Source organism: Notamacropus eugenii, chromosome 2 (genome assembly GCF_028372415.1).
Source record: "Notamacropus eugenii isolate mMacEug1 chromosome 2, mMacEug1.pri_v2, whole genome shotgun sequence".
NCBI classification, from domain to species: Eukaryota; Metazoa; Chordata; class Mammalia; order Diprotodontia; family Macropodidae; genus Notamacropus; species Notamacropus eugenii.
In genome coordinates this window covers 114,496,774-114,640,952 of record NC_092873.1, presented here as the reverse complement: position 1 = coordinate 114,640,952, position 144,179 = coordinate 114,496,774, and the positions used below count along the sequence as shown (strand labels likewise).

The 144,179-nt window shown below is 35.8% G+C and overlaps 3 protein-coding genes and 1 pseudogene across 13 annotated transcripts; 2 read left to right on the top strand and 2 right to left on the bottom strand.

The window, feature by feature from the left end:
• Positions 1-25,126: 25,126 nt before the first annotated feature.
• GLYATL3 (glycine-N-acyltransferase like 3) lies at positions 25,127-54,039 on the bottom strand. Its single transcript, XM_072642418.1, has 6 exons — positions 53,448-54,039; positions 38,851-38,960; positions 35,040-35,147; positions 33,184-33,310; positions 29,822-29,945; positions 25,127-27,469 (listed from the first exon to the last, which is right to left on the bottom strand). The coding sequence occupies exons 2-6, from the start codon at positions 38,926-38,928 to the stop codon at positions 27,055-27,057; spliced, it is 852 nt and encodes a 283-aa protein (XP_072498519.1). The 5' UTR covers positions 38,929-38,960; positions 53,448-54,039; the 3' UTR covers positions 25,127-27,054.
• A 13,689-nt stretch (positions 54,040-67,728) lies between these two features.
• CENPQ (centromere protein Q) lies at positions 67,729-92,265 on the bottom strand. Of its 10 annotated transcripts, none has more exons than XM_072642408.1 (10): positions 92,011-92,265; positions 91,371-91,478; positions 85,737-85,871; positions 81,095-81,155; positions 78,144-78,249; positions 76,498-76,566; positions 76,214-76,343; positions 71,989-72,108; positions 71,135-71,212; positions 67,729-68,849 (listed from the first exon to the last, which is right to left on the bottom strand). In XM_072642408.1, the coding sequence occupies exons 3-10, from the start codon at positions 85,863-85,865 to the stop codon at positions 68,718-68,720; spliced, it is 825 nt and encodes a 274-aa protein (XP_072498509.1). In that variant the 5' UTR covers positions 85,866-85,871; positions 91,371-91,478; positions 92,011-92,265; the 3' UTR covers positions 67,729-68,717. The 10 variants fall into 10 exon arrangements, with proteins under 10 accessions (XP_072498509.1, XP_072498511.1, XP_072498513.1 ...); XM_072642410.1 differs by having other exon boundaries at positions 85,737-85,901; positions 92,011-92,239; XM_072642412.1 differs by having other exon boundaries at positions 81,095-81,172; positions 92,011-92,119.
• Positions 78,480-80,210, top strand: LOC140530399 (U2 small nuclear ribonucleoprotein B'' pseudogene; annotated as a pseudogene).
• On the top strand, positions 84,044-129,386 carry MMUT (methylmalonyl-CoA mutase). 2 transcript variants are annotated; one of them, XM_072642407.1, is made up of 13 exons: positions 84,044-84,170; positions 94,799-95,219; positions 96,799-97,166; positions 99,046-99,203; positions 101,989-102,160; positions 106,767-107,015; positions 109,795-109,906; positions 114,470-114,585; positions 119,498-119,613; positions 121,498-121,629; positions 122,744-122,891; positions 125,196-125,363; positions 128,892-129,386. In XM_072642407.1, exons 2-13 carry the CDS (start codon positions 94,835-94,837, stop codon positions 129,018-129,020), a joined length of 2,253 nt encoding a protein of 750 aa, XP_072498508.1. In that variant the 5' UTR covers positions 84,044-84,170; positions 94,799-94,834; the 3' UTR covers positions 129,021-129,386. The 2 variants fall into 2 exon arrangements, with proteins under 2 accessions (XP_072498508.1, XP_072498507.1); XM_072642406.1 differs by lacking the exon at positions 84,044-84,170 and adding an exon at positions 91,691-91,838.
• Positions 129,387-144,179: the final 14,793 nt, after the last annotated feature.

Below are 144,179 nucleotides of genomic sequence, written 5' to 3'. Positions count from 1 at the left end.
GGAGACTGTGCTTTGGATCATCCCTTTAATTGCACTGTACCGGAAAGATCTTACTTCAAAGACACTGTCTGGGAGTATGAGACAATAAATAGGAGAAATTGGGACTAGACTGAGCTAAAGTAAAGCCTTTGCTCCAGACCGTGTGAAATGTGATTACATTTTCTTATCTGTAAAATGCAGTTTAGACTCTCTCTCCCCCACCTCCACCTCTAGGAATGTTGCAAGGATTTCTGAGATAACATCTGTGGTGGGTGCTGACTGAGGAATCTGTTAAGTTTAGGTGACAACTACAAAGAAATGAGAGGAGACTGCCCTTCTTTCAAAGACTGAAAAAGAGAATCTCTAGATATCATGAAGTTGGTTGTGTGGATTAATTTCAGTTTCCAATTTCTTGTATTTTTATTTATTTGTTAAATATTTCTTAATTTTTTTTTAATCTAGTAGTCAGAAGTATTGTGGACTATTGTGTTTTGAAACCTCCAAAGAAGGGGAATAAGAAAGTGGCTTTCCAAAAAAAAAGATAATATCATGAAAATAATAATACTGAGGTTGAAATTCAAACTCAGACAAGAATAGTATGAACCTGGGCAAGCCATTTAATCTCTACAAGCTTTATAGAACTCCATAAAATTTATCCACTAAGTTATAGATGAGTTTTTAATAGATTAGGAAGGGGAAAGGGGATAGTGATCTACTAAGAAGGAGATTATCTCAGAATTATTTAGCACCATGTTTCCAAGGAAACTATGGTGTGCTTAGCTTGAGAGCTACCCCTCCCTGCTGTGATTCTGCTCTCTGACTCTTTCTCTGTGGCTCCTGCACTGGTCTCTGGCCTCCCTACCCCCTTGTATTGAGAGGCAGGGTGGCACAGTAGAGACAGAATGAACCTTGAAGTCAAGTAGACCTGGATTCCAGGCCTACCTCTGATATATACTAGAGCCGTGTGGCCATGGGCAAGCTATTTATTCTCTCAGTGCTCTACAAAGAAATCTGCCAACCTGTATTGGTAGAGAGGGTTTTCTTAAGTGGGAATTTCCGATACCAAGAAAATCAGAGGTACAATACTTATCTTTATTCCTATGCTATACAAAAGTTATGGTATAAGAGAGGGTGGTCACAAGTCAACAAAATATAGAAAATTGACATATGGAGAGAAGTCAAAGAAAATCAAATCCAGAGGAATGGAGTCCGAAGGCGAATTCAGCTGGCAAGCAGGTGGCAGATCTTTCTAGGACAGTAACAGGGAGGGAGTCCTGACAAGGGTGTATTAGCTTTCATGATTCAGGATGATTTAAAACTCTCAGAGAAGTAGTACAAAGGTGGATTTCCTCCCTGCTTCTCTGTTTTGCCCCACTTGAACTGGAAATGTGAAGTAGCAATGGTAAAGCAGATGTATCAGATTCCTGAGATTCTGAAGAGCATAGAAAAGATGTCAGTCCCATTGTCATGTAGTGACTATAATCTTCCCTCTCAGATCTATAAGAATTCTACCCACCTCCTCCATTACCCTCATTACCTTACCTGGGTAGGTGGCCCTGTGTTGTTTATCTGGTCTAGAATTAATTTTTAACAGCCATGCCACAATAAAGATCTATAAGGACTTCCCAGACAGACACTACTCTGACTACCCCTCCTGGCTAGACAGAATTTCTCACTGTAGAGTAATTTGCCTGGGTTAGAAAATATATTGACTTGCCCATTCAGACAAGTTGTCACTTGGTAAATGCCTGAGGCCCTAGTCATGATCAAGTATGCTTTTCAAATGTGGGGGTTGAGGAAAACGTAGAAAATGCTAGGTGTTTAGGACTTGTTTTGTTTAATTAAATGTGGAAAATAAGACCATGATGAAGCATTGTGAATATTTTTCCACCTTAAATATGCCCAGGAAGGTTTGTTTCAAGGATTGTATCAAGAGGCTTGGAAAGTTGCTTTAGCAAAGACCCTCATTACCCTTACACAGGGGTCTGCTGGAGCCAGCTCGAGCCAGCTAACTGATTGTTAAATTTTCAGTATGAGAATTTACACTTTAGATATTGGCAAATACTACCATTCAGGATTTCATTTCTTCTTTTAGTTTTCTAGACTTTAAAAAGTGATGGAGAAAATGTTAAGAATGCAGATTAAATTTTAAAGTGTATCCTGAAAACACTTTTTTTTGGAGAGCAGTTGTTAAACATTTACCAGCACAGCCCTTAAAAGATCATTTTGCATAAAAAGGAGGTTTGGCAGCAGGGGCTCCTGAGGCATAGGCACTATAATACATACATGCATACACACACTTGTGTATGTATTAGCTTGACATTATATTAGCTATAACATATGTTAGCCATATATTAGCTTGATATGGCTAGTATCGCAGTATGCTCTTCAGAGTTGTGGATTAGGCTGGAAGACCACATGGATGAAATATTTGTTGACTCTGGCAAAAGAATGAACCATTAAAACAACAGTCATTCATTCAGAATAGTCTTTTCTTAGTCCACCCACTCTTACCCTTTAGCTAACTGGTTGACTAGCCTATTCATACTTTCCATTATTAAAGCCAAATGGGCCTGAACTCTTTAAACAAGCGATGTTCCTTTACCTAGATACTTTCTTTTCAGAAGACTGCTCAACCACTCAATTTTATAATTATTATCGAACATTTGCTATGTACAGAGCTGTAGGGAAGGAGGATGGGTACAAGATGTGGTCTCTACCTTCAAAGAAAGAGTTTACTATCGATTTGGACAGGAGAAACTAATGCACATGAAATAACTCCATTTCCTGATTTTTAAAGCAGAGGAATTAGATTCACTCATTCATTCAGTAATTTATTAAGTACCTGCTATGTGCCTAGCACTGTGCTAAGTCCTGGGGATAAGAGGAAAGGTAGATGACAATTCCTGCTCTCAAGTTCACAATCTAATGGGGAAGAAAACAGACAAACAACTATGTTCAAATAATATACAGTTTACCCAAGATAAATTGGAGATAATCAACAGACAGAAGATAGTAGAATTTAAGGGTTATGGGAAAAAGCTTCAAGTAGAAAGGGGAATTTTAGCTGAGACTTGAAGGAAGTCAGGGAATCTAGGAAGTAGAGATAAGGAGAGAGAATTCCAGGCATAGGGGACAACCAGAAGCTGAAGTCAAAAGATGCAATGCTTCATGAGAGAAACAGCAAAGGAGACCAGGATCAATGTCTGCACAAATCTTCCATGAATCGTATAGTTAACCAGTCGAAGGTCTTCTTTTGGAAGAGCAGAGGATATAGGTTACCCTTGTGATTCAGGATAACATGACTTTAACTGAGAAGAAACAGATCCAGCATGGTACAGTGGAAGGGAGGTTAGATTTAAAATTCAAAGACTGAGATTTGAAACTCAGCTCTTCTACAAACTATCTGTATGACCTTGGACAAGTCAATTAAGTTCTCACAACCTCAATTTCCTCATCTGTAAAATGAGGATAAGAATATTTACCCTATTTACCTTTCAGAATAACTGTGAAGATCAAATGAAGTCATAAAATCATAGATTTTGAACTGAAAGGAATTTCAGAGGCTTTCTGGTCCAGTCTACTCACTTTTACGGAGAAAGAAACTAAAGCACAGAGTGGTTAAATTATTTGCCCAAGCTCATTCAGGTAGTGAGCATCAGAGGAGCCTTGTGAACTTAGGGACTCTACTTCCAAGTTTTTTGTACAGATTATTAAATGATAAAGTTAATATAGGTGAACTTGGGAAGGAGATTTGGGATTTAACATCTCTGTCTCTCTCTCTTTCTGTGTGTGTGTGCGCGCGCACGCGTGTTTCTCTTTTTCTCTGCATTTCCCTATCTCTCTGTATTAGGTTAAGACATACCAACTACTCTCAGACTCAATTTTTTGTATTGTTTTGCTTTTTTCACCTGTACTTATTCTTCCTTCAGTGTTATTGCCAAGACTTTTTGAGATTTAAAGATAATACTCTCTGACACCAGGCTCTCCTCTCTCCAATGTAGCCTCAAAACAGCTGCCCAAGTACTCTCCTAAGGCATAGGTGTGACCATGCCCATATAATCTGCTCAAAACTTCATTAGATCTTTGTTGCCTCTCAGCCAAAATATAAACTTCTCAACCTGGCATCTAAGCCTACAGTTTTACTCCAATCTGCCTCTCTAGCCTTATTTCACATTACTTTTCCTAACAAACTCTATATTCAGGCCAGACTGGATGCTGATCCTCGGCTTTAGCATTCCATTTAATGCCTTCATCTGTTCCTCCCAATCCCATGCCTGAAATGTACACTCTCATCATTCATCTCCACCTGTCAGATTCTCTATTTACCTTCAAGGCTTGCTTCAAAGGCTAACTCTTCTGTGAAAGCTTGCGTGATGACCCCAGCTGTCTGTACTCTTTCCCTCCTTTGATAATTCTAGAGCTTTGTCTAATTTATCCTTTGCTCCTTTTAATCTCTACCCTGTATTTTATTTCTCTGGTTCAAACTTGGAGTCATATCCTCCTAACTGTTCTCCCATACTCTCTATGTGCAATCACTTGCCAAATCTTTTCAATTCTACCTCTTTGTGTCTTAAAATTATGTTCTTTTCTCAGTAGTGCTCTGTGACTGCCTTGGTTCTAGAGTTCTAGTTCTTAAAATTTTAGTGAACATTTATACCTTGGAAATCCACAAGCACCACAAACTAGGGCTTGACTAATTATTTTCTATATTGGCTAGACTTAAGAAAATGATGGGAAAAGTATTAATAATTCAGATTCAATTTAGAAGTGTGCCATTATATAATTTTCTTTTTCCGGAGAGACAGTTGTTAAACTTACCAACACATATAACCTCCTTTCCATTTTTATTGCCACCACTTTAGATCAGGCCCTTATAACCTCTCCTCTGGACTCCTTTAATAGCTCCTAACTGGTCTTCCTGACTAAAGTCTTTTCCCTTTCCCAGCATCTCCACAATTGCTAAAGTGAAAGTCCTAAAGCAAATCTCTGTCTCTTCTTGTCAAATAAATTCTAAGATTACCCCTTACCTTTAAAATAAAATAAAATTTTCTCTGATTAACATTTAAATCCCTTTACAAATGGTTCCAGAATATCTTTCCAATCTTATTATACGTAATCTCCATTTATTCTTTTTAGAATGTCAGCTCTTTGAGAAGTCTCTTCTACTGTTTTTTTATTTATACCCCTCAGTGATTAGCAAAATACTTTGTACATAGTAAGCACTTAATAAAAATTACATTCATTTATCCACTGTTCATTCTAATCAAACTGGCCTTCTTGCTATTCATCACTCAAGATCTCCCATCTCCATGCCTTTGTTATTTTTTGAGGCAGAGTTAAGTGACTTGCCCAAGATCACACAGCCAGAAAATGTCTGAAGCTGGATTTCAACTCAAGTCATTCTGACTCCAGGGCCAGTCTTCTTCCCATTGTGCCACCTAACTGGCCCTCCATGCCTTTATAAAGGCTGTCATCCATGCCTAGAATGCACTTCCTTCTCATACATTAGAATGTCTCATTCTCTTCAAAGGTTAACTCAGTTACTACCACCTATTTGAGACCATTTCCTATTCCACTCCTTTTCTCTGCTAATGCTCCATCTCATATCTTATATTTATTTTGTATGTATGCATCCCCAAGATAGGATGTAAGCTTTGTGACCATAAGGACTGTTTCTTCTATGTCTTTCTATCATTTATATCTGTCCCAGTGCTTGGCACATAGTGGGTACTTAATATGTACATGATTGATTGGTGCTCTGCACCCTTTCCCTCCTCCCCCCAGTAGAATAATTAAATTTTGGATGGGATTGTTTCATTTCCATTTTTTTATTCACAGCGCTTAGTACAGTGTCTGGAACATGGTAGGCATTTAACAGTGTGTGTTTTTTTTTTAAATGAATCAAAAAATAAGCTTGCCTGCCAAATTCTTGGATCTGGCATTCTCACTGGGCTCTTCTTATTGCTCTATAAGAACACTTGCCTAAATAAGAGGCTTTCATTCAGATTTTACTTTAGAATCAAATAACTCCATTATTAGCGGTTATTTTCATATGCTCACTCATCATACAATCAATGTTTCATCCTAGCTTCGGGCAAGATTTCAGGTGAGGTTTGCTGATTTTTGTTAGTCAGCAACAGGAATTTTCATCACAAGGAAATGATGATAATGAGGCAACCAGAATCCTCTCTTCCCTCACCCTGCAGCCCCATGGTAGCTCTGTGCTTCTGCCTTTATTCATCCTGAACCCAGAGAGAGGTGTGATTCAGGAGAAAGCATTACTTGCTCATCATTTTTCACAGCTTTCAATAAAATGGGGAAGATCCAATAGGAAAACTGTGAAACCAGTTAGAACTTATTAAGGTGAATTTTCAAGTAAAATCATCCTTAAAATCAGTCAGATATTGATTTAGCCATTATCAAAAATTACTGTGTAGTTTGTATGTGCAAGAGTGGGGGAGGGGGTGTCATATTTTCTTTTTACATTATTTTTTATGGTGTTTGGTTTGTGTCTTCATGTTGACTGGTAAAAGTAGACATACTGATGGCAGCTTATAATTTATGTTTTGGATGGATATTGACCCATAAGGTACCTCAAACACTACAATTACTGGGAAAAAAAGTGAATCCTATCAAATTATAATATTAAATTAATGCTATATGGGGACCAGGTTAGAGTTGTAATTATCCCTTCAGGTATTGACAACTAAAGCATAGAATCAAAATATTAGAAATGGAAAGGACCTATCTTGAGATTGTACAACTTATTCATTTTATAGATGAGGAAACTGAGACCCAAGGAGGTAAAATAATTTACCCTATCATGGAGTAATATTTATTGTTCATGGGTAGGTAAAGTTAATATGACAAAAAAAAAATGACAATTTTACCTAACTCATCTATTTATTCAATGTCATCCCAATTAAATCACTAAAAAAATATTTTATTGAGTTAAAAGAATAATAAAATTCATTTGGAGGAAAAAAAGGTTAAGAATTTTAAAGAAACAAGAAGGGAAAGTGTAAAGGCAGGAGATTCAGCAGTATTAGACCCTAAACTATATTATAAGGTAAGAGTATTGTTGAAGTGTAAAATGGATAATTTCAATTATTTAAATTAAAATTTTTATTGTACAAATAAAACCAATGTAGTCAAGTATAGAAAGAATGCAGAAAATTGGGGGGAAATTTTAATAGACAAACTCTCAGATAGGATGTTATTATGTTGGAATATTGCTGTGGTGTAGGAAATGATAAGCTGGTTGATTTAGAAAAACATAGAGAGATTTGATTCTATGAAAGAAAATGCTATCCACCTTCAGAGAAAGAGATGACAAGTAGAAAAATGCATAGTATGGTCTTACATGTATGAGTATATATATATATACATATATATATATACTTATAGATATCTATGTATATAGGTGTGTAATATGTGTATATATATGTATATTATATATATGCATATGTGTACATACATATATGTGTGTATGTGTGTGTGTGTGTGTGTTTAATTGTAACCTTCTTTAGGGTGGGGGAGAGGAAAGAAAAGGAGGGGGAGATAAAAAAATAATGCACAGTAGAGAACTTAAAAAAGGCTACAAGGAAGCGAAGAAAACTGGGTAACTAACAACAATGTGTAGTATTTATTAAATAAGCTTTCTTTAAGTGGAAATTCATTGTTTTATATTGAATTTTCTCTTGTTGCTGTGTACATGGCAATGTTTTTCCTCTTTGTGTTATAAAGTTTAAAATAAATTGAAAATTTACAAAAAAAAAGAAAGAAAAAAATTATTTGCCCCAACATGTAGTAGATTAATGTCAGAGACAGAGACAGGACTAGAACACAAGCATGTTGATTCCTAGTCTATATTTTTTTGTTGTAAGAAATACTGTCTCCAAAAATATTTTATCAAAAGTATTTCCAATGTGTACAAGGTCATCACTCCAAAGATATCTATCTCCTTCAAACAATTTACAAGGTAACATATGAATGTATTATGCTAAGGAATCAAAGTGTGGATCATCAACCCTGAATCAACTCTATATTCAATAAATCTGCAAACAATTAGAATGCCCATGAACTGTAAAAAACTGTTATTAAGACCTTTTTTTTTATAAAGAGATCTAGAATATTTTTAAGATTCTCTTCCTTTGAAAAATATTTCTGCATAATGAAATAGATATTTCTTTATAAAGAAATAGAGAAATAGTTCTTTATAAAGAAATGGATTTTTTAAATAAAAACAGAGTCTTAATTGTTGGGGGTGCAAGCTCAGCTCCATGTGGACAGTCTCCGGCAGGTAAAGGTGAGGACTTCTAAACCTTAGAGTTCTCATGAGGCCCCCCAGGGAACAGCAGGGAATTGAGGTGTGAGACCCGGCTATCTCGTGCATTTCCGCCTCTTCCTGTGGGAAACGTGCTGGGAGAGAGCATCCCCACCCTCGAGAGTGGCCCGGGGTCTGAGCACACCTATTGTTGTCTAACAGGCACGGTATTCAGGTGCAAACTATGCGGCAGGAGAGCTTAAGTAGGGTCAGGAAAGCCTGAAGGCGCTCTTAGCGCTGAGGGGCCCTTAGAGGACAGAAGGCCCCTCTTCCCTCTCTCCTCTCTTCTCTCTTCCTTCTCCCCTCTCTCCCTCTTCCACTTCCACTTCCACTTCCATTCTCTTACTGTAAGATCTTTGCCTCTTTGGGAGATTCCTCTCTCCTCAGGAAGAGTTCCCCCTGCACATGTAACCAAGACTCTGAATAAAGCCTAACCCTTGTTCGACTCTGGAAAGTCTCTTCTCTCATACGCTTATCCGGTTTGGCCAGCCGAAGACCTGCGATAGGTAAGGTAAGACTCGGGTAGCCCTTAGGCCTCTAGGCCTGACACTTAATAATTTTTTTTATATCACTTCATAAAAAAAAGAGTCAATAATAGTTTGCTAGAGTTCACAGACATTCTAGATATCAGCAGACTTATTAAATCAAGATGTTAAGGTATCATAAATACCAGATCTTAGGTAATATGATGAATTAGGCAGAGTTGATAAGATAGGTCTGTATTGTCCCACCATGCTCATGCCTCATTCCAGAATGCATTGTAAATGTTTGAGAATATATACATATATATTCAAAACACTTTGAAGTTTAATCTGCATCAATATTTTCTCAGTCACTTTCTTTAAACTAAACAGTTAAGAAAACAATAAATCAAACCCTGATTTATAATGTTTACTAATTGCTCAGAGGCAAAATGTTCACACTGAAAATTTAACAACCAGTTTTTTGTCTCACACATCTTTGCCTTCACATTAAAGAAAATCTCGTGGCAATTTGGATGCATGGTCTCCTTTTCAAGGTCTGGGATTCTAAGAATAACAGTTTTCAAAGTTGGGACCATTGACCCCCAGGGGTCCCTAAGACCTCTTCAGGGGGTTGATAGAGTCAACACCATTTTCATAATAATACTACAACCTTATTTGCCAATTAAAATACTACTCTCTTTTCCAACTATAAATCTATATAAACAAGATTTTCTTCATAGACCAGTCAAAATGGCATATCCCAACAGATTGAATGCAGAAGCAGATATGAAACTCTTTCTGTCCTTTATTAAGCCAGACATTAACAGAATTCACAAAAATATGTAAATCAATGCCACTCTTCTCACTATTTTTTATTTTAGAGAATATATTTTTTATAAATATATATTATGTTAAAAACAACAAATAACAGGTTTAGTATGATTATTTTTAAATGAATATTTAAAATTTTATATTAATTTCTAATACAGCAAATTACTAATACAGTAAATATCAATATATAACCCATTTAAACAGAAACTCTTCGGGGTAAGGGTAGAATCAAGATACTGGTGTGAAAGGAAGCTGTTAAGTGAGGTTTTTGTCCAGACTCTTCCAAATCTATTTAGAAAAATCACCAAGACCGAAACTTGGTGTGAAAATCCTGACAAAATGAGTCTTTTGTTCAAATCAGCTCACATAGGGAAACAAATGGTGACTGGGTGGCCAGGATCACTGTGAATATACTCCAAGGTACAAAGAGAAACTGTGCACTAGGGCAAGGAAAGGTTCCAGACTGATACTAGGGCATCACCAGACCAAAACCAAGGTATTGTGATGGGGACAGGTGCAAACTGGCAGCTTAATTACTCACTATCTAGTTCTGGATCACGGAACCAAGGTGGAGAAAGAAGGGGACCTGCACAGTGGTGTTTTATTCCAAGGTAGGGAAGTCTTGGGCTGTGTTTGAAGAAAGGTGGAAGTTCAGAATACAGCAGCAGCAGGAGAAGCAGCAGTAGTGGTGTGGCTCAGATCTCAGACTCAGATTTGGGTCTCACTTAAAGCATCTAACCAGTCTGCAGAGCAGTAGCCAAGACAAGAATTCTAGCCCAAAGGGGCGTTTACAATTCTTTCACTTTGAACCAACGAAGTTTTCTACTACCTGAGAAAAGTAGAATCCAAAACTACTCTGGCACAGACTCAAAGCCAGGCCAGGAACTTGCAGAGTTCAGACCAGAGGGGCAACAATCAGACTGTGTCCTGTATCATACCACTTTGAGAGCACTGGAAGTTTTCAGATCTTCAGCCTATTTACCAAAAAGGCAGCAACAGGACCAGCCCAGATCTTCCCTCCACAAATGCAGCAGAATTTATTTCTAATGTTAAGTCTGAAGTTAGCAAGAAAGGTGGAAAAATAGGGGGAAAAAAAGAGAACCCATCATAAATAGCTATTCTGATGGTAGGGTTTCTCAAGACACAAATGCAGAAGAGAACCACTCCAAAGCATTTATAAGCAATGTCTCAGAGAAAAACATATACTGGACACAGACTCAACTAGAAATACTAGACGAGATGAAGTAAGAGGCTTGTTTAGATTTTTTTGAATAATTTTAAATATTTCTATAAATGGACAGAGCACTTGAGAAAAAACTGGAAAAGAAACAGCAGCTATGGAAGAAAGAATTGGAAACAGAGTTCAGAGCTCAGCACAAGAGTTACACTACCTTGACTAACCAAAAATCTCATTGAAAATTAAAATGGATCAAATAGAAACCAAAGACTTCATGAAGCAACAAGGAAACTTAAAACAAAGTCAAAAGATTGAAAAATAAAATAAAAGAATATATAAGATATCTCATGACAATAATGACTGATCTGGAAAACAGATTGAAGAGGAAAAGAAATTAAAAATCATTGGATTATAAAAAGTCTTGACTACAAAAGGGAGCCTAGATATAATATTTCAAGAAGTCTTAGAACAGCCCAAATCTCTTAGCACCACAGGGCAAAGCAAAAATAGAAAAAACACATGGGTTACATCCTGAAGCAAAGAAAAAGAAAACTTTCAGGACCATCATAGTCAAAATACAGAGCTTCCAAGTCAAAGAAACAATACTACAAGAAAGCAGAAAAAAAGAATGAAGTCCAGAGAAATCATAGTCAATATCACACAAGTGATTTAGCAGTCATAACTTTAAAAGAGAGGAGAACTTGGAATATGATATTACAGGAGGCAAAGTATATAAATTTATAGTCAAGAGTAACTTACCCATCAAAATAGAGTTTAAGGTTGTGGAGGAAAAATGAAATAGAAGATTTCCAAGTGTCCCAATCAAAAGACTAGAACTACTAAGAAACTTTGAAGCTCAAAAAAAAAAGTGAAGAAAAACATTTTAAATAAAGGTAAACATGAATAAATAATGGTAAAGAACTATATAAGGATAAACTGCTTACATTCTAATACGAGGAAATGCCATAGGTGTCACCTCAAGGCTTGGGAATGGTTCTGTTATGTCTTGAGAATGTTAACAATGGAAAGAGAGAGAAGAATATACTGCGAAGAAGGGAAAATTATCTTCCATAATCTTGTTGTACCAGTAGACATCTAAACATACAAACAAGGGATGGGGGAAGCAGTTGACACTTGAACCTCACTCCCATTTGAACTGTTTAATAGAAGAAAGAATACTCATACTTACAGTTGAATGTAGAAATCCATTTTACTCAGCAGGAAATAAGAGGGAAAGGGGAGAAAAGGGGGAGGAGGAATTAGAGAGAAGGTAGATTAAGGGAGGGATTAGTCCTAAGCAAAGCAAACTCTTAAGGATATATATATATAAATACATATACATATATATATATTTATAGCTCTTCTTTTTGGTGGCAAAGAATGGGCATCTGAGGGAGTATATATAATTTGGGAAAGAATGAACAGTTTATGGTACATAAATGTGATGGAATATTATTGTGCTGATTTCATATTAGAGTAATGATAAATCAGGGTCATACAACTAGGGAAGTATATATAGAATATGAAATCAGGTCTTCGTGAATCTGAGTCTAGCACTCTATCCACAATGCTACGTAGTTGTACGATTCAATTCCTGCTACTTTTCTACTTTCAGGGCACTAACTGTGGAAGAAAAACTTTTCTCTGATTTTTTTAGCCAAATTCTGACAGAGACAAGTTATTAATAACAATCTATGCGGTTTGAAGCAGGCTAAGTGGAACTGCAATAGACCTCAACAATTTCCTACATTTTATAGTAATCATGAGACAAAAAAACAAAAGTCCATTGAAATATTGATACCAGGGTACAAAGTTTGATAATGGTTTTTGATTTACTAAACAGAACTATAAAAATGTTCACATTTGGCACACCCTCAGAGAAATATCTCCCCTCTCCTCCTTCCCAAGTCTATTATTATTTAATCACTTCCTCTAAAAATTCCCCTTTCAGGTTGGTCACAGGATTACTTCTCTTAATTGAAGTAAACAAAGACACTTTCACTCTTTTCTTAGATTAAAGGTGGGCAGATTACCTTCTTGATTTGGTTCTCAATAAACTGAGCAATACTTCCTCTGTGTAACAAAGGGACATCTGCTCTATTGAATCTCAATTTTAGGGAGCCAATCAAGATCTCTCTTTGAATTTAAGTAGATTTTTAAAATTTTTATTTGTTTTCAGTTTTCTACAATCACTTTTATAAATCTTAGATTTTCTCCCCCTCCTCCTCCCCTCCCTCCCTGAGACAGCATGCAGTCTTATATAGGTTCTACACATACATTCTTATTAACCACATTTTCACATTAGTCATGTTGCATAGAAGACTTAAAATGAATGGGAGAAACCATGAGAAAAGACAAACCAAAACAAAACATAACACAAGAGAAAATATTCTGCTTCATTCTGCGTTCTGATTCCATAGTTCTTTCTCTGGATGTGGATGGCATTTTGCCTCAAGAGACCTTTGGAAATGTTTTAGGTCTTTGCCTTGCTGTGAAAGGCTAGGTCTACCAGAAACAGACCTTGTACACTGTGACTGTTACTGTGTACAGTGTTCTCCTGGTTTTGCTCATCTCACTCAGCATCACTTCATATAAGTCCTTCCAGGCCCTTCTGAAGTCCTCCTGTTCATCATTTCTTATAGCCCAATAGTATTCCATTACATTCATATACCACAACTTGTTCGGCCATTTCCCAATTGATGGACATCCCCTAGATTTCCAGTTCTTGTCTACCACAGAGAGAGCTGCTATAAACATTTTTGTATACATGGGACCTTTTCCCATATTTATGATCTCTTTGGGACATAGTCCTAGAAGGGATATTGCTGGGTCAAAAGGTATGCACATAATGGTTAGATCAGCTCACATCTCCACCAAAAAGGAATTAGTGTTCCAACTCTCCCACATCTTCTCCAATATTTATCATCTTCCTGTTTTGTCATGTTAGCCAATCTGATAAGCCTGATGTGGTGCATCAGAGTTGTTTTTATTTGCATCTCTCTAATCAATAGTGATTTAGAATGTTTTTCCATAGGACTATAGATAGCTTTAATTTCTTCCTCTGAAAACTGTCTGCTCATATCTTTTGACCATTTATCAGTTGAGGAATGACTTGTATTCTTGTAAATTTGACTCAGTTTTCTATATATTTTAGAAATGAGGTCTTTATCATAGATACTGGTTGCAAAAATTCTTTCCCAGTTTTCTGCTTCCCTCCTGATGTTGGCTGTGTTGGCTTTGTTTGAGCAAAAACTTTTCAATTTAATGTAATCAAAATTATCCATTTTGTACTTCATAATGTTCTCTATCTCTTGTTTGGTCATAATTTTCTCCATTCTCCATAAATCTGACAAATACACCATTCCTTGCTCCCCTAATTTGTTTATAGTATCAGTCTTTATACCTAGATCATGCATCCATTTGGACTTTATTCTTGTGTATGGTGTCAGGCATTGGTCTACGTCCAGTTTCTGCCCCACTGTTATTCAGTTTTCCCAGCAGTTTTTGTCAAACAGTGAGTTCTTATTCAAGAAGCTGGGATCCTTGGGGTTATCAGACAGTAGACTGCTATATTCATTGACTACTGTGTCTTGAGTACCTAACGTATTCCACTGGTCTACCCCTCTATTTCTTAGCCAGTACCAAGTAGTTTTGATGATTGCTGCTTTATAAAACAATTTGAGATCTGGTAGGGCTAGGTTAAGTAGGTTTTCTATTACAAAATTTCACCTTTGAATACAATTCCTTTTTTCCTGGAATACAGTTCTTCCTCTTTACCAGTTGTTCAAATTCTACACATCCTTCAAGAACCAGTTCAAATTCTGCTTCCCAGAGAAGAACTTTTCTGAACAGACCTGCTGAGTTAACAGCATCTTTAGTATATCTCTCCTTCCCCTGAAATACTATATCATTTATTATTTCTTTTTTCTTTTCTACTTTAATGTTTTCATCCATCACTTATTTAGCACACTACATACTGCTAAGTTTGGTTAGCTATCTTTTCATCTGTATATGTTTTATTTGCCCATCTCCATTGTATCTCCATTTCCATTCAAGACTTGAACTTTGAAAACCAGTATTATATTTAACACCTCTTATTGCCCCCATAACATTCTAAACACAATCCTTTACAAAGAGTAAGTGCTGTGGTGGATGAAAGAAGAAATGACTGAGAAAAACAAAGGTTCTGTCTTCCAAGAATATTTATGTATTAAGCTATGCATGCCAATTGTCCAACAAAGCATGACCAGGTCCTTTCCTCAATTTAGGGCTAGACTTTGAATACAGGGGGAGACAGACTTTTATTTAAAAAATCAAATAAGACCAATTAATTAAATACAACATTAGATAATTTGATTTCTAATTGGATGCAAGATTATGGATTTTCCAAGTCAGTAGGGGGAAAGTGAGCAGGTACAATTCTCTGAAATCAGAAAAAGAGGTGCCGCCCCCTTCCAACTGTGTGCAAACAAACAAAGGAACATGGAAACAAGAACTGATTGATCAGTTTTCAAATAAGGTATATGGAGTATTTGAGACGTACAATTATGAGAAAATTCTTTGCATCAATCTTTGGATCTGATTGAGTTCCTTGTCAGTATAACTTTAGTCAACAGCCTCTAAGCAGCAGATAGAGGTGGTCCAGATTCCCAGTCACTCAGGGCTAAATTCAAACAATACAATAAGGTTTTCTCCCAATTTTCACAATGGAATAAACTGTTTTTATAAGAGACTTTGAACTAGACCAATAATTGAATGGAAACTAAGCTAGCTTCAGAATTAAGGCACAACAATTAATCATTTGCTGTCCTAATCCACTTAATAAATTATTAGAAGGGTGTAAGATATGCCTTAGTCTAGATTGCCTGAGGAAGTTGAACTATGTGTTACTTGGCTAAAGTAAACAGAGAAATGGGCTGGGTCGAACTAACAAAGTAAACAAACAGAGTCATAAAACAGAGGTAGAAGAGACTTTATAATTCATCTCTTTCATTATTTTTATTTTTAAAGAATTTTATTGATGCTTATAAAAAATATCATGGTCATTATGCCCTAATGAGCACCCCCACCGCTACTGCCATCACACACACACATACATACACACATGAGAGAGACAGACAGATAGACAGAGAGACAGACAGAGACAGAGACAGAGAAAGAGAAGAGAGAGAAACAGAGAGATAGGGAGGGAGGGATAGAGGAGAGGGAGAGACAGAGACAGAGAGAGAGTTTTGTTTTAATAAAAAAAGAAATAACATTATAAAGGACAAACTGTTAAGCAAAAACGAAACTGTATATTCAATTTTCTTCAATTGAAGTCCTATGACCATTACTAGGTAGACAGTTGAAATATAATAGAGTGTTGGATCCAGAGTTAGGAAGACCTGGGTTCAAATAGGCCTTAAATAAGTGTTAAACCTTCAGTAGGTCACTTAACTTCTGATTCAGTTTCCTCATCTGTAAATTGGGGATAATAGCATCGCTCCTCCTCTGTTGAAAAAATAAAATGAGATAATATTTGAAGAACATTTTGACAATCTTAAGGCACTCCAAAAATATTGGAAGGTACTTTAGAAGTTCTTATTCTACCCCCTCATTTTACAGATGAGGAAATTGAAGTCAAGAAAGATTGATGCACTTGCGAAGGTAATGCACCTGGTGAATGACGGAGGCAGGAGTCAAACCTGTTTTCCAGATTTCAAGTCTCACGGTTCCTCCACTAAACTTTCTTTACCAGCTTTATACTTGTAGTGGGAAGATGTTCTTAATCATCTATCCTCCAGGATCAATACTGGTTATTACAATCATTCAGAATCTGCTTTTGTAACCTCCTATTTTACAGATGATGAAACTGAGGCCTGAGAAGAAGTGAAAAACAAGGTCTCATGGTGGAAGAGTCAGTGCTAGGATCCAAGGAATTTTGCATGTAATCTCTCTACCTAGCAGTGTCTCAAAAATCCATAAAGATCAAAGATAAATTAAAGCCAAAATGGGTCATTTTGCCCTATAGCTTTTATTGTTTAAGAAAGCTTTATTTTGCATTACAAATGACCACTCTAGGCAGGGTGTACTTCAGGGATGAACTCCTTCTTAAACATCCCTAGAGGGCAGCATGGCTTAGAAGGATGGCACAAGAGGATAATGTCCTGATGTTAGCATTAAATCAGAGAACCACTGAATCTAGATGTTGGGCAGACACTGTGGGTATAAAAATTATCCAACCTACAGAAACTGAGATGGAACTCTAAGTCACAGGCACTTTATTAAAAGGTCCATGGTCTTCTCCAATGAAGTAGACCTCAGACCTTCCTCAATCTGAGATGTCCCCTCTTTCTAGGGCCCTAATTTTATAGGGTTAGATATGTAAACATTCAAGAACAGCTACACCAGATATAGAATAATTTCACTTGTTGACATATGAGGCATAGACCGAAATAAACAAAACAATGCATTATGAGTTAGGCAAAGCAAAGAATATCTCCTCCACAGACTAGGTGATCATAAGATGGTCATAAGATGGGCACCTGCTCATGTTGGACAAGAGACAATGGTCCGGAGGTACAAAAATAATTTGGGGGTGGAGTCTTTCCACGTAGTTGAGTCACCTCTGCCACATTGGGCTTGGTCACCAGGACAAGGCAAAACAAAGTTGGAGGGCCTCCAGCCAGCTTGCCATTATTATGCAAGTGATCTTCCATCAACTCTGGATCCAGATATATAAAATTGATTGATACTGATTGGAATAGAGTAAAAGGATCTTCAAAGAATCAACTTCTTCAACACCCAGCAGTCACCTAGTAATAGCTTTCCTTTTGCCATCACTCTAAAATAGGATCTTTTTAATCCACCTTTCTATATATATCTTGAATATAAAAAGACCTGGGAAAAAACACAAGTCCTAAAACAAAATATTAAGAGAAGGTTTGTGTAGAACTTTATAGATCTTATCTTATTTGACCCTCATAAGGTGTGGTTGCATCTTGTCCAACTCTTTATGGCCTTATTTGTGGTTTTCTTGGCAAATACTGGAGTGGTTTGACATTTTCTTCTCCAGTTCATTTTACAGATGAGGAAACTAAGGCAAACAGGGTTAAATGACTTGCTCAGGATCACACAGCTAGTAAAGTCTAACGCCAGATTTGAATTCAGGAAGAGGAGTCTTCCTGACTCCAGGCTTAGAGCTCTACCCACTAAGCCACCTAGCTGCCTCATAAGGAAATGGCACACCCCAAAAGGGATCACAAAGGTTTACTGTCAGTAACCGACTACTATGTACAGCGATCTGATAAAGGAAGCTGGATGAGTTGTTAGTTAATACTGACTTAAGTTATTATTCTAATTTCTGGGAAGTATTTTCATTTTAAGGAGGTAAAAATAATAACGTAGGAACACAATTGAAAATGACTAATTAGCAACATTTATATAGCACTTACTATGTGTCGGGTACTATACTAAGCACTTTACAATTATTATCTTGTTTGACTTTCACAACAACTCTGGGAGGTAGGTGCCATTTTACAGATGAGTAAACTGAGGCAAACAAAGGTTAAATGACTTTCCCAGTTTCACACAGCTAGTAAGTGAGGCTGGATTTAAACTAAGGCTTTCCTGACTCTAGGCCCAGTGCCCTATTCATTGCACCATCCAGCTGACCCTATTATATTATTTATTATTAAATAAAATAGTGATAATGGTCATTTATGAGAAAGCAATATTTCACACTTTCTTCCATTTCTGAATAACAGAGAAACCTCCCTTTGATAATGCAATAATGTTGAAAAAGACTTTGAGTATGTAGAATTGTATGATTTGATTTGAGAGGAACCAGCCTAAAAATCTCATTCCCATCAGCCTGTCAGTATGTCTGAACTCTATGAATAGAAATTTATGGAATATTTAATGGATTGGGGATCAGTCTTTTAGTTTTTGGCTTTTTCATTCTCCATTCACAGGCCTACTAGGCCTGGGTAAGTCACCTAACCTCTCTAAGTCCTTGCATCCTCATCTGCATTTGTATTACCTACCTTACAAGACTGGAATGAAGAAGGCCTTAAGGAAGGAAATAAACGTTGTTATTATTGTTACCTCCTTAAAATGAAAATATTTCCCAGAAAGTAGAATAACAACTTAAGTTAACTAACAACTTGTCCAGCTCTCTTCATCATAACCCTGCACACAGTAGTAGGTTGCTGACGACAAAGCCAATAGAAATGGAGCATAAAATAGTCAACAAAGATTGGAGGAACAGCAACCTCAATTAGAAGGGAATTGAAAAGGATGATGAGAGGGGGCTTACAAAGCAATTTCACTTTAATCACAACATCTCTTAGGACTGACTCAATGATAACATGACTGTTAAGTACCCAATGGCTTTCCCCCACCACCAAAAACACTATCCCTAGTTGTTAAGGATGCTATGAGTTTTCTCTTAGTGTCCAAGATTCCATTTCTATTTATGGTGGAACTGCATTTAGGTTTCAGGTCTGTCATTTAGTGCACATTGTAATAACTGCATAGCCTTGATCAAAAAAAAAAGGGAATGCTCCAAAATCTGGGTCTATTCAAAGCTATATTTGTTAGGTACTTACATAGGGTTGTGCCTAGAAGATAGAGAAAGATCAGTTAAGATTAATTTCCTTCCTGAGTGGTCTTTGTAGATTAATAGAAATTGTAAGATATTCACAAGCTTTTTTTAAGTGCAGGGAGAAGTAAACTAGTGATTTCATCCATGTTGGGAATTCTTGGATGGAAAGTCCTTTTACAAGTCAAATTGCAGATAGTCATTTCTTCTGCACCTTATAGTTTTAGAGTTGTCTGAGGTACCGAACTACCTGTGATCATCCAGGTAGTATGTATCCAAAGTCCTTCCAATTCTTCATGACCTCATTTGAGGTTTTCTTGCCAGGAATTCTGGTGCGGTTTGCCATTTCCTTCTCCAGCTCATTTTACAGATGAGGAAACTAAGAAAAACAAGGTTGAGTGACTTACCCAGGGTCACACAAGTAGTAAGCGTTTGAAGACAGATTTGAACTCAGAAAGATGAGTCTTCCTGATTCCAGGCACAATACTCTATCCACTGGGTCCCCTAGCTGCCCCAGATATCAAATCTGTCCCTCCATTTATTTGTGTCCCTTACCTCTTTGCAAATAACTATAACAGAAAATAATGTGCTAAGTACCCATGAGAAATAGAAACCAAGTGCTTGTGAAGGAAAGGTCATTAATGACTTGCTAGACCAGGAAAAAATTCATTGAAGACTTGAGTTTTGAGTGGGCCTTTAAAAGGATGAATGATATTTCAATTGGGGAGAGGGAGAAGATAGTATCTCATGGTTCCCAATTTCTCTTGGTTCAGAATAGCTGATAGATGAACTGTTCACTTGCTTAAAAACACAGTGCTTTTGTCCATGGTTCCATCCACTTCTGATTTATTTGGATTAAGCAGATCAGTTCTGAGGTCTAGTTCTTCACGGGGCTTGGTTGCTGGAAAACTGTTGTTTCGTTCAAAATTTTGAAGCTCACAAGGTTGTTCAATCTCCAATACTCCACCTAACATAAGAAGTAATAAACACTGCAAGGAAAGAAGCTGCAGGTCCAGGTGTTCATAAACCACGTGGCAAGCTAGGGGAAATCAAAGTCAAAGGCTTGTCTCCTCACCCTGTAGTTCACAGTAGTGGTGTCGAATTCAATAGAAACAGAAAAAAACAAAAGCTGCGTATTGACTTTGAAAACCACAAACTAGCATTATCTATGTTGTACTGTAGTTTTATTTTGTTAAACATTTTCCAATTACATTTCAATCTGCTTTTGCTCTGCTCTTGAAAGTGGGCTGGGAGTTTGGAAACTTTGGTTTAGTTTTTTCTCTTGACAGCCACTGAGGAAGAAAAAGACATATCAAGTTTCTTCATTGGAGCCCTTTGTACTCAGTTCTGGATCAGTAGGCAATTAGCTTCTCTTCACCTTGCACTAAGCAGATAACAAGCAGTCTAAGAGTACCTGTAAGTGGTGTGAATCAGGGAGAGTATACTTCCAACCCTTCCTGGTGAGTTTACAGTGGACAGAACCTTTTGAAAGTATAATCCCAATAATGCCCCCTGAGTACCTCACATCTGGCCAGTACTTGTTAAATATAGAAAAACTGGTGATTTATGTATGTTTATTTTATGTCCTGCTATTTTGCAGAAGCAATTGTTTCAGTTAATTTTAGTTTAATTTCAAGGGTCCTCTAAGTGGACCAACATCAGCTGCAAAAAATGATACTTGTCTCAGGGTTCTGATTTGTTCTTTAAAAGAAATACATTTTTTTACTTTCAGATCTTTGTTCTTTCCTTTCCATATCCTCCCACCAATTGAGAAAATAAGAAAAATAAAACCCCAGTTAAAAAATTCTCTGATTTGTTGTCTCATTTGACCATAAAGTGTCATATTCAGAAAATACACTTCAAGGGAAATAATAAATTAAAAGTACCCTGAAAACTTTGAATTATGAGGAATTAAAAAACCAAACAATGGTGGAGCTAGAAGGTAAGCAAAGGGTTATGTAGTCCAATCCATTCAGACCCAGAAAAGTGAAGTAATATATCCAAAGCCTTAGTAAATTATGTGATGATAATTTTGATATTCCCTACTCAAATTTATCAGCAATTACTCAGTTTTTTTGTGATTTAATGGGTATCAGTGACTGTATTAGTGAATGGATCCAAAAGTTAGTTACACAAGTTAATGCTGTTAGGACAAGAGTTATATGTGTTAGGACCAGGTAACCTCCTGTAGATTTAATGATATTGACATTACGTATTAGTGGCATCATTGCACATTATGGGATAAAATCATATGACTGTTTTAGAGTAGCACATTACATTTGACCCTGAAGCTTGTTCTAGGAACCTCAACACCTCTCGCCCCTGTCCCTGCTCCTTTATGACCTTTCCTTGGGTCCACACATTCCTTAACTCCTAGAATACTGCAGGCCAAAACATCAGATATTTTACTTCCTAGGCAAGCCCCTGCTGAGGTAGAATGCCTTTACTGCTATTAATGACTTAAAAGCTTACTGACAGAGTTGTTATGATTGATGGATATGCCCCTCAACCAATCATAGAAGTTTCCCTACTTCTGGTGTTAACCAGTCATGAAATGCCTCATCCCATTTTTAATGTTCTCCCAAGTGTACAAAAGTAGCTAACACCCAAAGTGAGAGGTCCCTGATCACAAAGAAGACCTTGGACCCAATTAATTAGGGTCTCCTGGACTCCATAAGAAAATGAAAATGCTTGCAGTGCCTACATATCTCTTTGTTGAACATTAGACTGGAATTTTGGGGTCACAGGAAGAGGGCCAGAACTAAACCCAGGACTTTGTCCACAAATTCTCCTTGAGAGTTGGGAAATTTTTTTAAACTTTATTTGAATCCTCAATGCTTAGCACAGTGTTTGATCCACCACAAATATTTAATAAATTCTTGTTGACAAACTGGCAAATTGTCTAATAGCCTCAAGTTACCTCAACTCCTTTTAACAGCACATTCCATGTTGCAAGTATACTATTCAAGTGCAGACTAATACAAAGCATATTCTCTCTCAAATCTTCCCCAGAATGCTAGATAGATTTCTAGATTTAGATGTCAAAAGACTTTCCAGTTCAGCAAGTAATAAGGAAATCAGAAGCATAGAAAGATTTATATAAACTGATAAAGAATTGGACCAAAGCAAAAGAATACAATGATTCTTACAATGTAAATGAAAAGATCACCAGAAGGAAACTGAATTGATGGAAGTCTTGCAGGACAGATGATTAAACATAGATTGGTCCCTTCTCTATAGCTACTATAGCAGAATGCTGCATATATATATAGTCAGATTCAAAAGGTTTAATTGCTTTTCTTTGTCAAAAGGAAAAATTCCAATTCAGTGGGATTTTTTTTTTAAATGAATTAAAAAATTCTTTTAAAGAATTTTTAAAGTTTTTAAAGAACTTTAAAAAAACATTTTTTTAAAAGACTGCCTGTCAGTTACAATTGTAAATAATCTTCTTTTTTCTTATTCTTATAATTTTGGGGCCTGTATTTTAAAATCTTTATGGAAGGTTGAATGTAGAGTCAAGTAGAAGTGGGCAGGGGAAGTAAGAAAGATTTCATTTTCCTCAAGTCCAGATCTGTTGTGAGTTAATATGACTTAAGTCTCAAGCATTTTTGTAATTGTCTTTCCCTAAAATAATCCTTGGTTTTTACTGCAGGAGACACATTTCATTTCTTAACTTTTATTTTTATTTGATCCTTCCCTAATGGTATAAATCACTCTTGATTTTTCCTAAATGATTTGATGAGTTTTTAACTTGAGATTTTTTTCCCTTTATCTATTTATTCACCTACTCAGAATATGAAATGAATTTCATAAGACCATTGATGGAAATAGAGCAGATACCAGAGTAAAAGAATAATTTGGTTAGTGGAAGCAAGCTGTCATTACCCAAAATCATTGCATTTGTCAATATCCACAGCATTTCTCCAGTGTGCCTTCTGAATTTTCTTTATCAGAATGGAAATTCTGTGGGATATCCTTCGCAGAACGTTTAAATGAGAATTTTTTGTGATCTTTTCATTTACATTGTTAAAATCCTTGTATTCTTTTGCTTTGGCTCAATTCTTTATCAGTTTATATAAATCTTTCTACATTTCTGAATTCCTCCTATTCATCATTTCTTACTCCTGACAGGAAGTGTTGCAGATGCCTTAGTTTTGGATGTTAAGTAAAGAAGTTTGCACTTTATTCAGGAAACAGAGAACAAGGTTTTTTTTTTCTTTCTTTCTAGTGTGTAAGAGGGGATGATAAGAAGAGAAAAAAAGTATTTGCTAATTGAAAAATAAAAACACAACAAAACAAAAAAAGAAGCACCAAGGAAGACATAAGATTACTTTGGATTAGCATTCCCATTCACCTTTGGAAAAGTCACTTGAGCTCTCTGGGCTACAGTTTCTTCAACAGTAAGATGAATGAATTGGACTAAATGATCTGTAACATTTCTTCCAATTCTAAATTCTATTATCTTCTTTTTGCTTGGCTCTCATATGTTGTTCCTAGATAGGTTCTCTTTTTAGAATGATATTTTATCTCCTTGCCATGTTCCCTAAGTGGTATTACCCTTAGTATCTATCCTTGGATTTGCTGAGATGAAATGACCAATGGACACTGGATACCTTCCAGTTGTCCCCCCCTTTTGCTTCATTAACCTTGATTAGTTTCATAGATTTTGTGCAAATTCTGTTTAGCAATAATTACAAATATTTATTGAGGCAGGTAATGAAATAATTCTATTCCACGGGCCTTAATTAAGGGCCTGCTAATGATAACGAAAAAATGGCTCTCATTACACCTGTGTATTAACCACAGAGACCTACAATTTTTAGGCATGTCTTTTTCTATGTCTAATGATTCATATTCCTGATAAAAATGGAATGTCCATTTTCTCTAAGTTACTTTCTATGCTCTTCAACTGGTATTTGACTACATTTCGCAACTGACACATTCAGGTCATTCCAATCTTCAGAACCCTATGAAAATCTGGCAGCTCCAAAAGTTAACAAGACTCCATGAATTAATCTGTATGGCTGTGTCAATCATATCAGATACCAATGGTCATTTTTTCTTTAGCTGCTTTAAGGCAGAAATGAATACACACAGTCAGAATGCGAACTTGTACATTTATTATTAAATTCAAGAAATATTTATCAAGCTCTTACTTGGTGTAAGGCATGCTGGTAGACACATCTCTCTCTCTTTTTTAAGACACATATCTTTCGAGATAAACATACACAAATATCCAGAAACCCAGTAAGCCAGTAAGAGTAACAAGATGGAGAAAAAAAAAGCTAAAGGATACTTTCCTAACAGTTATGAGAGCTGGGTTCTAGTGCTTTTTGTGCTATAAGTTTTTGATTTTGAGTAATTCACTCAAACTTTGTGGGCCCATTTACCCAGGGTTAAGAGGGTTATTTCCTTCTCCCTCCCCAGGTCACTTCATAGTTTAAAATGTATTGGTTTAATGACTTCTAAAATTATATAAAAGCAGAATGGTACAGTGAAAATCTATTTGATTTTGGATTAAGTACAGTGAATAGCTGACATTAGAGCTAGGAAGACTTGGGTTCAAGTTCAGTCTCTGAAGCATACTGCTTTTGCATATCTTTTTCTTGTCTATACTATGTGACACTGGGCAAATCATTTAACATTTCAGTGTTCCAGGCATCTTTGAGATTAGGTTTCAAAGAAGGTGTTGGCCTGCATTAGCAGAAGACATTTCTTTATCTGAGAGTTTTTATATTAATGTAGTTACAAGTCTATTTTCTATCCCTTAAATTATGTGGAAGTTGTCTTTATGAATATGTTCTGCTAAGGGGGGGTGGTGATACTCCAGATATCCATATTATATACTTCTTAATAAAGTGTTCTTCACATAAAGTCTCTCAAATATTTATCTGTAAGGAAAGCAGTATGGCTCAGTAGGAAGAGACTGAGAGTCCAAGGATCTAGGTTCTTAAGATTATGGATCTAGAGTGAAAAAGGTCACCAAAAGTCATCAAGTCCAACACCTAATTTTACTAATGAGAAAACTGAGATCCAAGAAGTTTAAATGACTTTTCCTCATGTATACAGGTAGTAAGCATTAGAAGATAGACTTGAAACTAAAGTCATTTGACTCCACAGTCAAAGCTTTTTCCAGCTTCAACTATGCTACTTTACCACCTATGTGAACCTTAGGTATAAATCTCAGTTTTCTTATCTGTAAAATGAGAGGATTGGAATAAATGATCAATAAGGTCCTTTTAGGTCCAAATCTATGAATTCATGTCCTGTTTTATTTAAATGGGACTTTGGGCTAAACTACAGAGTGGGCTAAAAAACCTCAGGATGTCACAGACACCAACAGAACTACTGAGATTATAAATTATAGTATAGTGACTGTCAATAATTTCCCCTTCTAAGCATCATTTAGTTTTTTTCTCCTTCTTGAAATAATCAAATTTATTGGACACCAATACGCCTTTCCTAACTCTTACTCAAGGGTAAAACATGCAATCATATTCATTTCTATTCTGTAGCATGGCCATGCTGTGACAATTGTTTAATTGTTATCAAATGGAAGTCTGGAAAAGTTATTTAAAAAAAATAATTCAGAGAGATTCAAAGCTAGTGTTTCTCCAGTGTTTCATTCTGCCACAGCTTCTCCCTATAATCTAAGGGTTTCAGTTCTTTGCACCTAGGACTAAGGATAGCTATAAACCTTACCTTAGACCAGATAGGTTTCTACCTTCAAAGTTAACCAGTGGAGGGGTAGAGGGAGACAGGTGAAAAGAGGGAGATATGTCACAAAATAATAAAAAGATACGTAGTGGTTGACTTAGATATAGTAACAGCAACAATCACTGCTGAGGATTTAAATAACCCACACTAAAATTATTCTATCACCCAAAGGATATGAAAGGAGTGGGAAGGGAAGACAAGGGAACAAGCATTTACAAAATGTCTCCTACATGCCAGGAACTGTGCTAAGTGCTTAACAAATATTTCATTTGATCATCACAATAACCCTATGAGACAGGTGTTATTATTCCCTATTTATTATTGAGGAAACTGAGGCAAGGTAGAAGTTAAATGACTTGCCCAGAGTCACACAACTGGTATTTGAGGCTCGATGGGAACTTAGATCTTCCTGACTCTAGATCCAGCACTCTATTTATTGCCACCACCTAGCTTTCGGAAACAGGAATGAATCCCAACAAGATAAAAGGAAAGGGAAAGAAAAGGCTGAAGAGCTCAGTCAAAAGAGTTTGAAACAGAAGATGATGGGGGTAAATATAAGGAGATCAAGGTGTTAGAGAGCTGGGTCAGTACCTAGATTATAGCAATTGAGTTATAACCAAACGCTTGTGTGTCATGTCTTTTATCCTGAGATGCTAGCTTCTGTCATAAATGCTAAAGAAGAGCAGCTGACTCTCACATTAGCCTGTCCATGAAATTGGAACATAGAATTGCCTGAGCTGAGTACCAAAGAACAGCAGACGTATCCACTTTTTGGTAGCTCCTGACCCCTTTAATTATTTCCAAAGGAGCCTGAGAAGAAAAGAAGCATGGTCTAGACCTGATCCTTCATGTTTCTTCCAGGACAAGATTGGAACTCTCTTATTTCCATTTCAATTGCTTATTATCTGGCCAATAAGGAAGTATTGGATAAGAGGAGAAAGTAAGAATTCCAATTCTGCTGTAGGAATAGGTATATTTAGACAGAGAAAGCCCTAGGAGTGAGGATAAGTCTGTGAAAGCGGCAAGGCAAAAAATGAGCATTAAGGCTTTTGAGAAGAGTTATTGATGCTGTGTTATCATCTAAGACATTGCCTTGACTTGGGAAACCCCGGCTTTGGAGCTTCCTGGCCAATGTCACAGCCACCAGTCGGCTATAACCTTTCCTGCGGTGTTCCGGCAAGGTGTAACCATGAATCATTGTGGCAAACTGGTCTGTGAGACCCCAGGAAACTGGTTTGCCATTTTCATCTCGGACACACACACTAGGAAAGCAGTAGATGAGGTTGGCAAGGTATCGGTGGCACTGTTCATTTCCTCCCCGGGACCAAGTTCTGTTTAGCAGACCAGCTTCAGTAACACTCAGGTAAGACAGCTGAGGGGAATACGGCACTCTGAAGGAAGAAGTGGCATGTTAGATGGAATTCAGTCACAGAATTAGAATCATTTTGTCCGTTTCCTTTTTGCCACACAAATTCACAGATAAAATCATTTTAGGTAAGAGTAATATGAAGCTAGTAAAGTGCCTAATTGATTTATAAGTAAATAGATTTCAGAGTTGTCTGTGCCCCTTTGAGGCACTTAAAAAATTCTGATCATCAGTAAATTTCTCCTTATACCCAATCTAAATCCTTTCTCCTTTAACATTAGCTCATATTTTTTTTTAAAAGACAAACATTTCCATATCATAGTACAATAAAAAAAGATGATTGTACACAAAATTGCAAATCTGCTCTGCACAACTGGCTATTCCCTTTAAACATACAACAAAATTACAATGTAAATTCCTTTTTTCTTCCTCATTCCCCCCACCCTAGAGATGGCTACCATTAGACACAATATGTGTGTGTGTATGTGTATAAAACTATTCTATACATACTTTTATGAATCAGTTCTTTCTCCAGATTCAGATATCAGCTTTCTTCATATGTCCTTTATAGTTAATTTGGGTATTTACAATAGATAAAATAGCTTATTTTTTGAAACTCATTCTTTTTATTCAAAGTTATTCTCAAAACAATATTGCTGTTATTTATGAAAATTAAGAACTGCTTACCAAGGTATAGATATCCCTTTTTAGAATCTGAAGTCTTATGAAGTCCTGTCTTTGACACTCACCACATAAACTTTTGATAGGATTTATATCAGTGTAAAGAGTTCACACACAAGGAATTTCCCACACTGATAAAATCATAGCTCTTCCACATAGTCATATATAATATTTTGCAAATTCTTTGTATCTCAATCTACATATTCCATGACGTTAAAAATAGAGGGAAAATTAGAAAGATCAGAACTTACACCAAAAGGATACAATCATTAGAACTGGATAGACTATATCGAAATCCTGGACAGGAAAACTGTTGTTAAGAAAAACTTGTAGAGACAATATCAATATAGTTATCATATGCCATACTGCACTAGCGATAGCTAACAATTAGATAGGGTATATTTTCTAAACCAAATGTGCCTAGCTGTCCTACGATCATTTTTAATAGGTTCCAGATTGGTAACTACAAAGCTGTCTCAGACAAGAGGAATGCCAATAGCCTTATAAGTAAATGCCACAGCTTTGCATGGCATTCCTTTTGTGCACTTTAAGAACTTTTCGCCATCAGTAAGTTCCAGCATTGGGTTACTAGCTTTCTCTCTAGTGTTAAAAGAAACTACTCAACAAGAAAGCAATCTAGCCTTTGGCTTAATTTTAAAACCTTTGGCTTTAATTCCTTCTTCAACCAAAAGAGGCCAGAAGACATGAATCCAAAGAATGAAAAGTGTTGCCATTGAGGATATGGTCAATTACAAAAATGTTCTGTAGCTGCAGGATATTGTAGGATCAGTTGATCCTCTGGGTAGCAGTAGTCAGATGGGATGCCATATTCCCGTTTTTGTTTCTTTTGCTCAGTGAGCAGGACACTGAACAAATAATGGATGAGTGGGGTCAGTGGCCCAGTTACCAGAGTTAGGTGGTCTAACTCTTTATGCAGAAGGCTTCAGCTCCCAGGCTAATGCCCAGAATAAGATTAAAATAAGGTTGTGATTAATGGACTTAACGACTATTGCTCTATAATGATACTATTCATAATAGTATATTATATTCCATATAAACCAAATTTAAAAAGTGAGAACAAGATCATGATATAATGACCACTACTCATGTTTATAATTTAACCTTGGTTTCTAATTTTGTTTAAGCTTTTGTTATGCTGATGCCTGGAGCTGGAATTAGCATTTTTCATTCCTGGCAAGATTCGCAAAATGCTCTCTGAAATGCAACATGAAGTGTATCACCAGCCCCAACTTTTTAAAAGACAAAAATGGAAGTTTTGCTGAGTGGAGCTGGAGTGGGGCAGGAGCTTATCTGGGGTATGGCAGCCTCAGGAGGGAGGTATGTGGTAGCATCCTATTTAAACCAATTATTCTTGTTAAACAGATGCTAAGCTCAGCTAATACTTTATTTAGTTGACGTACAACTTCTAAATTGGGTAAAGAGAATGCAAAAACATAATATGAAGCTCACTATAGACAGTGCAGATCTATTTGTACTTAGTATCCAGGGAAAAAATGAAGGTCTTTTTATTGTACACGTTGAGCACACACACACACAAATATTCAATAGCCTTAATTCATTGACATCAAGTTTACCCCTCCAAAAAACCCTGAAAATTGAATTTCAGTTCTGAGACAAATTTCAGTACCAAGTCTCTAATTATTCCTCCCAACCTCAGAAAACTGACTTAACCTACCGGGAACTGACATCTGGCAAAGGGAATGGAGAAAACTCAACTGCCTTAAAGGAAGTCAAATTTACATCCAACTGTTTCGAGTTTGCAACAGCTTTAGAAACTTCATATATTTCCTCCTGGAGTCCTATGAAGAAAGAAATTTTTTAAAGGTAAAGAAAATGAGAGTTTTATTTGAGAAATAAAGGGCAGCTGTTCATTATTGAATTCTTATAGTACTTAGAGTATACACTAAATAGCAACATTCAGGGTACATCAGGAAGAAAATTAGGCTTGAAGTTTGAAAAAATCGCTCAGCAGTGGCATGATTTGGAATCAGAGAAACTCTTTTCATATCTCAGCTCTGGTATTTATTAGTTTTATGACCTTGTGTAAGTCTATGCTGTCTATGCTGCATTTTCCTGATCTATAAAACAAGTAGTTATGTGATTTCTAAACTTTAAGGTTCCCTCTAGCTCTGAGTCTATGATTCTATGAATATAGTTTCAAGCTCTGGATCCCTCACCTACTAGGGGAGAGACCTCAAGTGTCAATTGACTCCCTTCCTCCCCCAAGATGAAGATTGTCAGGATTTTCCTTGCTAGATAGTTGTGAGGAATAAACTAGGCCATGTGTGACAGTGCTTTATATACAAAAAAAGTCTTATAAAAACACAGATTTGTTATATATTTGTTGCACTGTGTCATTTTTCAGTCATGTTCGATTCTTTGTGACCCCATTTGGAGTTTTCTTGGCAAAGATACTGAAGTGGTTTGCCATTTCTTTTGCCAGTTCATTTTATAGATGAGGAAATGGAGGCAAACAGAGGTAAGTGACTTGCTGTAGGGTCACATTAGTATTTGACACCTGATTTGAACTCTGTAAGATGAGTTTTCCTGACTCCAGATCTGACACTCAATTCACTGTGCCATCTAGGTAGTTTTTTATTCTAATTAATGCCCATATTGCATACAATTTCCTCTTTTTCTTACATTTTCTTTTCTGGTATGAATTTAACAATCATCAACAAACATATCAACTTGTAAAGAACAAAAAATGAGGATTACATGTGAACTTATGTTTGGTTTCTTTTTAAAGGCATATTGTTTAATTTAACAAGGAAGTAATAAATTTGTTCTGTTTGTTTGTTAATCCTGATTTTTAAGATAGAACTGTAAGCCCCTTTAGTTAAGGGCTATTATTACCTCATCCATTTTATAGATGAGTTAACTAAGGTTTAGAGAGTATAAATGACTTGCCCAAGGTCATGCAGCTAAGTGTCTAGTAGAGGATTTGTCTCAATCTTTCTGAGTACAAGTCTAATGCTTTATGAACTTATCTTAAATAAACAAAAGCATATATTAAATTTAGCAAAGCAAAAGATAAATTGCCATTTGTGTCCCCTTCTGAAATTTTGGGTTTTTTTAAAGTGTGTTTTGGTTCTTTATTCATTATTTTTTCTTTTCTTTTCTCCTCCTTTCTTCCTTTTTTCCTTCTTTCTTCCTCCTTTCCTTCCTTTTATTCTTCCTTCCTTCCTTTCTTTTCTTCATCCTTCATTGCCAAAAAAGACCATGCCATCAGAGAAGTAATGACATGACTTGCACTTGACTTTGTTTTGAGTGAGGGAGGGCTGCACAGGTCACCAGCCTCACTTCTCCTCCAGAGCCATCTGAATCCAGCGACCAGATATTCATCAGGATGACTGCAGATGACCCAGGATGAGGCAATTGGGGTTAAGTGACTTGCCCAAGGTCACACAGGTAGTGACTGTCAAAGGTCTGAGGTGAGATTTGAACTCAGGTGCTCCTGACTCCTGCACTGGTGCTCTATTCACTGCACCACCTAGCTGCCCTCTTCTTTCCTTCTTACCTACTAATTTGCCCTCCTCTGGCTCCATTGTGACAAATAAGTGTAGTCAGGCAAAACAGTATTTGAAAATAGGTACCTAATTCTATAATTATTCTATAATTCTAAATCTACCACTTCTCTGCCAGGACCATCTTCTTTTTCATGATGGTAGAAACAGGGAATGGAATTAGCTTTAACAGTTTTTTTTTAAATCTTATATTTATTGATATATTTTGCTTCTTTCATTTGCAAATATATCCTGTTCTTCCCCAGCATCTAGCAAGTCATATCTTATGGAAAAGATTTGGAGGAAAAGGTGGGGGGAGTTTGGAAAATCAACAAATCCATCATGTCTGAAAGTATATGCAATATTCTACACATGTTCCCCTACCAATGCAAGAACAAAAAAAAGGGGGATGCATATTTTATCCCATTTTTATCCAAGGTCAAGCTTAGTCATTATAATTACACAGTTTAGGGTTTTTCTCCACTTTCCATTTATACTCTTGTAGCCATTGTGTGGTACCATTTTGCTGCATCATTTCATATGCCCTTTTGCTCTTCTCTGAATGTTTCATATTCATCATTTCTTGAAGTGTAGTAATGTACCTTTATATTTATTCATGTACTACAATTTGTTTAGCTATTCCCTAAGTCAATAGGTATATACTTTGTTTTTATTTTTTTGTGACTTTGAAAAGTGACACCATTAATATTTCTGCGTAAATGGAACCTTATTTTCTCTTTGACCTTTTAAGGGTATTTTCCTAGCAATGTAATGTCTGGGTTACAGGGTAAAGACATTTTAGTCATTCTTTCTCCCCGCAATTCTAAATTACTTTCCAAAATGGCTGGACCAATACACAGCTCCATCAACATGGGAATCTGATTACATTTCTCTAAGCAAATAGTCATTCTGTGAATCCTGTGATTAGGAATCAAGAACACAAGGGGAAAAGATACATTGGTAAATGAGTTGGGCTGATACAAATTTGGGGAGCAAAAGATTTTTCATAGTCTTAATGATTTCTGAAAACAACTTACAGGGCAAATAATTTTAAAATAAGCGTTAAATAAGCACCAAAGTTAAAATAATTTGTTCTGCCATGATTGTTGAGAGGAGGGAGATTGTGGATCTTGTAATCAAAGAATCGGAATGACATTATTTTTCTAGCTGTGGAAAAATATAAAACCTCTTTTGGATCAATATTATTTCAAGATATGAGAAGAACTGTAGTGGCATTGTGTACAGGAGGATAAGAAAGGAATAATATTACATGTATCCACCTTTTGAGAGTACCTATGGAAATCTGTAACAGGTGCTATTAAAATTCCTTCCATTAAAAAGAATTCCAATTAAAAGGATCATTTTTTCCCATAGCAGTCAACTCTTCACATCATATAACAAATAAACAAACTTTTAAAAACAAGTATTAACACCCTACTCCCCACACACACAAAAAAAAACAACAAAGCCATGAGTAAAAGTAGGGGAGAACATTGTGAGTCCATAGCTCTTTTGACACATTCAACTTCACCTTGAATCTGAAAGACTTGCTCCCAGTTGATAACATCAGGCTCCTCTAGAAGCTTATGATAAGCTCGGAAATCCTTGTAGAAGACTGAATAAGCGTTGGTATAATGGTCTAGGTCATCTGTCTTAGCCTAGGAAGAAGTATGAAATTAATAAAAGCCTATATGAGATCCAAATCTTGAGGGTTTGTGTCCTGCTCTGTTACAAATTTTTTAATGGGATTTCTCCTTTAAAGTAGTTATTTCCAAAAGGTATTAAATATGTATATATGTGTACAGATGTAGGTATGTAAGGCAGCTAGACTCATCTTCCTGAGTTCAAATCTAGTCTCAGATACTTTCTAGCTATGTGATCCTGGACAAGTCACTTAACTCTGTTTACCTCAGTTTCCTCATCTGTAAAATGAGCTGGAGAAGGAAATGGCAAACCACTCCAGTATCTTTGCAAGAAAACCCCAAATATGGTTACAGAGAGTCAGACATGATTGAAAAACAACTGAATCGAATTTGTATAATATGTATGTGGATATTTTAATGTTTATATATACATAAATAGGATATATATACATATGTATACATAGATGCACATGTGTATAGATGCAGATAGGTATGTATCTATTTGTGTATATATGTAGGTGAATACATATATATATATACAAATGCACATCTATATGTGTATGAATATGGGTGTGTGTGTGTGTGTGTGTGTGTAAAACAGTCACTTAATCTCTCAGTTTTTTAGGTAATTCTCAACTCTAAATTGCAGAAAAAGTGCCACCTGGCATTGGTAGAATTCCTCACCTAGAAGTTCTCTATACCAATAAAGTCTAAAGCCGAATCTCTATTCCCATTTAATCTGATGATCCAGAACTCTGAAATTCCCCTTTCTGGTCATGACAAACTACGCTCCATTTTTTCTTCTACTTTACTCCTCTTAAGCCTATTTTTCTTTTCATTCTAATCTCCATGTACTCCATCCCTCCCTGTTCTCCCAGGCCATCATTTTTGCTCTGCTCTCCTGCCTCTCCAATTGCAATCTTTATCCTGTAGTTAACCAATTCAATTATGCACTGTCTTGTTTCCTTGAATCCCTTGCTGCCTGTCCTGTTGCTGACCACATCTTGCCAAATTTCGACCTTGAGTTATCTCCAACAGACTATGTTTTCTGATCCTATACCTGTACTGCTAAATGTATACTGGGGAAAGTCATACAAGTGAAAAGTCCTATATTATTACACTAATTAGTATATTGATAATGTAGTTCTAATAACAGCCATAAATACGATGGATCAGATGGGACTTTTCCCCAGGGCACCACATCTGAGATACTTCTTCCAAGTGAAAATTTTCCCATTCATTGGTGCTGAAGTGTTCCACCACTCTTACAGAGTCTATTTTTCTTCAGCTGCCTTTTTGTGGATTATGGTTCTAGGGTCACAGACCATTCCAGGATGAGAATTGAAGTTTGATTGTCAGCAGTCTTTCTACCCAATTACATCTGACTAGAGGAGACCATCTCCTGTGTTGCTCCTTTTCTTCCCCACCTCATCCTCAACCTCTCCACGCTGCTTTGGTCAGGGCCCCAGAATGCCTACTTATGGTTCAGAGTAGTAATAGACAATAACCAGTTTGTCAAAAGTGAAGAGATATTAGTTATGTGTCATTTGATATGATAATAATTTCGCTTAAAAGTATATGAAATTACCCTGGCCACTGCCTCTGTTCTTTTCCTCCTGAATGATTCTAGCCCTTGTTCTCCCTCTCCTCCTCCAAATGTCATCTACCCGCATTTTTGCACCCCTTCTCTCCTCTCTGAATAACACAATTTTAAACTAATTTTTCACACCACACCAGTAGATACCTGCTTCTGCCGCCTAGTGATGACAGTTTTGAAGTCTGGCCAAGCATCCACTACCACTTCCTTCTGAAAGGGATTTCCACGATTCATGTTCATTACTGCTCCATAAACCTGAGCCAACAAAACCAGAGAAGAAGGTAAATAAGAATCCAAACCCCTATGGCTTTCATTGAGCTGATATTCTTCACATAGTATTTTTTACTTCATAATCTACTTAGCAATGATGGCAATTCTACCCACTAAGATAAGCAGAAGAAAAATGAAAAGGAAATGAATTCTCCTGTTTTCTCTGACCATTTTCTTATCTTCTCCTCTCCCCTCCCTACACACCCCTAAAAAAGAAGTGCCAGATCTATGCAATCCTCTGTGACTCCACTCAGATTTCAATCAATCAGTCAACACATATTAAATCGCTTCTATGTTCCAAGTACTAGTCTAGGTATTGAGGATACAAATACAAAACCAAAACCAAACGAACTAAAAAAAAATACCTGAAGTAGTATCTATCCTCAAGTATCCTATAATCTATTGTAGGAAACAACATGCACATATATAAATATGTACAGAATAAATGCAAAATAGCCTAGGGAGGAAAGTAGCAGTTGGGGGATAAAGAAAAGCTTCATATAGAAGTTGGTGCTTCATATGGCTGAGTCATAAAGTATAATATAGTAATGTCAAACACCTTCATGATGGGCACTTGATACCTCAAACCTAATGAGATTTGTCAAATACAAATACATCTTTATCATCCAATTGAGACTATCAAGTAAAGTTAAGAAGAAAGACCATTGGACTTGGAATGAGAAGAGATGTGGGCTCAGTTCCTCCCTCTGACACTTATTTGATATGTGACCCTGGATAAATCATTTACCCTCTTTGAGCTTTAGTTTTCTCATCTGTAAAATGGGGACAAGAGTACCCATGGGGCTTCTTTGTAGTCATACATCACTGCAAGAATATGGTGTTAATAGAATAGATCTTTGTTTCAAAGAGAGAACTTGGATCCATAAAAGAAGTGGGTAATTTCTCAGAGGTGATCCAGTCTGCTTTCTCCTCTTTAGTTTTGGGATACATCATGGAATATTATAACCTCTGAAGAACTGAAGTTGATATTGCCCAAAGGGCAACAGAGTCTTATGATACACATGTGCTGGCTGCACCCCTTACAAATGATATATACGAGAAATGATGGAAAGGACATCATCAAAAAAACATGTTACTGGAATAAAAACAATTAATCAGTTGCATAAGGAGAGCAAGAGATGGCTGATGAGCAACCTGTGTGCTCTACTTGTATTTACATAGTGTTGAGAACTTTAAAAAGATTCATAGCCCATCCTTCTTCTTTAAGAAACAGCTCATGTGCCATCTTCTCGATGAAACCATTCCCAATCCCTCAGTTGCTAAGGCCCTCCTTTCTAAACTCCCTTTTAAAAAAATACTTTGTACATATTTGCATTTACTCACTTTATAATTCACTTGACAGCTAGTTGACCCAGTGGATAAAGCTTGGAATTTGGAGCCAGGAAGATATGAATTAAAATCTTGCTTCAGACACATACTGGTTGACCCTGGGCAAGTCACTTAATTTTTGTTTATTTCAATTTTCTCTTCTGTTAAGTGGAAATAATAATAGCATCTATCTCACCAAAGTTGTTGTAAGGATCAAAGGTGATAAGATAATGCAAACCTCAAAACACTACATAAATGCTACCGGCTATTATTTAGCAACAATTTGCACTTTTTAAAATATACTTTTTGTACCTTTCCATTTTAATGTTGTAGCTTTGGTATTAGAGATTATTTCATTCTTTATGTTTGGGACTGGATCCTGAGAGGGCCAAGTTTGAACCCTACCTCTGACACTTACAGGCTGTGTGACCTTGGGCAAGTCATTTAACCTCTTTGGGACTTGATTTTCTCTTCTGTAAAATGAGGAGTTTAGACTAGAAGAACACTAAAGTCCCTTCAAGCTCTAAATCTATGAATCTGTGATTTTTACTTTCATTACTACTCTCATTAAGTCCATTTCACTAAGGACACCTTCCCAAACTTGTAACCATTTTTATTAATAAAAGACTGATGTAAATCTACTTTAAATTCATGTAATGCTAGAAGGCTGGAAATGTCATATATACCAAGTTGAATTAAACTATGGCTCTTAAATAAATATAATAATACTAACATATTTTACAAAATCATAAGACTGTTGAGTTGGAAGAGGCTCAGAGGGTATTTAGACTAAGCCCTTCCAAAGACAAGAATTCTGAACACCCCCCCACCCCCACCCCCAACAAGTGGTCATCCAGTCTTTACTTAAAGGTATTCAAGTGGTGAGGTACTCTTTACCATTGTGACAAATCAATCCATTGAAAGCTTTGGCAACTCTACCTGTTATTAAGTTTTTTTCTTATATGGAGCTAAAACTTCTTTCCTTTAGTCTTAGTTTTCTACTATTTAACATAATTTTCTTTCTGTTTCAAATGATGAATTAAGAGTTTTGAAGTTAAAAATGTGACACCTCTTTCAGACAAAAAAAGTGGATTCAGTAAAGTTAGTAGTTACTACCTACTATACTACTAATAACTACACTAATTATTATATTAAATACTAACTATTATTATACCAACTTCTAACTATACTAACTACTATGATAACTACACTAACATCTACAAATGATAAAAGTGCTACTACTACTATACTAACTACTAAATGGTTGTTGTTGAGCCATTTAAATTGTGTCAGACTCTGTCACCCCACGTGGGGTTTTCTTGGCAAAAATACTGGAGTGATTTGCCATTTACTCTTTTACAGCTGAGGAAACTGAGGCAAACAGGATTAAGGGACTTGCCCAAAGTCACAACTGTCTGGGGCTGGATTTGAACTCAGAAAAATGAATCTTCCTAACTCCAAGCCCAGCACTTTATCCTCTGTACCATCTAATTGGCCATTAAATATCTACCTAACCTATAGGCTCCTTCAGAGCAGGAATTGTGGTTTATCTAAACTTACTTCTCTTACCAACTAATATCATGTTCTTAAATGTTTAATGTTTTTCCTTAATAAATATCCATTTTTATTAGTTAATCGGTTCAATATATTAGAATGATAACAAGAGTCTTTGACAAATTAAGGACAGGAGAAATATTGTTATATGTCTGTATGCATATATAATGATATTTATTGAGAGGCAACGTGTCATAACGTGGACCCACGGCCTATTTCTGAAACATACTGGCTAAGTGACCCTGGGCAAATTGACCACTCAGTTTTGTAGACTCTTTAAGATTATAAGTTATAGAACAGGTCATGACTTACATTGGTAAAAGTTTCCTCCCTTGGGAGTTGCCTATACCAGTGAGAACATAAGTACAGTCTCTACCCTACTAATAGTAATATACAAAGCTGCCTATTTAATCAACATTTATACAATTTACCAATTATATTTTTGTTAGAAATGTATATGTAACCAGGTCAAATGATAAATCTTCTGAAAGGTAATTCTTGGAGTAAGTTTGTCTTTGGGTCATTGTCATCCTGCTGATACTTATTAAATCGCATATGTAGTGCTAAGAAAACTAGCAAGCCTTGAAGACTCAACACCATTTAAACATAGCAAATACCATGCATGAATTATCTAATTGATATCTCATGAACCTGTACATAAACAAGGCAGATGGCCTCACTTTCAAATGAAGAAAATGAGACCCAGAGATGTTAAATAACTTGCATATGGTCACACAGTACTATTTTCTTGCAGGCATCTGGTGTGGCTATCTCTTATCAATAAAAACCACTAGGTATATGGTACCTTGAGTGATTCAGGAAAGTTACTTTTCAGCATTTGCTCTAGCACCTGGAGTTTGGTGGAACAATTGAGCAGGATCATCTTCTCCAGGACTCTTAGGAACAAAACAGCATCTAATAAAAAACAAAAGCAGAAAAATGAAGGTTTACTTTCAGAATTTGACTTTTAAAATAGTATTTTATTTTTTCTTAATTACATGTAAAGACATTTTTTAGCATTCAGTTTTACAAAATTTTGAGTTTCATTATTTTCCTTTCCTCCCTCACTTCCCTTCTTCCTAAAATGTTAAGCAATTTGATACAAGTTATATATGTGCAATCATTTGAAATATATTTCCAAATTAGTCACAGCTGTAAAAGAAGAAAAAGACCAAAAGGAAAAAAAAACACACAAAAAATAAAGAAAATGAAAATAGTATGCTTTGAGCTGCATTCACAATCCATCGGTTCTTCCTCTGGATGAGAATAGCATTTTCTATCTTTAGTCCTTTGTAATTGTCTTGGATCATTCTGTTGCTGAAAAGAGCTAAGGCACTCATAGTTGATCATAACAATGTCTTGCTGTTACTGTGTACAATGTTTTCTTGGTTCCACTCATTTCACTTTGTACTAATTCATATAGTTTTTTCAAGATTTTTCTGAAATCTGCCCACTCATCATTTCTTATTGTACAATAGTATTCCATTAGATTTATATACCACAACTTGTTTAGCCGTTCCCCAATGGATGGGCATCCCCTCAGTTTCCAATTTTTTGCCACCGCAAAAAGAACTCCTATAAATGTTTTTGTCCATCTAGGTCCTTTTTCTTTTTTATGATCTCTTTGGGATACAGACCTAGTAGTGGTATAGCTGGATCAAAGAGTACGCACGGCTTGGTTGTTTTTTGGACATAGTTTCAGATTGGATCAGTGCGTTAGTGTTTCAGTTTTCCCACATCTCCAATATTTATCATTTTCCTTTTTTGTCATATTAGCCAATATGATAGGTGTGAGGTGGTACTTCAGAGCTGTTTTAATTTATATTTCTCTAAATCAAAAATGATAGAGCATTTCTTCATATGACAATAGCTAGGTTTACTTTCTTTATCTGAAAACTTTTATATCCTTTATATTTATATTTATTTATATTTATATAATATATATATATTATATTTATATCCTTTGACCATTTATTATTTGGAGAATGACTTATATTCTTAAAAATTTGACTCAGTTCTCTATAGATTTGAGAAATGAAGCCTTTATCAGAGACACGATTTAAAGGTTGCTTCCCATCTTTCTGTTTTCCTTTTAATCTTGCTTGCAATAGTTTTTTTTGTGCAAAACCTTTTTAATTTAATATAATCAAAATGATCCATTTTACGTTTTACAATGCTCTTTATCTTTTGTCTGTTCATAAATTGTTCCCTTCCCCATATATCTGACAAGCAGACTATTCCTTGCTTTTTTCATTTGCTTATGGTATCACTCTTTATGTCTAAATCATGGACCCATTTTGACCTTTTCTTGGTAAATGATATAAGATGTTGGTCTATACCTAGTTTATGCCAAATAGTGAGTTCTTTTCCCAGAGGCTGGAGTCTTTGGGTTCATCATGCACTAGGTTGCAATGGTCCGTTAGTACCCTGTCTTGTTTACCTAACCTATTCCACTGATCACCACTCTATTTCTTAGCTAGTACCATATAGTTTTGATAATTGTTGCTTCATAATATAGTTTGAGATCTGGTATGGCTAGGCCACCTTCCTTTACATTTTTCCCCATTAATTCCCTTGATATTCTTGACCTTTTGTTCTTCCATATGAATATTATTTTTTTTTCCTAGCTCTGTCAAATAATTGGTAGTTTATTGGTATGGCACTGAATAACTGCCATAAGTGAATTAGTTTAATCATGAGTGTCATTTTTATTATATTAGCTTGGCCTACCCATGAACAATTGATATTTTCCTAATTGTTTAGATCTGACTTTATTTGTGTGAAAAGCATTTTGTAATTATGTACATATAGTTCCTGGGTTTGCCTTGGTAGGTAGACTCCCAAGTATTTTATATTGCTTACCGTTATTTCAAATGGGAATTTCTCTTTCTGTCTCTTGCTGCTGGGCTTTGTTAATCACAAATAGAAATGCAGATGATTTATGTGGGGTTTTTTATATCCTGCAACTTTGCTAATTATTACGTTATTATAATTAAAATTACTATTATTATAAGTAGGATTTTTAGCTGATTCTCTAGGATTTTCTAAGTATAACATATTATCTGCAAAGAGTGATAGTTTTGTTTCCTCATTATGTATTCTAATTTAATTTATTTTTCTTCTCTTATTGCTATAACTAACATTTTTGGTACAATACTAAATAATAAAGGTGAAAATGAACTTCTTTGCTCACCCTTGATCTTACTGGAAAGGCTTCCAGCTTATTCCCATTACAGGTTAATACTCACTGATGATTTTAGATAGATATCCTTTTAGCTTATCATTTTAAGGAATGTTCCCTTTATTATTATGCTCTCCGGTGTTTTTAATAGGAATAAGTGCTGCATTTTGTGAAAAACTTTTTTAGTATCCATTGAGATAATCATATTATTTCTGTGGTTTTGTTATTTATATAGTCAATTATGCTGAGAGTTTGCTTAATATTAAACCAACTCCGCCTTCCTGGCATAAATTTCATCTGTTCATAGTGTGTGACCCTTATAATATATTGCAGTAATCTCTTTGGTATTATTTTATTTAAAATTTTGCACTGATATTCATTAGGGAAATTGGCCTATAATTTTCTTTCTGTTTTAAGTCTTCCTGTTTTAGTATCAACACTTTATTTGTGTCATAAAAGGAGTTTGGTAGGACTTCTGTTTTCATCTACTTTTCCAAATAGTTTATATATTATTGGAATTAATGGTTCTTTAATATTTGGTAGAATTCACTTGTGAGCCCATCTAGCCCTGGAGATTTTTTATTAGGGAATTCATTAATGGCTTGTTTAATTTCTTTTTCTAAGATGGGATATTTAGGCATTCTCTTTCTTCATCTGTTAATCTGTATCATTTGTATTTTCATAAATATTCATCTACTTTTTCAGGTTATCAGATTTATTGGCAATATAATTGGTCAAAATATTTTCAAATAATTACTTTATTTTCTTCTTCATTGGTGGTGATTTCATCCTTTTCATTTTTGATTCTGGGTATTTGATTTTCTTTTTTCTTTTTAAATCAAATTAACCAATGATTTTTCTATCTTACTGGTTTTTGTCATGAAACCATCTCTTAGCTTTATTTGTTAGCTCAATAGTATTCTTACTTTCAATTTTATTAATCTCACCTATGGTTTTCAGGATTTCCAATTTGGTGCTCAATAGGGGATATACATTTTTCTAGTTTTTTTAGTTGCATGTCCAATTTATTGATCTTCCTTTTTTCTGTTTTGTTGGTGTGAGAATTTAGAGAAATGCATTTCCCCACATACTGTTTTGGCTACATCCCATAAATTTTTACAAAGGGGTAGGGAACCTTTTCATGTTGGAAGATTGCATTAATATTTAGCTGTTATTAAATAAGGATGCATTCAAGAAATTTCAATTAGATATCCTCTAAAATATACATTATTTTATAAAATCTACCTATTCTGTACTTAATAATTTCAAAAAAATTTAAACTATTTGTTAATTTTAAGGTTAATTAACTTTTTAATGAATTCATTTTATCTGCTTTTATTGGAAAGCATTTGACTATTTGGGTGCAGCATGGAGTTCCACAGTTTCAGCTGATCCTCTAGATGGATATCAGTCATTTGTGATCTTAAGGGCATCTTAATTTTGGTTAGTTAGGTGATTGTAGATTTGCAGTAATAAGTGGTTGAAAAGCAAGAAAGCATTTTTTGGGCATGTGTTGAAGGCATGGGTATTCTATTACATTTTTCCGTATTTAATTGGAATTAAATTTCTTAGCATCAAGCAATAATTTCAAATTGTCATCTACTGAGAGTTCAATAAATTCCATTTGTAGTTCTGTAGGAACCTTGGTGATATCAACTGGATGAGACTGAAATGCTAATTTGAGAGTCATGTCATGATTCTCAAAATGAATGAACCTTTCATTGTATTCTCCAATTAATGAGTCTATGACTGCTTCATATTCTGTCATTCTGCTCATCAATGACCTTTGCTAACTGGGGAAAATGTTCATCTGAAATTTCCTTTTGAAGAAGTGTTTTGAAGAAAAGATAACTTTTTTTGAAATGCTTGTACTTTTTTTTTTTCCTTATATCATATATAGATAATTTTACCCTCAAAGAAATAGTCGTTATTTTTATTTGACATATCACACATAAATGTAGCTTTCCTTTAGAAATCTTCTTTCAATAATTCACATTGCTGATGCTGTCCTTCATATAATTTAACTATCTGTTCTCTCAGAGATAAAATTTTGACTAACACCTGTCCTCGCGATAGCCAGCACACTTTTGAATGATATGGTAAATCCACACTGAATAGTTCAGCTTTAGCATATTATGAAATTGATGATGCCATGTTGCATTTGCATGAATATAGATAATGACACTTATAACTTGCTCCAAAATTTCACTTAAAATAGTAGCTTTAGCCAGAGATTTTGCCAATGCAAAATACAATGAAAAGAAATGAGTGCAACTGGATCTGTTAATTCTTTTTTTACTCTGTGCAACAAACCCTTCATATTATCTGTCATGGAAGGTGCACCATCTGTACATACATACACTCACACTAAATTTACCAAATTCAGTCCAACTTCACATTTATCCCAAATGAATATTGTTGAAGATGTCTATTCCCTGTGTTCTGTTTGCAAGAGTGCCCTAAATGAGTAACTCTTTGTAGTAAAGAATATCTTCTGTTATGACCTGAATGAAGTATAAAATCTATTTTGATTCATCCAAAGTGATTGAATTGCATATATTTTCTTTCTGAAGTATTGCATGAAGTTGGTCTGTTACGTTGAAGGCTAATGTATGTTGCCGATCAGTTATGGTTCTCCTTGAAAGAGGCAGTTGTCTGTACTTAGAAATGTGATTGGGGTCTAAGCATCTTCCAGCTTTGACAATGCATTCTTTCACAATTTCTGCATCATCAAAAGGCTTTTCTTTTTTCCTCTTAGTACACAAGTTACCTCATAAGTTGCTTCAGTGGCATTATTTCCATGTCTTATTGCTACTTGAAAGAATTGTCTTTGTTTTTGTGCTTCACCTTTTTAGTTTCTGCAGTGTAACCCTTCATGCCTCTTCCTCTAATTTAAAGTATTTGTGGTGCTTATGAGTGTTATAATGATGATGAGCAATGAATATCTTTAATGTTGATATTGTAGTATCACAAAGTAAGCAAATCATCTTATCTTTCACAAAAACAAGATAATAGTGCAATTGCCAATCCTCTTTGAAAAAAAATCTGTTTTTTTCCTTCAGCATTCTCTTGGTCTTTGATGTGATGGGCTGTTAAGCAGGCAGAATTTAAAAAAATACTTTCAAGCTGTGCAACTATTTACAAATTCCACTTAAAACAGAAACACAGTGCACCATTGTCAAAAGCTGCTAACACACTGGTGTACTTGATCTCCATAAACTCTCACCAACCAGCTTCATGTAGTAATGGCGACAATCAGGAAGGGGAACTTAGAACTAAATAATGAACGTACCAGCCATCAATTTAGCCCTTATGGCTTACTAGTGTTCTAATTGTTCCAGTCAATCTGGGAGTATTATTTCATTGAAATTTATTTTGGCATTTTAAATATGTTTATTTAAAAATAAAATAAAAATATAAAAGATGAACAAAATATATTAATAAAATAAAAGGATTTGTTCTGTAAAATTTGGATTTAGTTAAAAGGCCACACTTAAGAACAGACAACTGCCTCTTTCAAAGAGAACCATATGGTCTTCAGGTCTCAGGTTCCTCATCCCTGTTTTTTATTGTTGTCATTTTCTTTAATGAAATTATTGATTGTTTCTATGATTTGTTCTTAGACCCTCTTATTCTTTAGGAATATTAGTTTCCAATTAATTTTTAATCAATATTTCCACTGCCCTTTTGAATGTAATTTTTATTGCATTTATGATCTGAAAAGGATGCTTTTAATATTTCTGCCTCTCTGCATTTGATTTTGAGGTTTTTATGCCCTAATATATAGTCAGTTTTTGTGTAGGTACCATATACTACTGAGAAAAAAGGTATATTCTTTTCTATTCCCATTTGATTTTCTCCAAAAATCTATCATATCTAACTTTTCTAAGATTTTATTTACCTCCTTAGTGCTTAGGCATGTGCAGGATTCCAACATTGGTGTGGTGTGCTGATGTAAGTGGGTGGGTCCCTTCACTGGCATCTGCCTATTTGTCTAGGGTTACACTGAAAGATGTGGCAGTCCCTGCACTACCATCTGCCCATTCTCCTGGATATGCTGAGGCACTTGAGAGATTCCAGTCCTGGTATCTGTTGCTGGGCTGCACTGAGGCACATGGTGGGGGAAGGTGTTCCTGGTATTGGTGTTTGCCTGTTCAGTCACTCTGGGGCTCAGGACTTCCTACTTGCTTTCTGAGATGGGGTTTGCTGCTCTCTTGCCATCCAGGATAGCACTTCCCTATAACCTGAGTAGGACAGACATTTCCTGCTGCTCTTCCGGGCTAGAAAATTGTCTTAATTGATCTTTTTGCTGGTTCTGCTGTTCCAGGGGTTGTTTGGGGGCGCTATTTTATACTTTGGAGGTGAACGTGGTCAGAAAAGGCAATTTTCTGCTTACTGTGACATCTTGGCTCCCGGAAGTTGGATCTCCAGACTTTGACATTTTAAGCAAATTTTTTGCAACTCCCACACCTATTGTCACTTTTGTACTGATTCCTTTTCTTTTAAAATACCACTCTTGCCTCTCCTCTCTTTCCTCTCCACCCAATTTGCACTGTAAAACCTTCCATGGTATTAAGGAAGTAGCAAACTTGACTGGCAAAGTAACCATGTGAATAACATATGTAACATTCTTCAACTATAGTTCCTCATCTATTTGCCAAGAGGAAGAGAATAGGCTTCATATTTTCTTTTCTGGGAAGTAAATTATTCATTACAAGTAATCTGAGTTAACCTGTCAATTAGTGGTGACTTCTTTACACTACTGTAGTTATCATGTACATTTTTCTACTGGTTCTATTTTCTTTATACTGCATCACTTTCTAGAAGCCTTCCCATGTATCACTGAAAGCCTCGTATCAATTTATTATTTCTAGGTTTTCAGTATCTGGGTCAATTAATCAATAAACAAACATGTAAAGTACCTAAAATATTGGCCAGGGACAGAACTGCGTGAGGGAGTTTTTGGAAATGGCCATAATTGCTGCTTAGCAAGCCAGAAGTGGAAAGAAAAATACAGGTGCCTTGTCCTATAAACACAGTGCAAATTCCGGCCCTCAGCTATTTTTTGAAGTGGCATTTATTTATTTATTTATTTAAATTTATTTACTTATCTATCTATCTGTTTATTTATTTATTTTCATTATTTATTTTTAACACAGTTTATAACAGATAAAGCAATTCCAACTTTTGGTCAAGTGATACTTCTTTTTAAAGCATTTACAATATGGACCACAAAAGAAATTTTTTTTTTAAACATTAACCGAGACACAAATAATATTTATTTTGCTAACTTCACAAGCTCTTGACCTAATTGTCTCCACAGTATTACTAAGAATTAAAGGACCCTAACTTATTGTTGTTGGTCTAAAGTCCTATGCCTAATAGCTTAATTTTAGACAACCTCGGATGTTCCCCTACCCATAATCTACAATTGGATAGATCTGGTATTAAGCTTACAAACCTTTTGACTATAGGAAATTGCCACCAATAGTAAGGACATTGCAGAGATACATGTCAATTCCAGGCAGGATTAGATTATCCATGAAGTTGTATTTATTAATCTTAGCATATGATTACTAACCTTTATCTTTTATCTATAATTTACTTTGAGAGATTAACAAATTAAAATCATCTTTCTACCAGTATTTAAAAGTCAACCATGATATTTAATGACAATTTGTGTCCAACACATCTGTGCACACCAGGGTCCCTCTGACATTACTCTTAATAACCTTCCTCATTCTCCCAACCAATATATCTGTCACTAATTCAAGGGAATTCTTAACTTCTTGCTTCTTTCTGGAAAGAGAAAAAAAAGGTGATAACTTTTGTGAATTGAGCTTTAACTTCTCTTATACCTAACATGTCCTATTGCTGCAGGGTCCTCTGGGGGAGTAAATACAGAGTGACTTCAGAGCAAGACCTCTTATCAGGTTTATATGGTATAGCTCTGGGGTATTATTCAATTGTTTGAAAATGGGACCCAGTCATTTTGGAGAAGGGGCCAAGATGGCAGAGTAACAGCACTCATTTTCTAGAGCACTGCTCCCAAGTCCAGCCAAATACCTGTAAAAAATGGCTCTAAATAAATTCTGGAGCTGCAGAACCCACAGAATGACAGAGTGAAGCAAATCTCTAGCCTGAGATAGCCTGGAAGGTCGCCCAGAAGTGTCCATTGTGCCACCGTGGGGACAGGGTGCAGTCCAGTCATGGGCCATGCTGGCACAGACAGGACCTGACCAGGCCTTGGGGAGACTGAATCTCTTGCAACTGTGGCAGTTTCCAGATTTCAGGACCCCAAAACACTGAGATCAAATTGGAAGGTCAGTGGAAAAAACCTGTGGGATCAGTGTGGGAGAGTGGAGTGGTCCAGCCCCAGCCCCAGGGCAGCTGAGGGGGAAGGGGACAGAGAAACCCAAAGCAGCCACAGCAGCAACAGGGGCAGAGAAAGCAACTGTTTCTGGAGCTCTAAGCCCACAGATTGTGGGGGAATCTATTGGATGACAGTACACTCCCCCTACCACCACTGGAAGCAGAGATCTACCTTGACAAAGAACTCAAAAGTCAAGTAAATGATTGGGGAAATGAGCAAAAACTGAAAAAAGAATCAGACTATAGAATCTTACTTTGGTGACAAGGAAGACCAAAACATGAAAAGAGAAGACAACAAAGCCAAAGCTCCTCCATCCAAAGCCTCCAAGAAAAATGTGAATTGATCTCAGGCCATGGAAGAGCTCAAAAAAGATTTTGAAAATCAAGTAAGAGAGGTAGAGCAAAAATTGGGAAGAGAAATGAGAGTGATGCAAGAAAATTATGAAAAACAAGTCAACTGCCTGCTAAAAGAGACCCAAAAAGATACTGAAGAAAATAACATTGTAAAAAATAGACTAACCCAAATGACAAAAGAGATCCAAAAAGTCAATGAAGAGAAGAATGCCCTAAAAAGCAGAATTGACCAGATGGAAAAGGAGGTCCAAAAGCTCACTGAAGACATTAATTCCCTAAAGATTAGAATGGAGCAGATGGAAGCTAATGATTTTATGAAAAATCAAGAAATCAAAGGAATGAAAAAATAGCAGACAATGTGAAATATCTCACTGGAAAAACAACTGATCTGGAAAATAGATCCAGAAGAGACAATTTAAAAATTATAGGACTACCTCAAAGTCATGATCATTAAAAAGCCTAGACATCATCTTTGAAGAAATTATCAAGGAAAACTGCCCTGATATTCTACAACAAGAGGGTAAAATAGATATTGAAAGAATTCACCAATCACCTCCTGAAAAAGATTCCAAAAGGAAAACTCCTAGGAATATTGTAGCCAAATTCCAGAGCTCCCAGATCAATAAGGAAATATTGCAAATAGCCAGAAAGAAACAATTTGAGTACTGTGGAAATAGAACAGGATAACACAAGATTTAGCAGCTTCTACATTAATGGATCACAGGGCTTAGAATATGATATTCCAGAAGTCAAAGGAACTAGGATTAAAACCAAGAATCACCTGCCCTGCAAAACTGAGTATAATACTTCAGGGGAAAAAATGATCCTTCCATGAAATAAAGGACTTTCAAGCATTCTTGATGAAAAGACCAGAGCTGAATAGAAAATTTGATTTTCAAACACAAGAGTCAAGAGAAGCATGAAAAGGTAAACAGGAAAAAGAATAATAAAGGACTTACTATAGTTGAATGGTTTACATTCCTATATGGAAAGATAATACTTATAACTGACTTTTCTCACTACTAGGGTAGTTGGAGGGATTATAGACATATAGACAGAGGACAGAGGTGAATTGAATAGGAAGGGATGATATCTAAAAAATAACATTAAGGGATGAAAGAGGAATATATTGGGAGAAGAAAGGGAAAAATAGAATGGGGAAAATGACCTCTCACATAAAAGAGGCAAGAAAAAGCTTTTTCAGTGGAAGGGAAGAGAGAGGAGGTGAGAGAGAAAAAGTGAATCTTACTCTCATCACATAAGAAGGGAATAACATGCATACTCAATTGGCTATGAAAACCTATCTTACACTACAGCAAAGTAGGGGAAAAGGGGAGAAATGGGGGCAAGGGGAGAGATGATAGAAGGGAGGAAAAATGAGAAGAGGGCATAATTAGAAGTAAATACTTTTGAGGAGGTATAGGGTCAAAAGAGAGAATAGAATAAGTGGGGGCAGGATAGTATGGAGGGAAATATAGTCTTTCACAACATGACTTTTATGGAAGTCTTTTGCATAAGTACAAATGTATAACATATTGAATAGCTTGCCTTCTTAGTGGGGATGGGTGAGGAAGGAGGAAGGGAAAGAAATTAGAACTCAAAGTTTTAAAAACGAATGTTAAAAATTGTTTTTACATGCAACTGGGAAATAAGATATACAGGTAATGAGTTACAGAACTCTTTCTTGCCCTCCAAGAAAACAGAGAGGATGGAGATAAGAGAAGGGAGGGATGTGATAGAAGGGAGGGCAGATTAGGGGGAAGTGGTAATCAGAATGCACCCTCTCTTGGGGTGGGTGGAGGGGAGAGATGGGGAGAAAATGTGGAACTCAAAATCTTATGGAAATGAATGTTGAAAACTAAAAATATACAAATTAGAAGAAAAGAAGCATTTTGATTAAAAAAAAAATGGAAAGGGGGCCCACTCAGAGATTCAGAGATGTCAAGTCCCCATGCAGCTGTGGCAAAGCTACAGTTGTGTGGTTTAATTTTAGTTACTTTAAAGTTACTGTGAATTAGTGCCACTTAATATATATTACCAAAAAAATATATATATCTATCCTCCCCCAAAGATTTGAAATTAAAATTGGATTAAAATAATTAAATTTTAAAAATTTGGAATTGTACGAGGCAGAGGGGAAGAGAAAGCATATTCCAGGTACAGGGGAACAACTCAAACAAAAGTATAAAAATGGAAGATGGAATGCCGTGTATAAGGGAAAACATGAAGGACAGTTAGGCTCAACCTTAGAGTATGCAAAAGGGAAGGCTAGATAGGCTAGAGACAGTTTTCCAAAAAAGCAAATAATACATATCAGTTCAATTGTTATTTCTTCAACAAAAATGTTGTCTTGGTTTGAAGAATTTGAAAAGGGATGTGTGTGTGTTTGTGTGTGTGTGTGTGTGTGTGTGTAAGACTTGGAAGGGACCTCAAGGCCATCTTACTCAAGCTACAAGAATGGAATTCCTGCTACATGACAACACGACAACTGCTCATTCAGTCTTTACTTGAAGGTTTCTGGTTTCTGGTGAGAAACCTTTTTCTCTAGACAACCCATTCTTCTTTTGACTGCCACTTATAATTTTTTTTTATATTGTCTTATTGTAATTTTCTTTGATGGGATCATCTATTGTTTCTGAGTTGTTCTCTGATCCATCAATTATTTATAATTAAGTGATTTAGTCTTTGTTTTTAGTTTAAATCCTTTAACGTTCTATTTCCATTCACAATTTTTACAATGCTATGGTCAAACAAGGTTTATATAATATTTTTGCTTTTATGCTAGATTACCTTTCACATTTTTTTCACTGATTCCTTTAATATTCTTGACCTTTTCGTTCTTTCAGATAAATTTTGGTCTTAACTTTTTTAGCTTTCTAAAGCTATCTTCTGTAAAACAACTACAACATAACATTTGCTCAACTCTAGTTTTATGGCAGCTCTTCCATTATTGATGACTTTTCAAGGACCAATAATAGTTAACTTAGTAGTAATACCTATCAGATTTTTAAGTATCCCGGTATATAGTTCTTTTGGGCCAGGTGACTTTACTTGGACTGGGTTAGATAAGTGATTTCTTACTATATATTAATTTATCCAGGGCCTCTACTCTCTACTAGCCTTTTCTTTCTGGTTTTTTCTGAGCACAAAAATTGTAGCCAAAAAAAAGAGAGAAGCAAAATGAAAGTTGAATGGTTCTGCATACTCTGTCATCCATTATCTTCAATATAGCTTTAAAAAAAAAAAAAAAAAAAAGAAAAGGAGCCTCTTTTTTGACCTTAGCTTTCCTTTTCTAGCATTTGCTAATGATGAGATTTAGCTTTTCTGAAATCACTCATGCAGGACCTTACCACATTTTAAAATTCATCTTCTGTGCTTCTGTGCCTATCTGTTCTCTCTCTCTCTTTCTCTCTTTCCTTCTGTCATTCTCTCTCTCCCTCTGTTGTTCTCTCTCTGTCTCTTTCTCTTTCTCTCTCTGTCTCTCTCTCTGTCTCTGTCTCTCTCTCTGTCTCTCTCTCTCTGTCTCTTTCTGTCTCTGTCTCTGTCTCTCTGTCTCTTTCTCTTTCTCTCTCTGTCTCTCTCTCTGTCTCTCTCTGTCTCTGTCTCTCTCTCTCTCTTTCTGTCTCTTTCTTTCTGTCTCTGTCTCTCTGTCTCTTTCTCTTTCTCTCTCTGTCTCTGTCTCTGTCTCTCTCTCTGTCTCTCTCTCACTCCCCACCTACCTGTGTATATTGTGATGTTGATTATGATTATTTTATTCTTTATCAGTTGCTACAAGTCTTTCTAACCTTTTTTGAATTCTTCATATTTATTATTTCTTACTAGTTAATTATATTCCATTATATCCATATGGAATAATTTGCTCAACTATTTCTCAATCAATAGAAGCTTGCTTTCATTTTCTTGTTTTCACAAAAAATACTTCTAAAACATTTTGGAATATTGTATATCACTTTTCTTATCTCTCTCTTGATTTTTTTTTTGTCTCCAAGACTGAAGAGCATAGGCTTGAGATAATCTTTATGGTCCCTTCAAACTCCAAAACCGTACTTCATCACAGTCTGTGTTCTCTTTTGCAAAGCATACCTGACTGTTTTCTACCGCGTAGTTCTTTAAATGTTTTGAAAACCTTAAATGATTTTATAAATGTGAATGAGTTATTATTAGTCTAGAATAATATCGCTTTTTACACATACAATTTTATATATTTCTTCTCTTTCCAAATATCAACTCATGAAAGGTATTTTATTCCTTAAATCCAATCCTGGAATACTCAGTCTCACTAAAAATTCATTCAAGAGATGCACTATAGTGATTAAAGTCTTCCTCCTCACTCCCTCTCCCTCAAAAGAAGCAAACAACAACTATTTGGCCTATAAGAAAAATAAATGAATAGAAACTAATCTTCAACCACTCCTCCCTTTATTCCGTTCTGGTTTTTATTTTGTTTCGGGCTTTTGTTTTTTGCTTTTGTTTTTTTAGGCCTGGTCACACTTAGCATGTAAACAAGCTGAGAGAGGGGAGGATTATGTTCTTTCTGTACAGCACATATGTCATTGTTCTTAGTAAGAATTATATGGTCTTTATTCAGCATAGTTCCAATTATTTTAAGAGCATTAACGTAACATTGAATTTCAAGTTCAGGTGGTGATTTTCCTTAAGGTAATATTTTTGGTAAATCTATTTTAATTTTATTTTTTTTTAAGACTAACCAAAGAAGAAAAACAAGACATACTGCTTTGTGTGGAAACTTTCACCTTATGGAAGAGAATAGCATTTCTGACACATTTAAGAATGTCATCATAAATGATATTAACAAATTGCAATGGCAATGAAAAGTTCACTTGCAGGATACACCTTCCCCTCCAAATGTGAGCAACCACAAAAAATTTGCATCCAGGGACTAGAGTTGCTTCTGATGCCTTGACTAAATTGACTGTAATAACAGAGTCCCTAATTTAAAGAATATGCCAAGAAAAATAATTATGCCTACATAGCTTTTAGGGATTTCAGTTTCTCTGGAGCGTTTCTGTCCCCACCAGGGTACAACAAATGATTAAAATATTTCATTAATTAATGTGTATTATACACCCACTCACATCACAGAAATAGTGAATGTTTTGACAATAACATAGGGAAAAATAAAATATGTCCTTTATAATAAAATGGTAGAGATGACAGTCATAAACATACTTGTTAAAAATATTCTTTTATTTGAAATGAATATAGACTTCAATTTTAAGACTTCAAAAAAAGTGATGTTCACTCACCCACATATTTTTCTGGTCATACCTGTATTCAAATAAAAATTATTTTATACCTTGTGAAGTTCATTTTTTAAAACAATTTAAAAAGTAAAAAATATCTTTCACATTGATACATGTACTTATAACTCTAAATGTGTGCCAGCCTTTTTAAGAAAAAGGTGATTATTGTTTTTTTTTCATTTTCCTCTAATCATCACTCTTTGCAGCCCTTATAAACTAAATAATTCATACCTGTTGTTGATAGTTCACCTTGAAATTGAGGTAGTAACAGCAATATCTCAGTTCTGTGGGTTTGAAGACTTATAAAGGAGAAGAAGGCTTTATAGACTTTGAGTCTATTATAACCCTTATGTGGAAGAGAAGGGAGGAGGAAAATATCCACACCTCTAGAGGAGGAGGGGTTTATGATGGCAATGAAAGGGAAATCATTTTAAGTCCCCTGTATTTTCATCTATTCACTTTTTTCTTTATCTCTTTAATACAATATTCAACTTCCTGGGAATCAGACCAATTTGTGACAAACACACTGTGAAATCGAAATCAAGGTTAGCATAGGTATTAGGACTGGATCTAAGATTTCACTGGCATAGAAAACTCTTGAATGAGGCTTTTAGGAATGTAGAAGAGGTAACAAGGGAAATGGGTAAGGAATGACTAATAGTGGCCATCATGATAGAGACATTATGGGAGGCTACTGAAAGGAAAATGGACAGGAGGGCATTATGACATCCCATGTATCTAAGAGAGGCTTTCCTACCACCACTGAAATCAAAACCAGGACAGTTTCAGTTATACTTGAAATCTCTTTATTTTCCCTAAAGGTAACTTTCTTGTCTGATATCTTCAGTTAAACAAAGAAAATAAGATCTATTGAAACTGAAAGCAATTTAGAGAATTTTTAATAGCCTTTTCTTCTTCTTCTAATGTATAAATTTTAATTTTTTTTTTTATAAAAAATGCAATTCCATGTTTCCTTATGGAGTGTTAGTCACTTCAGCCAGCAAAAAGCTGATTATAATGAGCTGCTATTTAAATCTCTCACACCCCCAACCCTGTCTGTCTCTCCCTCTCTGTGTATCTCTTTCTCTGTCTCTTTCTTTCTCTCTCTCCAAAACACTACCTCTACCAGAGGATGATTAATGGTACAGAAGTCTCTAAGGTCCTTAAGACATCGCTTCAGTTCAGAAAGATAGTCCCATGGGAGAATATTGTTTTCCATCTTACCTGATCTTAATATAATGTGGCAAATTTCCAGAAGTTTTAGCCTTTATTTGCTGATGGAGGGGAACAGTTGGGACATCTTTCAAATGATGCCACAGGGTAAAGGCACCCAAACTTCATTGTATCTAAAACTTGGAAGAAGCTGGAAATCAGTAATCTTTATTATGTGAGAGCATATTAAAGACTTTCTTTTTAGTTCTACTGAAAATATTAAGAAGTAATATTCCTCTAATCTAAAGTCACTTCAAGATTTTTCCATTTATCAAAGTGTATCAAGAATAGTGTGTTAAAAGGTCAAGAATGATAGCTAAAATTCAGGAAAATGGATTAAAGGCAGCAACCAAACTTAGAAAGAGCCATATTTCACAGCTAGTTATGCTTTCTTCCTTTCACAGAAGGGATTAGATTAATGATTCTTCTAAAGGCACTCCCTTCTTTCCCCATAGGAGGGATTTTCTATTACTTTGATTACTTCAGGGCATTTGTGACAAGCTGGGAAGGCAGAGTTCTTGAGGTGAATGCTCAAAGAGGGATAAGTGGTTTTAGAAAGATGTTTTTCTAGGAGTATTCACTAAAGATTAAGGAACTATTTTCCTATTAGATTGAGTAGAATGTTAACCTGAAACTATTTTTTAACAGTTTTGTGACATTTTTCTTGTTCAAGATTCCTGTGTTACTTCAAATTCCTAAATTGTCTTGGTGGAGTGATATCAGAAAGCATGGTGATGGTGAAGAAGGGACTATGTAATTTTGGACATTTTTTTCTCTAATCAAGAAATGCTTGGGTTTTAAATAGTGTTAAATTAATAAAAACTGTTTGTGGCAGACTTGGGCCTAAAACACAGAGTGCATATTAACATTATTTTATTCAACAAACGTGTCATTCACTGAGCACCTAAAGGAAGACCAGTTAATTCTCCAATTAAATGCTTATTGAACCAACTAACACTTACTACCTATGCAACCTTACACAAGCCAAAATTTCTATATTCTTTACTTTCTTAACCTGCAAAAATAAGAGCTTGGACCATGTGGTCTCTAAGGTCCCTTCCAGCTCAAGATTTATGATACTATCATGACTTATTTTAAAAGAAAAAGCAAGTTGTACATAATAGATCTGCAGTTTCATGGGCAACCATCCTTTAAAAAATATATACTGTGTTATGGAAATGTTTGTTTTATTCCATAAATTAAATATAAAATAAATTTTTAAAACTACAGAAGACAGACAGAGAGAGAGAAAGAGAGAGACAGACAGAAAGAGAGGGAGGGAGGTGACAAAGATGGTCATGGAATGCCAGAGAACTAGATGCTATTTTGTGAATCCTTTCTTCTAGGCAGGTTAACATTTAGCTTTTTCAGATAGATAATGCTACTAACCTGCATTGGAAGATGGGGTTTCCTCCACCAGAAATTATTATGCCAATGAAATCCAATTTCTGTCACCTATAATTTCATCAAATTTATTCTGTACTCAACCATTTCAGATTGAATTGAACTAAATTGATGCTTGAGTAGCAAAATATGTGGGGCTCTCTGAACTTTTTTTTTAATGTTAAATGGGTTCTCACTAAAAAAAAAAAATGTTAAGAATTGTGACTTAAAGAATCAATTCAATTCACCTAAGTTCACCAAATGTTTATCAAGGGCCTGCTATATGCCAGGTTATATCCTAGGTAGGTCCTAGGATATATCTGAGGGCATATCTGAGGGCAGAGAATCTACCCTCAAAAAGCTTATATTCTACTTGAGATAAACAATATATACCTCTTATTCATGGATTTTTCATAGTACCTAGATCAGATCCAAGAACTCTATGGGTGTATATCAACTCATTCATAGTTCAGCATAGTTCACAATCTCACATGCACTTAATGAGATAGCATAGTAAAGAAATGTTGCAATAGGATATTTTCCCTATAAACTTAAGTCACACACACACCATCAGTGGTGAGAATAGGTACATAAAGAATTCATATACATGGGATATGCATAAGTACTACATAGCCTTTGCTGAATATTGTTTCTTAATACTAGCTTATTTGTTTGTTTGTTTTTTAGGTACAATTTGTTTGCAACCTCCAGTCTGCTAAGGTATAGTGGCCAGAATCATTCCCTATAAGGTAAATGTGACACCTCTTTGGCCATAGTCATCACACAGAAGTAATAAAACCCATATCCTTAGACTAAAGCTGTCTATTCACTTTTTTTCCTATGTCTAGGTGGAGCTCACAGCTCTCTATTATAGATAGATAGATAACTATCTAACTTAGGGCTGGACATTTCCAAGATCCTCTTCTGCAAGCATACATATATGGTAAGGATCTCTAATACCTTTTTTTATTATGCATGTTTATCTGCAGCAAAACTTTATTGCTTTGCTGCTGCATTTTGGCAATTAAAAAAAATACTTGATTTCTCCCTAAAATAAATACAAAATAACACAAAGTAATTTCAGGTTGTGCTTCAGAAATGTCAATTTGGCAGTTGTACAGAAGATGAAAAATTGGGAAGAGAAGAAACAGAGAGACCAAATTCAGAGGGTAGTGTAATAATCTTTGCAAGAGGTGCTTAAGGGGCAAAGAGAAAGTGAGGGCTATATAAGTAGAGAGGACAGATGAGAGAGATTTGGTGGAGGTAGAATAGACAAAATTTGCCAGCTGAGTAAAAATGATGAGAGAGAGACAGGGAACAGTAGAGGATGGCTCAGAAGCTGTGCACCTGGCTGACAGGAAGGGTTGCGCTGCCTTCAGCTGAAATAGAAAAGTTTGAAAGGGAAATGAGTTTTCAAAAGGAGGTGATAATTTCCATTTTGGATATAGAGTTTGAAATGCTTAGTGGATCTCCTGATGAAGATTTAGGTCTGGAGCTCAGGAAGGTAAATATATAAATTTGGAAGTCTATCCACACAGATGTTAAAGGAACAAGTGGCATTTTATATGATCATCAAGAGAGAGTACAGAAAGGGAAGAGGGGCCCAGAACTAAATCCTAAAGTACACTTAGACAAAAGGATGGGATATTGGTGATGACTCAGCAAAAAGGAGGCCATAAAGAAATGGTCAGACACCTAGGAGAGAGCTGTGGCAGGAAAACCCAAAGAGGAAAGAGTAGTCAATTGGACCAGTGCTGCAGAGAGGTCACAAGAACGAAGAATAAGAAAAGGCCTTTGTATTTAGAATTGGTAGCTTCTCCTCCATATCATAATTTTAATGTATGGTGTTCATATCTCTCTAAATTTTGCAAAGTGTTTATATATTATCTCATTTATAGTTCCCAGTAACCCTGTGAGGTAAGCACTAGAGGATTTTACAAATGAGGAAACTAAGGCTCAATGAGGTTAACTGACTTGCCCGACGTCATATAGTTTAGCAACAGAAAGAGGTTTTGAAGCCTGGTCTTCCTGATACCAAGTTCAGTGGTCTAATTATTTTGCTATGATGCCTCTTTCACTTCATGAGAGTTACTGTTCAGAAGAAATCAGCTTAAAGGATATGGACTAAAAGTCAACACTGGCTAGAAAGAGCTTGTTTTTGCTAGTGGCTTGAAAAATGAAATATCAATTTTTAAAATGCTTTCAAATTATTTCATCTAATAAAAAGGTTCTCTCCAATATGTTGTTCTAATGCAGCAACTGTATAAGGTCTAATTCCTTAGAGTATACCGAACAGCATAAACGATGTGTTTTCATCATTAAAGGACTCTCTAACAAGTAAGCAGTTGGAAGTAACCCTATTAACCAGAACAGCTAATTAAAATACAGACCAGTGACTCAAATAGAGTCACTTGGAAGATTTTGAAGCTCATGGGGAAATCTGAGTTTCTTCCTTCCCTGCCCCCACAGGTGAAATTCTACTTGTCAGTTAATGAAATAGAAGAGGAAATTAAAGGTCTGTACTCAGAAACTACTATTGGGTTTTTCATCGCCACCCTGATTAATCTGACCACTGCTTTTTGTTTTGTTTTTTAACCAGGTGCAGAGGCATTTATTTTGCAATAAATAGAGGAAACCAGGAAACTATATCCTCAAGTAAAATGGAAGCTAATCCTTTCACTTCAGGTTTCAGTCCTGGTACTTTGAATGCAAACAAAACATGGAGCTATTTTTTTTCCAGCGTCAGTTGAAGATTGGGGGAAAAGGTGACTCTTAAGTAAGAAAGTGAAATCTCTGACAAAGCACTGAGTTTGCCTCAACTAATTTTTAAATTTTCTTTTATGCTAGGAATGTTTTTTAATAAAAATTTCCTTTGCTGTCCTTTTTTTCCCCGTTTTACTATTTTCTTTTTGTAATCTAAAATTCCATTTCAATTAAAGTCTTGAAATAACAAGGGTATTTCTTTATCAACAACTTTATTAAAATATCACCTACAACTAGATAAGTATGTTTTCTCCAGTGGTATCTACATGTATTCTGCACTGCAGGTAGAGAAGCAGAAAATTTTACTCAATAAAATGGTTCATGGAAGCAATGTCTGGAAGCAATATGCTGAGAGAGATATGGCTTCTATGCAGGGATATGCTGGAACCATATAGGATTAAGAGAGACATTTGTTAAATATTCAATATGGTTACAGCTTGGAAATGTAGTAAACACTACAAATAAGGGTTTAATTTTTGCTTTGTTGATTGTCTAGATTTTAAAAAGTGATGGAAAAATGTTAATAATTCAGGTTAAATTTTAAAATTGTGCATTTTTGGAGAACTAGTTAAACATTTACCTTTTTCCTCTATCACCTTTGCGTACCAATTTGCCACCAAATAATCCCTTTTCCATTCTCCTGTTTTGTGTTTTTTGTTGTTGTTGTTGAGTTGTTTCAGTTGTGTCCGACTCTTTATGACCCTGTTTGGTGTTTTCTTGGCAGAAATACTGGAGTGATTTGCCATTTCCTTCTCTAGCTCATTTTATAGATGAGAAACGGAGGCAAACAGGGTTAAAGTGACTGCCCTCTCCCAAGTTTATATTTTTTAAAATCTTTAGCATTGAACTTCAGGTCTAAGAACATAAATATATACATTACTTTACTCAATGAGAAATGTTTCTAATAAAACACACAAAGATTTTAAACACAGGTATTTTTATTAATAGACCATTAGAAAAAATAGACATGTTAGCTACCTTTAGGGCAGGTAGGCAGGGCAGGGGATCAAATGAGGGGCCTGAAGTCAGGAAGACTAATCTAGCTTCACTTACTAGCCATGTGATCCTGGGCAAATCACTTAACCCTGTTTGCCTCCATTTCTCATCTATAAAATGAACTGGATGAGGAAATGGCAAACCACTCCAGTATCATTGCAAAGAAAACGCCAAATGGAGTCATAAAGAGTCAAATATGACTGAAACGACCGAACAACCCAGCAAGGTACATTTCATTCTTTCTTCCAACGAGCCTGTTTATCTGGTTTTCTTTGTTATCTACCAGTCTTTATACCTTCCACAAAATATGTGGCCTTTTTTCTTTTTTTCTACTCTATACATAAGATCATTTGAAGGGTCACAAGAAATGGGTTGGAAGCTTTGAAATACTTGCAACAGTACAGATTTCATGTATCAAGATGATACCAAGAGATTTTGCAAAAAGGGGGTAAATCAGTCAGGGATATTTGCTATTTCTTGATCTTGTCATAACTACATTTATAAATCCAGGCAGAAGTCAATCATAGCTTTCAGGATTGAGTATGAAATGTATTATTTCACAATTCTCAGCATGTCAATTGAAGTCCCGAATTTAATAAATGCACCACTGAAGATTTGGCTAAAATGCAGAAGCTTCATTACCTTATTGGATCTTTGGGCTGACACTATTGATTCTTACCTAATTCTAATTCTTAGCTAATTCTTATTACAAAAGCAAATTTGGGTTCAATAAATACATGAGTTGACAACTTTTTGTGTCATTCTAGCCAGTCAAATGTGTACATTTGTATGTATTCCTTATTGTAGATTTTAGTTCTTTCAAAGATAACCTTCCTCCTTATATCCTTAAGTTCTTTTAAAACCATCTTCTTCTTTCAGGCATTTGACCTTCAATTTTGTAAAGGCCTTTTGCCTTTTCAGAAGGGAATAAGGAATACATGGGGGATTTATCTTCTTTTTTAAGCAAGAAGAATTAGATTCAGGCTACTATTGAATCAAAGGGTCATGGACCAGGAAATCTCCATTTTTGAGGATGGAGAAGGATTCTCAGGGGGAAATAAACTCACTTTGTCATTTTTGATATGGTCTTAAAGATTATATACTTGTAATTTTTTTCTTTTTTAATGGGAAAAGAGATGGGAGGGAAAGAAAATAATTTGTTAATTTAAGAAACAGAATTCAGGGCAGGGTGTATGATGCAGACATAAAATACTACATGAACTTTCAGATGAAGTCATATTTTTAGTTTTACTTAAATGCTTTACTTTGTTATGAGAGACATCTCATGAAGTGAGATTGATGGGGTGCTTGGGTGTATGTGCTTGGACCCCCAATTCTAAAATCACATTTCTCCCTAGCCTCAAAACACTATCCCAGGAAGTTTCTCCCCAGTCCAAGGACACAGCCTGCTCCAGCAGAAACCATCATCTCTCTTCCTGATACAGTAGCCAGCTGTACTGCTAGTACTAGTTTGAACCAGCTGTGTACTGGCTGAACTAGCTGTGTACTGGGTCATAACGACATTTACTCACTGACCAATCATATGTATTCTAGACTTAGACATACATATACTCCCTTACGTATATCTTGATGAGAGCAACCTGGTATTCCTCAGTCAGTCCAGAGCGCTGAATGGGTGTATCTCACTGAAAGAGAGAATCTGATAAGACCTTAGCCTAAAATGGCCAGGGTCTCACTTTGCATCCTGGGCCATCTCCAGTCTTCCTGATGAATTCTGGCCATTGGACCCAGATGGCTCTGGAGGAGAAAGGCTAGGGACCTTGCACAGCCCTTCCTCACTCAATTCAAAGTCAACTGCAAATCATGTCATCATCTTGATGTCATGGTCCTCTTTGAGAATGAAGGACAAACACAACAACGTGATCATTAGCTGACTTAGTGATGTTTCAGGCCTAAAATCATACCTCCGTGTAGCCCTTCCTTGGGCTATTTCCCAATGAACTCTGGGCAAAATACCTGCACAGTAGCTACTAAAATTGCTTGTTCCTTTAAGAACTAATCACTCCTTAACCACTCCCTAATCCTGCCCTGAATCACCTAGTCATCATATTTGGCACATGTTTTACTATAGTATATACTATATAAATTTTAATTGTTTTAATTGTTTTACTATAGTATATACTATATAAATTTTAATTGTACCCCTCTAAGGTTGCAGTTTCCCTAAGAACTCTTGCCTGTTGAAAAGCATACTAAACCTTTACCACCTTGACCTCAAGAATGCTTGAGGCTGTGAAATTCTTTTCCAAATGGTCCATGCAGGGAACTCTAGTCTTGGGGTTCCTCTATTGTTCTTCTATCTTTCCTGAGCCCTCATCAGGATTAATCTGTAAATGTGTTTAATATAAAAACAAAATATCAATAAAACCTTTGAAATGTGGAGGAAAAACTACAATGACAAGAAACATTAATTAAAGTCCCTATGAATAAGTGTAGGGTTTGTAATAGAAAGATACCTATGAATCAGGTACAGTAATCTTTGATAAAGTTGCAAAAATAGCCTGGGAATAAGTATTCATGATGATGATGATGATAATAACAGCCATTTTATCATTTTATCCTCTCAACAATCCTGTGAGATAAGTGCTGTTACCATCAATTTTGTAGGTGAGGAAACTGGGACAGAGACTGACTTACCCAGGGTCACATATGATAAATGTCAAAGGTTAGATTCAAACTCAAGTCTTCCTGACTCCAGGCTCAGAATTTTATCTATTGTACCACCTAACTTTTTAGATAGGATTGGTCAGACAGAAGTGAACCTCAAAGAAATTTCTGAATCATGATAGTAGGGGGTCTGGTAATGACACTGTAGAGCAAAGAATATCTCTCCTGGCCCAATGAAATGGGAGTTAGGGGAGTTGTGCAGGAATGAGAACTACATGCAGTACTGGAGATATAATATAGACAGGAATAGTGTCTTCTGTGGGTAGGCAGATTTTCATTGTTGTAAAACAAGGATGAGGTCTAAAGCAGAGGGAAGATTATTGATAATATAAAAGATTTCTAGAAGATACAGTGGAAGTGGAGGGCAGAGCAGCACAGTGACGAAGGAGAGGTAAAGCTGGGAGAGACAGCAGGGGAAAGAAGTTTTCATGTAGGTGATCTCTAACCCTGAATCATGGATGGAGAACAGCTGACTAGTCAAAAGTTAGCATTCTCATCTCACCCTGCCCCTTTTAACTCAGCTAAATTTGCCCTAGGTGCCAAAATTCCTAGTAATGGCTCCAATGTACAGAAATCTGCTACTTTTGCAGTCTGAAGGTATGACATGGCTCACCATATCTAGCCAGACCCAGTCATACTACACCTTCTCTCTTGATCATCTTATCATCATCTCCTCTGGATACATAGCTAAATCAATTCAACACTCAGTCCCCTTTCCCAAGAACTATAATCAAATCAATACTGCTATTGCTATTAGAAAGGTCATGTCAAACCTTCTCTGGTTCTTATTATCCCTGTGACTTCCCAAAACACTCCTTCCTGAGCACTACTTCCTTCTATTATCTTCTCTAATTGGAATGTAAGTACCTTACTGTCTTGCTTTTTTTTATTCTTAGCATTTATTACAATGTTTGGCACATACTATGGGCTTAATAAATGCTCATTCATTCACTAATTCATTTATGGTGTAGTGTGCTACAAGTCAATTTTTTTGGTTGTTACTTAAAAATGATAGCTGATATTTGTGTAACATTTTAAGGTTTGCAAAACATTTTACATACATCATTGAATTTGATTTTTTTAAAAAGTTTACACATCTCCATAATCATCATAATATTAAACACATCTCCAAAAGATTCACTTTTAAAACCATGTTTTCAAGGGAGTGGAGCTAAGGTGGTAGAGTAAAAGCATGGATTTACTAGAGCTCTCCCTGAAAACCCAGCCAAATACCTATAAAAATGACTCTAAACAAATTCTGGAGCTGCAGAACCCACAGAATGACGGAGTGAAGCAAATCTCCAGCTCATGACAGCCTGGAAGGTCAATGGGAAACATCTATTGTTCCAGGCTGGGAGCAGAGTGCAGTCCAGCATGGGACATGCCAGCACAGATGGGACCTGAAGAGACCTGAGGGGGATAAATCACTGGTACCTGTGGGGGTTTCCAGACTTCACAGACCCAAAATACCAAGGACAAAGTGGAAAAAAACCTGTTGGACCTGCATAAGAGGGCGGCAGAGGGGGCAGAGGAGCCTGCAGCAGGGGCAGTGGGAGTGGCGGTTTCTGGAGCTCTAGGCCCACAGATTGTGGGGGGACAGCACACCCTCCCACCCCCACTGGAAGCACAGAACACCCTTGACAAAGAGCTCAAAAGTCAAGTAATTGACTGGGAAAATGTGCAAAAACAGGAAAAAAAAATCTTATAGAATCTTACTTTGGCGACAAGGAAAATCAAAACATACAACCAGAAGGAGACAACAAAGTCAAAACTCCTACATCCAAAGCCTCCAAGAAAAATATGAACTGGTCTCAGGCCATGGCAGAACTAAAAAAAAAAAAAAGAGTATGAAAATCAAATAAGAGAAGTAGAGGAAAAATTGGGAATAGAAATGAGTGATGCAAGAAAATCATCCCAAAGAGATCATAAAAATGGGAAAAGGTCCCACATGTACAAAATATTTATAGCTGCTCCATTTGTGGTGGTCAAGAACTGGAAATTGAGGGGATGCCCATCAATTAGGGAATGGTTGAAGAAGTTGTGGTATATGAATGTAACTGAATACTATTGTGCTATTAGAAATGGTGAACAGGAGGACTTCAGAGAGGTCTGGAAGGACTTAAATGAACTGATGCTGAGTGAAATGAGCAGAACTAGTACTTGTACACAGTAACAGCCATATTTTGTGAAGACTGTTTCTGAAAGACTTAGTCCTTTACAGCAATGCAAGGACCTAAAACATTCTCAAAGGACTGACTCGAGGCAAAATGCAATCCACATCCAGAGAAAGAACTATGGAATTGGAATGCAGAATGAAGCAGACTGTTTTCTCTTGTGTTATGTTTTGTTTTGGTTTTTCTCATGACTTTTCCCATTCATTTTAATTCTTCTATGCAACATGACTAAAGTGAAAATGTTTAATAAGAATGTATGTGTAGAACCCCTATAAGACTGCATGTCATCATGGGGAGAGAATCAAAAACTTATGGAAGTGATTGTTGAAAACTGAAAACAAATTAATTAAAATTAAAAAAAAAAAAAGAAATCATGAAAAACAAGCCAACTATTCACTAAAAGGGACCCAAAAAATGCTGAATAAAATAACAGCTTAAAAAATAGACCAACCCAAACAGCAAAAGAGATCCAAACAACTAAGGAGGAGAATGCCTTAAAAAGCAGAATTGACCAAATGGAAAAGGAGGTCCAAAAGCTCACAAGTAAAATAATTCCTTAAAGATTAGAATGGAGCAGATGGAAGCTAATAACTTAATGAAAAATCAAGAAATCATAAAACAAAGGCAAAGGAATGAAAAAATAGCAGACAATGTGAAATAGCTCATTGGGAAAAACAACTCACCTAGAAAACAGATCCAGGAGAGACAATTTAAAAATTACTGAACTACATCAAAGTCATGATCAAAAAAATGTCTAGACATCATTTTTCAAGAAATTATCAAGGAAAACTGCCCTGATATTCTACAGCCAGAGGGTAAAATAGATATTGAAAGAATCCACCAATTGCCTCCTGAAAGAGATCCCAAAAGGAAAACTCCTAGGAATATTGTAAGCAAATTCTAGAGCTCACAGGTCAAGGAAGAAATATTGCAAGCATCCAGAAAGAAACAATTTGAGTTGGAAACACAATCAGAATAATATGAGATCTAGCAGCTTCTACACTGAGGGATCAAAAGGCTCTGAATATGATATTCCAGAGGCCAAAGGACCTAAGATTACAACCAAGAATCACCTATCCAGCAAAACTGAATACAATACTTCAGGGGAAACAAAATGGAATTTAATGAAATAGAGGACTTTAAGGCACCAGAGCTCAATAGAAAATCTGACTTTCAAATACAAGAATCAAGAGAAGCATGGAAAGGTAAACAGGAAAGAGAAAAGAATAAAAATTAAGAGGTGAGTGAATAATATATTAGGAGGAGAAACAGAATGGAGTAATTTATCTAACATAAAAAAGGCAAGAAAAAGCTTTCTCAATGTAGGGGAAGAGAGGGGATGTGAGAGGGAAAGAGTGAACCTTACTTTCATTGCATTTGGCTTAAGTAGGGAATAACATGAACATTCGTTTGGGTATGAAAATCTATCTTACACTACAGGAAAGGGGATAAGTGGGAGGTGGTAGTGGAGGGATGACAGCAGGGAGGGAGAATGGGAGGTAATTAGAAGAAAACATTTTTCATGAGGGACAGGGTCAAAAAAGAGAACAGAAGAAATGGGGGGCAGGATAGGATGGTGAGAAAATATAGCCTTTCACACAATGACTGTCACAGAAATGTTTTGTATGACTACACATGTATAACCTATATCAAATACTTGCCTTTTCAATGGGAATGGGTGGGGAGGAAGGGGAGAAGTTGGAACTCAAAGTTTTAAAAACGAATGTCAAAAACTGTTTTTACATGCAACTGGGAAATAAGATATACAGGCAATGAGGTATAGAAATCTATCTTGCCCTCTAAGAAAATAGAGGGGATGCGGTAAGAGAAGGGAGGGGTATAATAGAAGGAAGGGCAAATTGGGCAAAGGGGTAATTATAATGTACGTTGTCTTGGGGTGGGCAGAGGGAAGAGTTAGAGAAAAAATTTGGAACTCAAAATCTTTTGGGGTTTTTAAATGAATAAATATTAATTTTTATTATTAAAATTAATAAAAATTAATTTAATCAATATTCAAAATGTTTCAAACCTAAAAATAAATTAATTTTTTGAGGGGTTGTTTTTGACCACTACAAACCAGCACATAGGATACCTTGTATAACACTATAGTAAAGGATTAAAGTTAGAGGTTAGGGGTGTTCCCATGGCAAGGCTGAAGATTTGTATTCAGAATACTAATGCTACAGTCCTCATTATTTGGAGGGGTTGATGCTCTAACTAGACTTTATAGCAAGGTACCATTCTAGTTAAACTTCAGTGACCCTCCATTACTTCCAGAATCAAACATAAAATGCTACTTGGCTTTCAAAACCTGGTCCCTTCTTACTTTTTCTGTTTTTTTACACTTGATTTCCCAACAAGAACTCCAAGATCCAATACTGGCCTCCTCGCTGTTAATTGACCATGATACTTCATCCCCCAATTCTACACTTTCATTGGCTATCCCCCATGCCAAGTATTCTCTCCTTCCTAGTCTCTACCTCCTGGTTCCCAAAGTCACATAAAATCTCACCTTCTGCAAGCAGCCTTTTCCTGTCTTCCTTAATGCTAGTGCCTTCTCTATGATTTATCTCTTAATTATCCTGTACATATTATTTGTAAATAAAAGGATGTCTTTTTGCCTTTTTTTGGCATCTCAAGAGCTTAACACAGTACCTGGTCCTTAATTAATGCTTGTTGACTTGATTTAAACAGAAAAAGAGAAATTTGACCCAGAAGTGTTTATTCTACGTTCCATAGATGCCAAATTATTCCCCACAATAAGTGCCAGGTGGGTTGGTACTGCCAAGGTCTTTTTTGAAGTGGGTTTTTATGTCTTTCTCTATGTAATACTTCTTGGAGGCATGAGAAGCATACCCCCATAGAATTATGTTGTGTATCCTCTGACACTACAGCTTTGCAGTCATACATGATTACATTGTCTGTTTCCAAATGGATGCAGACCTTTAGCTGGGCAGTGCATCTATTGTAAATGATCTTCACAGCTTTGTCAGAGGTTCTACAGGTATTACTGTAACCATTTTACAGATAAGGAAACTGAGGCTCAGAGACTTTAAATATTTGCCTGTAGTTGCCACCTACTGTGTAAGAAGGACTCAATCCAGATCCTGCCTTACTCCAAATTCAGTACTCTTTTAGTAACCATTTTATTTCACATCTTTTTTTTTTCTTTTAATCTATAATTTGGAGAATTAGATGATTTTCAAGGTCACTTTCTGTTTTAAGCATTTGTAATTTTAAATAATAAGGCATAACTTTTATATTAATTGATGTAGAAATACATAGCAGAAAGAAAATGAATTACATGTGAATATTTTATTTCTTAAACAAATAAAAACCAATAAACAATGCCCTGTTTTTCCCAAAGAACTTATTTCAACTTGAGAGCCAATTATATGACTATTACTTCAAACAGTTTTTAGAATGAATCACGTCAGTGATATAGCAACATGAAAATATGCACATTGTCATCAATAAGCCAAAATTTTTACAGAAAAAAAAATCTAAAAAATAGGGGTTAGGTATTGAAGTGTTAGGTTATTCTTGAGTCAATACTCTAAGGAGACATAAGTACACATGCATTTCTTTAGTAATCAGTCTTCTGGGATATAGTCATACCTTGGTGATAATCTGGAGGGAAAAAATAGTTTAGTATCTATATGTCCATAGAAATAAAATACTGATGCCATTAGACATCCCTTTAGACACACAGTCAGTTTATAAACCCCCAGTTTCTCCAGTTTGGATGATCAGTGAAAACTGAGACAGATAACTGGAGGAAGGCCAGGGAGTTGTCAGAGGGAGGAAAATAGCACTGAAAGAAGACATTAAAAAAAAAAGAGGGTAGTTCACCCATTCTAACTGACCAGCCACTGAAAAGTACAGTCATTTCTTAAAGGTATATATTAATTGTCCCATGTCCTATCTGTTTTATTTGATTAATCCTTCAATTAAAAAGCACTGAGCTACACTGAGATGAAACTCAGGTTCCAGAAAAGTCACAATAGCTGAACAAAGCTTGGTTTTTGGGTGTCCAGTCCTAAGACACATATCAGAAAGATGTGGAATGGGGAGACTATAGCACCTAGACTTGGTCATTTCTGATTCAGGACCTCTGGATTTTCAGTTGGTAGAAGATGCCTATTTTTTAAAAAGTTTGATGAATGGGGATTTGTAATTCCCATGATGGGCTTATCATCTATAATATCTAAAGACCATTAAAGATAACAATCATTTTCACTGATTCATAAATATTAAATTGTCCACAATTACACATTACAAGAAATCAGGAGGCATCCAGCTTCTTATAGGCTTCTGTAATGAAAGTTAACATGTTCTTCATCTCTGCTGAATTATTCATGACATGCAGATCCTTTAGAATATCTTTCTGATTTGGGATCTTCTTCAAAATTTCCTCCTGTGGCATAAGAATGCAGAAAAACGCAGATGAGGTAAATTTAAAATGAAGTTATCTCAAAATAAATGTTCTCAAAGGGAAATTCAAATAAAAAGACTTTCTCTTCTCCACAAATGTTTACACTGCAGCACATTTTGCACCAATATGAATGACAACCACTACCTCTGTGAAGTTTACTAAAAATATTATAAAGCTTTTAAATGCTGCATTAGAATAAATCACAACAAGGGGAAGTTAATGACCACAATGCAAAAGAACAAAAAGAAAACAATTCAGGAATAGAAGCAAACAGTAAGTGGTTCAGAGAGAAACACATACAACTCTGGGCCCTGACATACTGAATTTATTAAATACTTTTAAAAATCCAAATTATATACAATGGAGATTTGTGATTTTATGTAAAATCTTCTTGTTCTCTTTTTCTTTGTAAATGGAAATGCTTGATTCACTGACTTGAATTAAAAAAAAAATAAAATAATTATAATGGTTTAAATCAGGACTTCCAAATTAAAATGAAGCATTAGCAATTATCTATGGCTCTAGCAGAGATGTTTTGATTAACTGGAGAATAACCATTCTTTGCCAGGTTTTTATCTTTATCTAGGGTTCTTGAGCTGTTTTGTGTTAAGGACCCCTTGGGAAATCTGGTGAAATCTATGGACCCCTTCTCAGAATAATATTTTTTTAAATGCCTAAAATAAAATACATAAGACTACAAAGAAAACCAATTACACTGAAATATAATCATCAAAATATATTTTTAAAACACTAAAAAAAGTTGTCAGATTTAGAATCCCTACTCTACCTACCAACCCAATCAAAAAAAAAAAAATTGTGATGCCAACTGGTAAAAGGAAAAGTGGAAGTCATTTTGTGATTTCTTCATCACCCCAAACAAGTGTAAATGAGCCACTACCCAGGGAGTAAAAAAAAAAAAAAAGAAAAAGGCAACAATAACAAAAATGTCATACCCATCTCCTTAAGAGATGGAGACACTCCTTTGTTCTCCTCAATTTGCTAATTTAGGACTTAGAATATCATCAGATAGTTAAGCTTCAAATACTTCTCTCTTTATGAAAGACAAAGTGTCCTATATAATGCTTTAAACATTTTTTAGAGGGTAGAACAGAATAGTAGATGAAAGGATCCCTTATATACAGTGAGAAAACTGAAACTCAGAGAGATAAAAAAACTGACTACAACATGAGATACAGCAAGGAAATTTCCAGGGTCAAAACAAAACAGAATTTATTGAAAACAAATACATCTATTTTAAATTCTAATATCTGCCATTTTGTATACCATGTTGATCTCTCATTTTCCCCTCAATGTTGATTTTAGCCTTATATTGGCTTTCTTCAATTATTCCAAGTTATTCTCTTTCTCCCTATGGCCAAGTCTTCTGTAAGCACTGACATCTGGGGCACTAGCCTCTAATTTTTAAAAAAATCATACCTCTTATCAATAATTCTCCCCTTTACCACCTGCTGTAAGCCTGTAGCAAGGGAAGGTTATCCAGCTTAGAAGGTGCGGGGGAGGGAAGGGTTGCATAGCTCTAGGAGGTCATATTCAATTGGAATGGGTAAAGAATAGGTATGGTTGTGTTGGAGACAAGTCCCATGAATGACTCTCTCAGGGAGAGTAGAATGCAATGCATTCTGCCCACCTTCCAACTGGTAGACCACATACCCCTAGGAATCATGCCATAACCGTCTGGGAGGCTGTACTTCCCATTCTGGTAACCATTGATTTGGAGAGTAGTAGACTGGAGAAGCCAGAATGAATTCTCAAACAGGAAGGAATTTCTTTGTTTTCATTTCCTCCTATGAAGTTTTTCTATTATGTCACTAAAACTGGGCTGCTAGTCATGGTAAATCACTTTGACTTTGGTTAACAATGAATAAATTATTCAGTGTTTCATATATAATCTATCATTCTTCATAGAATGCTTGAGAAAAGAATCTGTCTTCACTACTCATTAAATCACAGAAGATCATCTATCCCTTTTATCTACTGGGAAAATAGGTATCAGTCACATTTTTCAAGGATGTTTCTTCAACATATACTCAAAACCTCTCCCAGATTTTTGTTTTGCTACAAGATGTGTTAGAAAAATCTCTTAAATTATATTTTAGAAATAAATTAGCTAAGGATTGTCACACAGTTATTTATTCACTAGGAAAAGGAAACAGACCTTTTTCCAGAAAAAATTTCAATAAAAGGCATTTAAGCCACAATATAAAGAATAACTGGTTTTATGTACAATATGAAAAATAGATACTTACATGAAGTATTGGGGCTTTAATACTTTCCTTGGGGAGTTCTGGAAGAGAAAGGGCCTTGGTACCATCCATCTGAAGCACCTAGAGAGGGAAAATATTCATTTTTTTTTTCTGAAACAGGTTCAGAGTCAATCCTTAAATTAATTATGCAGTCACTAAGAATATATTATATACCAGACACCTTGCTAGGGGATAGGGATACAAATAATAACTCCCAAGGAGTTTACACTCTAGCAGGGGAGACAACAAGGACATAAAAGTATATACAAAAGAAATATAAAAAGAAGTACAAAATAATTCAGCATAAAGTAGTTGAAGGGAAAGACAGCATTCGTGTGGAAGGTGACACTTGAGTGGCATCTTGAAGGAAGACAGATTTTGTGAGGCAGTGAAGAAGAAGGTGAGTATTCTAGGCAAGGAGGACAGTCAATGAAAAGGCACAGGGATTGGGAGACAGAATGTCTAGAGTGGAGTATAGAGAGAGGATCAGTTTGGCAGTGTGATATTTAAGGCTGGAAAGATAGGCTGGTGTAAGGTTGTAAAAAGTTTAAAAGCTAAAGAGAAGTTAAGGGATTGATTCAAGAAGCAAACTTACTGAATAGGGGAGTGACATTATCAGAATACTTAAACTCAATCTCCATTCTTTCATTACTACTACAGTCAAGAATTACCTCTTTAAATTGATTGTGTTGGCTTAGGAAATTTCCTTAAGGATCCAGAATCCTATAATATCCTGGATATCATAATACATTTTGTTACGTATTATGTACATTTTGCTATATATATCATATATATGCATATATATGCATATATATATATATTTTGTATACTTGGTATACATATTTTGTTCTGAGTACCTGTTTAGCCTTTTCCTCTTCTTCCTCCAATTCACTCTCAAGAGTCTGAATTTTATCCTGAAGGTCCTGAATGTTCTCATTTATTAAATCTGTGGCTTTCACTGCATTTTCAGCTTCTTCCTAGGTTACAGGGAGAAAAACTAAACAAAGTAAAATACCAGGTCAAGAGTAGTTTCTTCACAAGCTACTTCACAAACTTCACATTACTAGAAGAAATCTGTGAATTACAAGTTTTTAAAAACTGTGACAATAGAGGGGATAGAACAATCTTCTGCCATACTGAAAAAGCTGCAGGAGAACTGTCTAAGCAGTATGCTATGACTACTAGTATTAAAGGTTCTGGTTTTACCAGAGAGGAACATAGGTGATATTGCAGGAATGCTGCTGCTTCTTTGCTGTGGTAAAATTCCTCAAAAATTACATTATGGTAGCTAATGGCTACAGTCCTTGAAGAGAGCCAAGTATGAACAGAGCATCAGAAGGATGCTGATAAATGGAAGGTGATGCATCTTCAGAGCTGGTGCTACTGAAGTCTTGAACCAGAAACTTGGCTATGAGTGTTTGGTGAGGAAGTCTTTCCTCACTGCAAGTTCGAAGACTGGTACTAGATTATGCGACTTCTACTACAAAAGAGCCAAATATCCTTATTGCTTTAAAACCAATGAATATAAAAACCAGACTTTCCCATTATTTTCATCCTATATCTCTCACACTCAGTTTCCTCTTTAGCTCTCTACTGCCTAGGATTCTAAAGTTACAGTGGAAAATTTAGATAATTTTGTTGGTCTACAGTATGGTGTCGATCGAGAAACAACATGTTAGAGTTACAAAGAATAAGTATAACCTTTTTTTACAAGCTGACTATTCAAATATTTGAAGTCAATCCTATGGCTTCTATTTTCAGACACCTATTTTCCAGATGGTTGAGGAAATTAAGGAACTTGCACATCAGAAATCTTGAGTCAAAGCACTTCCTTGAACTGTCAGTTTGAATTTCTGCACTTGGAAGCGGCATATGTAAATCTATACAGAACCTGAAACTGCTATAATGAACAAATAACGTGTTTATGTAGCACTTTCTTCCCTTGTCCTTCTGTTACACTAATCTTCCCATTTCCTAAACAAGTTTGATGGAAGTAAAAAAAAACCCAGACATTTCTCCTCCCCACAAAAAACCCAAAACTCACAAGAAAAATAATAATGAGGGGAAAAAAAGATAAATGAAAAGAGAGTAAGAGAGCACCTAGCTAATTTAAATTAGTTCTAAGTCCAAATATATTGCATCCCAGCATAATAAAGAACTTGACGATGTGATTCAGTGTTAGTTATCTTTGAGAAATCTTGGAGAATGGGAAAGGTGACAGAAAACTGGTGATGGGCAAATGTTAACGCAAATTTTTAAAAAGAGAAAGAATTCAATTGTCATCGATGAGCATGCCCAGTTAAAAATTAAAAGCTAATCAGACATGTCTTGTGAGCACTAAGAAAAGAAACACATGAGAACTAATAGCCAATAAGAGCTCCAAAAGGACAACTCAAATCAGATTTCATTCTTAGGCTCATTTGACTGGTAGACATGTGTAGAACAAAGGATTTAAATCAATAAGATGATGGTTAATAGGGCTAACTGCAAAGTACTGCCCAATACAGGGCTTTACAATTCATGTCACAAAAAAGAGCTAAGCATTTTAGTTGACAGAAATCACAAACCATAATCTCCTAAACCACTTCCCTCTCAAGATATGGATACAATGGCTTTGACAAGAAAGGCACTGAATTTTAACTATTGTAATGATTCACATTTATGTTACTTTAAGGCTCACAAAGCACTTTCCTAGCAATGATAACGATAAATAATGCAAGTATTATTGCCCACTACAATCACACACGTTGTAAACTACTTGAGAGCAATGTCTATTTTTTTAACTTACTTGAGGGCAAAGTCTATTTTTAAATTTCACTTTGTAAACCCGGAACATTTTCTTTTTGGTTCAGACACTTTCACTGATGTGGGGATGCAGACTAGCAAATCTGCAACGTATGGTTTTAGAAACATGTCTGAGAGCATCGAAAGGTTAAGGAGTCACACAGTCAATAAGTATCAGAGGTGGAACTTGAACTGAGGTTATTCTGATTCAAAGGTTGGCCCTCTATCCATAATTCCATGCTGCTTTTCATTTAATTTCATAACCCCAGTGCATAACAGGTGCCTAATAAATGTTTACTGAATCAAATAAATTGTACAGATGAACAAACAATATGGTTTGTTAAACCATGATATTATTTGGGTAAGAGATAATTTTGGCTACTACATGTCATGCCAGGAAAATATATTGTGCAATTTTTTTGGTTGGCTGAGGTCGATTGGGGGTTTAAGAAGAACAATATCTGGGATAAATATTTTCACAACACTGGCAAACTGAGAGAAAATTCTTGTAGTACTAATACTTACCATGTAAATTAAGCCAATGGTCATATTTTGGATTAAAAATGATGAAAATAATGTATAAATACTCTCTACCCTACACTATTTTCCTCCAATAACATCAATAATTTTAGTCACAGAACTAGTCTTCAAATTCTGGCTCTGTTATTTGCAGGACAGTGGTCATTATATCACCTGTTTGAATTCACTTTCCTTACCTATAAAATGAAGAAATGGTCCTATCTAGCTAAACATTACATTATTCCTATTTTATAGATGAGAAAACTGAAACTCAGAGAATTTAAATGACTTGTCACAGAAACATAGGTAGGGTAAGTCCAGGCAGGGCTTGAATTTGGACCCTATTTATAAAAGAGTGTTCTCTAAGTTATGGAGTTTTTGTCTGAACATAGTAGGAGGATTTCTCATAGTACACAAAATTAATCATAGTCAATTTTCAATATCCAGTTTGTGGATGATTTATTTATTTATTTAGGTATTTTAGGTGAAGCAGAGTTACATGAAGTCATCAGCCAAGAATCCTAGGAACCCAGGTTGTTGTAAATGAAATCAAACTCAAAGGAGAAGGAGAAGTTGGGTCTGACACCTACAAGCATGAGGGGAAGCTTAAGGATACTGGAAGATATATATACATATATACGTATATACATATACATATGTATATACATATACACATATATATGTATATACATATACATATGTATATACGTATATATGTATATGTCTTTGAAGAATTCACTCCAAATACCAATTATCTTTGTGATAGCTAATATTTTGTAGTATCTGTAACATCTCTTCCTCCCATCTGTGTGTATAACTAAGGACTAGGGCAGCTAGGTGATGCAGTGGATACAGCACCAGTGCAGGAGTCAGGAGGACCTGAGTTCAAATCTCACCTCAGACACTTGACACTCACTAGCTGTGTGACCTTGGGCAAGTCATTTAACCCCAACTGCCTCATCCTGGGTCATCTCCAGTCATCTAGTCACTGAACTCAGATATCTCTGGAGGAAAAGTGAGCCTGGTGATCTGTACAGCCCTCCCTCACTCAAAAAAAAAAAAAAAAGGTCAAGTGCAAGTCCTGTCATCATTTCTCCGATGGCATGGTCTTCTTTGGCAACGAGGATGAACACACAGGTTTCCAAGTAGTATGAAGTAGAAAATGTCTTTATATTTCTAAATATATGATGCTTCATTGACTGACTGATAGGCTGCTTAGGCAGAAGTAAGCACATTTAAAGGTTAAATCAGATCAAGCACAAGAATTTGGAAGTCAGAGTCCAAGGACATATTTTAGTTCTAAGCCTATTTTAGTTCTGAGAATTAGTTATTAAATACATCCTATAATTTGTTATTACTGGTTTGTTGTAGGAGTTAAAACAAACAAAACAGATATGGGATCAATTTTGGCAGCTACAAGCACTATTCAGCTAATAGCATATTAAGTATAAGTTAAAGAAAGAAGATTCTGAAATTCTATAGCATTAGTTATGAAAACTCCTAATTTGATTAGAAAACAATATCACATATTTAGGGAATAAAAGGAGGGAAAAAAACCATATCAGATCATTACTCAACTACAGCAGGTACATTTGAGATCTTACTGAAAAAGGATTTATGATAAATAAGTTTATTCAAGATGGGTGGGGCGGGTATAGCGACACTATTTTCTAGGTCAAATTGGCAGAGTATCACACTGATTTGTGATAAATTTTCAGTTCTTTTATCTCTCACCTTTCTAGATACTGCCAAGCCCCACCACTTACATTATCACAGTACCTGCAATAATGTCAGACATTCTTGATTGGCCTCCAGAGTCTCCATTTCCTTCAGACAGAGATTTGATACTTCCTTTAGACTGTTCCACTCTCCCAGGGAGATTTTATGAGTTTCACACAATTGAAGAAATCTTCAACAATGGAAAAGAGGATATTAATAGTTTTGTTTTGTTTTTTTTAATCATAGCTATTATCAATTTTCTTTTCTGATTTAGTGTTGGGGGAACCAGTGCACAAAATCTTGTTTTTTTCTGTTTTAACTCTTTGCAATAACATGACTATTACCTTTCCTTTAAGCAGTTAAGATGAATTTGAGTGTTTTTCTTTTCTTTTATTTCAGCTCTCAAAACAGATCTAGAAGAGAAGTTAAATATAATTTTAAAGAAAAAGTGGACTTTTGAACATTAAGTAATTTAAACTAAGGGCATTTTTTCCTAATCTCTGAAATAATTCATCCAAATCTCTATATTTCTAGATAAAATCTTTGGTTTAGTCCTTTGTAATTTATATCTGAATCACCCCATCTTCTTTCTAACTGGCTTCTCCATCTAGGCTTTCTCTCTCCTTTTTAGCTGAATTCAGTTCTGCTAATTAAAAATCACCTCTTCCTAAGGACTTTTTGATGTCCCAATATTAAATTGGTGCTATTATTATCCGAATTTTATTGTATGATACCAAGTTTAACCAGTAGATTATAGAATTTAAGCCTTGGCCATACATGGGGATGTAAAAACATAACAGAAAAGTAAAACAGCATCACCAAAATGACCAGAAGTTATTTCTGTCCTTGCATGCAGGGCTACAGAGAGCAGTCGGATTTTCTCTCCAAATGGTTTTTAGCAGTTTACTTAGATCTTAGGAAACCCATCAAGGTTCAGACAAACACACATTTGTAAAGGAGAGAGCAGGCTCTGAGAGGGAAAGATAGGATTTTAATAGTCATTGATAAACCTGTCAATGATATTTTCCATTAAGATTTTAATTATTTACTAGAGCTGTGATAAAAAATATAGGAATCTCTGAGGACCTCTGAATAAATCGAACCTCAAGGGCCCACTATGGACAGACAGACATATAAATCGAGCAGCATTAATGGAAGCTACTTAGAATTTAAATAATGAATTAGAGGTCTTATAATCTTATTTTTCTAAAGTTACAAGTGAGCACTTCACTTGTATAATAAAATTTTGGGTGTACATTCTTTTGAGACAGGAAGGAGACTTAACACTCAGAAAACTCTAATAATAATGCATTCCCCATTAGGGCCCTACGCTAATGCCTCATCATAAAGTAGAGGGAATTCTGTGTTCTTGAAGGCTATTCCCCTAAAACGCAAGTTCTGGTGGGTCCTACCAAGCTGGAAAGTCTTAAAAAATGGACTTATGTCTATGGTCTGAAAAGCAGCCCAGTTGAATGACAAGAGGCTCACCATCAGGTCAGCAGCATGGAAATGAACATTTTTGTCACAGAAGAAGTTGTAGGGAGGTTGTGATATGCGTTGATGAGTAGTCAGTTTTAAAATCACATATCCTTGAGAAACTGCTATAGCTCAGACTTGAAAATGAATCAGCTATTACAGAAGTCCTGATCTGAGTAGGTGCAGCTGTAAATCTGAATTGGATGGCAAGGTGGCACAGAGGAGACAGCTGAGCCTGAAGTCAGGAAGACTCATCTTCCCAAGTTCAAATCTGGCCTCAGACACCTAACAGCTGTGTGAACATGGGCAAGTCATTTAACCCTGTTTGCCTCAATTTCCTTATCTATAAAATGAGCTGAAGAAGGAAATGACAAACAATTTTAGTATCTTTGCCAAGAAAACCCCAAATGAGGTCAAGAAGAGTTGAACATGACTGAAAAAAGACTAAATAACAACAAAGCAGTAGAAAAAGAAAAAACAGAAGCAAAAAAAGTGACACAGGCTATATACTCACTGTATCATAGAATCCATCATTGCCTCAAGATATTCTTCATTGTCCTTTGAGAGATGTTGCCATGTTGCTTTGTTTTTCTTTTTCATATTTGTATTTTTTCCAGTTTCTGGCAAGGGAAGAAAAATAGCAATGAGAATGAATTTATTTCTTGCTGAAAATGTGGTTCATTTTATTTTTTAAAGTAAGGAACTCATAGAATTATATGAATTCAAGTATCAGTCTTATGAAGTCAGATCAACTACTTAGGCACCTAATGTTTACAGAAAATGTTCCATGTACTTTGCTGTCAGTGAAGATACCTAATAAAGCAGGCATTCTTAACAGTTTTTTTGTGTCATGGACACCTTTGGAAGTGTGGTAGAGACTATGTACATCTTCTCATCATAATACTTTAAAATACATAAAATAAAATACATAGGATTATAAAGGAATCCAATTATACTGAAATGCAGTTATTAAAATTAAAAACGGCAACAATAAAAACAAGTTTATGGACTGCAGGTTAACAACTCATGCAGTAAAGTTATATTGTCTAATACCTTATCAGTGAGAATCTTAATAATTAGTTTTCAGACATATGCCTAAAATATGAACCTTCAAAGTGAAATAAGAAGGAATAATATAATTATTATTCAAAACTGACATACAACTTTGGTTCTCGAGAAGAGAGTAGAAAAGATCACTGCCAATATGCCCTGAGGGGGCATAATGCTTTTCATTTATAGTTGTTGATCAAGGAGAACCAATCTGGGGGCATGACAAGAGAGAGTGGCCTAAGAGTCTCTTACATAACTGAAAACAGTGAAATAATTTGCCAGCATCAAACCAAGAAAAAAAAGTTGCAAAATTTGCATCGGAGGTAAGCACTGTTTACATGTTAAGATCTTCCCATATGCTGTAATTCTTCTTGAGTAGATGCTACAGCAAGGTCCTGGCTAGATTCTTTTCATCAGGTTGGTATCATTTTGACCAGCTGACTACAGGGACTCTTCTTATGGGAAGTGTGAATTTTTAATTATAAAAGTAAGGCTAAGTGATGGATCAAACTATTTTTATTATCATGAGAGTCATCATCATTATTACTACTACTTATTATGTACTAAAACGTTTGTGTAACTTCCATTTTGTCTTAAGTAGAAGAAACTTTTATGTTATGATTTACTGTAATCCTTTTTGGCATATATATTAACAGTAATAGGTCTTTTTGAAATATAGTTGTTTGCAGTCTTGCAAATTTTAATGCTAAAAATTATTTTTCTCTCATTTCTGGCCATTCTCATTTCTCTTCCAGTGTTTCAGCATGGAGTGAGCATTGATTGGGAGAGGCAACTGAAGCCTTCTAGGCTTCTCTGAAATTTAATCCAAAACATGATATCAGACCAAACCATACAATTTATATCAACAATAGGAATGATAAAATCAATTAAGAAGAGCTGAAGAGATCATTGTACACACTCTTTTCTCAGTTTGACCATGTAGTGGATATTGTGGCTTTAAAGATTATGAAGATGAGAGGGCAAGCTTTTGTTATATTTAAGAACTTGGCTCATCTACGAATGTTTTGAGACAGCTACAAGGCTTTCCATTTTATGGTAAACCAATGAGAATTCAACATGCAAAAATAGACTGATATAATCTCTAAAATGTGTGGCACTTTTGCTGATAAGGAAAAGAAAAAAAGAGAAGAAAAAGGCTAAACATTTGGAGCTAACTGCCAATGCTGCAACTAAAAAGCCTAGTCAGAACATACCAAATTCAGCTAACACCCAACCCCAAATCCTCAGGTGCCTGACTATCCACCTAATTATATTTTATTCCTAAATAACTTGCCAGAGGAAACTAATGAAATGATGCTATTTATGCTGTTTAGTCAATCTCCTGGTTTCAGAGAAGTATGGTTGGTACTTGGGAGACATGACGTTGCTTTTGTGGAGTTTGAAAATGATGGACAGACTGGTGCGGCCAGAGATGCCTTACAAGGATTTAAGATCACACCATCCCATGCCATGAATATTACATATGCCAAGAAATAGCTTTATGGACATTCTTTCAATGACTTGGTTTTATTTATGGTTTCTGTTCTTTGTTATTCAAGAGATACAATTCAGAAATTTTGAAAAGCTTTCTGAGGATAACAGTGAAAGTTGTAAAACATTTTGTGTTAACTTTTTTTAAAACTCAAATTCTCTAGTGTTCCCTACAATTTTAGGGTACTGTAACATGCAAGAGACATTTTGTACAATTAAAACTTACTTTTATTCAATAAAAAAAATTATTTTTCTTTATCTTCTGCAAAAAACTTTGTCCTCCCTTCTTCCACCATTATTCTGAGATAACTACAGCTTCTCTCAAGGTCATTCTCAGGACATTTATTAGTAGTCAAGTTAAGCATACTGACCATTTTGAGATAAGCCCCACTTCCCAATGTCCTTAATTGTATATCACCTTTAGGCTAATTATGAGAATCAGCTCCTCATAAGTTTCCCCCCAACAATCAGGTGCCTGCATCCACGGCTGCGGAAGGTATGGAATGTGTGCTATGGTTAAGTTGCCCCAAAGACCAATAAGTACAGAAAAGAGTGTTGACAAGATAGACATGTGGACCTCACCCAATCAGAGCTCTTAAACCTTCAGAAAAACTCTCAAGTCCTTACTGATAAGCAGTGAGTGAACATCAGAAACAGTTCTTTCTGTATATCAGCTAGGGCAATATAGCTTTAAATTGCACTGATGCAAAAAATTCATTCTGTGACTGATAGAAACAGGTTATATGTATTAATTTGGAGAAAGCTGAAGTAGAAGAAAAATTCTACAAGCCTAAAAGAGTATGCTCCTTATATACAAGAACCTGAGGGGTCAGCCTTTGTGTTCTCTCTGTTTGCTTTGAATCTGAGATCCAGGACTTAAAGTCAACTGAGCAAAAGTAAGACGGGATATAAAAAAATACTAACCTTGCAAAGGTTGTCCTGGATTCTCTGATTGTTTCTTCATTTGTTTGGTTGAATGTCTTACCTAGACAAAATAAAACGCTAGACAGAGAAACAATTTTTCAATAATATCCTAAATATGTTGGCAGCTGAAGGAATACTTCATATCCCTTGAATAAAGTAAGTTCACTCTGTCCTTTTGGTGACCTCTCAAGGAACATAACATGCGTGAGTTGGCCATGCATTAATGTTTTGGGAACTAGCCACTCCTGGAACACATAGATAATACTTAGAGGATCTGGCTAATCCTCCCACTATATGATTAATTAACTTATATCTTGTGGCCCCTGTATGATATGTCCTTGACGAACAAACAACTGTACTCCCAAGCCTTCTTTGTCTAGGTCCCTATAAAGTCCCCCCACCTAGTGTAAGTCCTCGGAATCTCACCCATGGAGAGGACGCTCTGCCTGGGACCACTTGTCCCCAATTCAGACCCTGAAAGCTGTATCCCAGGATTCCCCAGCTGAGAAAATTCAGGTGTTGGTGCTTCCCTGAATTGGTGATGTTTTTCTATTTCCTCATATCTATATTAATATCGCTATAATTATATTAGTATTAGGCTATATTAATTATTTCTGCTGTAGCTCTAAACTGTTCATGCATTTGCCTTTTCTGTAAATCAATAAAATATCCAGCTTCTTCTTCTCAAATGTGTCTTATTGTAGGTGCGAATCTGAACCATAAATTTCCTTAATCACACAGCAGCCTGATATTCTCATTCTAGTTAGGAAAGAGGAAAAGTATTGCTCAACTTTTAAAAGTATTGATTTTAGTGTGGAGTTAAAATCAATGCAACAATTTATTTTTGTGTGTTATGTGCAATGCACTATGCTAGGCACTGGGGAAACAAAGATATGAAAATTAGATATATGGTTCCTGCCTTAAAGAAATTATAATCTTATTAGATTGTTTTACTTATGCTATGTACAGAAGCAACTATGCTAGGAATTAGAATGTGGTTAAGTGCAGAGGAGAGAGCGTTCAACAGGAAAAGTGAAGATTGTAGGGGGTGAGATCATTTGCAAATATGCCAAAACCAAGCATTTAGGATGGGATAGGGAACTTTTTAAGACTTATAGAACTGACCATTACCCATCTCTGGCAGTCCATGAATGGATCAGATGATACAAAGAAACAGAAGGAAGTGAGAAACCAGTGCTAGTTAAGATATTTGGGGAGGTAGTGTTAGCACACTACTGCCATAAAGGGAAAGGCAGAAGAGGAAAAAAAAGGGCAGAGATGAGGCACTGTATTTTAAGAAAACAGACTCTTGAGAAGAAGACTTACCATTCTGGAACCGATTTTGACAAAGAAGGAGGAAATGGTAACTGGAGTAGAAATGACGTTGATGAGAAGTTACTATTCAATCATAAAAACTAATAACAGAGAATTATAAAGAAGATGGGTATATTCTGACATCTATCCTATATTCTGAAAGAGTAGATCTGCAAAAAACTAAAAAAAGGACAAGTATGATCACATAGATCAAAATTCCAGAAATATTTGATCTAAAAAAGATGAGAAGTTGTTAAGAATAAAATTCTGAAGATATACAAAGAAATTAATTTGATGAATGAGAAAAGGTATAATGGTCTAAACAGACTGATATCTCTTTGGGAAACTCATTTACCAACTAAGATTTTAAAAAAAGATATGGAAGAGGGAAATGAGGGCAGATGATGACAAGTGGTATAGTTTGTGAGAATAGTGTCAAGAGGATAAAACATAAAAAGGGCTGAGGCTGGCCATGAATACTAAGGACTTTTTTTTTTTTAGTTAGATTGAACATAGCAGGAAACTCAAACAAAAAGATATTTCTAGGGGAAGATGTGACAATGAAACAGACAAAAGAGAGATAGAATAATTAAATTATTATTATTCTCGGTCAAGAAGAATGATCTTTGTATTGGGAAAGATATAATAAAGTTAGTTAATAGGCAGCTGAAACTCAAGATAAGTGAGATCATAGTAGAAGACCCTACAGCTGGCCTCAATGAGTTTAAATTTACTAAGTCTGAACACACACCTCAGGGGTGCTAAAGGAACTGGTGGAAGTGACTGCTGCCAACAGGCAGAGTATCTGTGAAGAATTGCAGATAAAGTGGGAGTTATTTCAAGTCACAGAAATAACCTGAATTTCAGGAGAGCGAAGAGGATGGATTCTGCTAACCACAGGCTAGTGAACTTGACTTTTATTCTGGGAACAGTTTATTATTTAAGAAGTGATTTACATACACACAGAATGTACTGATCAGGAGGAACTCACATGGTTCTATCAAAAACTCACATGGCTATATTAAAGGTCATGACATTCAACCTTCCCTTCCTTTTTTGATAGGGTTACTAATACTGGTAGATTATGGAAAGCTGGTGTGGGTCTATTGCACTTCCACTTTAACAAATGTTAAAAACTTCTGATGAAGTCTCTCTTTGCAACAGATGACAGTAGTTAGGAGTGATTATCACTGAACAGAACTGATATGGATAAGCAGAGCTCATTGACTGGACCCTCGAAACAATCTTTAACAGATCAATGTAAACTTGGAGGGAGGTCTCTTGTAGAGGGTCCTGTGTGAAGGAATATTTCATATCCCTTGAATAAAGTAAGTTCACTCTGTCCTTTTGGTGACCTCTCAAGGAATATAACATATGTGAGTTGGCCATGTACTAAATGTTCCAGGAACTAGCCACCCCCGAACACATAAATAATACTTGGAAGATTTGGCTAATCCTCCCAGAATATGATTAATTAACTTATATCTTGTGGCCCCCATATGGTATGTCCTTGATGGATAAACACCTGCATTCCCATGGCCATGTGCCTGACCAGCTTGGAACAGCGTGCGGAGCCGTTGGCAAAAGGCCTTCTTTGTCTAGGTCCCTATAAACTCTCCTTGCTTAGTGTTAAGTCCTCAGAATCTCACCCACGGAGAGGACGCTCTGCCTGGGACTACTTGCTCCCAATTCAGACCCTGAAAGCTGTATTCTGGGATTTCCCCAGCTGAGAAAATTCAGGTGTTGGTGCTTCCCTGAATTGGTAATGTTTTTCTATTTCCTCTTATATCTATATTAATATTGCTATAATCATATTAGTATTAGGCTATATTAATTATTTCTGCTATAGCTCTAAACTGTACATGCATTTGCCTTTTCTGTAAATCAATAAAATATCCAGCTTCTTCTTCTCAAATGTGTCTTATTGTAGGTGCAAATCTGAACCATAAATTTCCTTAATCACACACTGTATTAATCACTTTTTTCAATGAGAGGGATGAAGACTTATCACATTTACTAATAACATTAAATTTGAAGGGATAATTAATTGTTTTAGCCAGGATCCCATAAGATTCCAGCAAGTTAGAAAGATGGGCTGCGTCTAATAAATGAAATTTCAAAGAAGTATGATATGTGAGTTAAAAAAATCCCCAAACTTCGCAAATATAGTGTGGGGAACTGGAACCTCATCCAGAAAAAAAAAAGGTCATCTGACAAAGAGGTTATAGATGCAAGCTATAGAATGAGATACACATTTTGGTCATAGTAACCATGTGGATTTATTTTGTTTGGCTATGCTTATTAATCACAAAGGAGCTTAAAAAAAATAAGGAACAGAGGTTCTGAGGAGACAGAAAGGCTACTTACTGATAACAATATCATCAAGGATCCTGTTAAACTTATGGGGTTCTCTATTACCTTTAGAATCAAATATAAACTATTTTTTTTAGTATTCGAAGTTTTTCACAACCATGACCCTACTTTTTACGATTTTTCCTACAGTTTTATTATTCTCCTCCATATACTCAATGGCTTAGTCATACTAACTTACTTAATATTCTTCACACAAGACAACCTATCTCCCATCTTTGAGTCTTTGCACTGACTGTTCCCTGTGTATAGGATATATTTTCTTTTGAACTCTTCAAATTTGCAGGCCCCTTTAAAACCTGGTTCTAGGTAAGGCCTTTCATAGTTGATACCACGTACCCCTACCTCCTAGCTATTAGTGCCCTCCCTCCCCAAACTGCCTTGTATTCATTTTGTAGATCTCTCCTATGCACTTATATATTCATATTTCCTCCTCATTTAGAACACAAGTTCCTGGAGGGCAAAGCCTGTTTCATTTGGGTTTGTATATCCCTGGTTATGTGACATAATGGCAGATACAAAGTAGGTGCTTGATAAATGCTTGTTAGTTTAGGTAGTTATTATTGGGCAACAATCTCCTTTTCTACATAAACATTGATGTCAGGTGGGAGAACTGTAATATAATGCAAAGAGTACCCAGTTTAAAGTTAGATCTGGGTTCTAGTTCTGGCTCTGTCATTAACTACCTATTTTTACTTTGGATAAACCATTTAATGTCTCTGGGGCTTAGTTTCTGCACTTCTAAATTAAAAAGACTGGGATTAGATGAGTTTCAAGACACTTTTCAATTCTAAAATTTTATTACTTATAGTTCTAGCATTGTTTTTTCATTTTTCAATCCTATTACCAAACTGGTTTTGTCTCTAAACATCCCTTTCACACAGAATGCTAAGAAAGCAGAAAACATACCTGTACCCAATTTTTTTTTCTAAATAGTTAAGTATGACATTGTCAATACCTCTTCCTTGGAATCCTCAGTATCTCCATTATCAACTTTTCTTTTTCCAGTTTTTTTGGACTGTCGAGATTTGCTCTCCTGCTTTAATTTGATTCCTGTTGTGTGATTTACACCTGTTCTTCCAGGCATAGTGACCTAAATGGAACAAATTAGTACTTTTAAGATCTGCAGAGAAAATAAAAAAGATTAGGGGAAGATTCTAAAAATGTCATGCAACTTTAATCAGTTCAAATACCAAGTACCAATTGGTATTATAAATAAGCCCATTTTACTTTTGGGTTCTTGCATTATCTTAAAAATGTTATAGTAAAACAACTATAACGTGATTAGGGGCTCAAATGACAGATGAGATTTTATTAATATTTTTACTTCTAAAAATTTCTGCATTTTTAAAGTATTTTCTTTTTCAAAAGTATTTTCATATGGCTTTCATTTTTTAATCAACCAACTATATATTACATGAGGAGCTGTCTCCAGTCATTATTATGCCTATTTTTAAACAAAGAATCATGGAGAATTCAAATGACTTGCCTATGGTCCCAAAGCTGGGTACTATCAGAGTGAAGGTACAATTAAATGCAGGTCTCAACTCACGAACTACAAACTTCTGGCTACAGCTTAAAACATTTGTACTAAAGCAAAAGCAAGATGCCAAGATAGAATAAAGAAGCATTACTCAGTGTCGGGGTCCATAAAAGTTGTGATAACTCATTTGCTTTCCCACTATCCTGTTCATTCTTTCAAACCTCTTCTTACTTCTCTAGTTTGTCCCACTTCTCATTGTTTTGAACCAGTACTTCTTAACTTTCCCCCTGCTGTCAATACTGTCTATTGTGGATGTATCAGAAAGCCTGGATTATATGAGCTATAGGTTACCTCTCCACTACACTCACCACCATCCCCTTGTGAGAAAATGAGGAAATGAAGATTGGCACAAAATAACTTGATCCTTGCACTGGGTAAAAGTTAGGATTTAGTGTTAAAAATAATTGTATTTGATAAGCTTTCTCAAATTCAATCTAAAGATACACTTTTAAACCAATATAAATTCCATTCTAAAATAAAGTGTACTTTAATATTCAATGAGTTGCTTCAGGGGTGGTCAATAAAGTCCTCTAAGTAAATTTAATCACTTCAAACTTTTTTTTAAAGGAAAAGACTTCAAGCACCACCTAGTGGTTACTTTCTCCTGAAATTCTGGTCCATTAAATAACTCACCCAATAAGATTAAGAAGACAAAGGAAAAGCAAAGCTTTGAACAAGGGAGAAGAAAACTCTTAAGACAAAATTTCTCTCTTCCTTCCCTCCTTAATCCCTAGAGATAATGGGACACCAAAGGGAAAATAGAGTCTCTTCTCACTCTTTAGGGATGCAAATACTTATCACTTAGCCCTTTTGAAGTGTTTAAACTTTTTAACATTTCTTAAATGTGTGCCTACTGGATTTACTTTTTTGAAGGCTCTGTACAGATTCTTGCTATTTCAACAGAAGGCTTAGAAAGCATCAATTTTGTTAAAAGTCTATATTCCTACCCTCTTTCTACCTCGCCTTTACTCATACATATACATAGGGCTATCCTCAACTTTGCAGGAAGTTATTCCTGGATGCAAATTATTTTCTTTTGCTTTTCAGTATGTCATATATCACTCTTTGCTTTCCTTTCTCATAGTTGATATGTAGTTCCACACAATTCTGACTGAGTTTTCTTGGTCTAGGACCTGTTCCTTCCTATAATATTTTTTCTTAGAAGCTCTAAGAACTTAACAGGTTTATGGATGTATTATATCTAACAGTTCTCTGTGGTGTAGATCTGTGGATACCAACCACCTCTCCTCACTCTACCACCATCCTAATACTTCTGGAGACTTTTCTTTTATGATTCCTTGGAATTTTGTGTTCAGGTCTTTTGGTTCAAACCTGATGATTCAGACTTTTTTTCTGCCTTCTCCAGGTCAGTTACTTTGACAGAAGACATTTCTCAAATTTGCTGTATTTTGATTTAACTATTTTGTTTTTGTTATTATTTAATTTTTAGTTGTTTCCTCCAGAGCACTCACTGCTTTAAGGTTTTTCTAATTACTTTTCAAGGTAATTCATCCCACTATTTATCTCTGTAGTCAGTTCCTCTATTATTTATTAGGTTATCTAGTCATGTCCAGAATTCCTGTGACATTTCATTCCTTCCTGAGATTCTATTGGCAGTTATTGCTGAATTATTCTTATTTCCTATAGTTTTATCCTTGTATTAGCTTACAGTATAGTCGTTTTTCACTTCAGTATAAAAATGTATTTGCTTGTTCGTTTCTTCTGTGGCAGGGAGGATGATGAGAGGGGAAGAGAACCACTAGCTGTTGATTGAATAGTTTGCCTAATCACTGCAAGGCAGAGATTCCACTAATTTATAATAGTTGCTGGGGTGACTTGGTTTTGATGCCAGTCCCCTGCTCCTGATCGTGGTGCAGGGTCCAGAATGAGGGTTTAGAGGTAAAGCAAGCAGAAAACATGGAACAGTAGCAAGAGACACCGGGGACCTTGGTGAATGCCCTTCACAGGAACCTCCCATTAACATTCTCCTCCCATGCTGACCTCAGCCTTCTGCTGTTTCTAGACGGCAAAATGTAGGACCCAAAGTGGAGGCAAGTATCAATACTGATGTAGCTCCAATAATACGTTAATTTGTTAGTCACTGGGAAAAAAAAATCTCAAATTTATAGTGCCAATAGTTAACGATTTAAAGTGATCTAAAAACTGTGAATCTTAATCTGCTACTCTATCACTACCATTGTTCACACAGGATTAATTTTCTACTTTTTTTTGTTTCATGGTTACCACAAGCAAAGAATCCACTGCCAGTCTCTTAGGTGATATTCTTATTAGGTTGGTTCTTGTATAGTACAATTTGTTACCAAGACCAAATTCCAGCATAGTAGACTCGGCAAGAGTTTATGCTCTGCTAGCTCAGTTTTTGAGACCCCTTGGTCCACACTTCATTTTTGGTGGACATTATATTATAAAGGTCTGGTTTTATTTAGTTGTAGGTAAGAGTACAGGGTTTCTTTGGGGAGGGGGTGGTGTGAAGATAATGAATTCTGGTTAGAATTTAAGTTTTTGATGTCTAGCAGTGTTGGTAATTCTGGCAATACAGGCCTGGAGCAATGGTTCAAAAACTGTTTGCTCCTTGTACAATATTAAACACTTAGGGAGTTCTTAATCTGGGGAAGGGTCTGTAAATAGTTTTTGAAAATATTAAATATTTTGATAATCGTATTTCAATATAATTAGCTTCCATTGTAATCCTATGTATTTTGTTTTATGCCTTCAAAAATATTCTAAGAAGGGGCCCATGGGTTTCACCAGGTACCAAAAGTACCCATGACATTAAAAAAAAAATTAAAACTCTTGTATTAAGAAAGAGTTGAAACACCATGAATGTAATTGTGATTGTTAAGTTCTATACAATTTGTGGCACATCTGGTGTTAGCATAGCCTTTGAGAACCACTGTACCAGCTGAAGGTGACCTCCACTGAAATTATAATTGAATTCATGAAATGACCAATGGAGGGTATAGATGTAGGAAAGAACAGGGCCCCAATTGCTGGAGAGGCAAATGGCAAATGGCTCTAATATTGCTGCCAAAAAAACCCCAAATAGGGTCATGAAAAGACAGACATGACTGAAAACGACAGAACAACTACAACAAAGGTCCCAATTAAGGGCAGGAACTTTTTCCTATCTATATTCCCTACACCTAGAACACACCTTTGTATATAGCAGACTCATAATGAACAATTGTTGGATTTGGATTATTATGAATATTTCCAGGCTCCCAGTCCTACCTTAACCCTAGAACTGTTTGGTTTTTTTTTTTTTAAACTGTAACTCTTATCTAGACAATTCACCTGCCCCAGTCTTTTCTGACCCCATCCTACACTTGATGAACCTAACAGATTTTTCTTTTTAACATTATATGATGGCACTGTCCCCACAAATGATTCTTCTCACCAAATAAATTATAAGCTCTTGAATGGCAAGGATACTGTCATGTGTTCTCATTACCACCTAATACAGAGCTCCACTTACAGTAATCTTAAAAGAGAGTAACTTTTAAGATGCTCCCTCTACCAGAAGTATCTTGGCCCACTGTCAAGCTGCTCTTTTTAATGGCAGCATCAGGTTTAAAAATACCTTCAAAACCTTTGTAACTTGATCTTTAATTTACATTGGCTGAAGGATAGAGTGGTTTTTGGGGAGCATCTCAAAATGTGTATAAAAACCTAGACTGGAGGTAGACTGTGAAGAATTAAAGCCCCTACCATAGGTAACTGTAAAGGTACAGAAGTGTGTGTAGGTGGGTGGGGAGATAGGAGATAGTTATGGAGGAGATAAAAGCTCATATAATAGATTCCCTTAATCAGTTAACAAGGCTTTATTAAATACCTTGAACTCTGTGCCAGATAATGAGTTTACACACACAAAAAAGGCATTTCCTGACCCGATGGAACTTACATGGGGGATGGTGGGGAGGGGGAGAAGAGGACAAGTGCCTATAATAACAGATTGTAAGCTTCAGGAGGGCAGGGGCTATCTTCTGCTCTATTTGCAGAGTGCCTGGCACATAGTGCTTTTTCAGTCATGTGGCCCCCATTTGAGGTTTCTTGGCAAAGAAACTTGAGTGGTTTACCATTTCCTTCTCTAGCTCACTTTACAGATAAGGAAACTGGGGCAAACAGGGTTAAGTGACTTTTCCGGGGGTCACACAGATAGTAAGTGCCTGAGGCCAGATTTGAACTCAGGAAGCTGTCTTTCCTGCCCACAGGCCTGGCACTCCTTTCACTTCACCACCTAGCTGCTGGCACGTAGTGCCTAATAAATGTTTAGTGACTGACTGCTAACACTAATATTGCCCTTTAAGATTCTGCAAGGTGTTTCAAATGTTGCCTTTTGGTCCTCACCACAACTGAACAGCATTCCTATTTTACAGATGAGTTAACAGAGGAAGAAGGTAAGTGACTTGCCCAGGGTCACACAGCTAAGCGTCTGAGGGAAGACTCTAACTTAAATCTTCCTGACTCCAAGTTCAAACAAACTTGAACGAACAAGTACAGGGCTGCACAAACTAGCTTGCTACACATATAAAATGCATATATTATAAAATATACTTTAAAAAATACACTACAAAAGGTGTTCCCAAAGTCTTAGTGCAATTTTAAACTTTAATAGCTTTACTGACCAAATTTTAATAGCTTAAAAGTGCACTAAGACGTTGGGGAACCGCCTTTATAGGAAATATTCTGTCACTGTAACTACACACCAAATAGGGGCAGGATAATGGGAACGCACCAGGCGCGCACCACCCGCCATCTGCGTTTCCACAGATATCCTCGCTCCCTAAGACATCGTTTCCACAGATATCCTCGCTCCCTAAGACATCGTTTCCACAGATATCCTCGCTCCCTAAGACATCGTTTCCACAGATATCCTCGCTCCCTAAGACATATTTCCACAGATATCCTCACTGCCTAAAACGACCTTGACTGGCACGCCGACAGTGGCCACACAACCAGCCCGCTCCGCTTCGCAAACTATATTCTCTCTACTCCGCTCCAGAACGCGAGTTTAAATCAGTAACTTACCCGGACCCCAACCGGCGTCTTCCTTCAATCAGTCTGCAACGGTTTTCCGGTGGCGCACGCGCATTCAATACGCATCCGCCCTGGGATGGGTCACAACTCCCGCGCAAACTGTCAAAAAAAAAAAAAAGTGGGCGGAGACAAGGGAGTCTTCCGGCTTGCCCCGCCCACCCCTTCTCCAGTCCCCCAAGCAATTCCCCACTGGGAGCGAGTCCAAGAGGAACGTTCTAGGATTGGCTGGGTGGCCACGCCCCCGTGTCTGTATGGATTCTCCCGGCCTCCTCCCCCTGTACGCCCAGCTTCAGCCAACCCCCTTTCTTCTTGCGCATGTGCGGAGAGCATTTTTCTGGTGGTAACTGTACGGTGCTCGGGCCGAGGGGACCAAGAGGTGGTCTGGCCCGGGTCAAGGGTTAGGTGCCTCACCCTAACTCCACCCGACGAAAGCCCTAAAGGGCCCATAAGTAGGTGTCGGTAAGTGAGTACACGACCATCCCGACTCTCTCCCCTTTTCCCATGACTCCCCTTTCTTCCCCCGCTTCCCTTCCTGGCTCCCTCGTTCCCGCTCCCGCCCCTCCCCCTCCCCCTTTATCTCCCGGTCCCTCTTCTCCTCTCTCCCTTTGAATTTCTCCCTCCTGCCCCTTACAACAAGTCCAGGCATGCTTGTTCATCCTCGGATGCTGGAGAAGGCGAGGCTCCTGGTGCATCCTGAACCTGACCGTGGTCTGTGGCGTTTAATCCGACTCTCCTCAGTCATCCAGCCTCTTCCTCCAGACCTCACGCCCTCTTCTCAGCATAGGTAGCACCCAGGACCACGGCAGCTGTCACCGTTCTGCCCCAGAGCTCCTGGGAGAGCTGTTGGTTAAAGGTGACCCTCCGCCCAACTTTACTTCCTGTGTTTAGGGGAATCTGCAGAAAGTTACAGGTGTGACCTGCACCCTAAGGCTTTTGCTACAATGTAGCAGATTTTATCTTTCATGTTTCCTAGGCCCCTTTTGGGAGTGTAGTTAAATCTCAGAATGATATTTTGATGCATATAATAAAAGACATAGGATTATAAAGGAAACTACATAAAATGCATTCCTCAAAAATTTAAAGCCAGTCATTAGATTTATAGGATCCCAGATTTAGAACTACTTACCTGTGATAATAGCAGGCAAAGAAGTTGTAGAGAGAATGGTAGCCTAGAGGATCCCCAACACTAGAAAACAAGCATACTCTTTATAGTTAGTCTTTTAAATTACTTTTCTACAGCATAGTTGATTGGTTTTGTTTTCCTTAAAATGATTATTTGTCTCACAATTCTGCAGAGTGGTAGAATGAAGGTAGTAGCGTGGAATCAGTTTTGATTCAAATGATTGATATGTTGATAATCCAAGTTGATTTGTGGTTCATAATATTAGCTGGCTATATTTTTTGTTTCTCTGTGCAGCTCTTGGCTATCTGCTAGAACTACTTATTACCTCCTAGCCATAAATAACTTGAATTGTATTGGTTTATATTTTTCTTAATTGTTTCTTGAAGCTTCTCATCTATGTCTTAAATACTGAAATAAAACATTAAAAATTTCTTATCACATGAAAAATTGTAGAACTACCCTTATTGACTCTTCAATTTACTGATAAATTTTCCCCCAAGTTTGGGAAGGACATAAGTGTATCCCAATAAAATATGATTTTTTTTTTTATGCTTTCTAACTGTTTTCAGGCAGTTTTCAGAATAACTGTTGTAGTATTATCACACTGAAGATTTTATTTTTGGACTTTTCAATCTTTATTTTCTTATTTACAAAGCTATAAAATAGGAGCTATTGCTTGGGGAAAGAGACCAACATGGAAAAGCTTCTTAGGTACAGCTAGGTGGCATAGTGTGTAGAGTACTAGGCTTGGAGTCAGGAAGACTTGAATTCAGATTCAATCTTAGACACTTAGCTGTGTGAGCCTGGCCAACTCCCTTAACTAACTCTGTCTGCCTCAGTTTCCTCAACTGTAAAAAGAGGATAATAATATACCTCCTAGGGTTGCTGTGAGACTCAAATGAGATAATAATTGTTGAGTGCTTAATACATTTGTCATGTAGTGTTATGTAAATATTCTTATTATTATATGTTGGAGAATATATTCTAACCTCTTTACTTCAGTTCATCCATTTGGTAAATAAAGATGGTTATTACCATAAAGCATAGTCAAGTTTTATAAAAATGTCTTTTAAAATGCAGTATTAATTCAGTGACAAACTGTATGACTCTGCTATTCTAGGACCAACCTAGTTATCTTGTTAGAGAATGGGTCATGATCAAGTGGACCATGTGACAAAGAGTTTTTCAGGGTTGTGAGGATAAAATGAGATAATATTTATAAAGCACAGAGTAAGCCTTAAAATGCTGTATAAATGCTAGTTTTCATTTTTGCATCAGCTCTAAAAAGAATGGAAAAACTGTAATCTTTCTCCAGAGAGCATTGGCTTTTAACCTACAGTCCATGAATTTGTTTCCTAAAAAATGTTTTGGTAGTTATAGCTTTGCTTTGTAATTCTGTGTATTTTATTTTATATATTCAAAACATTATTTGAGAAGGGGTCCATAGACTTTACTAGACTGCCAGAGGGATCCATTACTCAGAAAAAGTTAAGAATCCTTGCTGTAGAGGAAGCACTCATAAAAATTAGGGTACAGATCTATAAAATATTTAAGCATTTCCTTCTGACAACTCCTGTTGTACTGGATAATAAAATATTTAGTTATTTAGATGAATTGTACTCAACGGTATAAATATAAAAAAATTATTCAGAATCTAACATCAAATTGATGTTATTTTTGAGTTTATAATCTAAAACTGACAAAATGAGAAGTAAACAAACATAACTAAAATGCAATAGTAATTTAGAATAAAAATCATGTCTAATCATAGAATTTTATAGCTGGAAGGAACCTTGAAGATAACCATTTCAGAGAAAGAGGAAAAAATATACAAAGAGGTTAAATCAGTTTGGCAAGGGTTCCAAATCTAATAATCTCTTTCTTCTTTAAATCACTAAGGTTATAGTTAGAAAGTATCATAGCTAGAATTTAAACCCAGGCCTTCTGACACCAGATCCGTTACTCTTTCCACTGTATGGCATTAGTACTGTGTGTTTTTATTATACAAAAGATCATGCTTAGAAGTGGAAAGGCATAGTACTTCCAGTCATTTTATTAGGAAAAGATATGCAAGGAACCCTAAGGATAGTTCCTTCAACATAGATGCTTAATAAGGAGATGGTGGTGGAAATGAGAAAATGGTCAATTCCAGGATACACAATGTGAAATTGAACTTTTCCAGCATTTTCCCCATCTACCCTTTTCACTAAATTCTCAAGAAACCTCTATTCTTCCCTGGAGGTTTATCTGTAGCTTTTTTTTTTTTTTTTTTTAGCATTTTTCTTTTGTTTTTCAGGTTATTCCTTGTTCCTGGTGATTGACTTCCACAGTCATGTTAAGGGCTAAAATTGGACTTCTCTTGTTCCCTCCATATCACCTGAAAGAAATAAAAGAGTCCAAATTTCTGAGGCATACGTGTCAACGTCTTCTTCATCAGCAACTCCCCCTACATCCAGAGTGGGCTGCCTTGGCTAAAAAGCAGCTGAAAGGCAAGAACCCAGAGGATCTGATATGGCGCACCCCAGAAGGGATCTCCATAAAGCCCTTGTATTCCAGCAAGGACACCAAGGAACTCCCTGAAGAGTTACCAGGAATGAAACCATATACTCGTGGGCCATATCCTACCATGTATACCTTCAGACCGTGGACTATCCGCCAATATGCTGGTTTTAGCACTGTGGAAGAAAGCAATAAATTTTATAAGGACAACATCAAGGGTAAGATGTTTTTGCCTCCTAATACTTAGACAAACATATCAGATGGAGAAAGGCCTGGGGGACTTGAGAAATGTATTTATAACTGGGGTCAGGGTGATATGATATAGAATGGCTATATTCAAGCTTTAAAGGCAAAACAACCAAAAAAAAACCAAACAAAACCTACCCAAAAAACAAAACTTTGTTGTTCTTCAGTCATGTCCCACTCCTAATGACCCCCTTTAGGGTTTCCTTGGTGAGGAGTCTCTAGCTCATTTTATAGATGAGGAACTGAGGCAAAAAGCGTTAAGTAACTTGCTCAGGGTCACACAGCTAGTAAGTATCTGAGGCTGGATCTGAACTCACAAAGGTGAGTCTTCCTGACTCCAGGACTAGTGCTTTATCCACTATGCCACCTAGCTGCCTATAATAAATAGTAAAAATCAAACAAACTGTTACTTGTTTTATGAAAATCAACATGAAGAGTATTAGGTGGAATAGGAAAATAAAAATAAGTAGAATACTGAGACAGCACTACCTAAATTAATTTACTTAGTGCCATACCAAACTACCAAAGAGTTACTTTGTAAGCTATTACTTTATAGAGTTAGGAAAAAAAAATTACAAAATTCATCAGGAGAAATGAAAAGATTAAGACTATCAAGTGAATCAATGAAAAAAATAGGAAAGAAGGCCTTAGCAGTAGCATATTTTAGACCATCTTAGAAAGGTGTAATCTTCAAAAAAATTTGGTACTAGATAAGAAGTGGAAAGGTTACTGATGATGGAACAGATTGATTTATAGAATATGCTGAAGCACAGGAATTTAGTGTTTGATAAACCCAAAGATTCCAGCTATTGGGGCTCAAACTCATTCAACAAAAACTGTTTGGAAAACTTGAAGATTGTTGGTAGAAAGTGGGTGTAGATAAACATATTATATAGTATATACCAACATAAGCTCAAAATGGGTACATGATTTAGACATCAAAGGTGATACCATTAGCAAGTCAGTGGAGCTTGGAAGAACTTACCTGTGAGATGTATGGAGAGGAACAGATTTCATGACTAAACAAGACAGAGATAATCACTGGAGGTAAAACAAATAATTGTAATTACGTGAAATTAAAAAGTGTTTTTTTTTTTTCCACAAATAAAACCAATGCACCAAAATTCAGGGGCAGGAAAGTGGGGAAAATTTTTTTTCAACACGTTTTTCTGCTAAAGATCTCATTTGTAACACACGCACACACACACACACACACACACACACACACACGTGTATATATAGCATCTCATTTTTTGATGATATTGAATAAGTATTCCACTGAAATTATTTAGTTCATTCTTCTGTGTCATAATGAAGTGTCGGACCCAGTGTAAGCATGTTTAGAGAAAGACCCAGTATCTTAGAAAATGAGATGTCTTTAGTGAACTTAAGCTGCTTTGATGTTTGTATATGTTAAATTAATCTGTAAACCATAATAGTGCAAGCTTCTGTGAGGTTTATCCGCTGATTTCCCTGTACTATGATTAAAAACAAAGTTTCATTTTAAAACGGCCCTCTCGAATTCTAATATTCTTTTCTTTATATACTTAGCTGGTCAACAGGGATTATCAGTTGCCTTTGATCTTGCAACCCATCGAGGATATGACTCAGATAATCCACGAGTCTTCGGTGATGTTGGAATGGCTGGGGTTGCCATTGACACTGTTGAAGATACCAAAATTCTTTTTGATGGAATTCCTTTAGAAAAAATGTCAGTTTCTATGACAATGAATGGAGCAGTTATTCCAGTTCTTGCAACGTTTATTGTAACTGGGGAAGAGCAAGGAGTACCTCAAGAAAAACTAACTGGTACAATCCAGAATGACATATTAAAGGAGTTCATGGTCAGAAATACTTATATTTTTCCTCCAGAGCCATCCATGAGGATAATTGCAGACATCTTCCAATACACAGCAAAGGTACCCCTTGTTTTGCTTTACTTGGCAAAATTTACATCTATATCCCTCTTAAAAGCTTATAGTATAATTTCAAATTTATAAATAGATAAATTAGTAATTGATTTTATACTATAGTAGTCACTTTAAAAAATAAAATAATTTCCTGCAATGCTACCTTAATAATTCAATTAATAGTAATTCAAAATATAAAAAGTTTGTGTACTTTTTAGGGACATAGTGATTTTGTAAAGACAAAAATGTTGTTACAGTAAGTAATGTCAAAAAATTTATAAGGTATTTGATACAGGCAAAACTATACTTAGATTATTTTTTTTTTTCTCATGAGAAGGTATCATGTAAAATTTATTTGCTCAGGTATCAGAAGTGCTATATCTAGATTTTCTGAAATTTAAGATTTAAAACTACTGAACCAATTAACATTTATCAAGTTATTTTTGTGTGTTTTTCCTATACCTTTCAAGTTCCCTAAGGGCAGAGACAGTATTTTAATTTCAGCATTCACATTGGTTGGAAGTTTTAATGTGGCATAGCATATTGGGTATCAATAGATCTTAGTAACTTAAAATTTGAGTTTTGATTTCTTAGAGTCAGTATCAAGTTCTATTGTAATATTTTTAGAAAGTGGATACATTTATACAAATAAACTAGATTGAAGATGGATTAATTTCTAGAACTTGTAGAAAATCATTAGTTGGGCCTAGACTAATGATGTGTGTGGCAGTTAAGGAAATGTTCTAAATTTTGTAGAGAGAAGATTCAGTTGAGTAATATAAAGTCAGAAGATAGATTACAAAGTGTTGAGAAATGAGAGTAGAGGATATGGAAGTAATAAGAGTAGAAAGCTTTTTCTTGATGTTTGGCTGAAAAAAGAGAGGAGAGAGAGGATGATAGTTTGAAGAGATAGTAAGGCCAAAGTGAGTTTATTTTTTTTTTTTAAGGATGGAAGACATCTGGGTATATTTGCAGGCATCAGGGAATGATCCAGTACATAAGGTGAGAATAGATATTAGAACTAAGGGAAGAGGGAATGATTGTTAGAGCTATCTGTATAAATTAATTTTTCATATTTCTGTCAATTAATATTTCTATTCTTCATCCTTCTGTGGGAAGAATCCTAATTTTATTTAGTTTGAGATAATATTTGAAGATAATGATTCTATGAGGCAAAGTTGAGTAGGGAAATATATTCCAAGCATGGGAGGCAACACATGCATAGACATGGAGATGGGAAATGGACTATTGTGTATGAGAAACCTAAAGACACTAGGTGTCTTGAGTATAGAACATTATCAGACATTCTTTAGGAATACTGATTTGCTAGCTGTGTGGAGGATGGGTTGGAGAGGGGCAAGACTCAACACTAGGATACCAATTACAAATCCATATTAAAGCTTGGTTAAAAGTGACAAAGAGCTGCAGTAGGGTGATGGCTTAGAGAATGGAGAAAAGGGATGAACGTGAGATAAATTATGGAAGTAGAATCAAATAGACCTACCAGCTGATTGGATTTGAGGGAGAGTGAAGAGTTCAGAATGACATTAAGGTTGCAAATCGGGGTGAAGAAGGATGGTGGTACCTTCAACAAAAATAGGGAACTTAAGAGGGTCAAAGATGATAGGACATGACTGCAGGTTTCCTCACCCCTCTTTCCTCCTCCTTTCCTATACACTCCAACATGTTAATGAGTCTCTTAAAATGGAACATAGTTGAACACAATATGAACAGTACAGTGGTGGTCTTTTTTTTTTTCTGCCATTATTCTGTGAATGCAACTTAAGCTCAGATAAAGTAAGCTCATTCATGTTAAAGTTATATTACCTTTTTTGATAGTTACTTCATTTTGAGCTATTAATTGTGGGTTTTTAATTTCTTTACATAGCATATGCCAAAGTTTAATTCAATTTCCATTAGTGGATACCATATGCAAGAGGCAGGAGCTGATGCTATTCTGGAATTAGCATATACTATAGCTGATGGTTTAGAATACTGCAGAACTGGACTCCAAGCTGGCCTTAGCATTGATGAATTTGCACCAAGGTGAGTAAAACTCATAGGAGCTCTATCCAGCATTTGTAAAATGGCAAATTTAAAAAGTGATGCAGAATATGTTAGCATTTAGCAAAACAGATGATGAATGAAATAACGTATAAACCTCATACTAGATTACTTCCTCTCTTAATGATAACATAGAAGACAGCTAATGAAATTTGGAGTTTGAAAATTTAATACTCAAATAAAAATTTAATTTGTAGTTGCCTATTATTTATATTGAAATATTAATGGAAGGAAATATCTCAAGCTTATGCATGAACACAATTATATTTTAAGAGAAGCTGTCAATTTACAACTTTAAAAGCATTAATAATTTAAAATTAAGTGGAATATTGTAAGCAAATTTGCTCCCTTTTTCTTTAAACATGCTAATACTTTTTATCAACTTCAAAAATTTTATTTATCCACCTACATAGTAGTCTGTAGACTGTTAAAATGAAACAATAATAAGAGGATAGTGACCCATCCCCATGTTTCACAAGTAACACATGGGAGGCACTGGAGTTTTTAGACTCCAGCCTTTAACACGTTCACTCTTGATCTGGTTAGACAGGAAGGACAGGAAGATAGCTTTGGAGGGGTTAATAATCTTACTTTATTCTAGTCTAGGCTTCTCAAAGGGGTTGGTGATAATGGGAGTACCAGCTCCTACAGCATTCCCTAATGACCCCTCTCCTAGGTGCTGGTGTGAAGGGGTAGGTCCTACATCTGGGTCAGTAAGAGAAAGGCACAGCATTCTAGCTTGTGCATTCCCCTAGATCCCCTCAGTTCTCACTGGAGGCAGGTACACGCATTCCTTTAATTACCCAAATTCCAAATGGGCCCCCCACTCACTGACCAGTGCCTACTTAGCAATATTGTCACTTAATGTAAACATATTAAGTATCACATTGTATCACCCCATATCTCACTGCATAATCATGGTGGAGATGTTCACAAGTCATAGTCCTGGGGAAATATTATCTAATACCTGGAAGCTAGAGATTGTCATGGCCATGGAGCCTGGGAAACTAGATTCTAAAAAGGATAACAAAATCTGCCTTACTTATACCCCAGAGCATTTTTGAATCTGGTTGAAAACAATGAGAAAAGTGAGGTAATATTATAATAGCAATAATATTTAAAATATCTTTAACACATAATAATAATTGACTAAAAGTTTACTTTTTAGTTTATAATGTGTTCTGTAAGTAGAAGATTAAGGATTTATTTTAGTGCACTAATGTTTCTGTCTTAAAGGTATCTTAGTAATATTGCATGAATTTCTTAAAATGTTACATATGGATATGGTTGTATTTCCACTTTCTGAACTATCAGTGAGGGCATTAGACTGGGGTAGGAGAAGGTGTGTTGAACTGGAAATCCACAAAGACCTGGGTTCAAATCATATCTTTGTCTCGTACTGGCTGACTGACACTTGATTTCTAATCACAGGGAGTTTTTAGGAGTATAAGTTGCAAGTGTATAAGCAGTATAAAGTATGAAAAAGCAAATGTTCTTTTCATTGTTAAAGGAATTTTCTTTATTGGGAGCTTCCCTACAGGCTTTAAATTGTGGATCTGGCACAAAACTAAAGGTAATAATAATTAAAAGATGGTGCTTATGTAGCACTTTGAAGCTTTCAGAGTGCTTTATGGACATTGTATCATTTAGCAAATTTATTTTCCATCATATGCTATTATTTTTGCATTCCATCATATAGAAATTGACTTGTGAATGTCATTTTGTTTACAAAGATTAGTATATAATCATTATACTTGGTTGCAAGACATTTCAAAAAATATACTCCAATAAATGTATTAGTGAAAGGTTATGAAAAATGCATTTGTATTTATATTTAGTTTTCTATGACATATCAAATAAATTATTATACCTGGCAATACAGATTTATCAAGGAAACAAACTGTTGTCCAGGAATAGTACCAACGTTTTTTCGCCTTTTAATATACATTTATGCCTCTCGTTATGTGCTGTATGTTAAATAATGAGGCTGACTTCTGCCCAGCAACAAGGAGAACCTTGCCTAAATCTAAATCTTCCCAATAACAGGGGGCTCTATCTCTTGAAATGAAAACCTTGTTATTGTCTGTATATATGACTAACCTCTATGATTTGTGCCCATATCCTCGAATATTAAGTTCCCTGTTTTGTTACCACATCTCTGAACTGTTTTTAAGTACCCAACACACCTGCTTCCCCCTTCCTGAAATCCTTCTCTGTGGTTAACTACCCATGTAGGGGCATACCCCCACCCCTTGTTAAGTGCACAAAACTTGGGTATAAAAGTAAGCCTCTGCCTTTTTTCAAACTGCTAGTGTACCTAAGGACTAGCCTGATGTTTTTGCATTAATAAGGTCCCCTTAACTAGGAGAACCTTTGCCTCTTGAATTCTCTCCAGACAACCTGACTCCGAATTTCATCTACCTCTTCATTAAATGAATTAAAAGTTACATTTGTCAGATTTTGTAAGGTGAATTATACTTTATCTATATGAGAGAATTTTATTATTTAACAGGAACCTATTATAAACAGGAGATGACTTTTATAATGCCAGTAATCGTCTTTTTTTAAAAAAAATATGTAAAAGGTTTAGGCTTAAAATGTGTCAAATTCTCTTTTATTACTTTTCCTTTATAGTAACTGATCTGAAATTTTTAAAAATTAGATATTGTTTTTATTATTAGAATATTTTAATACATATAGAATAACCTTTTTTTCATTACATGTCATCCTATATAAGTAAATTTTGGTACATTTGTTATTTTTGCAGATTATCTTTCTTCTGGGGAATTGGAATGAATTTTTATATGGAAATAGCAAAAATGAGAGCAGGGAGACGACTCTGGGCACACTTAATAGAAAAGATGTTTAAACCTCAAAACTCTAAATCTCTTCTTTTGCGAGCACATTGTCAGACTTCAGGCTGGTCACTTACAGAGCAGGTTGTGTATTTATTTTAAAAATCTTTTCATGTATATCATATTGATAAAAATTTAAGGTTTTTTGGGTAATTCAGTCTTTGTTCTGACATTTAAAAAACTAGCTCCTTATTATTTCCTTTTAAAAATCAGTTTTCTTTATCTTGCCTTTAATTTTTAAAATAACTTTGATGCTTATTTGGAGATTGATAATTTGTTGATTTTCTGGTTATTTTAAATTCAACCTCTAAATTAGTCTCTTTTCATTATAAATATTCATGTATATACATTTCCTACTGGAATTGCTTCATTCCACATATTTCATTATATTATCTCATTTATTTTAGTATAATTTTTTTATTCTGTGATTTATTCTTTGACCTACTGCTTATTTAAGATGCTTTTATTTTTTGGGCTTCATCTTTTATTTGTTTCCTTTGTTATAATTTGTATTATTATATTGTGGTTTACAGGATGTGTCCAGCAGCATTTCTGCCTTCTTTTATGAGTTCTTTGTAGCACATGATCATTTTTGAATAAGTCCCATAGGCCCTGGGATTTATTCTTTAACATTCTTATTCACAAAGCTCCTTAGGTCTCGCAGATTCAGTTTTCCTAACGTTGTGTTCAGGTTTGTAATTTGTTCTAGTTTGTTTTTTCTGTGGAGGAATTGTTCATTCTTTACGTGGGTCATTAAGATTTTGTAGAATTGATGTCTTACTATTTAGGTGTTGTTGATTTTTTAATTTCAGGGTTTTTTTTCCAACAATTTGGTTGCCATGTCATTTGATGTGTGTGTGTGTGTGTGTGTGTGTGTGTGTGTGTGTATTAAAGCATATATTTTTTTTTTTTTTACTGTACTTATGATTTCATTAAAGCACCTAGTGAAGAGTTTCCCTTCATAGTGCATGTTGAGACAGTCTCTAGCATGGATAGTCTTAGAAACTTGCCTGGAGCACAGACAAGTAACTTGCCACAGACCAAGTGTGTATCAGAGGTAAGATTTCCTGGTTTTGTAGCCAGTGAAGACACTATCCGCTAAGCCACCCTGCCTCTCTATATTAAGAGTTCTATTGAGAACTCTATTGGTGTTCTGACATTGTTTCATTGTCTATGCCATCTCCTTGTTTGATTAACTTTCATTTGTGATGCCTGCTTTCCGAAAATGTTATTCCATTTCTCTACCTCATCTTTCTTTCCCTTGCAGTTTTCCAGATGATCTACTTCTTTCTTTCTGTTCTCCTTTAAAGAATTTCTTCCCTCAAATGCAAACTCTTTTAAAAATGATCCTTATGCTAAATGTATCTTAAAAGCTACTGTAAACTTGTTACATTTTTGTAGACTGTTATCATTGTAGTTATCTTTTAATTTGTTATTTTAACTCCTTAAGTGCTAAATGGTGAAATCCTTTAAAAAGACACTCCTCCCCCACAAAAAAAAAAATCAAAGAAGAATTGCATTATGTTTCCAAACAGCAGGAAGAAAAGGAGAAGGCATGAGTCCTCTCCTGCTCACTTCTAATAAACCTCCTGTCAGTGTTGTTTTATGAAAGTTATCATTTCTCTTCCTATTAATTCCAATCAAGTTGATCTGATTGGTGAGAAATGTAGGACAGAAGGAGGCAATGAGGAAAAAGACACTGGGTGGTACCAGCAGGTTGATTCAATTCCAATAAACATTATTAAACTCATACCATGTAGAAGGTGCTGCAAGGACAAAAGCTGAAATAGTGCATGCAAGAAACCTCATGTTCCACCTCAGACACTCAAACATACAACATAAGTGAATACAAAACAGACCAAGTACTTTCTAGATGGAGAGACCTCTAACATTCAGGAGGGGAGTAAAGAAGAGATCCAAAAAGGATTCTGGTTGGAGCTGAACCTCTTGAAACAACCTGGGGATTAAGTGTAGCAGAGATGCCCTGCAGAGGCATACAAGGGGGAAGTGGAGTAGCTTGTCTGGAGAACCAGGCAAGTTTGACTGGAACACAGTGAAAGGAAGTGATATGCAGTAACACTAGTAATGGAGGAAGGAGGCGTTGTGGAGTGCTTTAAAGGCTAGGCTGAGGATTTTATATTTTATCTGAGGAGTCATGCAAAGCTATTGAAGAAGTGTTTTTGGTTTTGGTTTTTGCTCTTTTTTTGTTATTGAGCAGGAAGTAATATTAGTAAGATGGGTTTGGGAGAAATCATCAGCTCCATTTTGAATGTGTTGAATTTGACAGTCCTGCAGAAATGGCCAGTAGGGATTTGGTAATATGAGAATGGAATTCAAGAAGGAAATTAAAAGTTATATATGTACTTTTGTGAGTTGTGTACAGAGGTGAGTCCTAGGTAAGGTAGTGCAGTGAATCTCTGATAGTTCAGTATTTTATAAGCTAGTCAGATATTTAGGGTGCCACATTTTAATACATGACTATAAGTAGGTACCCCTAAGTGTAACATTTAGATATGTAAAATTAAATTCAGGATGATTCAAAATTCTTTAAAATAACAATATTATTTGTTACCATATTATGTTAGCATGTCACCAAGATTAAAAATAAATTATTGGTAATTTATTTTGCCTATCAGAAATCTAACACATACATGTATACTCATAATATGTAATCCAGAAACATCAGTCATTAGTTGTCTATTTAATTTACCTAGTTACATAATGTTTCCTATGGTGATTTAGTATGTATTTTGCAGACATAGGAGGTAGTCTAAGTTGTTCATAAACTATAATTTAAATGTTTTTGTGGTACATATACTCATAAGGCTTATTGTTGTTCAATTGTGTCTGATTCTTTGTGGCCCTGTTTGGGATTTTCTTGGCAAAGATCCTGGAGTGATTTGCTATTTTCTTCTCCAGCTCATTTTTACAGGTGAAGAACTGAGGCCAACAGGGTTAAGTGATTTGCCCAGAATCACACAGCTAGTGTCTGAGGCCAGATTTGAACTGAGGGAGATGAGCCTTTCTGATTCTGAGCCTAGTGCTCTAGCCACTGAGCCAGTTAGCTGGCCACAGTTTTATTTTAAAAACCTTGAATATCTCATTGATATATATCAAAATAGAGTCTACTTTGTATAGTGTTTTACAGTTTCAAAAGGTCTTTCTTTACATGTTAACCTCATTTGAGCCTTACAAAGCAATGTCATTCTAGGTAAGTGGCAACAGTTGAGGTAATTGATCCTCAAGATTGTTTGCTTTTCCAAATTTTTTCCCAGACCAGGAAAAAAACAAAAAAAACCTGAGAACTTTTGTTCTTTAATGTTACTTAAACTTGTATTTTTTTAAACTTTAATTTTTATCAAGCATTAAATATATTGCATTTTATCATCTTCATGAGTGGAATGTGCTCCCTCTTGTGGTTGACAGCAATAAGGTGGCTTTTTTGATGAATTGCCTTGATGAATTTTTTGATGAATTGTCTTGAAGGTTGAAGTAGCATGTGTCACTAATATGAAGTTAAGATCAAGAAACATTGAAATAAATATAACCCATTTATGTCAAGGATTCAAAATTGTCATTGAAAATTGTCTAAACTTTTATCATATGGTTATACAAAGAACAGTTTAAAAATGCATAAATAGAAACAATTTAGGAACTTTTATTTTTTAGGATAATTTATTTACTTTCAGCCCATTTAAATAGGTGTCACCCTTCTGAACTTTTCCACTCTGCCTGCTTTACAAATTACATGATATAGAGCCATGCTGGACCTAGAGCTTAGAAGATTAGAGTTCAAATCCAGCCTCAGACACTTACTAGCTTTGTGACCCTGACAAGTCATTTAAATTCAATCTGCTCCAATTTCCCTATCTGTGAAATGGGAAAAAATTTTTTTAAAAATATTGTTGTGAATATGATATGACAGATGATATTTATAAAGTACTTTATAAGCCTTAAAGTGCTACTTATGAAATTTGGGACTCTTTGAAGTACAGATGAGGTGGGAATAAATTCCAGACATGGAGAAAAGTATGCATAACAGGACAGAAGTAGGAGATGGGAGGTTATGTCTGTGAGTGTTGTGTCATGGAAATTTGGTGCAAGAAGAGGCTGGTAGACATTATTTGATTTTTTTCATCTGTAATAAGAGGCAGTAGACGGAGTCCCATAGAGATTAGTTAGTTCATTCATGTTCATGCAGTGAACTGGTAGCAAAGTCAGAACTTTATCACTACTCTCTGTCTGTTGACATACAGCAGTCTTCAGTTTAATTTAATAAACATTAATTTGGTGCTTACTATGTGTCTGTTGACGTGGTAGGCACATTTCCTTGACTTGAAGAATTGCTAATTTATTTGGGGTAATAATATAAATAAATATTGAACAACCAGAAGCATTTCTAAGTCTATACAGAAAACATATATTAATAAAATCTGTCTGTATAAATTAAATTTACATTTATAGAAGTGACAAGATAATAAATTAGAAATGTAGGCTATTAATTATAATCCTGCTGCTTCTACTGATTAGTTTTTGACCTGAGGTTAACTCCTTATAACTGAGAATGAATGCTCTATAAATATAATATGTATCACTCTGTGCTTCATCATATCACAGCTGAAACATAAACATGAAAGTAGAAAATGGAATAGCACATTGTCTGGTTAAAGGTTTTTTTTTTCCCCTTTAGGATCCTTACAATAATATTATTCGTACTACAGTAGAAGCAATGGCAGCGGTCTTTGGAGGGACTCAGTCCTTGCACACAAATTCATTTGATGAAGCCTTGGGTTTGCCCACAGTAAAAAGTGCTCGAATTGCCCGAAACACTCAGATCATAATTCAAGAAGAGTCTGGGATTCCCAAAGTAGCTGATCCATGGGGAGGCTCGTATATGATGGAATCTCTCACAAATGATGTATATGATGCTGCTTTGAAGGTAAATTCCTTCTTTTGGTTTTGTTACTTTTTAGCAATTTTGAATGTATGAGAGATGAACTCTCTAACTTTGATTGTACACTCTTCTAAACAAAGTAGCAAAAGAAAATTAGAATTGCTCTTGTGTATCTAAAAGAGTAAATTGTATTTTCCTTCTGTGAATGTTTGTTTATGATTATTTGCCATGTCATTTTGACTGTTTTGTTGCTGCAAAACGGTCACTTTTTAGTAAACAGGCTCCTCCCAAATTTAATATCTTCCCCTAAAAATATTTAAACAAAACTGAAATATAGTGATTCCTAGTGACAGTTCTTATCACTTTCTACTTTTTTTAGTTTACTGATTCTTAAAAGAAAGGATATTTGCTCCAGTTTTAATAATAGGAGCTTAATATTTACTCCTATACTCAACTTGAGTTTTAATGCCTTTTAGTATTGCATTGATTTACACTTTTGTAATCATTGTGTCCTCTTGTTGTTTTGGTTCCATTTTCTTTATCTTGAATTCATATAGCACTTCCCAGGTTTATCAGAGTTCTTCATATCTGTGATTCCTTATGGTACAGTCATGTTTCATTGTATTTATATGCTACTATCTCAGCCATTCTCCAGGGTTTTTTTTGACACAATTTATGTGTAGCATTGATTGCTATCAATATTTTGCTTTGAATACAGGACCTTTCCTATTATTGTTTCCATGGTATATAACTCTAGTACTGGTGGCCAGATCAAAGGATATTAACAATTTAGTATTTCTTCTCACAAAATTTCCAGTTTCAGTACTTTTAGATGATTTATAGTCTTTCATTTAGAGAATTCATTTGTCTGTCTTCCTACAGCTCCTTCAATTTTTAATTTTTCCAGTTTTTACCATCTCTGCCAGTTTAATAGGTGTGAAATTATACATCACTTATTTTATTTTGAAATTATCTGATTGTTAGTTATTTTGTATACTTTTACATCATTATTATTTTTTGAAAAAATTTTTTTGAAAACTATCTTCATCAGGAGTGCCAAAAAAGCAAGCCAGACAAGCAGAACATCTTTGTAATTTGTAGTTAATCTTAGCTGTGTATTTAAAAAGCAAAGCAAAGCAAAGTGCATATGATAGACACTTAGGGTTTTGTGTATAATCCTCATATTCTGTTGTACTGTGTATATTGAGAATGTCCATTCTATTTGATGTTTAATTACTTAGAATAATAAATGATTTTTAAAAAGAAGAAATTTCATATATATGCTTTGATTATCATTTGGGGAACAGCTCCTAGTCTTAAAGATTAATGTTAATTCCCTGTAGATTTTGGATATCAGACTTTTATCATACATATATTTGATGCAAATATCTATAAATACACACATATCACACATCTATTTTTTGTCTCCAGTTTTTTTCTGATTTTATTTTTTTATTCTTATTATTTAATTCTTTTTTATACATTGATTTTGTTCCTGCAATAGCTTTGTAATTTTGTAGAATTCAAATTGTCTACTTTATATTTTATAATCTCCTCTATCCTATTGCCTGCTTATAAATTCTTCTCTTATCTACAGTTGTGAGATAACTTTCTGTTCCCTTTTAATTTTTTTTATCTTCTAGCTTTTTACATTTAAATTATTCATTTGAAATTTATTTTGATACATTTACTTGAAATGCTGTTCTCAGCCTATTTTCTGGCAAACTTTTCCCTTTTCTTTCAGTGGGCTTTTAGGTTTATTGAATAGCAACCTATCAGAGACTTTTAATCTTAAAATTTGTCCCAAGCTTTATTCTTTCCCCTCACCCTCAATCTTATGAATTAGAAAGGAGCAAGAACCTTTTTAGCTTTCCCCTACTCTTTCTTATTCTTCACTAAGTCCATAGATTAAAGTCAACTAGTCAGCCCCTTTCTTCATACATGAATCTGCAATATACTTGACAAGTGGTCATCTATCTAGTGTGTGCTTAAAGAACTTCATTGTCAGGTAATACATTACATCCCAGGACTGCTTATTCCATTTTCTTAATAACTCTAATTGTTAAGAAGGTCTTGCTTATGTTGAGTCAAGGTTTGCCTTTACATGTGATTTCTGAGGTTAAGTGTAATTTAATTTGACATTTTATATTTTCTGGGATACTTTGGCATTTTCTCTGATGACTTTTAAAACAATTCTTAAAGTTATGTTATAGTGAATAATGTCTTTGGTATTATCTTGAGTTGTTTAGGAAATTTTTTTTTTGTAAAATGGTTAAAATATTTTGTAAAATTTTAAAAGTTGTAATCAACTAGTTTCATTGTCTTTTAGGGTTAAAAAGATCAGCAACTTAAAAGAGTTAAATAGTATCAGGGTACTTATTTGACTAGTTATCTTCAAGGATTATGTGTTTTATTAGTCTGTCAGCAGCTAGCCAAGTATCTTGCACATAACATGTTCAATAAATATTTGTTAAAGGACATGCTTTTTTTCTATCTCTTTAAAATTATTAATTGAGTAGAACCTAGGCTTTTAAGTTAAAAGGACTTTAAACCTTAATTTCAAGAATCAACTTTCAAATGATTTGGTAATATATGCACAGTTAAGTGATTTGACCAGTGTGTCCCAAATATGAGGAATTTAAAAATAATATCAGGTATTCTTTCACAAGATATTATTAGCACTGAAGACGTAAAAAAAAAAAGTAGAGAAAATGACAACCCTTTACAAACAAAACAAACCTTAAAATATTTGATGAATTGATTTTAAAATGATTATATTATTATATATCACTAAATGTTCCTAATTATATTGATGCCCTTTCAGCTTATTAATGAAATTGAAGAAATGGGTGGAATGGCCAAAGCTGTAGCTGAAGGAATCCCTAAACTTCGAATTGAAGAGTGTGCTGCCCGGAGACAAGCCAGGATAGATTCTGGTATGGTGAAATGGAAACTTGTATATCTAGAGCCTTTTGTTGTCCTCTAAGGAGAATGTGTCGCTAGTTTTTCATTCTGATACAGGAGTTTCTGTTCTTGGCACATTTCAGATACATCATTATTATTTTCTTTAATTTGTTTTGTTTTTATTGGCCTTAATATATTTGTTAATCCCCACTGAATCATTCCTCAGAAGAAAGAACAGGTAAGCAAAACTAACTGACAAAACTGTAGTTGGGATTTGCCACAATTCTCTACTATTATAGCCTTATAGAGGACAATGTATAGTTTTTGCAGGAGAGTTTTTGTGTGTTTCATTATTTTTTTTTTTGAAGGAGAGAAGGAAGGCAATTGGGGTTAAGTGACTTGTCCAAGGTCACACAGCTAGTAAGTGTGTCAGGTATCTGAGGACAGACTTGAACTCATGTCCTCCTGACTTTAGGGCCAGTGTTCTATTCACTGCACCAGCTAGCTGCCACCATCATTTGTTCTTTAGAACCAAGATTATCCATCTCAGTGGGGTACCTTTTAGTATTACTTTTATTTACATTATTTAGACATCATGTATATTGTTCCCATGGTTGTAGGTGAAAAGCACTCTGTATTTTTAGCCAGTGTCTTAACAGATGCAGTTTTTTAATACACTCCCTCTTGCTTGGAGGAAGATACAAATGGATAATTTCTAGCTACTTGAAATTCTTCTCAATATAATTAATTTTTTTATGTGTTTTTAGTAACTCTGAGACAAAAGACAAATTCCTGCAGCAAGAGTAAAACAAAGTATAAAATTCAGATTTAGCAAATTTTGATTTACCAAACAGAAAAATAGAAATGTCAATATTGGTGCACTCTCATAGATTTTCCTGAAACCATATCCTGTTTCTTTAATCCCTCTTAAAGTGACCCTCTTAGTTTGGTCAAAGATAGAAAAAGAAATTCTTCTCTCACTTTAAGCAAAAGTATTTTAACTCTTTTGGTCAGGTCCAAGGTAATCAGAACAAAAAATCAAAGGGTTGGTTTTCTTGATATGGTTCCTTACAAGCTAAAGGATACTTCTTTTGACTATTAGGAATGGCCTTGTGGAGGGAAGTCCCATCCCCAGCAGAAGCTCCTCTGCCTCCTTGCTCTCCTTCTTCTCCCCCTTTCTTGTCTTCAACTATCCCAGAATCCATCAGGGATACTTGACTACTCATAACACTTGGATGAGACGTTAGTCATTATATTTTTTCCTTCTGGTGAGATAGAGAACTTCCAGGCTCATACCATTTGCTAGCCCCCTGTACCCTAAGGTCCTTAAATGTTATATCTCTATGTCCTTTAGATTCTTAACACTGTTATCTCACGTATGAAGTGGGTTCTGGACTCATGGGTCTTCACATCCACCCAGGCCAAATTATTAGGTCTAGGCCTTTTTATCCACCAGAAACTGACCTTTTTATTTTTTAGTGGGTTTTCTATCTCTCCCATTTAGAATGTGAGCCCCTTGAGCAAAGCCTTGCTTTTTCTATTTGTGTCCTCTACATTTACTATAGTCAGTACTTGATACATACTAAGGCCTTAATAAATTTTAAAAAATTGAATAAGTTTTTATTGATTTCTTTTTCACTTTGTTTACATCAACATAGTTTCCTCCCTGCATCCCTCTCTTTATTCTCCCATAGAACCATGTCATATATTATACTATAAAATAATACTTTTCAAAGACAAACAAGAAAAAGTAGAGGGTAAAATCATTATAATAAAATAGATCCAAAAAAATCTGAAAATATATACAATGTACAATACTTCTATGCATATTACTTCTGCAGAGAGGTTAGTGAATAAGTGTTTTTCATTAATTTATGTAGCAAAGGGGCATTCATTTTACTTAATCTTGCTTTCATTCAATTAGGCTTCTTCCCTGAACTTGATTAAGTTTTATGATAAAAAATAATAAAAAGCTATGATCAAATCTTTATCTTTGATTTGAGGCCAAACACTACCAAACCAATTGTACTAAGAGTAGGGCATTCATCTGTAAAAAATATTTCAATTTCTATGCCCTTTTTAATCACGTAAATTGACAAGTATCACATGTTAACAGGACAATTTACATTGTTTTTGTTAGTTGAAATAATTTTAGGATTGTAGATTTTGAGCTTCATGGAACATTACAGGCAGCTTTATGTCTTTATACTCTTCCATATGTCTAGAATATCTTTACTTTCTTATTCTTTGAACTCTTACTCATCATGCAAAACCCAATTCAGATGCCCTCATCCCAGCCTCAGTCAGTAATCACCATTCCCCTGAGTCCTCGCTTCTATTTGGCAATTCTTCCGTGAGCTTATCCTATAATATTACATATCACAGCTTCTGTGTTTGTTTCTTATCCTTTGCTAATTGTTAGTGCGTTACTGCAGGGATTGTGTCTTATCTAAGGTTCCTACTTTCTCTGTTGCCTAACTATATAATGGTATGCATACAATAACATAATAAATGTTAGAGGAATTTGAATGAGCTTGAAGTGAATTAGAAAGATAATAATAAAGTTCTATGACTTCCTCATCCTTTACACGAGTTGACTTTAACTTAGTCACTGATAATCTCTCTATAGTCAAAAAATAAAAGTTCATATGATTTCTGCGCATAAGCTTGGGGCCAGACTTTGGGAGATAGTGGAAGATAGTAGGGCCTGGTAAGCTATAATCCACTGAACAACAACAGGAAATTTGATGTCTTCCATTTTATTTGTATATCGATTTTCTTTTGGCTGTTTTCTTCTTTCATTCTTCAGGAAAGCTGGAATGCAATCCTAAAGTTAATTATAAATAATTATTTCTTTGAAGTAAATTCTAGATAATCACTAAATTTTATAGAGACTATAATAAATCCTTGTATCATGATAAAGATATAATGTAGCTTACATGGAACGTATTAACTTTTAATTTAAATTTAAACTTGTTTTTCAAAGTGTTTAGAGCTGGGATTTGTTTCTGTTGTTGTTTATTTGTTTTTTGTTCTTACTTGCCAAAACTGAAATCAGTGGAGCTATTTGAAGCCGCATCAGATAGTGGATAGAATTCTAGACTCGGAGTCATGAAAGCCTGGATACAGGCCCCACTGACAGATGCTCACTGTCTGAATGATCAAAAACAACTCGCTTAAGTTTTCTGAGCCTTAGTTTCTTCATCTATCAAATGGCTTAAAGGATCTGCTTAGCAATTTTGTTGTAAAGCTCACATAATAAAGGTGAACTATTTGAAGAGCCTTAGAGGCCTATTTAAATATCAGGTGGTTTATTTAAAGTTTTAAAATAAACATGGCATTTAAAAAGGTTTGACAGATAATTTAATAATGCTGGCATTTGGTGATCTCTCTCAGACCAAAAGATAATCATGGAACAGGTTCATAGTTTATAAAACGTTTTAGAGAATAGGTGTTCCCCAGGGTGGGAATCAACCCTGATTGGTTAACAGTTGATGTGAGAATGAATATTACAATGATGGATTAGACCTGAACTTTGATTAAGTTATCTATTTCTTAAATTAACCCCTGCCTTGGGCAGTCTGTTGAAAGAATTTTTGCCCTATCCAAGCCTTAAAAGAACACAGTGGCTACCCTACCATGGGTCTGAACAAGAAAATTAGTCCAGTCTCATTATCTGCAATGTCCTTCAAGAGACTGAATTTTTCAAATCAGGACTTTACAAAAAAAGGGGGACCCTGGATCGCCCTAAATTATTAGTTATTAATAATCATTTCTCTCATAAACTACTTAGTTGCCCCAAATCTTTTACTTTATCTTCTCCCACACTACTAATATTTCCTTTACCACTGGGATAAAGTAATTGAGGTAGGTTAATCATTCTAGTTACTAGGACTCTTAGTTTAAGGAAGAGTCAGAAGACCAGCCCTAGAACTTGGACAATCAGTGTACAATTGTTTATGGCCACAAAAATAGGAATATGTGTCCATTTTTGTGATGCTGCTATTGAACCCTTTTAGTATTTGGCAACTTCTAAATGCTCAACAAAAGATCCAAAGTTCATTAAAATCTATTTTCCTCTCCTTAACATTGGCTCTAGTCATATGACCAGAGTTCAAATCCTACCTCTAGCTTTTATTATCTTCAGAGCTTTTGATAAGTTGGCTTAACCTTCCTGCGCCCCAATTTCCTTATTTGTAAAATGAAAGGCTGAACTAGATGTCCTCTCGAGTCATTTCCAGCTCTAGATCTATGGACCTATGATTCTAATTGCAATTATTTGAGAAAATAGGAATATTATTGTATATTTTTTTGTTCTCTGATACCTTTTAAAAGGTAGATGTGATTTTTTTTTTCTTTTTACCCTCTATCTTGAGTTTAGATTTTTGAAAACTAATTTCTGTATTAATGTGTTTAACTTCCAAAGGAAACTAACTACCTGCTACTCAGAGCTTAATTCTTTGACTTAAAAAATGCATTTCAGTGAAAGTGAAAGAATTTATAGAAAACCTCAAGCAAGCACATAATCTAATAATGTTGTGATTCTACGGTTATTTATGAATATTGTCTACATTTTTACCTTTGGAAATGAATAGGATCTGAAGTAATTGTTGGAGTAAATAAGTACCAGTTAGAAAAAGAAGAGCCCGTTGATGTTCTGTCCATTGATAACACTTCTGTTCGTAACAAGCAAATTGAGAAACTTAAAAAGGTAGGCCTACTTCTTGAAATTACTAACTTAAATTATATGCTGTTGTCACAAGTAAACTGTCACCAAGGATTCTTTATCATATAGGAATCCTGCATTTTGTACTGCATATTATAATTATTTATGTACTTTGAGATTTTAGAAATATACAGTACTTTGTAGTTCAGGTTTTGCCCTTGAGACAACTTGAAACTACGCAATCTCTTATATTATTTTTATTTTGTTCATAAATTACTCCCTTAATAAACTACAGTTCGTGAACATGCTTTGTTTTTTTTTTAATCTTAACTAGAATGCTAGGGATTTTCTTTAACCCCAAATTCTGATAAAGACATGCCAAGTTACATTAAATATAAAAAAGCGTAATCCTTAAAAGTATAATCCTTCATTGACATGATCTTAAATCCATGAATCCCCTTCATCCTCCCTTTTTAGCCTCATAAATATACCCCAGGTTTAGTCAACTTGAATTTCTGCTTTTTGCTTAGTTGGGAGAACCAAATCTTCCTCTTCACCAGTTCCTTTTTCCCAATTTAATAACTCTATGATGATTCAAAATGTTTGACCCTTTGCCCCCAGTTAAAATCTGACTGAGGTAATTTAGAAAGACATCAATGAGATAAGTTTTTTAAAAATAAAATAAAATTAGGATATTATACATGATGATAAGTCCTATGAGTCTATTGCTGTTTGTGTGATTCATTGATTTCCTTTTGCTTTTGGAAATAATATTTTTCTTTTTTTAATGTTGTAGTTTTATTTATGTTATACAGTTACATATTTTGAATTATTTAAATTTTTTAAAAAATTTTCAGTTCTGAATTTTCTCCCCACTTCCAATCCCTCCCCCATCTATTGAGAGGACAAGAAATGAGAAATCCATTGTATATATAAGTCATACAAAACATGTTTCCACAGTAGCCATGTTGTGAAAGAAAAAACAAAAGCAAAAGAAATTGTGCTTCAGTCTGCACTCAGAATTCATCAGTTTTCTCTCTGGAGGTTGATAACATTTTTCATCATGAGTCCTTTGGAATTGTTGTGCACCACTGTAATGATCAGAATAGCAAAGTCAAAAATAATGCTATATTTTTCAGCTAATTAAAGACTATTTTAATCTGTAATACAAACTATTTTTCAACTGAGTACTCTCATTCACAGCTTCACGATATTTAAGTTGACTTGTTTTTTGTTTTGTTTTTGAAAATACATTTAGGTAAGTATTTTTTTCCCTTTTAGACATGGAGATCAGATAATTGTAACCAACCACCAACCCTCTTTCGATGATTATATGACTTTGATCTTGTCTTAAGATTTACCTCCTGAAGGAAATGAATAGTTGAGTCTCTATACTAGTTTAATCCAAGTTGTTTGCTGTTGGAATCTTTCACATGAGGTGACTAGCATGCAACTTAATCTATTTTAGGAGTAATGACAATATTGTAAAGCAGGTGCTTGAAAGTAATAGGATTGAATTTAGTCACAGCATATAAATGCCTTAGAATTCTTCTCCTAAAGTTTTTGCTGTTTTCCTTTCTAAAACTGCTTTTAACTCTCCCTATCATAGCTTTTACATTTGGTTTGTAAGGTTTCTGTGGATGATATAATAAAAACAACTATCTTCTTGGAAAACTGAGGAAAAGCTAAATTTCTGTTTATCTCTTCACGTATTGTATGTACTTCCTAAGAAGTGTATATGTTTCCTTTCGGTAGAATGTAAGCTCTTTGAAGCAAGGACCTTCCTCATTTTTGTACAGATATCCTTAATGCCCAGCATAATCCTTCTGCGTAGCAGAGACTTGTTTAGCGCTTTATCAATGAGGAAACTTAAGTTAGAGATAAGTGTCTTACTCAGAATCACGTAGCTACTAATTGTTAGATCCAGTATTCAAGCCTTGGCCTCTTGATTCCAATGTTGTATACTACACTACAACAAATTACTTCTCTAAATAATTATCAAAATAGTAACCAAAGTTTTAAACAATTGATACAGGAAGATGCTATGTTGAAATGAGAATATTTTGCAGGTACTGAAACTTGGGGGACAAAAGTGTGGTCCAGATGACTTCGTTCAGCTAAGTTGGTAGCAGAGCATGATCTGGAACATCATTGTGACATATTGGAGGATTTCTTGTATGAAAAGAAGTCCTGAGCTCCTAACTTTTGACTTATTTTTAATTAAAAATATTATATCCATTTTTTTATATCACCTGCATTTCTAAATATCTTTTTCCTACCTACCCTCCTAAGAAATCCATCTCTCCCTTGCAACAAAGAACAAAGAAAAAAAGCAGTTTAGTTAAAAGTTCAGTTCAGTTTAGTCAAAACTAACCAACTTATTGACTAAGTCTGGCAGCATGTGGCCACAGTTCCCCACCTATGCAAAGAAGGAAGAAATGTACATTTTTTCCTTCTTGTTTCCTGAGTTAAACTTGATCATTATATTACTGCATTCAGTGTTCACATTTACTTTCTGTTGTTTCCATTTTCCTGTTTCTGCATTCTTCACTTTGCATCCGTTCTTGTCAGCCTTCCCAGGAATCTGTGAATTCTTCATTTTCTTTTTTTCTTTCAGTATAATAGTATTTCATTATATTCAGTCCCACAATTTGTTAAGCCATTCCCTGATTGATGGGCATATCTTTTACTACCACGTCTTTACCACTTCTTTGCTCCCACAAAAAAGTGCTGCTGTAAGCACTTTGGTGAGTATATGATTGTCTTTCTTCTTCAGGATCTATCATATGCCAAACAATGTACTGTCTGAGTTCAAGAATATGAACATTTTAGTCACTTATTAAAAATCATAATTTCAAATTGCTTTTTAGAATTGTTCAAACAAATTCACAGCTTTTCTGGCATTGTATTAGTTTGCCTCTCTTGCTGTAGACCACCCCAACAGTGACTTCCCACTTTTGTTGCTTTGCTAGTTTGTTGAGTATGAGGTTTTTGTAGACTATACCTGCCTGATTTAGGCTGATCTGATGATTCAGATTTAGGATTAGGATGAAAAGAGACACTTGCAGTTAACAAAAGGAGATGCACTTAGGCATAACATGTAAAGAATATTCAAAAAAATATAACACTAGTTCAGGGAGGCTCAGCCCTGTTTGTCTCCATATGGCAACATATGGGGTCAAAAAGCGTATTGACTCACGTGGCTTTGGGACATCTGTCAAGTCTGACGGGTAATGACTCCTTGTGGGTTGCCCTTTTATATTCTGCAAGACTGAAAAGCATTACTGCATTATAGCTCTCTTGTGATCCATTAAGTCTCCAGGGACAGTTTCCCTGCCCACTTAAGGAAAAAATAAGCCTAGTTTGCATGTCAGTGCTTTAAGTAGTTAGGATGCTGCACTAAGGCTTTAGTTCTCTGAGACAGTCAAGTCTCAGAGAAAATTTTCCTGCCTTTTAGGGTAAATAAAAGAAAATAGCTAGCCTAGCCTACGTAATAGATATTGCTCCTATCAAAGAGGTGAAACTTTAGAGTTGTTCTGATTTGTGTTTCTCTTATTGGTGATTTGGAAGAAACTTTTCACCTGTTAATAGTATCTTCTTTTGAGAACTTTTTATCCGTGGTCATTGGATAATGGTCATTTGTGGAATGGCTTTTTGACTATTTATTATTTCTTAAGTATTTCTGAAATACAGTTGGCTTATATTTTATTTTTCTAGTTTTTCTTTTTTTTAAACTTGCTATCTTAAAGCAGAAGGAGTTTGTAGTAACCCAGGGAATGTAACTACCAATGCCACTGACTGTTGGTAATTCTTAAATATTATAAAATGTGTCATTTCAAAGTCTATTATTTAATCTTCCCCATTATTTCACTTTTAGCATATCTTTGAAACACTCAGTCCAGTGTCCATTTTTATCCCAGTGTGTTTGTATCATTCAAATACAAATCATATCATACTAGAGGAGATATCATTATTTATCATTCCTTTTTGGTTTCCAGTTGAATGAATTAGTACTATTTATACCATAATTTCTGTGATTTTCTTCTATTTATGTGACTTTAGTACCAATGTGTGTATGTATGTGTATGTATATATGTTTATACATACTTATATTTGTATGTATGTATATATATGTGTATATATGCCAGGCCTAGAGGCCTGAGGGCTACCCGAGTCTTCCCTTACCTCTACCGGAGGTCTTCGGTTGGCCAAACCGGATGCTCGTATGAGAGAAAGGACGTTCCAGAGTCGAACAAGGGTTGAGCTTTATTTCAGGGTCTAGTTACAAGTGCAGGGGAATTCTTCCTTAGGAGGGAGCGAAGAATCTCCCAAGGAGGCAAAGATCTTACAATAAGAGATTGGAAGTAGAAGTGTAAGTGGGGAGAGAGGGGGAGGGGAGAGAGGAGAGAGGAAAAGCGGAGCCTTGTTGTCCTGTCCGCCCCGTGCCCCTCCGCCCAAGAGAGCTTTCAGGCTTTCCTGATCCTACTTAAACTCTTCAGCAGCATAGTTTCCATCTGAATACCGTGCTGTTAGATAACAATAGTGTGCCCAGATCCGGGACAATCTCGAGGGCGGGGAGAGCTCTCTCCCATCAAGTCTCTCACGGGAAGAGGCGGAAATACACGAGATAGCTCGGTTCACCTCGATTCCCAGTCGTTTCCTGGGGGGGTCTCGTGAGAACTCTAAGATTTAGAAGTTCCCACCTTTACCCGCCCGAGACTGTCCACCTGGAATTGAGCTTCCATCCCCAGCATATATATGTATATGCACTGATATTTTTTAAATTAGTAATTATTAATAGTTGGTTACCATTTCTTTAATTTACTTTTCTCTTAATGATACTTTATTGCTACAGAAATCAGGAGAAACTTTCCACATGGCTTCTCTCTGGTTCTCTTGAAGTCTGCTGTGCTCTACATTTGCCTAATGTGTACCTTTTTCTGACCTCACCCTCAAGGTAAAAGCTAGCAGAGATCAAAAAGCAGCTAAAAATTGTCTTGCTGCACTCACTGCTTGTGCTGCCACAGGGGAAGGAAACATCCTGCATCTTGCAGTAGAAGCAGCCCGAGCAAGGTATGTAGCAGTAAATTTGGAGATTCACTTTTATATGCTTTTGTTTTACAAGAACATTCTTAACTACAGGAGTTATTCATTAAATAAAACAGAAGTCTATATATCAATTGACCCTTAGAGAACATAAAAGAAACCAAAACTATTTTTTTTTGTTTCTTATAACTATTTTTGGGGAGCTTAAAATATTCATAATGAAGCATTTTTACAGTAATTTTGGTGGAATGCATAAGATATTAATTTTAGATTGCATTTTGCTACAGTTAAATTCGTTTGAAAATAGTATCATAAATTATTTCATTGGCCTGAAAAAGTTTGTAGGTCATATTGTAATATTTCAGGTATGTGATCCAGAATTATTCCAGTCGCCTTGATGTACCTTTAGCCATATGGCTCCCTTGACAAGTGATAATTTTTTGGCCCTTTGTTACTGAGCTCATTCTTTGTAAACCATATCAGCCAGAACAGGAAGATTAGAAATGTGTGCTACATATCATACATTGGCATATTTTGAGTTTTTTTTCAGTCCAAGAGCTTGGTTGAGCATTTGTCCAAAGCACCCCTGTTATTGACATAGAAAGATAGCTTATCAGTTTTTTATCATGCTGCATTTCTGTGGAAAATACCTAGGACCAGTAAAAGAAAAAATAATAATTAATACTTATGATTTTGGGCAAGTAAACACCTTCCCTGTTCCTCAGTTTCCTCATTTTAAAATATGAGCATTGGACTAGATAATCTTTGGGGTCCCTTTTAGCATTAACACTCTAGGAAAGTATATGAGCATTTACATTCTTTTAAGAAAGCAATCTTTGAGTTCAGTTTCTTAACTCAATTTTGTGTTAGCTATAGGAGAGTTTAGTGAAATGACCCCAAAAACCTACATTACTTTTTTGTTAAAATGTCACCTAGCCTTGGGAATTGCAATGCATTTTTCTGTGAATTTTTTAAATACAGGAAACAATGAACTCTGCTGTGAGATAAATCAGTAAGTTACTATTAAAGTTGTTCAAAGTTGGTATGAGGAGGAAATCTAGGGATTTGTGCCTCTTTCTTAGAGAAATAGAAGTTCACTTGAAGGTTAATGTAGTTTGCCATTGTACTCTGAATCTTTTTTTTTGTTGTGACCTATAGCATATTTGTTATTTTATCACTCTGAGTCTCTTGGGCAGAACTGTCAAAATTCATGAAATAATGTATGAATTTTAATGTGTATAAACATTCACTAGAGCATAGATTGTTATTACCAAACTTTATCCCATCATTCCATCATATTAGAATTTACTATAAAGCTCCATGCATCTTGCACAGTAATATCTATCTATTAATCTAATTTGCAACTAACTTATCATACTGTCATACCAACACCTAGCTTTCAAAGTATGATTGTATGATTCAAAGATATGTCTAATAGAATTTTCCTTATAAGCTTAGTATTTTGATTAACATTAAATTGAACTAATAAAGCAAGAGAGGGTACATGACCAATGTAGAATTTCGATTTCAAGCAATTTCATTCAAGAAATTTGAAAATTATTTATTTTAACAAGTAATTTCATATAATTATTGGTAAAAATAAAAATTTTTTTGAAGTGAATGACTTTTTTCCTTATAATCCTTAAATGCTTGAATTTAAAAAATGCCTATATAATATTCTCTCTCAGTTTTATGGTGTTTAGTTTATTGAGTAGAATGAATAATAAAAATATATTTGTTCTATATACTTTTAAATTTTTGATTAAATCATTTTTGTGATCATTTGAATCATTTTCAAGTTATCTTTTTTATGTAGGCAGTAAGATTATTGTCAACTTGCGTTCAGTTTTATGGTAAATATTCCCATCTTCTGAAATCAGAAATATTAAGACCTTTCATTGTATATTTTAGATGTACAGTTGGAGAAATAACAGATGCAATGAAAAAAGTGTTTGGTGAACATAAAGCTAGTGATCGATTGGTAAGTGGAGCATACCGCCAGGAATTTGGAGAGAATGAAGAAATAGCCCTTGCTGTTAGAAGGTAAAAATTTGAAATTTCTCAAATATCTAATAGTCATTGTCTTGCTTTCTCAGAAATAGACCATAGATAAGCATGTGTAGCAAAGACAGTCTGCTCTATGACCCATACATATTGAAAAATCATAAAATAGTGCCCATAAAACTTATGGAAATTTAGGAAATGTTAATGAGGTTCTGTGTCTACATTTTTAAACTCAGCAGTTTTATTTGTCTCATGTTTGCCAGCCGATTAAATTTTGTCTTGCCATTTTCTCTTTATATATTTAAAAGTTTCCTCTCAAAGTTTCATTTTTATGGTCAAATGGTATCCATGAAGCACCTATCTACTCAGCATTTTCTATAAAATGTGTCATGTGACAGCCTGTCTCCCTTCCTCCAGTTCCTACCTCCTCTCCCCTCCACCCCCCATATACAATTACTGAGAATCTAACTTAGGCTGGATACACTGTTCACTCAGGTCTTTTTGTACCCCTATATTTGCCACATTTTCTTTCAGCTCCCTTTTTAATATGTTATCTTCATCTATCAGAGTGTAAGCTCCTTGAAGGCAGGATCGTATTTCTTTCTGCCTGAATTTGTATTGCCAGTGTTTAGTATCATGCCTGGCACAAAGTAAGCACTTAATAAATACTTCTTGATTTGAGTTAACTTGATGTGTGTTCTCCTAGAAGTCAAGTTATAATTCAGATTCTTCTGCCAACTGGCTACATGACTTTAGAGAAATGCCTTGACTTTTTTAAATTAGAGAAATAATTTTAAATTAGAAAAAAAATTCAGTTTTCTCATCTGTAAATGAGTTTTCAGCTGGATAATATCTAAGTCTTCAAGTTGCCTGTTTCCCCTATCCTGCATATCCATGATCTTCTCAAAGATGAAAATAGATCACTGTGTTCCAAAATATACAAGTCTGACCTTTCAAACTTTCCTGGAACTGTTTAGATTTCAAAAAGAAATTTCTTGCTGTAAAGAAAAAAAGTAATTGAAATTTTCCATCAACCTACTAATAGCCAGTTGAAGGACTGTTAATAAATTTGAAAGATTTTAGATAATAAATCACAATTTGTATATTGTACTATTGAATAATCAGTTTGAAGATAGTTATAACTGTTCTTTAGGGTTCAGAAATTCATGGAATGTGAAGGACGGAGACCTCGTCTTCTTGTGGCAAAAATGGGACAAGATGGCCATGACAGAGGAGCAAAAGTTATTGCTACAGGTTTTGCTGATCTTGGCTTTGATGTGGATGTAGGGCCACTTTTTCAGGTACCTAAAAAATACTAGGAAAATTTAAAAAGAATACCATGGTTTGCATTAGAGTTAAAAATCTGAGGAGGAAATTTTCTTTATAAGAAAATGAAGGTAAGAGTCCGATCAACAGAAGTTATAAATAAAGTATCTAATGAATTGTTAACAGTTTTTGGATGAAGAGAATGAAATTTCATAGTGATAAGAATTCAAAGATAAATTCAATATGGTTTAATTGCATCTGAGTTACTTGTGCTTTTGGGAAGGCAGTAGGATATAATAGAACATCAGACTCCAGTCTAGGACTAGACTAGGACTCTAATTCTGGTTCTTTGACTAGTAACTACATGACCATGAGCAAGTCATCTTCAGTTTTCTAATGCTCATTTTCCTTCTTACTAAATTAGGGGCTCAGGTAAGAAGTAGCTAACGTTCTATACAAATTTAAAATGTTGTGATTCTAATCAGATGTTTTGGAAATAAATATTAATTCATATTCAGTTTTCAAGATATTTACTAAGTTTATGTAATTAGCAAAGATTAATATTAAGGATCTCATTTTGCCATGTGACTGCTTTTTTTTTCTTTCTTGCTATTGCTTAAGCATAAAATTGACTTTGCCTCACGTTATACATACCCTCAGACTTCTGCATCTATAGAACCTTTCACATTTCTTTGGACATAAAAACCAGAAGGTTCTCTCAGTATTCTCTCTATGTGCTACCTAGGCTTTCTGGGGTTTTTGTATCCAAAAATAATGAAAAGGAGAAAGATGGCAATAATCATTCTTGTCTAAGTGACATTGAATGTTTATGTACATTTTGCCAGGTTGCATCTCCACAGAAGCTTCCTTCCCAGGATGATGGCTACAGAAGCTGGCCTGAAAGCACTGCTATTCCAAAGTGGTGGTGGTGGTTTGACTTGCTTGGCACATACTTCCTCCTCTCTTTCCCTCAGGATGCCACTCACCTGAGGCCATATTTGGAGCCAGGAAGACCTGATGGAGACAGCCCAGGACACTGAACCTAAAAGTCTTTAAAATAGCAGTGCCTGTAGGCCAGTGTCTGCAGCATCATTCTGGGAGGCAAGCCCTCCATGGAGATACAGCCTGGCAAAAATTTTCCTGCAGGTGTTATAGCTATAGGTACTGAAGACTCTGAAAAGAAAGTTTTTGTCACCAAAGGCCTTAACACTATCAAATGGTTCAGTATCAGTAACTAATACAGTTTTATCAGTGGATATGATGTTTAAAAAGAGACGTTACCATTTGCTTTTGCCTCTGACCAAAAAGGAATAATCTTTCAGAGTCAGACTTGAAAGTTTTTGAGTTGAAACCCTCTATAAGCATTTCCTCAATTTGAGTTGAAACCTTCTATAAGCATTTCCTCAATAAGAATGTGAGCTTTATGTGAGACAGGGGATGTCTTTTGTATTTATAACTCCAGTGCTTGCCTTTGCTTCCTTCACGACCTACCTTGATCTTTCTTGATCTTTTGTAATTCTAGTGCCTTCCCTCTGTTGATCATTTCCAGTTTACCCCATATAAAGCTTGTTTGTACATAGTTGTTTGCATACTGTCTCCACCATTAGACTGTGAATTCCTTGTAAGCAGGGACTGGGTTTTACTTTTCTTTGTGTCAGTGGTTAGCACAGTGCCTTCAACCTAATAGGCACGTAGTGAATGTTTATTGACTAGAAATTGACTGATTGAAAAAGCACTTAATAAATGTTTTATTCATTCATTCATTTGATTTATTCTTAAACTATTTGCCTTCCTAACAGCACTTAAGGTAGCTTTAGGGAAAATATTCTGAAGAACATTAATATGATTGGTAGAGTTTTCATCTGTGAACTAAACCAAATTTGAGTTCATAAGATATTATTCCTAAGTCATTTCATGCTCCTGAAATATGACGTGTAACTTGAATTTGAGTTAATAAAATGTTAAGTAGGGTTAGGTACTAGACCTGTGATTTCACTGATATAAGGAACTCTAGGGTGATGAAACTTCTTCCAATAAAAATTAGGCCTTTGTCTGCAGCTTATATAGTTTTATGACATGGGCAGGTTAGGTAAACTGCCCAGGGTCATATTCATCAGAGGAGGAATTTGGACACAGGTCTTCCTGACTTCAAGGTCAATTCTCTATCTAGTCTGTTGCCAGGCCATTACTATGAGTAATATTTTTAATCCACTCAAGGTTTTCCAAGGAAGAAAATGGTTTTGTAATATTTTTGTTTAAGTAGTATATGCCATTCATAATCACTTTTAAAAATCTTTACCTAAAATTAATAATGATTTACCGCCTTTCTATTTGTTTAGACTCCTAAGGAAGTGGCTCAACAGGCTGTGGATGCAGATGTTCATGCTGTAGGTGTGAGTACACTAGCGGCAGGTCATAAAACCCTGGTTCCAGATCTCATCAAAGAGTTGGCTGCTCTTGGACGGCCAGATATTCTTGTAGTATGTGGAGGAGTAATACCGCCTCAGGTAATCTTCATTCCTATCTGTTCTAAGTAAAATTATGTGGATGGGACTTCTTAGTAAAGACAACTCTTATACAGTTCTTATATTTACTATAGGCTTTTTATTGAAGAACAAATTTATTGTGGAAGTAAATCTGTGAAAGGGTTTCCTGAGGATTTTACTGTTAGGTCAAATGCAGTGGAACTTTGCTGTAGGTGTTATCTCCTCCCATTAGAATGTGTGCTCCTTGTAAGCAGAAACTGTATTATTGCTTTTCTATTTTTATTCCAGTGCTTAGCATAGTGCTTGCCATGTAGCAATTTCTTAACAAATGCTTTTACATGACATTCTACAGAGCCCAAAAGAAGTCAATAGCATAATTTTATATCAAGTTACATTCTAATTTATTTATGTAACTTATTTTGACAATTTACCAAGGCTTGTAAATGTAAAATATAATTCTGCTTTGTTTCTGAAATAACTGACTTCCTAAATACTTATATTAAAAAAGTTGCAACATGAGATTTTCACTACATTCAAAAGAATTAGTTTCCTATTTGAATCAATCAATCAAATAATAAGCACGTAGCATATGCAAAGTACTATATTAGGCACTTTGTACAAGTACAAAGAATAAAATAATCTTTGCTCAGTAGTAAACTCATATTCAAATGGAAACAAGTATATGTTTGTGTGCTTTATGTATGTATATATGCACAGGCATATAGCAAGTATAAAGTTAATAAATACAAATATATATATATATGTATATATTCAAACTAGTTAAATACAAGGTAATTTTGGGGGGGAAGTCATTGCCAGTTGGTGGGAATCAGGAAAGTCTTCATTCAAAAGATGATACCCAAGCTGTATCGTACTTGAAGAGCGTGATTTTATGAAATGGAAATAGGAAAGGAATGCATCCCAGGTACATGGGACACTCAGTCCAAAGGCATGGAAATGGGAGATAAAATGTCATGAGTGAGGAACAGAGAGAAGTCTATTTTGGCTGGATTTGCAGCATATGAGAAGGGGAATAATGTCCAATGAGACCAGGTTTTTTAGGGCTGTGATGACAATCCAAATAGAATCTTTTGCTATTTTTGTTTTAATCTAATCAAGTGCCTCTGATTGAATCTTGCCTCTATCAATCAAGAGTCTTTAAGGAGTAAAGTACAGAAACAAGAGTTTCTTTAACTAGAAAGTGTATGTATTTGTATTGTTAATTACTTTAATGTGATTAAAGATCTTTCCCACCCACTGATGGGCCTGCCCATTGTGGGAAGTTTGATTAGGGGAGTTGTCTTATAGGAGGGTCCCAAGTACTTTTTGTTCTTTCTGTTGAGGTATTGGGTCAAAGGGTTGTGATGCCCTCTTGCTCTAAAAAAGTATACTCTGAGTTGAGGTTTTACTTTGGGGCTTAATTTTTGGTAACAAGGTTTGAGTGCCAAATGGGAACTCTGGGAAGCCGTTAAGGAGCCCCCAGCTTTGAGAACCCAGATGTCATGCTTCCCTCTCTGGTAACTGTGGTCAGGCATTTGGGGTCCAATTGTCTGTTGAATTCAAGCAGAGGAAGCCATGTCTGTTGTTCTTTAATTTCTCTGTATTTTCTTTCAAGTTCAGGGTGTTGACTCCCTGAACTAAATGAATGATATGTGTACTTGGTTAAAGGAATGATATATATGTTTGATTAAAGTGACTATTAACCCCTTGAAAGTTGCTTTCCTTTTATGAATGCAGATCTAAGAACCTGTGATAGATGTGTATGTTGGGGTGCTTACTGATACAAGGGCTTTAAAAGCTAAACATAGGAGTATGTACTTAGTTGACAAGGAATTCCAAACCATTGACCCTCTTTTCATTTTAGGTGAGATACTCTGAACATTTTAAGAATCCTTTCTGTATAGAATAAAGAATGTGAAAAATAGCTTCCTTCTCCTTTATAAGAACATGCTGACACTGTGCCTAAGCTTTCTTCATGCTCTGAAGAACATAAAGGAGATTTGGGTGTTCTGGAGAGTATCAATACATAGTCAAAAGAAATCTGCTCTAGTTCTGATCAGCTCCTCTAAGAAAGCAGATATCACATTAAAATGAACATGCTCTTCATACCCTTGCTACATTTCATATTCACTCTATTTTCAAGTGGCTTGATATGAAGGACTATTTTTTTTCTGTAGGCCAAAATGGTATGTGGGGTATTGGCTAGAATGGAGGAAGTCCTAGTCAGAAGCTATGCAGCTGCCTTTTGTAATTGTATTAGAATAGAATGTAGGAAAAAAGAAATGACATGTTACCCTGAAAAAAGAGAACACATGCCACAATCCATTCCTTTATCCTTAGACTCTTTTAAGATTCCAACAGTCAAATGTTGCTTTTGCCTCATTTATATAATTTACCTTTCCCTCATTATATATAGGAAATTCAGCAAAGAAAACACAAGCTGTGAAATGAGATAATAATATATAAATGAGCAAGAAGCTTAGCTTAGTGTTAGTGACATGAGAACATAAAATAAGGCCGCATAAGGAAGTTTAATTTGACTTGTCAGAGTCTACATTCCACTAGCTTAGCCTTTGAGAACCCAGGACACCATGATGAGGCACTAGTATAAGACTTCAGTAGGATTTCAAACAATATTTTATTTTTTAAAAGTACAGAGTTATGGTACAACTAAAGAATTTTACACTACCTTAGGACTTACCATGATGAAAATCTATGTTTAAAGGTTTTAATTAATGCCCCATGTAGTCAGAATTAAAGAAAATAACTTGACAGTCATGCAGAGACCATAATGAAAATGGAGAAGAGCTAACGAAAGGGAGATTGATGTCTTTGTTTAAAATCTTTTAAGTTCTCTTTAGATGTGGTTTTTTTAGTTATGTTCCCATAAGTTTTATAAATTTAAGTTCCTTCAGAAAATAGCTTTTTATCTTTTCCTGTATATGATTGTTTAACTCTAATATTAATTAGTGTTGGAAATAAACTGAGTACCATGGGGAAAGAGCTACGGCTAAGAGAACTGAAAATTATCCCCTTCCGATAAAAGAAGACCAACATCAGATTTTTACAACAAACCTAGAGGTACTCTGTGAATGATTTTCTTTTTCATCTGACTTCCACGAAGTTGCATGAGAAATAAAAGGAGACTTTTGGAGATAATCAGATTAAGATCTTTATGGAAACTACTTTTGAAGTGAGCTGTAGAATAATAATAATATTTATGTAGTTAGTCAATAAATATTAATAAATATTAAGTGCTTACTATGTGCCAGCACTGTGGTAAGTGCTGGGGATACAAAAGAGCAAAAAAAATGCTATCTTCTTAGCTCTATAGAACAATTGCAAATGTCACAAGATAAGTTAAAGGTAACAGAAATCAAAATGAATGATTACTGTGGTTTAAACATAGGTTTGAAATACTGAGGACAGAGATGAAACAATGTATTCATGGTCCTTATTTCCTTAATGTTCTTTACCACCTTTACCAAACTACTATTAGAATGAATTGTCTCTTCTTTGCTCCCTGAATTTTAAAATTTCTCTCAACAGGATTATGAATTTCTGTACAAAGTTGGTGTTGCCAACGTATTTGGTCCTGGAACTCGGATTCCAAAGGCTGCGGTTCAGGTGCTTGATGACATTGAGAAATCCTTGGAAAAGAAGCAACAATCTATGTAATATCAAATATTTGGTCTTAATGTGTTGTCAAATTTCTATTATTAAATCTTGATTAATGAAGAGAAAATAAGACATGTTTAAAAATGATCCATGCCACATGCTGCCTTGTGTACTTTCTGAGAAAGTTTTGAAATCCAAAACCTTACTTGTGAAAATTATAGAATGCTTCAGAGATACATACATATATAGATATATACATTTCATCTTACATGTGAAAATCTGTTAATTCTCATAAAAATATATTTTAAGATTCTACCAAAAAGCCTGGATAATTAAAATTATATTTAAATTATTCTGTTTTGAACTACTTTTTCTCATTGATCCCTCTGTGTTCATACGTAATAAATCTTCACACAAAAAGGAAAATTTACCAGTCTTGATCTTGATTTCATCATTAATGATTTAGTTCTGAAGAAGGGCACTTACATAGTACAACAATACTTGGGACCAATGGATGGAATTTTACGTTGAGGTGACATTTGGCTCAATCTAAGGAAAAACCTCCTAAAACCAAGTTGTTGATAAAAAAAAGAATGGACTCCTATCACTGGAGATCTGTACGTAGGAGACTAGATGATTTGTCAGGATTGCTATAAAGGGAATTGATCCATCATTTGTAAGTAGCAGATTATCTTTGAAAGCCAGTCCAATCCTTAGATTTTGCTATTCTTTGAGTAATACTGAATAATCTTATGGTAGAGAATTCAGTAGAATCAGAATTAGAAACTATAACATTGTAGAAAAAAATTGTTCAGAGATTTTTTTTCTGTTGCCATTTGTTATCAAGTAAAGTTAATATATGTGAAAATGCTTTGTAAATGGTTAGATGCCATACAGATGTAAAGCATTAAAATATTGATAACATTAGTTTTTACTTCATTAAATTTTCCATTGTATTGCACCTCCTCTTATAAAGAGGAATAAAAAAGAGGGGGAAAGGTCATAAAAAGTAATCAACATATTGAAAACCTGTTACATTCTATGGCATGTTCCACATCTGTAGTCCTCCACTTTTGCAAAAAAGCTGGGGATGTGTACCACCAATACAATATCCACAGCAGTCCCTATGGATATGTATGTGTATTTCCAGGGTAAACTCTCTTTCTCAAAGACTAAACCAAAATATTTATTCAGATACCAGAAAGCCAAATCCATCATAGTAACAAAGAAATCTCTCAGTACAGGGAGGGAGCACAGCCATCCCTAAGCCTTCCCTCCTTCAGGCCTTCCCACAAACAAGCTCCCTTAGGCAAAATTACTCCCTCTGTCACTTACACTAGCTGCTGTGCTCTGATCTGCTGTGCCTGCCTGCTCTCTCCAAGCTCTGCCTCATTCTCAGCTCTGCTCTTCCTGCGCCACCCATTCAGCAAGCTCCTCCCATTATTGGCTCCATATGACTCAAGCTGTGGGCTAGGCCAGAGCTCAAAACAGGTCACATGGGCCTATTAAAGGGCAGGGAAGATTTTCAAATTCCCTTACCATTACAGGATGCTGTTTAAGGCATTGTCATTAGGTGTTGAGATTATAACATGATCACCAGTTAAATCTAGTATGGTATTTTATCAGTGTAAAATTTCAGAGTTAGAAAGGACCTCAGAGGCTCTCTATTGTAAACATACTAGAATAATAATTCCCTCTACAAGATAACTGGTAGTTGGTTGTCTAGGCATAGTCAGAAGACCTTTAACAAGAAGAAACTCACTACTTACCATGGTATCTCATTCCACTTTGAGATTGTTAGGAATTCTAATTCCTAGGAATTAGAATAGGAAGTTTAAATAGAAAGTTTAGTCCTATATCAATTCTAAATCTGCTTCTTTGCAACTTTCACCCTTTGTTTCTGGTTCTTTCCTCTGAAAGCAAACACAGTAAGGCATATTATTTCTCTTTTTCATAAGAAATTTTCTAATACTTAAAGAAATCTTGTCATTTCCCTTATAAATCTTCTCTTTTCTAGGCTAAACATTCCCAGCTCCTTCACCTTCTTATCATGCTTTACTCTCAAGACCCTTCATACTGGTCATCATCTTGACATTTTCCAGCTTATCACTAACTTTCCTAAAATATGAGAGCTACACCTGAACACAATGTACCAGATGTGGTCTCAATCAGGACAAATTATGGTAGGATTGTTGCCTCTAGTCCTGTATACTTTTGCCTTTCTTATTGCAGCCTCAAATCACATGTCCTCGATACAATCCATATCTGCTTGTGTATCTCTAAAGGGAATTATCAACTCCCAGTTCCTGCCTTTTCTTCCTCTGACTTTTTTACTGGATATTCTTTCTCCTGACAACATCCATTGAGCTCCATCATTATTCTTTGAAGGACAAGATAGTTATTTCTTTCTCAGACCATTCAGCTGTTTCCTCTCCATAAAGAGCTTTATTGTATCTTTTATTTAGCTCTGAATTCTCATTGATCCTTTTTCCCTTTTTTCCTCCATATCACCTTCTTCTAACCTTCTAACAAATGTTAGCTTCTCCATATCTTTGCATTCTTTATTTGTCCCTTCCTTCCTTCCTTTCTTCCTTCCTTCCTTCCTTCCTTCCTTCCTTCCTTCCTTCCTTCCTTCCTTCCTTCCTTCCTTCCTTCCTTCCTTCCTTCCTTCCTTCTTCCTTCCTCCTTCCCTTTCTCCCTCCCTCCCTCCCTTCTCCCCTCCTTTGAAGCCCTCTTAATGTGAAAAAAATCACTTTTAACTGAATCAGTATTGTAAATTTTTACATTGAGAAAAACTAGAGCTATTCCCTTTTGTTGCTATAGAGTGTCAGATGAACTAATTTAAATGAAAATGCTTTGTAAATCATCAAGTGGAGGGGCCAGAGCCAAGATGGTGTAGTAGAAAGATACACCTACTCTTGCTCTTCCCCCACAGCCCATAAAATACCTGTAAAACATTACTCTAAACAAATTCTAGAGCAGCAGAAGCCAAAAAATGACAGAAGGAGAGCCCAAAGCAGCCTGGAAAGATGACAGGAAAGGTCTATCTCATGGGGTGAGGAGTGGAGCGCAGCCCAGGGATCCCAGCCCAGCCTTAGCTGAGCAGCACCAGCAGGAACAGGACTGGAGCATACCTCGGGGGTGGAATCTCCAGCAGCAGCTGTGGTTCTCAGATTCCTCAACTCACAAATGCCAAAGACAGCTTCAAAGGTCAATGAGAAAGCTTTATCACTTGGGTGAGAAGGGAGCAGGGTCCTCCCCTAGCCCTGGCCCCAGGTGGTGGTGGCTGTGGCAGCAGCAGCAGCATCCATTTTTTGAGCCCTTGGCCTAAAGTCCCTGGGGGATTTGAGCCACTGATCTGGGTCTCAGCCCTGAGTGGTGGCCTTGGGGTGAGGAAGAGCGCTGGCTGGTGTAATGAAGCTGGTGGAGGCTTTGGAAAGGGAATTCTACTTGCAGATCCTGGGCAGAAAAGCTTTGGTAGCTCCCAGACCAGAGTGCAGGCCAGGAGAGGAGTAAACTCCTCTCCCTTGATTGTGGCACCTTGGAGGAACCAAGAAGTTATAGGTCCCCAGAGTATACCCCCCTCTTGACGTAGGACTCAAAAGTCAAGTAACTGGCAGGGAAAATGCCCAAAAATGGGAAAAAAAAATAACACTCTAGAAGGTTAATTTCTTGGTGAACGGGTATTTTCTTCCATCCTTTCAGATGAGAAAGAACAATGCTTACTATCAGAGGAAGACATACAAGTCAAGACTTCTGCACCCAAAACTTCCAAAATAAATATGCAGTGATTTCAGGCCATGGAAGAGCTCAAAAAGGATTTTGAAAATCATCAAGTGCTATGCAAATATAAAATGATTATTAGTAGATCTTCTAAGTGTAATAATGTTCAATAATAACTAGTTAATTGTAATGTATTGTTCATCCTACCAATACCTGGAAGGTTGAAGAGATATTCTTTGATCTCTTTTATCTTTTCTTAGAGGAGGAAGACTAGCCTATGCTTTCAGCAAAAATAATAATTAGCTAACTGGCAGGAAGACAAATATCATACACTGTATTCAGGTCTCTGTAGAATTTCCCTTGCTTTGCATACTTTCTGTAAGCAAACTTCTTAGTCTTGTTTTTTCGACATGATCAGTTTCATTTAATTATGTTCAGTTATGTTTAAAAACTTATCTTAATTAAATTTAAATGTTGTCATTATAACAGCACTATTTAATTTACTGCTTTCTTATTCAGTGCTAAGCACCTAGAGGCTAAATAGTTGTTGATTGAAGCACCTGACCTTTTGAGCTTTGTAGAGAAAGGGTACTGATAGGAATATTTTTACTATATTTCTTGTTAGATGTTTTCAGGCTGAAATAATAGTTTTGCCAACTGTTGACAAAAGAGTAACACACTAAAATTTAATGTTACATTATTCAGGTGGAAGCTAAATAATTTCAACTTGGCTCCCAGTGCTTCACTCACTACTCTTCCCTATCACATTGCCTGCACACAGTGTCTTTTGCAAATTGTCTCCTCTCCTCAGCCACCTGCATCACCTTCCCCTTCCTCTTTCTCAGCAGAAGACTGTTTCACTGAAGTAACTGAAGTCATCCATCATGAGTTCCCTCTTCTTTCCAATTCTATGCTTAAAAATCACCATAATAGTATTTCTCCGCTCTTTCCTCCAGTTTCCACAGAAGACATGCTTCTTGTCAGCACCATCCTCTTTCACTTGTGTCCTTCCATCTTCATCTGTGAGCTAACCATTTTAATCATTCCCTCCTTTTCCCTTTCCCTTTCTCTTTTTTTATCTACCATCTTCTCTACTGCTTAAAATTATGCCTAGATCTCTGCATCCTTAAAAAACAAGCAAATAAAAAAACCTCTTCATTTGGCTTTCCCACTTCCTCAAGATGCTACCCTTTATCTCCTTTCATTTTCTGCTGAACTCTTGGAAAAAAATTCATCTACTCACGGTCCAGCTGTTGTCCTCTTACTGTCCTCTAAATATTTTGCAGTTTGGTTTCCAGCCTCATCCCTCAAATCAAACAGTTTCCTTCAAGGTTACTAGTGATCTCTTAATGGCCAGTCTTTTATCAGTCTTCATTTTTTATTTTTCTGCTGAAAGATCTTGCATTTCTCTCGACCACCTCTTCCTCATAGACATTCTCTCCAGGTTTCCGTAACACTGCTCTTGGTTCTCATCCTACCCATTTAGCTACTCTTTTTCTGGACAGTTATCCATGTTGCATTCCCTTTGCATAGATAAATTCCAGGATTCTATCCAAAGTCCTCTTCTCTCTCTACACTCTTGGCTATTTTATCATCTTCAATAGGTTCAGTAATCATCAGTCTAGGAACATCCAGGAACGTGCTAAATGGGGCCCTCAAAGAGTTGTTCCCTTCGCTAGAGTAGTGTGTTGCTTGACTCCAGCATAGCTTGTTCATAATTATTCTTGTTCATCTTCTTCCCACCCTCATTCTTCCCTATTTACTCTCATTTTGTTATGCTCATATAGCAATCAGAATTTGTGATACTAGTGTCCGTTGATTTTGTTGAGGGAAACTGTGTTATTACAACTTGAATGGAGCTTTTGTATTTTTTATCTGCTTGTTTTACTCTTTTCTGTTTCATCTTCAACTGTTCTTTGGATCTGGCTTGATTAGGTCTCACCTTAAGGTTTCTCTATTTTTTTTTCCCCATTCACTTCTTATTCCTGTTCTGTGGGGTGATATTACTTACAATATTTCACAACTTTTCTCCAGAAGCTCTTAAAATTAATTTCAGAGCTAAACCTATTTGTTAAAGAGATAAAGTGGTTACTGGCTAAGATGGTTTCTTGAATCTTATAGGGACAACTGCTTTCTTCCATTTAAATATCCATAGGAAGTATTGTTAGTCTCTATCAATTTTATATCCATTGTCCAGTTTTTGGCATCAGCAATTTTGACTTTATACTACTTCTAGCTGTTTTTTCCTTTGTTCCAACACACTGATAGTCTGACTGCACAAACAAAATTGATGCAGAAATAATGAATGAGAAAGCATTTTTAAGTGCTCACTATGTGCAGGGCTTTGTACTAAGTTCTGGAGATATAAATATATTAAAATATATGAGCATAATAAGTAAATATAATAGTAATAGCATTTACTTAATGATATAAGGTTTGCCAGGCACTTTACATGTATTATCTCATTTGATCCTTGGATCAACAACTCTTGGAGGTTGTGCTTGTATTTTCTCCATTTTATAAGTGAGAGACAAAGGTTAAGTAATTTGCCCAGAGTCACGAAGCTAATCGGTGTCTGAGGCAAAACTTGAGTTCTGGTTTTTTTGACTTCAGGTCTAGCACTCTCTTCACTACATCACGTAGCTGTAACAAGCATTTATTTACTCTGTGTCAGGCTAAGTGCAAAGGATGGGGAAAAACGGCAGTAAATCCCATTGCACTGATGTTGTCTAGAACTGAATTAAACCTACTGAGCATTAGGACTACTTAACTGCATTCTAGTAGTTATTATTTAAAAGTAATTCATCTATGATAATAAATAGCTTCTTTTGACTATGTAGGCTGCAAAGCCTAATAAAGTATGCCGTTGGTCTTATATAGACTCAGCCTGCCCTCTGACTTCCTTCTGGGGAACCTGGGCTTGTTATGGTTTGCGGCTGGCAGACCTTAAACAAAGGTACCTCACACAGAGAGATTATCTATTGATGTGCAGAGCAAACACCCATTCTCTCAGAACCAGTAGATGAAAATAAATCTGTCAGTTTCACATTTTGCATTCACAGGAGCCTATCCCCAAAGGAAAATTGTATTGTCAGCATTTTCTAAGCATGATATGTAAAAGAATGTCACCCCTTTTGGCCCCTAGGTTAGGCAAAGGAATGCCTTGGGGAGCTGTTAAATGCATCCCATTTTAAACCCCAGAGAAAAGAAAGAATAATTATTAAGAAGAAAGAAGCTTATAAAATGCAAATTGTGTTTTCCCCCCTAGTAGTCAACATACTCGTCCCTGAATCAGCTGTTAATTCCACTGAAGCATATTTTATTTGGCATTGGGTGAACTGTGGTAAAAAGCTTTTGCTTTACTTTATTCTACGTTGGTATTAGCCACAAGGACAGGTCTGGGCACGAGTCTTTTCCAGAGAGACTGTCAGTAAAAGTGAAGACCACAACCATTTTCTGTTTCTGTTGGAATACAATGTAAACCCTAGTACAAATTTTTTGCCTTGAATCTCCTACCCCTTGCCCCCCAATTTCCATATTTTGAGATAAATTGATCTCTCAGGGCTCAACACAGGTTCCATCTTCTCTGTGAAGACTCTTGTAATTCCCTAGGTGTAATTTTTCCTCTGAACTCCCAGAGCAATTTATATTTTATGGCATTTATCCAACCTACCTTATAGTTTCTTTCCCCTTTCCTAGCCTCTCTTTTATTGCTACTTTTTCTTTTGATACATCAGAGATATCTAAAACACAAGCAACACCTCCCTCCCACCCCAACACATTCCCTTAACATACTCAAACAGCTATCTAAGAGCGATTGCAAGTGAAACACATACCTCTAATTTTATAATTTACCATTTGTTAATGAAAAAGAAAGCTGTATGCTTTGGGAGTTTGTTCTAAGAAAAGAGGAGAAATTAGGTTTCCACATTTTTAATTTCTCTCAAGCTGGTGACATACATGCATTGCATGGGAGTTAGAGCTCAGAACTGGGCCCCCCTAAGGGACCAGTCTAGAACTGGCTCGATTTGGTTGTTGGGGAGCCCAGTTTATATACCTTTTCAATAGGGGCTGCTATCGGTTACCTCTGGACAGAGGAAATAATTGTTCTATCAGACCATCGCCTCAACCATACCAGACCATACCTAGCCTAGGGCTATCTAGGCAGAAGAATCTGTCTCCACCAAAGCCTGAGAAAAACAAAATGGGGCTTCTGATGGGGTGCTTGGGTGCATGTGCTTGGACCCCAATTCTAAAATCATATTTTTCCTAAAAATCACATTTCTCCCTAGCCTCAAAACACTATCCCAGGCAGTTTCTCCCCAGCCCAAGGACTCAGCCTGCCCCAGCAACAACCCTTCCTGTTAACAGTAGTCACTTGCACCTATAGAACTTATTAATCTGAACTAGCTGTATACTGGCTGAATGGATTGTAAACTGGATCATAACAAAATTTACTACTCACTGACCAATCATACGTATCCTAGACTTAGACATACATGTACTCCCTTACATTGATCTTGTCTAGCAAGACATTGATGAGAGCAGCCTGGCATTCCTTAGTCAGTCATGACTGCTAGTTGACTTAGTCATGTTTTATGCCTAAAACCACACCTTCAAGAAGCCTTCCCTGGGCTATTTGATGAGCTCTGGGTAAAATACCTGAGTAGTAGATACCAAAAATGCATGTTCCTTTGAGAACTAACCACTCCTTAACCACTCCCTAATCTCTCCCTGAATCATCTAGTTAGCATATTTGGCACATGTTTTACTACAGAATATTCTATATAAACTTTACCTGTACCCCTCTAAGGTTGCAGGTTTCCTAAGAACTCTTGCCCACTGAAAAGCGTAATAAATCTTTACCTTGACCTCAAAAATGCTTGAGTCTGTGAATTCATTCCAGGCAACCTGCCCCTGTACTCCAATCTTTGCAGGGGTCTCACACACCACCTCTCTCCACCCCTCATTACTTGCATACCTTTGAATAAATCAATTCAGGCTTGGGTTGGGGTTTGACCAGGAAAAGACTCAATGCATTCTCATTATCAGTAATGTCCTTCTGAAGAACCTTAGAGAAGGGGACTGGGAGTGGGGGGAGCTCTGAATCTCCAAGGTACTGATCACTAAAGAAAAATCATTTTTTCACAGGTACCAGCATTGTTGCTTGAATTTGACCTGTGTTTTATTGCATTCAGTGTTGTCTTCATTTACATGGCTGCAATTGTGTATTGTTCCTTTGGCTCTACTTTTTTCACTCTGCATCTCTGAATTCTTCATATCATTCCTTATGGCACAATAATATTACATTACATTAATTGTTGGGCATATTTTAGCTATAGCCACTTGCCTTTTCAAATAATGTTGCTATGAACATTTTTGTACACCCCTTCCTCCCCCCCACCCCTCAATCTCTTTGTGGATAAACAGAAGTGGAGGGAGACGATTCTGGGAAGATGGCAGAGTAGGTCAGAAAATTCCAGACTTTCAAGATTTTCCCCCAGAAAGAGTTAAACTAGCACCTTAGGGCAAACAGAGTGTGGGTAGAGATAACTAAGAGCAGAGTACAACTGGGGCCTTCCTGGGACAATTTGAGAATATGAGAAGAAAAAATCCCAGGACTAGGTTTGGTACCTGTGAAAAGTAAACACCACCAGGCTAGGGTCTGTTTTAACAACCAGCGGCAAGTCACTTTAACAACCAGCGGCAAGCCCTGAGTTAGTGGGTTTGAGAGGCTGCCTCTGCCCCAGGCTCTGGAACTTTTACCCCCAGCATAGTGAGGGGTGCTGGGCATTTAAACCTGGGAAGACTGAGGGAACCTCTGCTGATAAAGAATACCAGGCTCAGCTGTGCTGGGAAGAGTGGGGGGTGGGGGAAGGAGAGTAAGGGGGGAGGAGAAGGAACCAGCTTATGCCTAATGAGTTCAGAAACAATGGGGCAGAAAACCCCTGGCTGAGGGCACCTATAGGAGGTTGGAAGTTTGGCTTTGGTTCCAGGCTAGAGGTGAGAACTGACAATCTGGGGCAAGAGGCACCATTTCCCATACCCCAGGGCTAGAGGTGATTATAAAAATTAAGTTATTATCACTAAAAATACACAGGCAAAGGAGAAAGGATCCAACCATAGAAAGCTATTATGGGAATAGTGATGAATGAGGTTCATCTTCAGAGGAGGATGTTGAAGTAAAGAAACTCCCAAAGGGTAACACCAAATGATCACCTGCCCAAAATGAATTCTTAGAAGATCTTAAAAAAGATTTTAAAAATAAAATTACAGAGATGGAGGGAAAACTAAAACAATTAAGAATAAGCCAAGAAAAACAAGAAGGTTGTTAAAGGAAAATCAACCAATTAGAAAAGGAGATCTGGAATCTTAAGAAAATGACATCTTGAAAATTAGAATTGGGCAAAGTGAAGCCAGTGAAATTATAAGAGATCAAGAAGTAATTAAACAAAATGTGAATAATGAAAAAAAGAGGAGAAAGTGAAACATAAGAAAAACAGATTTGGAGAATAGATCAAGAAGAGAAAATATAATAATAATCAGATTAACTGAAAGTTATGATAAAAAAAAAAAACGCTACAATGATACAAGAAATAATTAAAGAAAATTGTCCTGAAGCATTAGAACAAGGGGGAAAAGTAGAAATAGAAAAAAGTCCAGGGGGTGGAGCCAAGATGGCGGAGTAGAAAGACGTACATACACATAGCTCCGAACCCACAACCCATAGAACGGCTACAGGGAAGTAACTCACAGCAAATTCTGCACCCAGAGGCCACGGAACATTGGAGTGAGGGAGATTTCTGTTCCGGAGAGACCTGCAAAACTCTCGCGGGGGGTCCTTCACGCTGCGGACTGGGCGCTGGGACTGGGAGCTGAGTGCAGCCCTGCCACGGTCGCACACCAAGAGGAAAAGATCCGAGCGGGCTTCAGGGACGGGATCTCCAGCGGCCGCACAAGTCCCTCCACCCACAGGTGACGGGGGTCGGTGAGAGAGTCTATTTGGCAGGTCAAGAGGGGAGTGGGGTGCCCCCATAACTCAGGCCCCTCCCGGGAGGTAGAAGGTGAGAGGCAGCTGCAGACCAGGGCTCCCCAAGGGGGCAGGAGCCTGGATCCATTGTGGAAGGTCTGTGCATAAACCCCCTGAGGGAACTGAGCCTGAGAGGCGGCCCTGCCCCGACCTGACCACCTGAACTTAATCTCACACTGAATAGCAGCCCTGCCCCCCCAAAAGCCCTAAGGCTGGAGGCAGCATTTGAATCTCAGACCCCAAACGCTGGCTGGGAGGATCAGGAGGCGAGGTGGGTGTGAGGAGAATATTCAGAGGTCAAGTCACTGGCTGGGAAAATGCCCAGAAAAGGGAAAAGAAATAAGACTATAGAAGGTTACTTTCTTGGTGAACAGGCATTTCCTCCCTTCCTTTCTGATGAGGAAGAACAATGCTTACCATCAGGCAAAGACACAGAAATCAAGGCTTCTGTGTCCCAGCCTACCCAATGGGCTCAGGCCATGGAAGAGCTCAAAAAGAATTTTGAAAATCAAGTTAGAGAGCTAGAGGAAAAGCTGGGAAGAGAAATGAGAGACATGAAGTCAAAGCATGAACAGCAAGCAGATCAGCTCCCTGCTAAAGGAGATCCAAAAAAATGTTGAAGAAAATAACACCTTGAAAACTAGCCTAACTCAATTGGCAAAAGAGGTTCAAAAAGCCAATGAGGAGAAGAATGCTTTCAAAAGCAGAATTAGCCAGATGGAAAAGGTGATTCAAAAGCTCACTGAAGAAAATAGTTCTTTCAAAATTGGAATGGCACAGATGGAGGCTAAGGACTTTATGAGAAAGCAAGAAATCACAGAACAAAGAGAGAAGAATGGAAAAATGGAAGATAATGTGAAATATCTCATTGGAAAAACAACTGACCCAGAAAACAGATCCAGGAGAGACAATTTAAAAATTATGGGACTACCTGGAAGCCATGATCAAAAGAAGAGCCTAGACATCATCTTTCATGAAATTATCAAGGAAAACTGCCCTGAGATTCTAGAACCAGAGGGCAAAATAAATATTCAAGGAATCCACAGAACACCGCAGGAAAGAGATCCAAAAAGAGAAACTCCTAGGAACATTGTGGCCAAATTCCAGAGTTCCCAGGTCAAGGAGAAAATATTACAAGCAGCTAGAAAGAAACAATTCAAGTATTGTGGAAATACAATCAGGATAACACAAGATCTAGCAGCCTCTACATTAAGGGATCAAAGGGCATGGAATAGGATATTCCAGAAGTCAAAGGAACTAGGACTAAAACCAAGAATCACCTACCCAGCAAAACTGAATATAATACTTCAGGGGAAAAATTGGTCTTTCAATGAAATTGAGGATTTTCAAGCATTCTTGATGAAAAGACCAGAGCTGAAAAGAAAATTTGACTTTCAAACACAAGAATGAAGAGAACCATGAAAAGGTGAACAGCAAAGAGAAGTCATAAGGGACTTACTAAAGTTGAACTGTTTACATTCCTACATGGAAAGACAATATTTGTAACTCTTGAAACATTTCAGTATCTGGGTACTGGGTGGGATTACACATACACACATGCACACACGCACACATACATAGAGACAGAGTGCACAGAGAGAATTGAAGAGGATGGGATCATATCTTAAAAAAAAATGAAATCAAGCAGTGAGAGAGAAAGATATTGGGAGGAGAAAGGGAGAATTGAATGGGGCAAATTATCTCTCATAAAAGAGGCAAGCAAAAGACTCATTAGTGGAGGGATAAAGAGGGGAGGTGAGAGAAAAACATGAAGTCTACTCTCATCACATTCCACTAAAGGAAGGAATAAAATGCACACTCATTTTGGTATGAAAACCTATCTCACAATACAGGAAAGTGGGGGATAAGGGGACAAGCAGGGTGGGGGGGATGATAGAAGGGAGGGCATGGGGAGGAGAGTGCAATTTGAGGTCGACACTCATGGGGAGGGATAGGATCAAAAGAGAATAGAAGTAATGGGGGACAGGATAGGATGGAGGGAAATATAGTCAGTCCTATACAACACAACTATTATGGAAGTCACTTGCAAAACTACACAGATTTGGCCTATATTGAATTGCTTACCTTCCGAAGGGAAAGGGTGGAGAGGGAGGGAGGTAAAGAAGTTGGAACTCAAAGAGTTAGGATCAACTGTCGAGTAATGTTCTTGCCACTAGGAAATAAGAAATACAGGTAAAGCGTATAGAAAGCTATCTGGCCCTACAGGAGAAAAGAGAAGACGGAGACAAGGGCAGAGAGGGATAATAGAAGAGAGAGCAGATTGGTCATAGGGGCAATTAGAATGCTTGGTGTTTGGGGGGGGGAGGGGATAAAAAGGGAGAAAATTTGTAACCCAAAATTTTGTGAAAATGAATGTTAAAAGTTAAATAAATACATTTAAGAAATAAAAAAAAAAAAGAAAAAAGTCCATCTATCACCACTTCAAAGAGATCCTATGAGGAAAATTCATAGAAATACCATAGTCAAATTCTGAAACTTCCAGCTCAAGGATAAAATATTAAAAGCATCAAGATTTAAATTTGATGGTGCCACAATTAGCAGCAGAGACATTAAAGGACCACAGGTCTTGGAACACAATATATTGAAAAGCAAAGGAACTGGGGCTTCAGCTGAAAATATCATATCATGCAAAGTTAAGTATTATCCTGAATGAAAAAAATTTGGCATTTGATAAACTTTCAGACTTTCAAGACTTAATTTAAAAATATCCTGAACTTAATAGAAGATTTGACATATGAGAACCAAGAGAAATATAAGGTACATACCAAGGACTGATTATAAGGGATTCATAAGTACAGATTGTTTCAGATAGATAGATAGATAGATAGATAGATAGATAGATAGATAGATAGATAGATAGATAGATAGATAGATAGATAGATAATGTATGTATGTATATGTATATACATATATACATATGTTTGCATATGTATCTACGCATTGTTGTTGTTGTGTTCATCCTTTGTTTTCAAAGAAGACCATGATATTGGAGAAATGATGACATGACTTGCAATGGACTTTGTTTTGAGTGAGGGAGGGAGGGCTGTGCAGGTCACTAGCCTCACTTTGTCCTCCTGAGCCATCTGGATCCAATGACCAGATATTCATCAGGATGACTGGAGACAGTCCAGGATGCAATATATGTGTGTGTGTGTGTGTGTGTGTGTGTGTGTGTGTATATACATATATATATATATATATATATATATATATATATATATATATATATATATATATAGAGAGAGAGAGAGAGAGAGAGAGAGAGAGAGAGAGAGAGAGAGAGAGAGAGAGATTTTACACACACGTATAATACACCTATTTTCATCAGGAATGTGTTTAAGAGGAAATAATACATATATATTTAGAAGAATATAAAATTCTTCTGAATTCGGAAGAAATAAATGGTAGGGGCATGCGGAGAGGGGAGAAGACAAGGGAGGGATCTTCAGAGAGGAAGGAGAAGGAATGGGTAAAAGGGGGTTACAGAAGGGTGTTTAGATTTATGGGAATGAGAAGATGGGGAGGGATCCTTGGAGATGGGTAGGCAAGTAATAGGAGGGCAAGGTAGTGGGTAGAAGTAAAGTAGAAGAGGCAGGAGGGATAGGAAACAAGAGATGCACAAACATAAAAACAAAGACTGGGAGTAGAATATGTTTGTGAAAGCGTATGTCCATATATGTATATATATACATATATATATGTTATATATATATATATCTGTAACTATAGAGAAACATGACAAACCTTATTGTAGCCTTCTGGGACCATGGAGGAAGAGGGGAAAAAAACAATAAAAAAAAAGTGCACAGCAGAAAACAAAACTCATAAGAAAGCAGATGTCTATTTCTCACCACAATGTATATTATTTATCCTATAGGTTTTCTTGAAACAAAAATTTATTGTTACACATTTTGAATCCTCTCTTCTGTTCTGCTATGCACATGACATGCTTCTTTTTGCTTTCTTACTTTGTATTTAAATTCCAATATTTAAGTTTATGATATATTTTTGTTTCTTTTCCTTGTTCTCTATTTGTGTTCTGGCCCTTGAGCCTAAATAAAATAAAATAAAAATACAGAAGTGGGATCTCTATTCAAAGGCCATGAACAATTTAACCATTTTTTCAAACATCATTCCACATTGTGAACTCTTTCATTAGACTGCAAGTTCCTTGAGTACAGTTTGTTTTTTAAGCTTCCTTTTAACTTAACTTTGTATTCTTAATGCTTATCACAGGGTGCAGCATTTAGTAGGTGCTTTATATATTCTTGTTGACTGACTTTTTGCCAAGAGTTGATCTATTTTGTAACTTCCCCCAGTGCTATTATTATTTATATTAGTATATATTTGCTTTCTGTTATGATAGCTTGTAAGCACGTTCATTCATTCAAAACATATTTACCAATTTGAATACTGAACTCTGTGAAAACCCTTATTAGAGATAC

Bases quoted from the DNA above. Each gene is read 5' to 3' on its own strand.
- GLYATL3 (XM_072642418.1), bottom strand. From the start codon at position 38,928: ATGATCCTGCTCAATTGTTCCACCAAACTCCAGGTGCTAGAGCAAATG. The intron at 29,946-33,183 runs GTGAAGTTGAAT...CTTTCTTCATAG, and splicing joins GCAAGTCTTTCAGATTCAAG to GACTCCAGGAGGAAATATAT. The intron at 27,470-29,821 runs GTAGGTTAAGTC...TTCTTCCTTCAG, and splicing joins TTGCCAGATGTCAGTTCCCG to AGTGCCGTATTCCCCTCAGC.
- CENPQ (XM_072642408.1), bottom strand. From the start codon at position 85,865: ATGCCTGGAAGAACAGGTGTAAATCACACAACAGGAATCAAATTAAAG. The intron at 76,567-78,143 runs GTGAGTATATAG...CTTCTCTTCTAG, and splicing joins ATGATGGATTCTATGATACA to ATCTGTTTTGAGAGCTGAAA. The intron at 72,109-76,213 runs GTACTGTGATAA...CCTGTAACCTAG, and splicing joins AATGTCTGACATTATTGCAG to GAAGAAGCTGAAAATGCAGT.
- MMUT (XM_072642407.1), top strand. From the start codon at position 94,835: ATGTTAAGGGCTAAAATTGGACTTCTCTTGTTCCCTCCATATCACCTG. The intron at 102,161-106,766 runs GTTGTGTATTTA...TTTCCCCTTTAG, and splicing joins GCTGGTCACTTACAGAGCAG to GATCCTTACAATAATATTAT. The intron at 114,586-119,497 runs GTAGGCCTACTT...CTCACCCTCAAG, and splicing joins AAATTGAGAAACTTAAAAAG to GTAAAAGCTAGCAGAGATCA.